General features: G+C 44.3%; 3 protein-coding genes across 8 annotated transcripts; 2 read left to right on the forward strand and 1 right to left on the reverse strand.

The window, feature by feature from the left end:
* Window positions 1–2,141: 2,141 nt before the first annotated feature.
* On the reverse strand, window positions 2,142–14,795 carry CCDC77 (coiled-coil domain containing 77). Of its 2 annotated transcripts, none has more exons than XM_030480171.1 (11): window positions 14,610–14,795; window positions 12,676–12,892; window positions 11,260–11,402; window positions 9,505–9,601; window positions 8,097–8,163; window positions 7,274–7,368; window positions 5,838–5,986; window positions 5,277–5,502; window positions 4,331–4,456; window positions 4,093–4,245; window positions 2,142–2,663 (listed from the first exon to the last, which is right to left on the reverse strand). In XM_030480171.1, the coding sequence occupies exons 1-11, from the start codon at window positions 14,654–14,656 to the stop codon at window positions 2,517–2,519; spliced, it is 1,467 nt and encodes a 488-aa protein (XP_030336031.1). In that variant the 5' UTR covers window positions 14,657–14,795; the 3' UTR covers window positions 2,142–2,516. The 2 variants fall into 2 exon arrangements, with proteins under 2 accessions (XP_030336031.1, XP_030336032.1); XM_030480172.1 differs by having other exon boundaries at window positions 12,676–12,865; window positions 14,610–14,793.
* A 3,114-nt stretch (window positions 14,796–17,909) lies between these two features.
* KDM5A (lysine demethylase 5A) lies at window positions 17,910–66,562 on the forward strand. 3 transcript variants are annotated; one of them, XM_030478291.1, is made up of 28 exons: window positions 17,910–18,489; window positions 20,331–20,408; window positions 21,450–21,572; window positions 23,534–23,704; window positions 24,172–24,306; window positions 30,146–30,251; window positions 30,802–30,890; window positions 33,793–33,951; window positions 36,328–36,447; window positions 37,530–37,688; window positions 39,204–39,385; window positions 41,150–41,312; window positions 42,120–42,239; window positions 43,321–43,515; window positions 43,634–43,815; window positions 44,083–44,207; window positions 44,442–44,592; window positions 47,886–48,003; window positions 51,237–51,592; window positions 52,072–52,210; window positions 53,149–53,321; window positions 54,747–54,915; window positions 56,123–56,674; window positions 57,442–57,585; window positions 60,714–60,873; window positions 61,128–61,348; window positions 63,472–63,882; window positions 65,088–66,562. In XM_030478291.1, the coding sequence occupies exons 1-28, from the start codon at window positions 18,325–18,327 to the stop codon at window positions 65,295–65,297; spliced, it is 5,076 nt and encodes a 1,691-aa protein (XP_030334151.1). In that variant the 5' UTR covers window positions 17,910–18,324; the 3' UTR covers window positions 65,298–66,562. The 3 variants fall into 3 exon arrangements, with proteins under 3 accessions (XP_030334151.1, XP_030334150.1, XP_030334152.1); XM_030478290.1 differs by having other exon boundaries at window positions 17,911–18,489; window positions 53,149–53,328; window positions 54,754–54,915; window positions 65,088–65,664; XM_030478292.1 differs by lacking the exons at window positions 17,910–18,489; window positions 20,331–20,408; window positions 21,450–21,572 and adding an exon at window positions 23,146–23,222 and having other exon boundaries at window positions 53,149–53,328; window positions 54,754–54,915; window positions 65,088–65,664.
* Window positions 66,563–78,520: 11,958 nt separating this feature from the next.
* LOC115604837 (sodium- and chloride-dependent GABA transporter 2) lies at window positions 78,521–112,197 on the forward strand. 3 transcript variants are annotated; one of them, XM_030478294.1, is made up of 15 exons: window positions 78,521–80,714; window positions 82,235–82,453; window positions 86,820–86,954; window positions 87,770–87,910; window positions 88,104–88,188; window positions 91,576–91,708; window positions 95,777–95,911; window positions 104,617–104,720; window positions 107,527–107,651; window positions 108,209–108,321; window positions 108,467–108,604; window positions 109,156–109,258; window positions 109,977–110,077; window positions 110,514–110,684; window positions 111,689–112,197. In XM_030478294.1, exons 2-15 carry the CDS (start codon window positions 82,240–82,242, stop codon window positions 111,806–111,808), a joined length of 1,818 nt encoding a protein of 605 aa, XP_030334154.1. In that variant the 5' UTR covers window positions 78,521–80,714; window positions 82,235–82,239; the 3' UTR covers window positions 111,809–112,197. The 3 variants fall into 3 exon arrangements, with proteins under 3 accessions (XP_030334154.1, XP_030334153.1, XP_030334155.1); XM_030478293.1 differs by lacking the exon at window positions 78,521–80,714 and having other exon boundaries at window positions 82,128–82,453; XM_030478295.1 differs by lacking the exons at window positions 78,521–80,714; window positions 110,514–110,684 and having other exon boundaries at window positions 82,128–82,453.
* Window positions 112,198–117,232: the final 5,035 nt, after the last annotated feature.

Consider the following 117,232-nt stretch of genomic DNA (forward strand, 5'->3'; position numbering starts at 1 on the left):
CAGCATACACAGCTGAAGTGGGCCATGACTTCTTAAGAAAATTTTTCTTTCTGCAATGCTTTAGCTGGTGCTGTAAAACCAGTTCTTTCTCCAAATCCTTACAGCACAAGAACATCTTTTGCACATGTGCCTCTCCCAAATGCTGAAGGAGGATCTCTATGGCCACTACCACATCCAAAAGAAACTGCCTGCTGTCACACAGTAAGTTCTTTTCAACAGGAATGGAAATGCTGGTAGCCTATACGGGTATACTTCAGATATTATTCTGCTTCTATCACATTTGACAGTAGAAAGAGGCACTGAAATCCCTTTTCCAACACAGATCCTCTCTCAGTCTGAGATGACAAGACTTGCTGATACTACACTAAAAGCCACCAATACCTACAATTACAAACTGGGCTGAAGCCATGTTGTAACCTTTTTCATGATTTCATCTGTTTTCTAGCATTGCGATGTCCTGATGTCCTGTATGAAGATAATCATCATATAGCTAGAGTTATAATTATCATGTAGCAACCAGGCACCTGCTCTTCCATCCCAGTTTTAGTTACAGTTCAGCAGCAACAGCTGCTGTGGCAAAAGTTGACTGTGATTTGTTGGTACATAACCATAGAATCATAGAATAGTAAGGGTTGGAAAGGACCTTAAAGTCATCTAGTTCCAACCCCCCTGCCATGGGCAGGGACACCTCGCACTAAACCATGTTGCCCAAGGCTCTGTCCAACCTGGCCTTGAACACCGCCAGGGATGGAGCATCCACAACCTCCCTGGGCAACCCGTTCCAGTGCTTCACCACCCTCACAGTAAAGAACTTCTTCCTTGTATCTAATCTAAACTTCCCCTGTTTAAGTTTGAACCCATTACCCATTGTCCTACCACTACAGTCCCTAAGGAAGAGTCCCTCCCCAGCATCCTTATAGGCCCCCTTCAGATACTGGAAGGCTGCTACGAGGTCTCCACACAGCCTTCTCTTCTCCAGGCTGAACAGCCCCAACTTTCTCAGCCTGTCTTCATACAGGAGGTGCTCCAGCCCTCTTATCGTCCTCGTGGCCCTCCTCTGGACTCGCTCCAACAGCTCCATGTCCTTCTTATGTCGAGGACACCAGAACTGTACACAATACTCCAAGTGAGGTCTCACAAGAGCAGAGCAGAGGGGCAGGATCACCTCCTTCGACCTGCTGGTCACGCTTCTTTTGATGCAGCCCAGGATACGGTTGGCTTTCTGGGCTGCAAGCACACACTGAAGCCAGCTCATATTAAGCTTCTCATCAACCAACACCCCGAAGTCCTTCTCTGCAGGGCTGCTCTGAATCTCTTCTCTGCCCAACCTGTAGCAGTGCCTGGGATTGCCCTGACCCAGGTGTAGGACCTTACACTTGGCTTGGTTAAACTTCATAAGCTTGGCATCGGCCCACCCCACAAGCGTGTCAAGGTCCCTCTGGATGGCATCCCTTCCCTCCAGCGTATCAACCGAACCACACAGCTTGGTGTCGTCGGCAACTTGCTGAGGGCGCACTCAATCCCACTGTCCATGTCGCCGACAAAGATGTAGAACAGGACTGGTCCCAACACCGGTCCCTGAGGGACACCACTTGTTACAGGTTTCCAACTGGACATCGAGCCATTTACCACAACTCTTTGCGTGCGGCCATCGAATCAGTTCTTTATCCACTGAACCATGATATTACTTAAAGCTAAAAGGATAGATAATACCATGGTTAAGGAAGATACTAGATGGCCTTTTATTATGGGTTTCCTCTGTGTATTAAGATAAACTGGGAGGAAGAGGATGAGAAGATGACACTTGGTAGTGTAGTATTTCCCTCACCCCCAACATTCAAAGTAAGCATAGATGTTCTGGTTCTTGCAGGTGAGTTCTGTAACAGGTTATTTTTTTCCCACCGTATTAAAATCAGTCAGGTTTGTTCCAATCCGGTTAGAACCAATCAAAAAAGGAAGCCATTTAAAAATAGTTATACTGTCAAGGGGAGAGTCAGATGTAATTTCAGGATACACTTTCTATATGTGGTCTGTTTCAAAGAAAATTTCCAGTTACATTCTGAAGTGCCTAAGCACCAAACCATTAATCATTTAAACCGTTTTAAAAGCTGCTTCTCACATAGAGAAGGTCAGTCAAGCAATTCAGATCTTGAAGTAGATCCTTCCATGATTATTGATTTTATTATATACATGGTTTATAATATGCCCCAAAGAAAGTTGAAGGCCAGTATACACTGACCCCTACCACATATGAAGGTAAGATGAAGTCATATTCCTGATACATATCAGTTATCATGTACTTTCTACATTAATCTTATCAGGTGCCATCTCTCAGCTGAAATATAATCTGGCACATTCAGAATGGCTCATGTACAATGCTATGACAATAACTGCAGATTTCCTCAAGCCTTCCGTCACTGGATGCCAGGAAACAGGCAGGAGCTGCTCTCACATGTGACTATTCCAGCCTACCAATGTCCCATTCCTAAACCAAGGATGCCAGCTATACCTCTGCTTCAGCAGACCCGTAATTCATTCTCCAAGATAAAGATTTTTGCTTTTAAGTTTTTTAGTTCTCCTTGGATTTTACGAGTTAGTCTGTTTCCTCGGCAGACCTCATGTAGAATTGCAAGATCCTGGTCTGGTCCCATATGCAGAGTCACCTAGAAAGGAAAAGACAAACAGATTAAGAAAAACAAAAGCTGCACAGAATACAATTTAAGAGCATTATGATGATGATATGAGGGAGAGAACTCTAAAGGAGACCCTCTGTAGCTACCAGGGAGAGTGCTTAAGCTACGATCACTAGGCACATCACCAATAGAAAGGTGCTCCAGAACCAAAAATAAAGATCAAAGCTTTCATATATCATGGTGTTATATTACTGGCAAGGAAGAAATCTGGACACAAGTTCACTCATAACTCATTAACTCCTAGATCACTAGAGGTGGTTTAACTGCTGTGGCCAACCTGCTGCCTTCTGAACTGTGTATGATTCAAGAGCAGTTCCAGTACAACGCCTAGACTCATTGCCATGCCATATGGCCCATACCGAGTTGAACAAAAGCTGCTAGATAATCAGAATTCCTGATGTCAGGCTAGCCAGGGCTGCCATTTCCTGCCACCCTGAATGGGATAGCATGCCAGCCCAGTCACTTTCAACTGTCAAAAAGCCTTGGAAGCTGTTCTCAAAGCCCTCTTTCCTCTCGACCCTTTAGGATGTCTAATTGTCATCATGTAGTTCTTGGTGAAAGATTTTAATATGCAAGCCAGGTAATTTAGTCATCTGCAGTCATTTTGACCTCAAGTGATGAGAAGGATTTAAAGATCACTTTGGAGACTTCCAGCAAGTATTTTGTTCCTCTGCCCTCTTGTGGTTAAAAGTGTAAAGAAATTAATACAATTAAGAGCACATCCACAGCTACAAAATATACAGATCTGTAGTAAAGGTATCATAGGCAATTTTTCCCCATTCACATATGCTGTTTAATCCTTAAAGAATAAAGTTTAAAAGCCCACAGCTCAAGAAAAACAATTAAGAAAGAAATCGAAGCCTTTAGAAATCTCTTCTTTAGAGAAGACGAATTAATCTAAGTAAACCAAACTGTGCACCAAAAGTAGAGAAAACAAGTGAATCCGTGGCACTGCCAGACTCCTGAGAGTCAGCTATGCCTAGATCATCCTCTCAAGCATGTCTTAGATAAATATCTCATCCTAAACTTCAAGTAACATCAATGCTGTGGCTTCCCTTCTAAGCTGTTCTTATGTTCATCTACACATCTAGAAGCTACTACAGAGTACACAGCTTCAACTTCCAGACATTGTTTCCACAGTGATTTTTGCAGAGTTACAAATGAGATCTCAAAGGAATAGACTGTTCGCAATACTTTAGTCAATGATCTAGCTCATACTGGAACAAATCCAAACACTATGGCCCCCAGAAAGAAAACCAATCTATTTCCTTTGCAGGATATACTTCTGAAACTACTGCCTTGTAATTTTGAGACAGCTAAGGGAGCTACAGGTATAAGAACTTTTAGAGCTGCAACAAAAATACGTGCCTATTGCTTACGCTATATGCCTAGTTATTACCTTAAAAAGCTGCTTCTCTACGTCTTTCAGCTTCTGCCGAAGCTGTTTAATGTCATTCATGAAGCCTTCTGCTTCCATATTACGACGTTTTTCCAAGGCCTCATATCGCTGAGTCATCAGCTTCAGGCGCTTAACCATCTTTTCTGAGCGTTCCTATGGAGATGAAAGCTCAATAGGGTATACAAAATAAAGGCTGCAAGATCATCACATAGCTAGCAGATGATTACAGACTAATTACCTTGAAGAGTTCTCTGCCGACATCTCCCTCCTCACGAATCCTAGCTAGCTCATCTTCCAGGGTGATGCACTGCTCTCTGTACATGTTTGATAGGCGCTGCTCCTGCATTAGCTGTTCTTGCAGTGACTAGGACATAGAAGGAACAGAAAGCATCAGCTCAGAAGCCAGTGCTCACAAAATTTCCCCAGCTCTGGAAAAGCAAGTGTGATAGACTGACAATGACAGGCAAAAATTAACTGGAGCTACACCTAATGAAATAACTAGCTAAGGGCAATATTCTAACACCACTTCCATTACCAAACTCTTCATTAGGTGATCAGTTCTGCATGACTGCTCATCATCAGTTAAAGAACTCTCTACTTTCCCCCTTAAAAATAATATTTAACCAATGCTATAATTCTTTTCACAGCTGCTTGAAAGTACTGCATTTCAGAAGCATCTACATTCAGTGGTAGGTCTCCCAACTTCTCACTGGAAGTATAGTAGAAGTGAAGCCCTGACTACTGTGGAAGGGCTGGGGGACATCAATTGAAAGGACCTATTCTCCCCCAACAGCAGCAAGGAAGATACAGACACTGCATTCCAAGTCTGTAAGCTGAGAGCATTTACACTAAAAGGTGTGTGCAACAAGCAGGTTAAGAACTGTCAGCTCACTTGTCATGTGGCTTGGAGAAGTAGGGATTTGTTCTGGGCATAAAAGAAACTGACAGTGAAGTGCTACCATAAATCCTAACTATATATTTTATCCAAAATTTGCAAGCAATGCTGATTTTGAGGCAGGAGAGGGCTTTTGTACTTTACTGCCAACAACAATGTAACTCATGGCAAGCCAGTACAGCTTTGAAAGAGCTGCTAGCTACTGCATATCTTGGCAAAACCCAGATGACTGCAATTTTCTACTAAAAAACTGTTGAAGAACCTCTATCTAGAATAAAAACCAAATTACTTTTAGTTCTCGGCTGTGGAGTTTCAAAGCTCCATCATTTGCTTGAAGTGTCTTCTTGGTATCTCTCTGCTTCTCTCTTCCTGGCTCCTTGCTGATACTTTTGTCAAGTTTCCTCAACAGACTGTCCTTCTCTGCCATCCATGCTTTCTCATTGGCTCGGGCATCAAACTTGAGCTGGAGAAAGTCACGAGTACTCTCATATAAGAGATTTTGAGTCTTATGGAGTCTGTAAAAAGGGATCCCAGTGGAGTTAATTAACTTCTCTCCTAGTTCCTACCTTAATTTCCCAAGTCATCAGTGCAAATTGGAAGAAGCATCGAAAAAAAAGGTAGGCGCTGTCCTAATGAGTTTAGCTCTTATCTAATGAAAGAAGTGATAATCTTCCAATGTGACAGGATTTTTAATGTGGAGATTACTCCATTCACCTCCTTACACACACACACACTACCAAACAGATGGCTGCATAATTTGCTTTTCTGCCTGCTGCAGGAAGCATCATACTGAAAGCCAAAATATGGTTCTCATCTCATAACTATATCATGGTCATTCTCTCACACTCACTTATCTGTTATAGTTTTGATCTTGTCCTGGTCCCTCTGGTGCTGGACCTGGGCTTCCTCCATGTGAATCCGCCTGTCCTCTAATAGTGCCTCAACCTGTTCCTTGGATAATCGTGTCTGTTCTTCTATCTGAGCTTGCAGGGCCTCCACCTGGATAAGCAAAGACATTACTAAAGACCTCACAGCAGCACTGCTCCTGTCCATGCAAGTCTCTCAAATCTTGGAAGAGTCAGATCAAAGACTACCCAATAATGCCTTTGAGAATGTTAATTTCTCAATTTTTTATTTTTGTTTTGATGCCAAGTATCTCAAACAACTATAACATTTAAGAAGAAAAAAAAAAAATCACACTATAGGCAAGACAGGCATATTATAAATAGCAACAACAGATGAAAGATTTTGGAAGGATTTAAATTGCACACAGATGTGACGAATCCCATGGAATATGCAGAGACACTTCTGTCCCTACACTACCAGCTTCCAGTTAAATGGTGATATGAAAATACCTAAGTTCTAGGAAGGCAGCAGTCCATATCTGAACAAAAGCAATTACTTTACCAGAAGAAATTACTAGATGTAAATGAGACGATGAGCAAAGGAGAGGGATGCAAAGAATCTTGATCTAGGGCACAGAGTCAGGGAGACAAATTGGAACAAGTAATTGAAAAACATGCATCTGGCCTATGTGTCACAAAGTATCTGAAAAAAAATTGGAGTGTATTTAGATCACTTATTTTTATAACAATTTTGTATGATGCTTTTGCTCCAAAATAAACATTGTTAGACAGCTAACTGGCCACTGGGTCAGTCACCACTGCCCTTGAACAAAAAATAATGATAATTTCAAAAGATATCTATCTGCTGCACAAGTTTGCTCTTTAATTTGCTTTTGTAGTCATCCTTCCTCATGCTTTACAGACAGCTTCTGGTATCTTCCCCAGTTCATGATTCTGCATATTTGTCTTTCATTCTGTCATGCTATCTACATCTTTCATTGAAGTCTACCAAAGAGAACATTTCACTGCGCTAGTGCATCTTATCAGGGCTGCCTAATTCTGTCTCAGACACATGGCTTTTGTCAGACTTCCACAAACTACCCAACCCTGCAGATCATCTGTGGTATAATGTAAATTCATAGCCACAATCAAGTTATGGGAGATAACATCAATTATACATTATATATTTGAGGGCAAAACATTCCAGTCGACATTACTGGAACATTTGCTTATGTAAAGCTTCCAGAATCAAACCCAAGTTCTCAAATCTAAGTCTACATTCATCACAAAGAAACAGCTAAGTAAATTCATAGAAAGTGGGAATCCATAGTAAGATGTGTGGCCTGATAAAATGGGTATGTCTACATCATATCCAAGCAGACAGCATAATTTGTCTATCAGTTTCCAAGGACATCCAGGAATTACGTCCATTGGTTTTTACCTGAAGTAGAAGTGTTTGATTATCTCTTTGATACCTCTCAGGACTTTCTGGTTTCTCTCCTTTTGCTGCTGGTATTGAAGTGCTCCTCTTGGTGCCTATTGTAGAAATTTAACAGAAGTCAAAAGGGGTTTTCCAACCTATGTGCAGTACCTTTCCAAGCATGAAATATCATATGTTCTGGCAGGCCTACAAGAGCAGGAAAAGGCTCACAAGGACTTCCAGGAGGGCTAGATGGAAGAAATGTTTCAGAACTTACAGTGATCACACACCTTTATCCTAAACTATCACACCATAGTATTTAGGCAACCTACTAATTTTCTTGGCATATACAGAAAGCAAACTTAGATTTTCTTAAGTAAATGATGAATAGGCAGATGACAGAGCTGCACAAGCATCAAGCCTCGAAGAGTTTTGAGCTTCTTAGCTTGTTTCAGTTAATTTGGAAGAGGCAGTTCTTTAAAAAAAAAGAGAAAATCAGTGAAGCAGGCATATGGACCCACACCTTGGAGTGGCGGAGGCTAATTGGTGCCTATCCAGTTGGTACCTGCATAGTTCCAGAACAACCACTCCACAGTCATACCAGCCTATTCCTTAGCTGAGCAGATCACAGACATGAGAACCAGCTCAGGTTAATTTAAAAGATTTTGAAGGGAAGCCAAGAGTAGTGCACACATACATATGTCAACACAGATACATTCAGGGAACTTAACTGAGCTATACCAAAGTATTCGCAGTAAGGAATTATTTTTGGTATACCGGACACAAACACACAGAGAAACAAGTATCAACAGCTGAGCTGCTGTTAATCTGCTTGGTGTGGTACCTGTTCTAGAAGTGTCATTTTGTTCATGTGACACTCTGGATTTAGCTGGCCTTTGCAGAACAGTAACCTACAGAAACAAGATTAGATATGTGTTGAACATCTGACTTCTCCAAAGTTACAACAGTCAAGAACAAATCTTAGAGTAAAATGAGATATCCAGAAGAATAGCATTATCTTACTTCTTCCACAAGAAAAGGAAGACATTCGACAAGTGTAATGTCCATGACGAAGGTTTCCTTTATCATGGCCTGAGTTTTGCCATTTCTGCCTTTTTCTTTTCCCCCCACCAAAACAACTGGAAAGTAACCCTGCCTTTGCTGGCTTCATTAGGATGAAAATCAGCACCCTCAGCAGGAAGAGGAGCATTTTGAAAAGAGAGAGAAGAGGAAGGTGAAGATCAAGATTGTTATTTCTGTCTTCATACCCCTGCTTGCCTCAGCAAGACAGAGAAACATGAAGCTTGATTTATCAGCACATTCACTCAAGCTACTGAAGAACAAGCCTGGGATAAAATCTAACCAATAAAACTACTGAAACAATTGAACTATTGAACTAAAAGCCACTTAAAAATGGGACAACATGAGGGAGCAGATAATAACCCCAATGCTTATCTTGAGGTCGATGTTATATAACAGGGCAAATTTTAGAGCTATCCTATATAAGGGAATTTTTATGCTTCTGCAAGATTTCTCTGCTGTTTGAGCAGTGCAGAGCAACTATGATCAATACAACATATTTCAGTCTTTTCCTGCACAAAATATTCCAAGCTGAACCCTACATTCCATCATAGTCTCTGTATGTCCAAATCATTCACAATTCCCAACTTAGTAGTTCAACTGCACTGCCATTTAATCAATTTGACTTTATTTCTGAAACAGATGATACAACCTTGCCTAGAGAGGATGGCTTTTCTGCAGTCTTCTGCCAGGAAACTGCTGCAGCAACCTCAACACTGCTTTATTCTTTACTGAGGCCCTAAGAGATAGGCCCTCTAGGACAGCTGATCTTCAAACACTGCACCTGGTCATTTTCTGTACTTCCTTTTTCTTTTTCTCTTTGTGATGTTCTTTCCAACTTCTCAATGGCCATTTGTCAGATGGCTTCAGACTCCTGTCTGACATTTAAGAGGCTGATGTGGAGGTATGTTTTGAAGGTAGAAGGGGACTGATGCTAAGAGGACCTACTTCTAATGTGCTTATTCCTGTCAATAGCTATAATAAACCAGTACAACTTTTTGTCAGTAGCTATAACAAAACTCAATGTTGTTACAGAGCTATAGAGCCCTCCTGCTTTGAGCTCATTTAGCAACTTTTGACTTGCAGAATAGATCTGGTCTGTGGTCAGCCTCTGGGGTACACATCTTCATGTTACAATCAAAAGCAGAGTTCTACAGAAAAATGGAACTTGCCTTATGTGGAGGCTCTTTGTGAAAATATGTCACTTCTCCTTTGTCTGTTCCCATTAAAGCCAGAAGATATTGAATTTTTTTTCTATCCTCCAGTTCCCTGGAATTCAAAGAAAGTGGTCAGCACATCACTATTCTTAAGTACATCAAGACATTGTGACATGCTGCTCTTCTAGTTTACTTGTTAATGCTTACAAGTTTTCCAAACAGCTGCATTTCGAGAATATTGCTTTAAGAAAAACCTCCCAATGACATTAGTGATGTTGCTGATGCAATAAGAACACCAGCAATCCCACTGGCATTGGGAAGCATTCCTCTTTTCGAATAGGACAATTCTACATAGGCTAATACAGCAATAACATATGGTGGGAAAGAATTTGCATTCCAGAGTTATGAACTATTTAAAGTCCTCTCAGATACTTCATTCAACAGATAAGTGTCCATTGTTTTTAAAGCGAACTACATTAAGGGCAGTATCAGACTTTTAACAAACTCTTGCAAAGTGCCAAATCACTCCAACACACATTTTGACTTAAGTTCTGAAAACTTTAATAGAAAACTTGCTGTTAGCACCCACAAATGTTCTGAAGGCGGCTGGAAACTCCTTTGCCACTGGCAGCTAGTCTGGTACAACAGGTTATTTTCCAGTTCACCAACTAAATGGCATTAAAAAGGAGTAGCTGTCAACATGATCTCAGAGTGAGGGGAAATTATTTGCTTAGGTCTGTATTTTCTATTTGAGCTTAAGTGGTTTTAGGGCTGACAAAGGAAGTTTTGCCAGGCAGTTGCCAGGTCTGTGTGTTGGGTTTGCATGGCAAGGTTTTGGTAGCAGGAGGGGTTACAGGGGTGGTTTCTGTGAGAAGCTGATAAAAAGCTTCCCCTATGTCTGATAGAGCCAATGCCAGCCAGCTCCAAAACAGACCCACTGCTGGCCAAGACTGAGCCCATCAGCAACAGTGGCAGTGCATGTGGGAGAACATATTTAAGAATGGGGGGCAGGAGGAGGGAAACTGCGCAACTTCAGCTGAAGAGAGAAGTGAGAATATGTGAGGGAAACAACCCTGCAGACACCAAGGTCAGTGAAGGAGGGGATGAGGTGCTCCAGGTGTTGGAGCAGATATTCCTCTGCAGTCCATGGTGAAGACCATGGTAAGGCAGGCTGTGCCCCTGCAGCCCATGGAGGTCTCGGGAACCCAGAAAGAAGGGAGGGGTCAGGGGAAGGTCTTTTAAGATTTGGTTTTGTTTCTCATTATCCTACTCCAATTTGATTGGTAATAAATTAATTTCTCCATGTCAAGTTTGTTTTGCCTGTGACAGTATTTAGTAAGTGATCTCCCTGCCCTTATCTTGACTCACAAGCCTGTCATTATATTTTCTCTTCCCTGTCCAGCTGAGGAGGGGAGTGGTAGAGTGGCTTTGGTGGGCACCTGGCATCCAGCCAGGGTCAACCCACCACTGTGTGCGTAAACCAGAACCTCCACATTCAACCTGGCAACTCACAATTCAAATCTGAACCTATGTTTAACTTCTGCTCTTCCTTCTACTACTGGAATAGGAGGACTAATAAGTGGGAAGATATTTTGCAGCCCAACAGGTCACATTCCACCTCCAAGACTGGTACAATTTCGTAGGATCCCTCCTGGAGAAATGTGGCATAATTGCTTCTCTGAACACTCCTCCAGATCTGGATTAGAACTAAACCATCATGCATGCAATTGCTACTGCCAGTGACCCAGCCCACCATCTAAGACAGCACACCTGATTTTCAGCCGGTCATTCTCCGCGTAAAGCCGAAGGACGTGTTCCCTTTCCTGGAAGAGGTAGACTTGCATATCACTCAAAGCCTTTTGCAACTCTGCAATCTCCTCTTCTCGCTGACGTACTTCCCATTGCAATTTGTGCTGAGTAGAGAAAATGAGGTCCTTGAAATGATACAGAGCATTGGGTAGCACTTGCAAACTTGGAACTGCTTGTGCCCTGAGCTTGTAACTGGTATAGTACAACTGCCAGTTCAAATGAATTATTTTATTCTCTGACAATTTGACAAGATGAGGGCAGTATTGGAAAAAATGCTTTTAAATGTTTCAACAGGGAGTTCTGAGAACCATTGTCACTACAAAAAGTCAAACAAGGCCTAAGCTAGGGCCTCCAGTTTCTAGTGGCTGAACTTCTGCACTGGTGGCCAGAGTGGCACAGGTATGGGGAGTCTGACATGAACAAAAAAACCCTAGTAAAGCCTCTGCAACAGCCCTTTCTCTTAAAAGAAATTACTGAAGAACAAACAGTAAAATATCTGTAGGGCTTAGTAGTGAAAAATCTGGCTACTTACTAGGTTTCATTAATGATCTAACTCCTGTGGAAACCTTTGAGAAAACCATTTGCTAGGAGAGAAGGCACTATTTTGGAACCTGTCACTTTTTCCCAGATGTTGAATGAAAGTAACTTGTATGTCATATATTTCCTGAGGGCCTTCAGGCTGCTTCAAGCATGGCCAGTACTTGCGGAGGCACTGCAGAAGTGATCACTATTTCCAAAGGGCCATTTACAATTACAAAGATGACTCCTAGACAGAGTCCTAGGCAAATGGAGGCTATAAGACACATCAGAGCACTGAATATCTTACAGGTATTCTGTAAGGACTTCTTCCTCTTAAAGGCAGACAATTGTAAGTTTTGGAGTTTCTTTTAAATCCACATTTATTTGCTGTGAAACATACTGCTTAATAGCCTATGGCCAAGCTTACGAATTCTCGTGTGGGAAACAGAAGTTATATTCATATCTCAAGGTCCATTAAATTTGGACAAAAAAGCACTCATTCTTCACTATGAGAAACAAGGGAAAAGTCTGACAACACGGGAACTGAATACCTAAATTCAGGCTTTAATAAAAAACAAACAAACAAACAAACAAAAAAAAACCCACAGAAAAAAACCAACCCACTGTGAATACAACAACTTTAGAGGAATATCCTATGGGCACGTTTCTGTTTGCTTTGACAGAGTACAAACAGCTAGATTTCACAATCAAACCCTGAAATTTATTTCCTTTTAGCTCAGTTCTACCACAATACTGGTAAATCTTAAGACCAGCTGTGCTGAATTTCCAACTGAAGAAAAATATTAAGTTTGTGTAAGGACACGTAGACCATCATTGTTCAAAACCTCTTTTCCTCACCTGCTCATCATACGTTTCTTTGTATCTCTCCAGCCTTTTAACCAAATCCTCATGCTCCCTATCGAAGTCAGCAATAGTCTTGCGGTAGTATTCCAGCAGCTCCCGGGAGGGACAGAGAAAGGCTAAACGCTCATTGATTGAAGGGAGAGGAGCAAAGTCCTCCTGACTTGGAGACTGAGAGCTAACATGCCTGGATGAGACATAGGGGGTTGCCAGCCTGGACAGAAAGTGTTTCTAATGACATGTAAACATCAGACAATAATATAACAAAAAAACCTTCCTAAAGTAGTTAAAACCAGATTTTCCATTTTAATTCAGGTTCCAATTCCAACACTGATAAGCTTGCCTGCGCTCCAGGTATTAACAGAAGATCACAGCATTTAGGAGAACCAAAAGCTTTGATATAGAGCAGCTTGCAGGCTTACTGTACCATGGAGATGGGCCAACTGATGGAAAAGGGTAAAAAAAAAAATGTTATAGAAGGAAAGTCCCATGGATTATTTGAGGAGAGTGAAGCTGAAAACGAGGAAGAGAAACAAAAGCAGAACACAAAAGAGACCAAAAGTCTATTGCTGTGCAATTAGATGCAGCAGCCACTGTAAGAAAAACAGGAAGACAATCTGTAACAGAATCATATCTGACACCCCAGAGAAAAGACACTTTCTAAAGAAAGATTGATGAATAAAGACCATAATTCAAGGAGTAGGTCTAGGAATCTGCATGCTTTCCTTTCTGGTGTACTTGATGTTCTTATCCACATAACTTGTCCACCCTTGATAGTGAAACAGAAGCTTCCAAGTTCTTGAATCTTATGTTGAGCTACTAGGTGGAAAACATGCCAAACACTACATAAATCAAATCAAGAATATGCATGCGTAGTTACATATTGGATTTTTCTTTTAAGCAATGTTTACTGCATTCGAACATTTAATCTGCTCAAACAAGCACCAAATTTGCAAACAGAGCTGCAGAGTTCAAAATTCTTTCGGAAATTGTTCATTATTTATGTTTATCTGAACAACACTTTTTTCAATTATATCACAAGTTTGCAGAACTAAAGTAAAGAAGCCTCTTTCCTAAATATCTGCTTAACAAAAACACAGTTCAGAACCTGATTCTGGAGCCAGTGCCACAGCTTTGATCATAACGTGATCTAGCAAGTAACACTGTATATCAGTGACCTTTATGTCCTAGCTCCCCAAAGCTGCTTACATCAGAACCCCCAGTGTGCTACATCCATGAAAACATGCCAAGCTCCTTAACTCCTGGCACTGTAGGAAAGTATTAAATATGCAATAAGATGATTATTTCCTGTAGGAACTTTCCCACCAGCTCTGCCCAGAAGTGCCTTAAACAACACAGTTGGAAGAGTCAATAACAGCAATAGAAGAAAACAGGTAACATCGGCATATAGTAAATACTTTATTACTGAACTAAAGAACATGAAAACCACAGAATCAACTAGGTTGGAAAAACCATCAAGCTCATCACGTCCAACCGTTACCCCAGCACTGCAAAGTCCACCACTAAACCATGTCACTGAGAGCCTCATCTACACGGGTTTTGAATGCTTCCAGGGACGGTGATTTCACCACGGCCCTGTGCAGCCTGTGCTAATGCCTGAGCACCCTTTCCGTGAATAAACTTTCCCTAACACCCAATCTAAGCCTCCCCTGGCGCAGCTTGAGGCCACTTCCTCTTGTCCTATTGCTTGTTACTTGGGAGAAGAGACTGACCCCCGCCTCACTACAACCTCCTTTCAGGTAGTTGTGAGAGCGATAAAAGCGGACAGAATAAGGAAGCACAGCAGGTACAGGAGCGAACAACGGTGCTTTACGCTAAGCCTGGCTACCGGACAGAACGGGGAGAGCTGCGGGGCCAGAGCCCGCAGAGGAGTTCGGGGGCGGTGAGCCCGTGGGGCAGCCCCACACTACCTTCCGGGGCGAGGGGAGGTCCCCGCGGCGTGCTCCATCGCGCTCATATCCCTGCGGCACGGCCGGGCTCACCGCGGGCAGCGGACAAAAGCGCCGAGGCCGCCGCGAAACTCCCCCAACAGCAAAATAACCGCCGCAGCTGCCCCTCCTCAACTTAAACAGCGAGGCAACATGCCGCCCGCCGCCTCCTCCTCCAATCGCAGGCGACCTTCCACGCGGCGTCGACCGCCTCAACCAATCAGCGGTCGCGACACGGTCGGCGGGGGCTCCGCGCCGGCGCCTCTGGGAGTTGTAGTCCTCGGGTGAGCGGGGTACCGCGCGTGCGCGGACGGCGGGGCGGGCGGGGCCAGGCGCTGGCTCTACCTTGGCGGGGGGGGAGGTATTTGGGTTAGAAACGTGGGGCCCTTGCTGAGTAACCGCGGGCTGGTGATGAGGCTCTGGCCAAAATAAAGCTAAACGGCCCCGCAGCGAGGACTCGTTTCATCAACAGCGGCGAAAAAGAAAAACAACACTCAAATACCCATTTTTCTGTGAAAATGAACCAAATGAAGAGAGGGGGTGCGAAGCAGTCACAGGGAGCGGCTGGGCCCAATCCTGGCTTAATATCCACGTGAGGTTTTTAGACCATGTAGATGCTTTTTGGCTTATTCATCTTCCCTGTGTACCTCCTCATCCCCAGCCAGCGCTTAGCAGTCTTACAATACACAGAATTAAAGATTTCCTAATTTACTTACTAGGTATGCTGGGAAACAACCTGCACACTAATAAGCTGGCTTTTTTCCTTAACCATTTGCTTAAAGAAATGGGCTTTCTGTATTTTACATATATATGTTAAAAATTAAATCTGGGCCTACTTAAAAAACAATGTGGTTCTTATTGAAATCAATTTTCTCAACAAAGAAAATAGGAGGGTAGCCAATTTTCCAGGCAAAGTCCAGGTGAGCGGCTACTGTTATCACCAGTTGGGCTACCTGCTCTCAAAGCACATGGGTGTGTTGTATGAGGAGCTGAGGGCACCGGTCAGGGAAGTGATAAATGCTCCCAGATGGCCACAAGGAATAAAGGCTAATGTGGGTATGCAAGTCGCCATGTGCGCCAGTGTTTCTGAGGTCAACTACCCCCAAACAGGAAGAGGTGGCAGAAAGAAGTGTAAAATTCTGTTTCTAAAAGGCTGTCTCACAGAACTGATAAAATGAAGGTCATTTGGGATCTTTTTTACTCTGTGAGGAAAACCCGCGCCCTTCCCAGCAGTGCCTTCCAGAGCCCTCCGCTGGTGCAAACACAATGACACAAAAACCGGAACAACACTGAGCAGTCTAGAAGGAAACTGGCAGAAGACCCATTCTCAAAACAAATCTTTTGCTTGTATTAGGTGCTTTCTAGCCTGGAGGGTTTTTTCCCCCTCTAGTATTCCTGGCTAAACCACTGCTCATCTTGGAAATTGGGTATGTTGGTGATGCTGCTGTTGGGAATAGAACACACACAAACACGTTACGTACATGAACACATGCATTTCCTCAGAAGAATCTGGTGCAGATCATAGAATCACAGAATGGTTTTGGTTGGAAGGGACCTTAGAGCTCATCCAATTCCAACCCCCTGCCATGGGCAGGGACACCTTCCACTAGACCAGGTTGCTCCAAGCCCCGTCCAACCTGGCCTTGAACACTGCCAGGGATGCGGCAGCCACAGCTTCTCTGGGCAACCTGTGCCAGTGCCTCACCACCCTCGTAGTGAAGGACTTCTTCCTTATATCTAACCTAAATCTCTCTTCTGTCAGTTTCAAGCCATTCCCCCTTGTCCTGTCACTACATGCTCTTGTAAAAATCCCCCCTCCAGCTTTCCTGTAGGCCCCCTTTAGGTATTGGAAGGCTGCTATAAGGTCTCCCCAGAGTCTTCTCTTCTCCAGGCTGAACACACACATCCCTCAGCCTGTCCTCAGAAGAGACACACAACCAAATAATAAAAGGAAAAAAAAACAACTCAGTAGTACATAGAAATACAATTTCTAGGTACTGGTAAGGAAACGTGCACTCCACATGCTTCTACAGTCATAAAAGTATCAAGTACTCACATCAGGAACGCCCTGCAAAACGTAAGAGTACATTGCAACAGCACAATAACCCTTGGTAAATTCACTCCATGTTTTTGCAAGGTTGGTTTGCTCTCACCTAAAGCTTTTGTGGAATTAGCCGTTTGCATTGGAGTCCTTTGTTTCCCATATGTTAAATGTGGGCGGCACCTCTTCCATCTGGCAGGGAAGCGGTGCAGATAAATGTGTCAGTCTGCCTGGAGCGGATCTTGCACGCCTCATGGTAACAGGAGGAGGAAATTAAGTTTTTCTTGAGACTGAAATAGTACACCAGGACCAAGGCTGGAATAAACAGTTAAGAATGAAGTGTGGGGTATGGTGAATACTGAAGGCAGGGCTCTGGTTTAAAAGAAAACCAACACACAATTCTCTTTGAAGACTGTTTTGTAATGGAGAGGTTAAGGAGGTGCTGAGCAAGTCCTGACTTGAGAGTGCTTGAATCATAGAATGGTTCGGGTTGGAAGGGACCTTAAAGATCACCTAGTTCCAACGCCTCCTTTGAAAATAAAACATCCTACATGCGGAGATCAGCAAAGCATCCGTGTGTCACGCAAGGCTGGGGGGTTGATTGTGGAGAACTTCCCACAACCTTGTCACCGGTTACTTGCGAGATCTGAATGGAGAAGCAGTGAGAGGGACGCACAGACGGCGGAGCTGCCAACAGAAGCTGCTGACCGCCGGCAGCACCGCTGAAGCGACATTAAACTCACAGCACAGCACCAACTGCTGCCTCGCAGGGGCACAACCGCGGGCCTTCTCCGCGGGCACCCGGCAGAGGCCTCCGGCGCTGGCCCTGCGGCCCCGCCACCGCGCTGACGGCTCACTTTCTGATAAAGTTAAAAAAATAGAACAATATTTCCTCAAAATAACGTTAAAATAGGACAAGAATCCGCGCACAGCGTTGCGTGTCAACCACCGGGACACACCACCACAGCGCCGGCCAGGCGCTGAAGTAACAGCAGCTCCCACAACCCCGCTCGAGGCGTGGCCTGGGAGGGGGCGTGGCTCCCGGCCCTCCTCCTGACGTCCGGCTCAGACAATGGGCGAGCTGGCCCTTCAGCACCGGAAGTGAATGTCTCGGGTTTCGTCGCACATTCCTCCGCGGCGGAAGGGGAGCTGGACCCGCCCTCCTTCCCCCCCCCGCGCCCCGCCGCGCCGCGGGGTGTGCGGAGGGGCGGCGGGCCGAGCGGCCTGGCTCTCGGATCCGTGGGAGGTGTGCCGCCGGGAGCGGCGAGGCCGGGAGGCGGCCGGCTCCTCAACGCTGCGAGCCGCCTCGCCGGCAGCGTGGCGGAGGGACTACTTTTTGGTTCGGAAGGCAACAGCTTCTCTGACTTCCGGGGGAGGGCTCATAGCGAGACGCGTAATTTCCGGCGAGCTGGAAAGGGAGTGAGAGGGGTTCGGCGCGGGGGGAGGCAGCCCGGGGGACGGGACCACAACATTCGGCACCGACTGCCTCCGCCGCCACTTCCCCCCTGCGGCCGTACCGCCTGGCAGCCGCCGCCGGAGGATGCGCCTCGGCCCTCGGCTCAGCCCCGCCGGCCGCCCCTGAGGGCCCCCCGGCCGCCCCTCTTCGCCCTGCCCCGCCGCGGCCCTCGGTGCGCTCCCCGCCCTCCCCCTGCGGCCATGTCGGGGGGCGGCGGGTCGCGCTATGCGGCCGAGTTTGTGCCCCCACCCGAGTGCCCCGTGTTTGAGCCCAGCTGGGAGGAGTTCAGCGACCCGCTCGGCTTCATCGGCCGCATCCGCGGCCTCGCCGAGAAAACCGGCATCTGCAAGATCCGGCCCCCCAAGGTACCGCCCGCCCGGGGTGGGGGCTGGGCCGGGAGCGCCGAGCGGGCCCCGGGTCTCGGAGGCGGAGCGGTGAGGGCCCAGGGAGCCCCTTCCCCCGCTCCTGGGTGCTCACTCGGGGCTTCGCGCGTCGCTTCCCGTAGGCCTTGGTGTCCGTGCCGGGGACACCGCGGAACCTGTAGAGGCTTTGATGTCAGGGATGGGTTTTGTAGTGGTTGCTTTGGAGCAGATGAGAAGCTGTCAGGACATGGTGGTGCTCTTCACGCTCTTTTTGCTTTAAAAAACCCCAACAAACCGACAGGCTACTTGTGAAAACTGCGAAGGCATTGTAGGTGAAATCAGGCCTTTGCTCCGAGAGGGGGGAGAGGGAGGAGAAGGTCTCTTTCTTTTAATGGATCGTTGTTTGTAAACGTAATCTTTAAACTGTTAATAGAAGTGCGGCCAACCTGTTTGTGCTGGGGAATTACGTTTGCGAATGTTTCTAACTAAACTTTAGAAGGTAGAATCTTAATCTCTCTGGTGGCTTGATCGTTATTTTATAATGCCTTGCCCTGTGACCTGGTAAACCATTTAGACCAGAACATCAAGCAATTTGGCAAAAGGTGGTTAGATTACTTAATGATTAAAGTACAAACGAACTTTAAATATAGCTGTAAATTAAGAGTTGAAAATACTGAGGGAGGAAAAAAACGTGAAAAGAAAGCATGTAACTGAGAACAACTTGGATACAGGGGTTACCGATTAGATTTCATGATCATCCTTCTCCTTCTGACCTGTCTGGGTTGCCAGAATCTGTTTAGTTGGTTTAATGACATGGTGAAAACTTGACCTCCAAGGGGCTGCCCTTTCTAAAATAAGCAGAATGGCTTAGGTTGAGAGGCCACGAGAAACTGATCCAGATCCTGCTCGTTGAGAATAACTAGAAGTTTCCTGGCTGTTGAACGTGTTTGTGTTTCTCCATGATTGCTTAGCTGTTTGCATTGCAGGGTTTTGCAGGATGCATGCGTCAGGTTGATTTGCAACCTGTACTAAGAACTAAATCAGACACTTTCTACTAACCTGAGTGATTTATTATCCTTTTCTATTATTAGAAGCTGTAAATATTTTACGACTGTGCTTGAGGTCTTTATATGCTGCAGCAGTGCAAATAATAAATATTTAGTGGGGCTTGTCCACCTGGAATGGGTGTCCTTACCCTGTTGTATTTACTGCCAGGCAGACAATCTACTACAACTTTCTAAAAAGCTGAATTATACTTGTTCTGATGTCGTAACACAGTTTTGATGGATGGGGCTGGGAGGCACTTGTGGTTGAACAGACTGCTGACTGTGTTGAGAAAGTCATTATTTAAGGCTGCGTTTCTGTTGACGAATTGGACTCCTGACTGGTCTTATCTTTATTGAAATGGCTGTAGACCAACGTGAAAGAAGCTAAATGTGTAATAATGTGCTTTATTTAGTGTTTGTTGCTGTTGACAGTGAGAATTTTACAATGTGCAAGATATATGGAACTCTTTTAAAAGTAAATAAATGACCAACAAGCTACAGAGATCTCTCGTATTTAAACTCAGTATGAGGTAATGCATACTGAAATGCTTTGAACTTTCTTTTCTTTTATATTTTTAATTCTCAGGATCTCTTTCTTTCGACTAAAATATTGTGGAAAGAACGTTATTTTAAAAGCACAAGAATGTCATAAAATTGGAAAATTATATCACCAGTTGTACAGAGAAACTAGGTTTCCTTTGGGCGTTTGTTTGCTCCGACATTGTTTGGGTCTTCTGTTTTGTGCATTTTTGGAGAAGTTTCTGGAAGCAATAAAATGTCTTTCTGTCTCTTGTTTAGGACTGGCAGCCTCCATTTGCATGTGAAGTACAAAGTTTTCGTTTCACTCCACGAATTCAGCGCCTGAATGAACTGGAGGTGAGCTTTTCCACTGTTGGTATAATTTTGTGTTTTCACTGAAAACAGTAGGTCTTGTTGCTTGAGATTTGCATCTTGGCAGGTTTCTGGATGGGGGAGTCTTTAGAAAGCCCTAGACCACATCAGTGTTTACACTTGGCAGTGGCACAGTTCATATAAAATAACTCTCCACGGCTTTGAGAAAAGCCTGGTTTTTATTTTATTACCCAAAATAACCACAAGAGTTTTTCATTCAGCTGGAAATGTCTAAAATGAATGCCAAGTACCATGTTGCATAGTAAGAACAGCCAGTGTCTAGCCTTCAGAGCTCCACAGGCAATGACTTTTTTTTCTTAAAATATTTACTGCCCTTCTGAAGCCTCTAGTTACCTTATGCTGCTTTAAAAATGCCTTTTAAGCCTTAAAATGAACTGATTTTTTAATAGGCTTCTTATAGCTGGTTAATTTTACAATTTAAAAATGTATGGAAGCTTTCTTGAAAGCAGAATGAGTTCCATTCTGTCCTGGTTTGTCCTTTTCTCTACCATATTTCTCAAAGCCTTGCTCTGTTCATATACCAAAACGTCATATATCATTTGGCTTGTAAATGGGTCTCCTTATGGAAAGTGATTTGAGTACTCCAAAAATACTCAAGGGAGGAGGCCCTTCTTCATGGTTAAGGCGTATACAAAACCTGTTTCTAACACTCCCCTTCCCTCCTGTGCATATTTTAATAATTGTTTTGTGTTTCTCTTGGGAGTGATTTTTTTTTTAAAAGTATGCATTTTGGTTTCAAAACAAGAAATTGTTAGGTAGAAGTTTAGTTTATAAGCTCTTAAATGCAGAGAGAAAAGCATAGATAATTTTGTGTTTGTAAAGATCTTTCTTTTTATCAGTATTTCTAGCTTTTTTTTTACATGACTAAAAAATACTTCACTTGCCAAGTTGCACTTTGAGAATGTAAACACTATAAAAACTTGTCATGTTTTTTTTCTCAGGACTGTAAGGCATTGTCACATTTGTTTTGGAACATACGCGTTTGTCTTCCTTTATTGATTGCAGGCAATGACAAGAGTGAAGCTGGACTTCTTGGATCAGTTAGCAAAATTTTGGGAGCTACAAGGGTCCAATTTAAAAATTCCTGTGGTGGAGAGAAAAATACTGGATCTCTATGGTCTGAGCAAGGTGAGTAAGCACTTGTAGGCCTTGGACAGGGACATCTTTTTTCATTCAAGCTCAAGAAGCCAAGCAACCAGGAGGGCTTGTTTTACAGCGTTAATCTCATTAATATGGAGATGAGATGAGAGAGTGGGGTTAAAAAAAATACAGTGAAAGAAAATTACTAAGTTGGATGGTTATGGCAGATGAGTCAAGAAGAATTAAATCAGTTGCCTTTGGTTGTATTCTATACAGCATGTGTTCATTACCTCGTATACTGCTTGAATGTACCTGATGTCAGCTGGCCACTTGCTTTTCAGTTCTCCTTTTTCACATATGGTAGAGCTGCAGGAGTTTGAGGTGTTTTTTGGGAAGGCAGCGATATACTTGTGTGCAGTTGAGCTCCTGACTTAGCAATTCTGTAACGAATTGTTGTAATTGCTCCTTCCTCTCTCCTACTGGAGGTTTTCCACATGACGTAAATATGCATTTTTGAGAATTTCATATGTCAGCTTCTGGAATAACTGTTTTAATTTCCAAAACAGGCTAGGCTTAAGGATGGCTAGAAATTAATACTACTAAAGTATATAGGCTAGTGCTTCTAGGTTAGAGTGTCAGTTTCCATTCCTCAAGGTAAATAAAAATGTAAAGATCTGAATGGATTTTATTTTTAAAGAAAGAAGTCAGTCTTTTGGACAGTCTGGAATGGCTGATAAAATGTCTTTTTCTTGTCTTAGGTGGATTGCTAGGATGTGCAGAATATGATAGTGGTAGTGGTAGTGAGAAATACCTGGGTCACTTTTATGAGCTGGAACATTTTAGTTAACTGCAGATAATGCTGGCCTAAGGTTATTTTAGTTACTTAGTGGCTTCTGTAGCCATTTCTCATATATAGATAATTTTTAAAACAAATTTTTTAACAAACATTTTGAAGATAAGTTGAAATTTAGGTTTAGAGTTTAATTTAAAATGTGTTTTTTTTTCTAGGACTTCGCTATAAATATGAGGAAAAATAATTATCAATAATATTCCTGTTTTATCAAAGTGTAGCTATCTCTGATTATAGGAGGAACAAGAAATAACTAATTTATCACTGCCACAATTGTAGATTTGAATTTACTTGAGTCTCAAAAGTAAACCATGAATTTCACTTCAGTAATAATATGTTTTTTCATTGAGGTTTCCAGCAGTCTGTGAAATATTAAGCATGAAATTTGGTCCTCCTGTGTAAAGAAATGAAACGCAAAACTACACTGTTGTAGAAATGCTGTTAGTCTTACAATAGTATAAATATGATCCATTTGGGTTTTAAGCTACTTGGCAGTGAAACTGTAAAGGGAATGGAAGCAGTGGAAATGTGGCCAGCGAGGAAGCAACTCATGCTGGCAAATGGTCTGTCGTTTTTCATTTTATGTTAGTTACATGTTAGCATTGATAGTTCTGTATATGAATTACTAGACTTAAACCAGTTGAAGTCAGGTGGAAAAACTGGACTGAATTAATGAGAAGTAAGTTCAGTTTCTCTTCTTTTTACGGTAGCGTCTCTTCCATCGAGGGTTTTGTGACAGCTTCTATAGCTCTGAAGTTGTGAGTTCCAACACTCCCTTCTGCCTGGGCTCTGTTAGAATGGGCTTCCCTTCTGGCCAGGCTTGTGTTTTGCATCAGAGTATAAGTCTGGTGAGAGTTAACTTTCCAGTTTTTTCTGATGGTGGGGTTTGTATTCTTTCCAACACGTCATGAGCCTTAACTGTTGGACTCTTCCTGTCTAGGACAGTACACAATTTACATTTACTAGGAAAATTGTCATGATAAATGTATTAACAAGTGCTTAGTTATGAAAGTACAAGCCCTTCAGGGGGAAAAGGCCCTAAATTCAGAATTCTGTCACTTTTTAATAGAACCTTTTAACATTTGGTTTAATTGATTCTTTGTTTATGCAAAGTGGTGAGCAGCTCAAAACCCTTAACTTTTTTATTTATGCGTTTCAGATTGTTGCCAGCAAAGGAGGCTTTGAAGTAGTCACTAAAGAGAAGAAGTGGTCTAAAGTGGCAAGTCGGCTTGGCTACCTGCCAGGGAAAGGCACAGGGTCGTTACTCAAGTCTCATTATGAAAGGATCTTATACCCCTATGAGCTCTTCCAGTCTGGGGTCAGCCTTATGGTGAGACACTTCTCTGTCACGGTATGAAGCGGGGACCCGAACTGCACATAGAATGTTACTTGTTGTTGCATAAGATTGCATAGGGTCTGTGCTTTTAGAAGTTTTAGCTGTGTAAACAAACACAGAACCACCCTCATACTTACCTGTGACAAATAGTGCTACAAGTTGTAACATGACATTGTGTAGTTATTTTCTGGTAGCCATTTCTTTATAGAACCCAATTGGGAAGAAGAACAAGGCAAAAGATATGATTGATTGGAAAGATGTCTTTCAGTAAGCTGGCAGTGGAGATACAGTGTCCTTATTTGAAAGCTGTGCGGTTTAATTGGCCTATTGTCCAAATGGCATGTGTAATACTGTGTGATTTCTCCCGTCGTGTTTCTTAGCAAACAGAAGGATTCACAGACCATAGAAGGATTAGCACTGCCTGATCAATCAACCCAGTGTCTTGTGCTCTGATCCTCTAGGGCATCCAGAAGCCAAACTTGGACCTTAAGGAAAAAGTGGAGGCTGAGGACCTCAGCTCAGATGCCCAGGCATCCCCAAAGCAAGCTTCAAGAATGAATGTTGTGCTGAAGAGAACCAGGCGTGTCAAATCCCAGGTACCCCTGCTACAGAGAATGCTAATTCCTTCCACCAGTGCAGCAGCACTGGCTGTGCAACAGCCTTTGTTTGGCTGTGGGAGTCTGCTCAAAAGCACCACCAGGAAGCAGTCTTCATTCAAATAGAATGCAGAGAAAAAAGCCTTTCTGAAGCCTGGTTTGCTTATGGTAGATGTACTGTTTATCTGAAAACTTTTGAAAGCTGCTTTTTGTTTATTAACAACTGGGCTAGGTACCTTGGTAGTGAATATATCTGTGGAAACTATAAACAGATAAAAAAAGCCTTTGTGAAGTAATGTTGAAGCTTCTGTTTATGCAAAGTTTAAGAAATTTTTTACAACTTTTTCAAATATGCCCTTTGGTTACATGAGTGGAAATATGTGTATAGATAAGTTTGTTAATTGTGGAAATTGCATTTGGGACTGATTATCTCAAGCTGGACAGACTCATTTTCTGAAGAAATGAAACAGATGTGTGGGGAGATGGTCCGTGATGGCTGGAACTGTATGGGATTTCCAAAGTTTTCCTACTGAAAAGCAATTTCTTCTCTTCTGGATTAGTGATGTTATAGGAACTTCTGGTGTTCTAGGTGATACGAAATCCTGGGAGTATCCCCCAGTAAATCTCAATTTAAACTGAATCACTACCACTTTTAATCCGTATCATTAGAGATAATCTTGGAGGCTTGTCCTGATGGCTCCATTGCTTCTATTGCACTATTTAAAGCAGGCTTTCACCTTTTGACAAAGATATCTATTGCAGACAGCATCCGAAGGCTCTTCACATGAGGTCTAGTGGCTCCCTGCTTGGCGCCTCAGGAGAACATGGACAAAAGCTGGATTTATATGCAACAAACCTACTACTTCCCTCATGCCACTCTAGACTTCAAGCACCTGTTGTGGTTTAGACGCAGCTGGTATCTCAGCACCACATGGCTGTTCGCTCACTCCCTTCCCCTTTCTGGGTGGGATAGGGAGGAGAATCAAAAGAATGTAAACCCCATGGGTTGAAATAAGAACAGTCCAGTAACTAAATCTAATGCTACTACTACTAAGGGAAATAACAGAGGGAGAGAAAAAACTAAAGGTAAAAGGGGAAAGGAAAAAACCCAATAAACACAAGTGATGCACAATACGGTTGCTCACCCGCCAACTGATATCCATCCCGACCCGAGCAGTAACCTGGGCCTTCTGGGTGACTCTCCCTGGTTTATATACTGGGCATGACGTGCTGTGGTATGGAATACCCCTTTGGCTAGTTTGGGTCAGGTGTCTTGTTTCTGCTTTCTCCCGGCTTCCCCTCCTCCCTGGCAGAGCATGAGACTGAGAGTCCTTGATCACGGTAAGCGCTACTTAGCAACAGCTAAAACATTGCTGTGTTATCAGCATCGTTCTCAGACTTAAGCCAAAGCAGAGCGCTGTACCAGCTGCTAGGAAGGAGAAAAATAACTTACAGCTGAACCCAGAACAGCACCACAAAGTTTTTCCAAATGCTCTTAAACTGTTGTTTGTTTGTTTGTTTTTCAGATGCATCATTCTTGTTGCTGAGATGTTTGAGTATCCCTTATGAACATTGATCTTTTTCTCTGATGTGATGATTGATTTAGACAAAATTATTATTTTAGTCTCATCTTACTGAAGCTGAATTGCTGTTGTTTATTGTAGCCATATAACAATGCATCACACAAGCAGTCCCAGGCTGTGATCTTAGAAGATCTCTTGAATAATACATTGTTAGTGAGCTATCCAGAAAACCTGAGAACACTGCAGGAACTGCAGCAGTCATTTGTTATGTGGAATTATGTTTTGGATTTGGATGAATCTTATGTGAAAATGCCAGTATGACCTTTTTCTCATCAGTGGTATGAAAGTATCACTACGTCATTAAGATCCTGTGGGATCTTTCCTCCTGCTGATTTCAATAGAATGATGGTACTTCTCATTTCTCCTTGTTGGAAAAATGATTCTGTGGTGATCCTGGCACAATATAGCTGCTTTATTTCATTTAAAGGGGCTGTATTTCAGAAATGAGAGGATTTTACTTGGATCATCAGCAGAAAGTAAAAATATATGTATATATTTAAATGCCTTTTATTAGGCCTGTAGCTTTGCTGTCGTTTAAGCATTACAGTTATTAAAGTGGCTGAAATGAATTCTTTAATACAGGAAAAACTCAACCTACTTGCCTAGCCAGGGAAAGTATATTTTGGCTGTGTTGGAAGCTATGTCTAAGTCTCTTAAGTCAACTCTGGAACTGTACTTAGAAACAGATTTGTCCGCAGTGGCCCCAAATGGTAGAAGTGTAAATATCTGGGGAATGCTGAGAAATTGTTCCAGATTTCAGTGCACCTCCTTATTGTAGACAAGACTGTTTATTGTTGGAAATGCGTACCTGGAATTGTACCAGAGATTGTCTAGCTAGTCTGTAGAGAACAGTAATGTAAAGACCTGCTAAATAAATGTCATTCTGCTCTAGCTGAAACATCTGAAAGGTTTGTGTGTAGTGTGCTGGGTAGTCTAGTGCCTGGGTAGTACTGAGCATGGATACCTACACTGGCCTCTGCATCTCGGTAGGTTTTTTTTTCCCAAGTACCAGAAGTACTTTTCCCAAAACATTCTTACCTAGGAATGGGTGGAGAGGAAGAAGGCCTAAAGATAGTAATCAGAAATTACTGAAATAGGCAGAGATCCTCAGCAGCAGAAGGGGCTGGCAGACTTTTCAAGAGCAAATTTTTTGATTTCGAGAGGAAGTGAAAAATGAAGGAAAACAGGGAATGAGAATTCTCCTTTGAAATATGGCTTAGGAATCCTTGGATCCTACAATTAAATGTCAGTTGGATTGTCTGAATAGGAAGAGGATAATTTGCTGATGAGAGATTCTGCTCAAAAATAAACAATGCTTTATTCTCTTTCTCTTTTCTGTGAAGAAAGCTAGCACAAATAAAAAATGGAGAAGAGCAACTGAATTACTAAAGGCTGGTAAAGAAGAGGACAACAAAAAGTAGTATGAATTCAGATTAGGAAAACAATATCTTTAAGGAAAAGTTAAATTTGAGCGAATATGTCTTAGAAAAAAGTAGTATATCTTCATAGATGATCTGTTAGGGTGTATTTTAACTGGCAAGGGATTTGTCTAACGAGGTTACATCATGGTCATTTCTGCTAGAGAAATGCAGTACTGGAACAAGAAGACAATGAAGTGCTTTCGTTTCAAAGTATCTTTACATCCAGAGAGTTTTCTGAGAAAGAAAACCCAATTCTAAGTAGCATTATCTGCTTTCTGGTTTCGGTTACAATGACAGAATTAATAAAATGAAGTTCCTTTTTTTTTTTTTTTTTTTTTTTAATATGAAAGATTTACTTCAGTGGAAATAATCATATGAAATTAAATAACTCTGGGATGTGCTGACAAATGCCCCAGACATGTAAATATTTTGATTCTTGGTTGTAAGTATTCAGGTCTTGCGCATTGCGGGTGGAGAGGTGGGTATGCAAGTGTTTCAAAGTTGATGAAGGTAGGACAACAGTAAAAGTGTGTGAATGCCATGTAACTGCATCATGTTATTTGGATTCGCCAATATAGAAAAGCCTTTGGGTTGTATTTCTTGTTGGGAAGGTAAAAGAAACAAAATTAACTCTGAATCCCTCAGGACAAAGAGGAGCCGAGAATAGAATCACATTTAATCATTTTGCACATATGGAAAAATATAATGCAAAAGTGTGATGAAGTTTTCTGTTGTTAGCAATGAGAAAATGGCAAGGAATCCAAGATTCCTGCTTCCATGTGCTCACAGTTTTGAGTTTGGTGGTTTTGTACAGTCTTAAAGGACACTGCAGAAAGACTACTCATGAAGGCTTCTGAATGCTTTTGGTATCCACACCCTAAATTATCAATTCACAGAGTTCATAGGAATCTGATTTTTTTTTAAAAAACATTTCCATTTGAACGTGCAACCTGTTCGCTTTGAAAACTGTAGCTTTTTCTACCTGAGCATGAATGGATTGCATCCACTGAAGTGAAATCCAAGTAAATCTGGGCAGTGCAGTTAAGAAAATGTATTTAGGTACTGCATTTTTAATCAAAGCTTTAAAACTAGAGAGAGGTTATTGCATGTTAATAATTTACTCTTAGTAAATTTGATAATAAAATTATTTTTCAGGTATCATTGAGAAAATTGTCTTAGGTCACAATAGCAGGAGAGAGAAATTGTGGAGATTGTTAATAAATGTTGTTGAAATGGTGGAAAATTGTACTGTGCTGAGAAATGTAATGTGGGTTGATTCCGTCAGGTTCTATTAGTTGAGAGAATGGATAAGCTGTTAATGAATTTCATGTGGGAACTGAGGGACTATGAAGTCTCCAGGTGGTAGGCTTGCTTGTACAGGAAAAATGTCGTTTTTTCCTTATGGCTTATTAGTCAAACAGAGAGGAATTTGTGAGAAAAATTTGCCACTTAGCGTGCCATTTCAGAGTGGGCTTACAAAGTTGGTAACATATAGCTAAAGAGAAAATAACTTATAGCAACAGAGAATTCATAAATGCTCAAAATTAGAATACAGGCAATAATGAGTTTGGAAAGATGCCACTTAGCATACTGCATACACATTTCAGTGGGAACAAGGGCTCTAAATATCGCTGAAAATTCCTTAGAGTAATAATGTCTAGGAAATGATATCTCTTTCAACGTGTTCAAGAAGCAAGAAAACCAACTGATTTAGGCTGAATAAATGGAAAGCATCTTATTTCTTTCAGCTTTATTGCAAATGCATTTGATGTTATTTTAAACACTTTTTTTGAAGAGTTCTTTTGTTGATTAAAAACTGTGAAAGCATGTCACCCCAAGGGAGCTTGTTTCATGCATATCTCATGCCATATCTCAGTGGAAAATAATAGATGAAGCATCATTGGGAAATTACTTGAAGAGTAACCTCCTTAGAATTAAATACCAGCTTTCAAAATTGATAGATTTGCTGCGATCTTTTAAGATTGTGAATGATGACAGTTTAGTAGCCTCTGGGGGTTGGACTAGATGATCTCCAGAGGTCCCTTCCAACCCTAAGAATTCGATAATTCTATACCAGGTTAGAAGGGATTTTCAAAGTATGAGGAGGCAACATAAAAATGCCAAGGTGATTGCATTGCAGATAAAAACAGAATGTGCAGGTTCTTTTTGTTGTTAGGTTAGTGGCAGTGATGTGCAAAACCGAGGTAGATCAGCAGTGGGAAACAGGAAGAAGTTCAGTTGAACAGAACACTTGAGGAAACAATACTGGCAGTGCCTTGGAGTTGTCACTTAATGGGTCTTTTCACCTCTGTTTCTGAGGTTTCAAGGGCAGCGTGAGTAGCTGCAATCTCAGGGTTGTACTTGTTTCATCATAAATAAACCCAGGAGTATCCTAGCTTAAGGAAGTGGGTTGATACTCATTAGTGTCATGTGTTCATGCAAGGGAGCAGATAAAAAAAATCCTGTTGAAACAGTGTATGTGTTAATATCCAAGCATTCCACTGAATCACGATGATTTTGGAAAATACTGCTGTGGCATTCTTACTTATTTTCTGCTAAATATCAAACCTAGTTCTCTATTTGCTACATAGGTGACTTCCTGTAGTTTGGTACTAAATGGAAAATAATTTGAAATGTTGAGACAAAAATGCTGTCTTTTATTCCATTTGCATTTGTTGATTTGCTTTAGGAACAGAAAATCATGTCTTCATGCCTCTGTTTCCTTTCTTTTGATGAGCAGATGTTGTGGGAGAGTGGAATAGAAACGAATTATGGAGACTCATAGGGGAGAGATACTGATGGTTTGTGCTGATGTGGTCTTGTTTTTACTTTTAGGCGGAGACAGGAGAAATGAGTAGAAATACTGAACTAAAGAAGCTGCAGATCTTTGGAGCTGGACCTAAGATGATGGGACTGGCATTGGGGGCAAAGGATAAAGAGGGTAATTAAGTCTTGGGCTCATCGCTGTGTAAAGTCACGAGGCTGTTAAACCTTTCTGAATGTATCTAGAGACAATGTTAAGAAGTAAGCAAATCATTATAACTAGAAAAAGAAATCTAAGTATTGTAGGATTTCATTCATGAGAAAGATTTACAGAGTGCTTCCTGTAACTTGGCATAGTTTCAGCTCTTTATGTATTGTATAGTAACAATAACAATTAAGCAGCTGTTGCATGAACTGAATGACTGGAAGGGAAAACAGGATTTGACAGTACTGAAGCTGATCCTGCCAGCGAAGTGCACAAATTGAATGTAATTCACTTTGTTTTGTGAGGCATTTGGGATGATCTGTGAGGATAAGCAAAATGTGTTTTCCTAATCCCTGTTGATTTTAGATTGGCCAGGTTCAACAAGGCAATTTCGCTTTCTTTGGACTGTCAGGTAGTTTCTGATATGAAAGGCAGGGTACCAGGCTAAGTGTCTGTGTTGTTTTTGCAAGTTAAGTGTGTCTTGATGTGATACTAATAAAATTTAACTTAATTTTACTTCAAGATGAGGTGACACGGAGACGCAAGGGAACCAGATCAGAAGCATTTGGAATGCAGATGAGGCAACGCAAAGGAACTCTTTCTGTGAACTTCGTAAGTTTGATTCCTTTGCTGTGATTTCTGAAGAGAAATTCATTGATTTACTAAGATTTTTTTATTAATTCTAATACACACACCCCCCCAGATAGATGAATGCATGGACAGTACAGCAGATCATACTGTTATGGGAAGAACGAATAGTATAATCTATGCTCTAGGTTTCTGTTTTAATCTTTCGGACAAGGAAGGATGTTGCAACATGAAGGTGCTTGCTGATCATGGGTTTGAGGGCTTGTTTTGCCACACACTTCTTGCATGCCTTCAGTGGCTTACTTTCTACGAGCTCCCCTTTATAGAACAATTATGATACTATTTCTCTTCCTTAAAAGATATTTTGAAGTGCTCCAGTACTTCAGGAATTTGAATTTCAGCAATTCCAGCTTTCATGTCTTTTCTGTTTTGTTTTTAAACTAGTCAATGCAAAAGAAACCCCTAAGGGGAAAAATTAAATGTCTCTAATGGTTGACCACGGAAAAGTAGTATATAGTTGTCCTTTTCTTTCGTAACACATGACTTTCTATTTTTCAACCGTGAATGAAGATGTATGCTTTTAATGTCTTGAGAATTAGACTCTTCACTAATAGCTCAGCTCTTTTGTTTTTTCCTTAACCTGAGAACACTTACACGAGCTTATTTTAAATTTCAACCATAGAAGGCCAAGGCAACCAAAAGTCTCTAGTAATCATATTTTCATATGTGGAAATGCTTCCCTGAAGGGAAAAAATATGGGAGAAGTTGTATGTTTAAAAAAAACAGATCATTGTGCCATTGCAGCTAAGTTAGAATGTGTGACATGAATTTTAATTGTGCTACTACTGCTGAGTATATGGTGTTCCTAGGCTGTGTAAGTGTTGTGACCATTTTGTTCAAGCATGCTTTAAAGTATTTTGTCTAGTCTCAGTTTCTCTGTAGAAAACTGTATTTGTTTATTGTTTTCAGCTACTCCTATTTACAAGAGAAAAGGAAAATACTGTAACAACAGAACTGCTGGTTTGGAACTGCATTGCTGTAGCTGTAATTTTGTAAAATTCTGTGACTTAGTACTGTTTGGTTCCACGTATATTTTTATACTTGGGTGAGAGATCTTCAAGGAAAGCAGTCTTTGAAGTGCACATGTGATACATTAACCTTATATAACTTTTAAAAACTACTGCGGTGCAGTTTTGTTTATACTTCTCCGTCATTCATTTATCTTTTTGTGAAATGCTGACTGTGAAATAAAATACACCTGTTTCTTTTTATCCCCTCCCCCCTTGATACATATAGTTATGTGTCATCATAGTCTTGCTCTGATTTGTGACATGGTTGGGAGGCTTATTTGTGGTTATTGTGTGAGCACCAATCTGCTTTTGGTGAATATATTTCAATGCAGTCTTTGTAATTGACAAATCATCCCTTGGTCTAATATAAAGATTGCATATGTTAATACGAATTTGGAGAGAAAAAGGTGTTATCAGTGATTGATAGGTAACTAATGAGTATCATAGAATAGCCTCCTCTTACAATTGTCATTTTTAATGCATGTTTAATTTTGGGGAGAGGACCTGGAAGTATATGTTAAGATACTCTTCCTACCTTTTATATACTTGCAACAAAAGCAACTAGTTTGGTGGTTTAGACATGATATTCCATGAAGGTGAGTGTGTGAATTTTTTTTTAAAGCGGAAAGTGATATGTCTCTTAATAAAACTGCATTATTGTTTAACATTGTTTCTTAAGAAACTTGAGCAATGTTCTTCAAAAGTATATTATTGCATAGCTAGGAAGTTGCATTCTTAACTAGGCTATGTAACTAACATGGGGTCGACATCAGGTATTTAACACTACTGTGTTAACCTAATCAGCTTAAAAGCACATGGTTTTATGACATCTTGATGAAAAAACCAGACCCCAAAGCAACCACCGTACTGCTTCTGATGTTATTTTGAGCTACACAGGAGGAAATAAGCATAGGCTGAGTTGCCCAGTGACTGATGGGAATAGTAGCAGAATTCGGAGCAAGTGTTATTAATGAAGTTCATGTTGTTAGTAATAATTTATACAGAAGATAATTTTTTAGCTGTGATACAGTAATACAAGGTTCATTCATTTAGACTGTTACAGATCTTCAGTACTATGTTTAATTAAAAGTCCTTTGGACAATACAGGAAGCAACAGCAAAGAAAATCTGTAACATGCTGATAGGGTTTTCTTTGGTCCTTGAGAATATCCCCCAGTCAATGTTACTGAGAGGTTATCTTGGACAGACACCTGCGAAAATTGTTTGCTGTTGTATTGGGATTAATACTTATTCCTTATCGTGTGGAGTCTTTATCCTTCATTTTGGAGAAAAAAGAGAGAAGTTGGTACGTTTATGTGCAGGTTTCCTTCTCTTCCCCTTGGATTTCTAGATGGAACTCTCTGGGTTTGTGGGTTTTGTTATCTCTTCTTTTCCATTGCAAAGATAATCACTGTACTGTGGCAAGTGATGACATGTATGTTTCCGAAAAAGGTTTTGGAGATTTTTCTCAGCCATATGCTCTTTGTAAGGATGTAGTTTGAATTATTTTCCATGATAGAGGCCCAACGAGAGGGAGTTCTAAAAACTGTAACCTTCTCTTTTTTGAATAACATAAATGACATGCTACTTTTAGTATTATAGAAAGCAAGTGAACTGGGTAGTTACTTTGTAGCACCCGAAGTCTCTCTGCTCCCAGGTATTACTGCTTTGTGAAATTAAAGCATAATTGCTCATTATCAATGATCCTCAAAAACCAGAGGAGACTCCATTGATGTTCATATATTGAACTTGAGGATTACATCTTTTGTTCCTTAGTTTAAGGAAGGCTGGTTCTGGATGAGGAAAGTTTTTGTAACTTTTTTTTTTTGTTTTCTGTTTTTTCTTCTTTCTCCACAGGTTGATCTGTATGTTTGCTTATTCTGTGGCAGAGGAAATAATGAGGACAAACTGCTACTGTGTGATGGATGTGATGATAGCTATCACACTTTTTGCTTGATTCCTCCTCTACCTGATGTACCCAAGGGTGACTGGAGGTGTCCAAAGTGTGTTGCTGAGGTACAGTTCAAGATCTATTCAAGCTTTGTGTGTATACTTGTGTTCCTGGAAAGATCAGAAGAGCAGTTGAGCTCAGTGCCATTCCATCTGGGTAGAAGCTGTAGTTTTGTTTGGCATATTGTCAAGATGAGCTGTGCATCTCCAGATGTTCTTGGTTGGTGAGCTGTAAGGAGAGAGAAATGTTCCTTCTGGAGCTTGGACATAACCTTTGTTTATTATATGGCCATGTGACAGCTAAAACTTTGGTCTTTGTATATTAAGAGCTAAAACTCAATTCGATAAGCTGGTAGTGGGAAATCAGGGTGAGAAGTAGGGTGGTGGTAGGTGTTTCAGCATAACAAAGAGACATTTGGAAAACTATGAAAGTATGTAATTTGGTCACAACAGGGAGATTTGATTATTGATAAGTCATTATGGTGGTGTTCAAAATAGCTGGTAGTAGGAAGTGAAGGAACCAATTTAAAAATTTGCAGCTGTTTTAGTTTTGGTTTAGACAAAAAAAGGTACTGAGGCTCTGAAAGTGGGAAGTAGTTATAAAAAGGAGGAGCTACCAACTTCCAAGAGATGACTGATCAACAGCCTAAAGGCATCAAAACATCATTTGATTGCCTTTATTTTTCAAGCTCAGGAAATGGGTAGATGAAGGATTCAGAGGAAAAAAGCTTACTGTTTCTGAAGCTGTAATTTTTGTGACTAGCTTAAAGTTTTTAGATGGTGTTTTTACAAAAGGAGCAGTTGCACATGTGTATATGCCCATTTTCCCCCCCAACCTTCCCAGCTGTGGGCTTCTGCTGTTTTCTTTATGGCGGTGTATGAATAGTTGTGCAGCCACATAATGAGGTGCATCAGCTCACTGTTCTCTAATGCTTCACCAAGAGAGGCTAGGGTGTCAGATGAACTCAGGCAAATGCTGTTGTGAGAGACATGGAAATACATAGTTACAGGCAAGGGAAAAGATGCAACCTAACCCTTTGGGCTGCTGCTCACAGAGTGGATTAAGCTGCTTGTTTATTGTTCCCTTAAGAGAGCGCAATAAGGGAGTGTTAGCAAACTACAGCAATCCAATGTGGAGTTAATTTAGAGAATATAGTAGTAAATATAGTGACTGCAGTGGTTTAGGAATGTGGAAACTTGCAAGGAATTTCACTACTGCTATTGCTAATAAAACCAGGGATGCATTGTTCCCAAGGAAAAAATATGCATGTAAGGACAAAATCAGGAAAGTTAAAGTGCCAAATAAGTTATTACTATCAAATGATACAGGAAGTACTTGAAAAATTCTGGAAATACATTGAAAGTAAGAGGAAGAAGGGAAAAAACATAGCTAAATTATGTAATGGAGAGAAAGCAAATAACAGCAGAAAGATGTTTGACATTAAGTGGTACTTTTTGCCTGAGTTTTTACTTTAAATGTTAATTGTACACAGATGCTTAATGTAATGTTAACAGCAGGGTGCTGGAACAGAAGCTAGGAAGAATAGAGTAAGGGATCTTTATGTGTATTCAGGTCAACAGTGTTCGGCAGTGTTTACCGATGTTGTAGATTCCCTGTTGCAGCCACCATTTAAGAACTGCTTTGATAAATGTTGGGCGTAGTCTAGGGATATTTTCTCTAGAAGAAAAAGAAACTACTGATCTCCTGAATTCCTTTCTAGTCCTTTCAGTTTGTTTATGACTGAACAGCTGGCTATCAGATCGTTCTATGTCATGTTTGTGTTCAAATATATTTTGTATATAAACATTGTGTCAGATACAAAGAGGCTGAAAAGGACACTGTAGAAGTGGGTGGGGAGATTAGCTGAAATGTGAACTAGTATTTTTTATGCTCTTGGGATGAATGGGGTTAGAACAGTGGAAGACTTGGAGATTTTCTGTCAGATGGACCATGTCTGCTGTTAGCTGTGTTGCATTGTTTTAATTTCCTTCTTCCTCTTTCCTTCTATGTACTTTCACAACACCAAATCCGTTGACGATTTGCTGCCTTGATAAGACTGAAGCACTTGCAGGGTTTGTTCCTGTACAGTTATTCTGCAGGTGCTTGAATCCAGTGTGTCTAAGAAATGTTTTATGGCTGTCTTAGCATCTTGTGCTCTGTCTTACTCTGTGGCTGCCAGTGGTAGATGATGAAATTTAGTTTTGGACAGGAAAGCAGAAGTGTGTAGCATTGGGGCTTACCATGTTAGATTAGCTTCTGTACCATTAATTTTGTTCTGTTTCCGTTGTGGTAGGACTTCCTCAGCTGAGAAAGGCACTCAAAACTGATAGCTTATTGTGTTTGGTAAGGACTCAGATGAACACTAGATTTATTTTTTGCTAAAAATGTAACTGTATCATCATCTGCTGCAGGGAACAATATTTTCATGTTCTGTCTCCCAGGAATGCAACAAACCCCGTGAAGCCTTTGGATTTGAACAAGCTGTCAGGGAATATACTCTCCAGAGCTTTGGTGAAATGGCTGATAACTTCAAGTCTGATTATTTCAACATGCCGGTCCATGTGAGTTTCAACTTTTGTTGTGATTCCTTGTAGGGGAAAAAGAGTGTTCAGCTGATCCTGGATTTTTGCTTTGTTTAAAGAGGCACCATAAGCTTCAAACATGTAAACAAATCATTTAGCTTTTTGGCATCTGGTCTCATTTTAACTTCATTTTACTCTTTTCTTGTGATGGATAGATATCTTATTGCTTGTTAGGGTAAATGTTATCGGCCATACTCTAGTTAAGTTCTTGCCCTTTTTGATTCATTGAACCAATTATCTTGTTCTTGTTTGGCAAAGGGGTCTTTCTGCTGCCCTTCCTGTGGCTTTTGTCTTGGTTTAGTTTGTTCAGAGGATAAATCATTGTTTTCCTCCCTGTTACAGTGTTTTCTTGTAGGCAAGTCAATAGGCTGAGTCTGTCTGATAATAATGGGGTCATTTTTTGTCCTGCATCTCGGCAGCATTTTTAAAATTAGTGTTTCTGCTTTGGCACACTTCCATGAATGCACTGTCCTGTAAACTACATGCAGCACCAAGCTCCTTCTCCTCTCAGGGTTCTTTGGTAATACTTGCTAAAGCTTCTACCTTTTAAGGAGTGCAGTTTATGATACAACTTTGGGACACAGCAAAATGAGGAACAAAGCTTATTTTACAAATACATTTCATAAATGCATATAATAAGAAAGAATTGTAATGAGCTATATGAAGACTACACTCTTGAACACAATTCTTTATCTGAATTTCCTTCCTGTTAGTCAGAAGTTCTGGTCATTATCTTCTGAAATAGTTTGGAATTTGCATGCTGTTCATTCCATTTGCTGCTTAGCTTCTGCTGGCTGTCTCCTTCACCCCTTCTTTGTAGCTGTACTTCTGGTAAACCCATAAACCCATCTTCTTCTTTTGTTCATGCCATCTCTTATGGTGTGGCATCCTATTTCTGTTACATTGCAGCCACTACTAAGGAATACCAACCAAACCCTATGACTTTGAAAAGGTGGAGAGTAGAGAGGGAGTGGCTGTGAGATTCATGGAGGATGTATTGCTTGAATGATAACTTTTATGGGTCTTACCTGTGCATCCCCTAACATCTTTTCTGCTTTTAGATGGTTCCCACTGAGCTCGTAGAAAAAGAATTCTGGCGATTGGTGAGCAGCATAGAAGAAGATGTCATTGTGGAATATGGGGCTGATATCTCATCCAAGGACTTTGGAAGTGGCTTCCCAGTGAAGGATGGCCGACGAAAGCTGATGCCAGAGGAGGAGGTGAGGAACAGGATATGTAAACTGACCCCATTCTTTGCTCTGCATAAGATTTCACATTAAGAATTTAGGTCAGAAATCAGCGTGGATTTTTTTTCTCACGAAGAAGTGCTTAAGGCTTTTGCATGCACTTAACATTCCTGTTGAGCACGGCATTAATCTGATATGTTAAGTTCTTTTCCAGATCTGGTTGTTGATAGCTAAGCTGCTTTTCATGATTTAAGTCACACCTGGTTTGTATCACTTAATCTCAGCAGGCAAAATGTGCAAGTTGTTACATTATGTCTGAGTATGAGGGGGCTGATAAGATTATTTTTCTCTTGTTCCAAACCTTTGTTACAGACTTAGCTACAGATACATGATTCTAACCTCCTTTGGAGGTTCATAATAGGTAAACCAGATACACTGGTTTTAGCTCGTTACTCAGACCTTGCATACTGTAAGTATGAAAAGATGTAAATACAGCATTCTATTATAGAAAATTTTATAAAGAACATCTGGTAAGTATATTATCAATTTTTCCCTCAGATTTTACTTTAGCATATCAATTTTCTGGCTGCTTATATGTTTAAATTCAGGCAAGATAGAGTAAAGGTGTGGTTTCATGATTACACAGCCCCAAATCAATTTATTCTGCTCACTGTTGTCTTCCTACCTGAACCTTTGTTGGCTATGCGGTGGTTGTGTAGCTGCTCAGTGAGTCAGAACTGCTTGCTGATCTATTTGTATAAAAATATATTTTCTAGCCAGATCACTTAAGTCATCTGACTTGCTGCATTGTCTTTATAGTGTCAGAGCAAAGGAAACAGCAGGGAGGTGTGGCAGAGCTGAGGGTGTGACTGGTCCTTTCAGCAGTCAGTCTGCTTTCAGAAGGTAGACTAATATTAAAACAGAGTAGTGAGTTTTTAAGGCACTCTGTTTGGATTCTCATTTTTTGTACAAGTTATGTATATTTGAAGGTGAAGGTGGGATTGTGTGACTGTTGATGCTGTCTTCCTAGAAATGAGAGTGTAGGAACTTCTCCTCTTGAGAAACTTGCTAAAGTTATATATAAAGATCATCAAGATAAACTGCAGTGCAGTAAATGAGGTCTTAAAAAAGCTGAAATAATAACATAAGATTCACTGTGCTGTTTACAGTCTGATGTTATCCTATTTTATTGAGGATTTTAATCTTTTTGTTGTTCTCCTGGTAGGGCTAGTATCTTGTTCCACCACAAAAGCGTGAAACCTATAAACTTGAGGGAGGGGAACTGAAGCTTCAGTGTATAAGCCTTGATCCAAAGAAGATGGGCTATGTATGTTGAAATTCTAGGACTGGCCTTAAATCTTGGTCTGGTTAATTGCTGATTAAGGTATCTCGGGAATTATTTCTTAGTTTTGATGCTTTGTTGCTGAAGAGTATTACCGTCTGCTATAGAAATGCATAAGCTGATCTTTTCCTTTGTGCTTTCCTTTTCTGGAGTTAGTGTCCTTTTGTTCTTCTGATTTGTTTAGTGTTTTCTCCTTTTTTTGGCAGGATTATGCGCTCTCTGGTTGGAACTTGAATAACATGCCCATTCTAGAACAATCAGTCCTTGCTCACATCAATGCAGATATCTCTGGCATGAAGGTACCTTGGCTGTACGTAGGGATGTGCTTCTCCTCATTTTGCTGGCATATTGAAGATCATTGGAGCTATTCCATCAACTACCTGCACTGGTATGGACTCTCCTTTGTGCACTTACCTTACGCTGCCCTGTTTGCCTGTCGTAGATTTGTAGTTCTACCTGAAAGTGCCTATGCATGCTGATGACATTTTTAACCAAAAATCTAAATGTGATGAGTGGTCCATATTCTCAGCTGTGGGTAATTAAAAGTAAATACAGATGCTGTTCTAAGCACTTCAATGTTTTTCATTAACTGATTAAATATTCTGTGTTTCCAAAAATGCAATGCCACTACTTTACAGGCTCACATCTTTTCTAAGGAAGCTTTTGGCTTTGAACTGAGTTACAGTTCACTGGTTCATGATTTAAAGTTGGTGTGCCCCTCTGTTGGAAACAGAGGTTGCTGCCTAATGGCTTACACAGGCATCAGAGCTGACAGTTTGGCAGCAGATCTATGCATACGCAGAAATACTAGTCAAGAGAAGAGAAATTTTAGAGTAATGTCTTTTAGAACAATCCTAGAAGTGTTCTGGTATGCAGCTTTGGTGTTTGAAAAGAAGAATTGTGGCAGTTTACTTATTTGCATTGCAGTCTTCCCAGTCATCAGGCTCAGTCACAGTGGATGGGGCAGGGGCGGAAGAAGGGGGAAGCTGTGGAACATCCCTTTAGAATAGAAAGTTTTTTGTACATCTTGTAAGGATGAGTCGATGGCCTTTAGAATGTGATTGTGCACTTCTGGAGAAGCATGTTTGCTAGCAAAATCTAGTCCACAGGCTCGGGGGGGAATTAGTTTTGTTTCAAACTCAGTTATTGTCCTCAGCATGTTATTAACTACCTTAGTATGTGCAGGGCTGGTGTCAGCTGGTGAATTCCAGCAGCTGAGATGCAGAGCAGTAACTTACTGGAGTTTATTAGCTGTGTCCTACCAGCAGGTGTCACTGAAGCCTGTAGGAAACACAGAAAATGCTGCACTGTGCCTCGTCTAACTGTTGGGATGGTTGGCGACAAGATCATTCATACAGTTAAATAGTGCTGTGTAAATGGTTTCAGAGACCATTACAAGCAGACTACTGCTTGTACTTAATAAAATAATGAAAAAAACAAAACAACCAAAACCTCAGCACTATAGATACTACATCCAGTGCTTAACCAAAATAAAGTGTAATGAGGGACTGGAACAATACATAGTCAAGTAATTTTCTGTTTAGTTTTGATCTTGTTCATCTTTTTCTTCCCTTGTACTTAACTAATTCATGTTCTTAGGAATTTTTTATCTTAAGAGTCCAGTGAACCACTGGTTTTCAGTAGCTGGTTATGTATATTAGAAGGATTGCTTATATTTTAGTGTACTCTCTGATGTTTTATTTTTTCCTCTCCTGCTTACTGGGTGTACTATTCCACTGGTTTCAGGAATATAACTATTTGAGGCCTAATCGAGTGAGTGGAGGAGTACCATGATCGCTTTTTTTCTTAAACATTAACTGTGAATTAAACTTACTTACTTTTTACCAAAGGAAAATAATTGCCAATTTTATCTATTTAGAACATGGTAAATGACAATTATCTTCCACATTAGGCTTGTCATGGCAAATTGGGTGCCAGGTATGTTGAGAACTGTGTTGCAGTTTGATTGATTTTTCAGGTTAGAATAATACATCCTGAAGAAGGCTGTTGTTGATTAAAGATATCTTTGTGTCTATACAAAATGAATGCTTGGCTTGTGTGGACAGTGCTGCCAGGTTTGAGGTCTGTTCTGCAGTTGGGTGGCACCATTACTTTAAGTAACGTGTTTATTACTGTGGTTGTGTTTTGTTAGGGGAGAGCCAAAGACATGGTATGGCGTGCCCTCTCATGCAGCAGAGCAGCTAGAAGATGTGATGAAGGAATTGGCTCCTGAGCTCTTTGAATCCCAGCCTGATCTCCTGCATCAACTGGTCACTATTATGAACCCCAATGTGCTGATGGAACATGGTGTACCAGTGAGTAGCACATGAGGATTTTTTACATAAGTACTCCTATGTGCTCTTTTTCATCCCATTCCAGATTTGTATAACAGTGGTTTGGCATGACTGAAGAACTTATATGGTGGACATTTACATGTTCAATTCATTAGTTCTGTGGTGGTTTTTTAAAACTGTTTTCTAGCATCTTCCCTAGATTTCCTATGAAATCGAAGTTATATCAGAAGTGACTGCCAAGCTTCTTACATAAAATATCTTATAGAACAGTGTAAATTGTGTTACATTTATTTTTTAATTAAAAGACCCCAGCCTGCCGTAGCTGCAAGTTTGTCTGTGAAGCGCTTTTCATCTTTTGATGTTAAAATACTTGTCTTATGTTCAGTAGAAATCTCAGCATTACAAAATGCTTTTTTGACCAAACGTAATTGACTGCAGACTTTAAGCAGCAGTCACTATCATTTCCTTTCGTCTTAAGATAAATTTCTTCCCTGGCAAATACCCCAAGAAAACAAACCATAAACTGTTTCCAGAAGCTTTTGCACTTTGTGGAACGATGGATTTAATGATGATAGAGAAACATCCCTTTTGGGATTCATAAAGAGAATTTTTGACTGTTGGCATATATATTCAGCTTTTTTGATAAGACTATTGAGGATTCACTTTGAGAAGAAAGAGCCAATCCTCACCACTGCAGAGGTAGTTACATTGCATGTGGTATTCTATAGAAGTGGTGTTCAAATGTCTTGTAATTATGTGTCTTTAACTCTGTTGCAAATTTCATACTTTTTTCCTGTTTTTTTTCCCCTTTATCCTCACTTGTATTAGGTATACAGGACCAATCAGTGTGCTGGCGAGTTTGTCGTGACCTTTCCTCGTGCCTATCACTCTGGATTTAACCAGGGATACAACTTTGCTGAAGCTGTGAACTTCTGCACTGCTGACTGGGTCTGTTCTGTTTGTATATGTTTGCTATGTCTTGCTAGGTGACCTTTGCAAGGAGGACGTTAGTATCTTAATTATCTGAAGAACAGTATTTTAAGCTACATAGTATGTTTTATATTTATAGTTCACGGTACAACAGTTAAAGACCGATGTGAGTTTCTATTACACAAAATAATTTGATGAGCACATAATTTTAAACAGTTTCAAACTGAAACTTTGGTATGTGGTCTTCCTTTTTAAGTATTGGTCTAACGAAAAAGTGACATCTTGCACTACCTTTAGCTGGCATTTGTAATGCCTCTTTCTGAATTTGATACAGATTAATGTGCTGTCATGAACAGCTGTTGTCATTTGAATGTTGGAGTAGGCATATTTTTTGCTCCTTTGTGCCAGCTCATTGCACCTTTTAATCGTATAAGTGCTTATTCTAATAGCCATGCTTACACCACAGCATGACTTGTGTGGATTCTTCAGTAAGTGGTCAAAAGTGTGTCCTATCACTCTCCAGGGTTTACAGTTGGAAATTACGGTCTCATCTGTAGGTTATCTATCTATAACTTCTTTTTTTGTTACCTTCAAGTAGGAATTTTTGTCGTTAATCAGAGAATTATATTCGTTTGTCAGAAAAATTGTCTGCAAGATTGACAGTGTGTCAGTGGTTCTTCGCTTTAAAAAGCACAAAATCAGTGATAGCAATTGTGGTTAACTCTAGGCATCTTGTGTTAAATGTCTGTGTCCAAGCATAGTAATATCTGGAGGGCAATGGAGTCACCTTAGTGTAGACCAGATGACTTCTTTTTGGTGCTAGTTTCTTTCCACTGAAGGTAAAAAGAGCTTAGGACAACTCCTAAACTTGTGTCTGACAGTTAGGCATGTTAGTTTGTCTCACGCCCCCACAACACAGATGTTCTCTTTGTCCTCATCTGTGACATGACTTAAGGTGGTTATAATTGGGTCTGTCCCATAAGATAAACTCTCTTAGTCTCAGTCTTTTCCCGGGTTTTGTCAAAGGAAGGAAAATGGAGCTAAGAGATCATCTTGAAACTTCTTTTCCCAGGATGACAGATGTAATTTTTTTCTGTAGCTTCCAATTGGACGTCAGTGTGTGAGTCATTACCGAAGGCTGGGACGTCACTGTGTTTTCTCCCATGAAGAGCTGATCTTCAAGATGGCTGCAGATCCAGAGTGCTTGGATGTTGGGCTGGCTGCCATGGTTTGCAAGGAGATGACTCTGATGATAGAGGAAGAGACACGATTAAGAGAGTCTGTTGTACAGATGGTGAATAATAAAAGACAACTCTTACTCTGCTTGCAAAAGAACTTTTGCTTCCCCCTCCCACCCCCCTGGCCTGGATTAGAGAATTTTAGCAAGTGTCCTAATTTTTATTTTTTTTTAGGGAGTATTGATGTCTGAAGAAGAGGTGTTTGAACTGGTTCCAGATGATGAGCGTCAGTGCACAGCTTGCAGAACCACGTGCTTCTTGTCAGCTCTTACATGTTCCTGTAATCCTGAGCGTCTGGTGTGTTTATACCATCCGTCTGATTTATGTCCATGTCCCATGCAGCAGAAGTGTCTAAGGTACACAGGATTTTTATTCCCCTCTGCTTTTCTACCATATCCAATAGTTTGCTGGAGACCAGTGACCAAATACAACATTTGGCCACACTTCTGTCGTCCTTTTTTTAAGGAATATTTTGATCCTTTGCAGTTTTTGGTTCCCAGGCAGCTGGCATTATACACATTCTTTCTTTCTGGCCTTGTTGTAGCTGGAAAAACTCAATATAAGCACTATACTGTTTTTTGTATGGGCCATTAATATTCTTTATTTTCTTTCCATGTTTACAGGTACCGATACCCACTAGAAGACCTTCCTTCTCTACTGTATGGAGTGAAAGTTAGAGCACAGTCTTACGACACATGGGTCAGTAGAGTTACAGAGGCTCTGTCTGCCAATCTCAACCACAAGAAAGGTCAGACTTCTGTCGTTCATAGTAGGTTGTCCTGAAACTCCTACATTTATCTTCTAATTTAATGAAACACTGTGTATTGTTTAGTGGAAAAAAAGAAATGAGCTAATCTTATTGTAATGCAACTCATTATTCGGCATTTAAGATTGAACTAGCCTTTGAAACTTGATTGATGGCCTTTGGAGCAGTCAAAAATCTCTTTTGGTTTTGCATACAAATTATGTACTGTTATTACAGATGTGATCGAGCTGAGAGTAATGTTGGAGGATGCTGAAGACAGGAAATATCCAGAGAATGATCTTTTCCGCAGGCTCAGAGATGCTGTGAAAGAAGCAGAGACCTGTGCTTCAGTAGCACAGCTGCTTCTGAGCAAAAAGCAGAAACACAGGTAGGACAGGCATTTTTTCAACAGTTCTAATCTCTCTGTTTTGCTACTTGTTTGGACCTGGAAATGTAAGAACCCCGAGATCTCACTGTCTTCTAACTTCTTTCAGCGTTGCCTGTTCTTAGTGCTGTGACTCATTGAGAGGTAGGGGAGGCAGATACAGTGACACAAAGGACCAAAAAAACGTGGATTTGATTGGAATGTGTTAAACATACTGTTTTCAGCTGACTCGTGTACTGAAATGTGAAATCTCTTGGTGCAGCTGTGTGTCTGATCACTGGTCAGGTATTTCTCAATGTGTGGGAGAGCTGTAGGGAAAGACAACTAGAGGGAAAAACATAATGAAAGTGAGTCTCCACACTGACTCATAGAATGTGTAGGGTTGCCAGGGACCTAAAAGCTCATCGAGTTCCAACCCCCTGCCATGGGCAGGGATACCTCACACTAGACCAGGCTGCTCCAAGCCCCATCCAGCCTGGCCTTGAACACTGCCAGGGATGGGGCAGCCACAGCTTCTCTGGGCAACCTATGCCAGTGTCTCACCACCCTCACAGTAAAGAACTTCTTCCTAATATGTAATCTAAATCTACCCTCTTTCAGTTTGAAGCCGTTCCCTCTTGTCCTATCACTACTTGCTTTTACAAATGTTTGCATTTTAGGTAGCAAGGCGAAGAACATAGCTTAAAGGAATGGAAAGAAAATCTGTTAAAACACTGGATTGCAAAGCAAAATGCTTGGAAAGAATGGAGTACCAATTATGGTGGTTGGGGCTAGCACAGTTTTATCTTCTGGTACATCATTTCTCAAAGATACTTACAATTTTGCCAGCCATTCTGAAGTTGTAGTATGTATTGTGATGATGGCGGATTTACTGGAAGATGCAAAGGAAATGTGTCTTGCCAGCATTGACTGAGACAAAAGGATCATGGGGTGCAGAGCAGTGCAGCGAGCACAAACAGTCCATAGTTTGAGCCAGTCTTTTTCTTCTTGGGAAGGACCATGGGAGGCAGTAATGTGTGGCTGAAAAGTAGTGGCTTGCCTCAGTGACTTCTGGCAGTTTAGACTCCCTTAGTTCTGTTTCCAGCCTTGCCTGTGACTGCCTCAGTGTTACTCTGTCCCCACCTCAGCAATCTGCTGTGTGTCCCCTTGTTTTGCTGTCATGAGCCTTCAGCAATGTATTCTTCCTTCTCTCTTGTGCATTCTGTGCACTGTAAAAGTCCCATAGAATCATTTGATCAGGTAATCGTAACTTTTGTGCCAGCAATTGTGTGGTAGACTTATGGCTTGCATTTCCTCTTGAGTGTACGATTTAGCTTTGCAGTTGGTTGGGGTTTTTTGCATATGTAGTTTTTGTGTATAACTAAAGACTTTTCCAGGAAGGGAGTAAAAAGTACTTTGCTAATTATAATACAAACCTTTACTATACAGAACATAACATATGTTATAATTCCTTGAGTATGAACACTGAAATGTTAGTTACACCACAGTATAACACCTGGTGAAATTGGAAAGCTATTACAAAATAGAGAAGCATTTTTGCTGTATATGAAGGGGAAAGAAGGCTCTCCAGTTTAGCTTTTATTTCTTGTAGGGTCCCACTACCACAGAGGTCACTTAGAACTCTGGTCTGGGTGAGGAAGGCAATGCTGCAGGGGTTGCACTGCTCTGTTCTTAGTGAAGTTTAATTACTTTGGTAGCTCCCAGGTGTTCCTGGACTGTTACTGCTTCCTCCTGCTATTGGAGTATGTCAGCCTTCTCTCAGCAGACTTGCGTTCAGTTAATTATTTGCTGGATTTCCAGCACTGTCCCAAGAAACACAAGGCGTAGAAAGATTTGACAGCTTTCAGTGGTCTGTCTGATCTAAAGCTGAAAGAATTCCATGGGGAAAAAGAAAAGGACTTGTATATACATGTGAGGGCTGTTGTATGTTAAATAGCAGTATGTTACAAAATTGAGGTTTGAGAGATTTTTGAAACCTCTTTGATGAACAGTGTTAGGGAATTTAAATATAGAGGTCATGTTCAGCTGCTTCTTTTATGTTTATGTTCATATTTAATACATGGAGAAGGATCAGATTTACACAAAGGATAAGGCTATTAAAAAGGCAAATTAAAAATGAGTGTTCAAACAGAACAATTTGGCAGGGATTAAAGCAGCAATAAACTCATGGTCAAATGTAGCAAAAGAAAATCTATCCCTTATGCATCTGATTATATTTAAACCTGAAAAATAGGTAATGCATAGCTGTGAATATGTATCCAATATTCCAATCTTCTATCTCTCCCCGCTGTTGAAAGTTGCCAGTTTCCGTAGGCAGGGATAGTTGTATGTCTTTGTGCAGCATCTTGTCCAGTGTGCTGTGCTATCTCATGTGGCAGTCCATGGTTGGACTAGGGACAGAATGCCACTGCCATGTTTCAGAGAGGGTGCCCTCTTACACGTCCAGTGTAGCCACCACTCCTTCTCACTGTTGTAGCAAGTCAAAGCCTTCAGTATTCTTACCCTCCCCACCAAGTTTTAGATAGTGTGTAATTATATTTGATCATTAATCTAAAGTGTTACTTTTACAATTATATTTAAGTCCATAGGTTGAAAGATTTTTGGTTTTATTTTATGCTTCTGTAGTAATAAAATGTAGATTCATTAGCAGGCAACAACTCTTCAATGTTTAAAATCTGTCCTGCTTGTGAAGTTGTTATGCCTACCAGTGATATGTATACCAAGTGTTTAATTTGTGCAACATGTCACTTGTAAGTCTTACTGCATTCAGTGGGCTTGTTATACTTGCCTTAAGTGATATTTAATGGAAGTGTCTTTTCAGAACATGTCCTACTTAATAGCAGTCTTCTATTGCAAGGCCAGTTTCAGCAGTTTTTTGGCTACAAGAGAGTGAGCTCTAGAAAATAAGACTTCTTTTCAGAGCTTATTCTGTTACGTATCTCAGACTTCTTGTCAGTGTCTGCCATGGCAGTCAACTTCTTGAGCTGCCTGAAGCAGGCTTTTTGGGACTCTGTTCTCTTAGCTATTTGGAACAAACTCTATTTGAAAGTCATCTAGACAATCCTACTTAGAGCAGGGTGGATTCTCTTGAAGATGCTTAGAGGCAATACATTAAAATTCGTCTGCAAGATTTTGGAATTCTTGTGGAGTTTCGGGCTTTTTGAGTTTTTGAGTGATGCAATTTCTTTTTTATTGTTTTAACATCTCAGTAATCTTGATAGCTTTCTGTCATTGGGATCCAGGAGTCGTCGTCTTGCCTCTCACTTAATATTGTTTAATTATGTCCTTTCATACAGCCGACAGAGCCAAGATAGTGGAAGGACGAGGACCAAGCTAACCATGGAGGAGCTTAAAGCATTTGTACAGCAGTTGTTTAGCTTGCCCTGTGTTATTAGCCAGGCCCGACAAGTAAAGGTAAGTTTGCATCTGCTCCTCAGGTAATGTCATGCTTTCTACTTGATTCTGTTTTTATGGCATGGATTTTTTTGTTTTGTTTGTTTGAAACATCATATCACCTGGTGTAAAGGATGAAAGCCTTTTTCCTGTAAGAATCAGTCCTGCACTGGCAAAGATGGATTGAATGGGGTGTTTAATTTCTAGCTTCTAATATAAAGCAAATAGCTGCTTTGCAATAGTGCCTGTAGCCTCAAGACAGGAAGTAAAAGACTCTGGATACATCCAGCTCAGTGTGTCCCTGCTTTACTGGGTAATCCTGCAGTTATCATGGAAGTTTTGCTGATGACATATTGCCATGTATGCATAACAGAACGGTAATACGTATTTCCTGCTCATTTGCAAACATGTCTTTAAGTGGGCAAGATGACATTTGTACATTTATGCTAGTGTAGCAATAGCAGCTGAATGTGTAGGGCTCAGCTTGGTAGCCTAAGCATGGATATCTGTGAGATTCTCTATAAAGTATTCCACCTGGCATCCGTTGCCATTCTGGAAGAATACCCTAGCTCTTGTCTAGCGGTCTAGGACAGCATGGGGTATTGCTCATGGTGGTCAGCTTTAGACAAACAAACAGAGCATACTACACGACTATGCATATGCTTTTTAAGGTGCCTGTTGCAATGGGCATTGTCAGATGTGGTGGTCTTACTGTAGCTCAGCCAAGATAAAAGATCCATCCCCCCTGCCTGTTGCTGTACAGGTGGCCCAGTTTTATCTCTCTGAACCAGTTACTCTTATTCCAGCATCAGTAATGCTATCTACAGTGGTGGAATTTCCAGTTAAATCTTACCTTTTATGTGTTTTTTTTCTGGAGATTACATTGGTGTGCTTCTTCAGGGGAGAGGGAAAGCAATGCCACATTGGCAATTGTTCTGTAAATACTTCTCAGCCTTATTTTCCAGGTTACAGCCCCCTTAATCTGTATGCATGGCCTGCATTTCTTGTCCTTCCTATATATCTTTGCACTTGTCTTTGAATGAATCTAGAGCTAGACTAGTAAAGTAATCCAAATCAAACTGATTCCCCTGGCTGCTATTATTGTTTGTCACCCTGGCAGTCTGTATCATAGCAAGTGTTTTCAGCAGCAGTCTTAATTTGCTTGTGTCACTGATGATGAAATGTTAAATGGTGTTTCACCCGCTAACCAACTTCTAGAAAACTCCTTCAAGAAACATCCTTAATAAAGACTTTTTTCACCTTGAAAAATGGTTCTTGAGATGTATGTTAACCATTTATTAATGCACATGTTCTCTGTTGATACAGATTTAAGAAGAATGTTTTATAATGCTAGATTGAGAGCCTAAAATCCTAAACATTAACATATGCGCAGCTACCATTACATGAACAAACATACAGTATAAAAAATAAGTCTTGTTTAAGAAGACCTCTTTTCCATGTTTATTGATGTTAGTTATATCCTTCTAGTTATATTCATTAATTCTGTATTAACTCTTCCACGGTAGTTCGGTGTCAATATGGAGAAACTTTGTTTTAGACTTTCTTGTCTTTATGATATTGGCATGTTGTTGCTGAAAACAAGTACCTTCAGAAAGCTATAGGACTCCAGGTTGCAGATTTTTCAGGCCTGTCGATGCTGATCTTTTTCCTTCAAATATGTTCTTAAGTGTGTTTCCCAGCAGCTAATAGAGTGGAAAGTATATTATCATCCTCATATGGTAGGATGATTTAGTACACTTCTTTCCACATACAAAACAGAAATATTTACTAATACTTATTCATGAAATTTTATCATCAATTATTAACAGACCTATAAAGGTTCTCAAAGGAGGTTTTTGTTTCTGATGTATTTAAAACCTGCTTCTAATTAAGACATAATTCATAGATGACCTGTGGGCATACAGTTTTATCTGTATTTTTGTCTAAATATTTTCTCCCAATTAGTCTCTCTTCCCCCTGCCACTCAGCCTTAAGAAACTGTTTCTGTTCAAGTACTCCGTGCATGTGTATGTTCTTGAAGCTTCAACGTAATCACTATCCAATAAAATAAATATTGTCATTTTACTGGTTACAAACCATAGACTTTTAGTTCCTGAATGAATTTAGATAATGATCATTTATGCCTAAGCACTCGCTAACTTTCAGCATGGCATTTGAATGCAATTATCCATCATAATGAATTGCAAAATAATTGTCATGTTGGATCATGAGTATTTTCTAACACAAAAGGCATTATAATTATTAAACTGTAATAATTCACTGTTGTCACTATGAAGCATTCAGCATATGTTCCCTAAATCAAAACCTTTATAATGTGGATCTTGTTCTTTTTTGTAAACGCCTTCTGGTTTCCAGGCAGTCAGGAAAAGCAGCATCAGACAAAAAGGGCAGTAAGCTAAGAGTTAGGAAATGCAGTTTTTGCTGCTCATTGTGCCATTGACTTGCTCTCAGAAATACCTGTCTTTTTGTGAGAGACTCAGGAGTGAATCAATTGAGTAAAATGGTTTAATGTCCTTGAATGAATCTCCTGCAGAGATTCTTTCTTGTCTGTTTGCCATCTTTGATTTTTTTCATTGCAGTGCCAAAACAGGAGGATGAGGACAACTGCAGCAGTGCAGTTGGATTCCTGTGAAACTATCTCCTTTTATTAGAGGATTTTGCATTCCCATTTCTTTCCTTTGTGCAATAAACTGTGATGTGTTAAACTGGTGGGCCTGCTTTAGGAAAGAGTAATTTCAAATTTGACCATCATTATTCTAATGATCTTTTGGTATTTACCTCCTTATACAACTGTGGCTTGCTCTTTCTCCTTAGCATGTTTTGTTCTTTGTGTATTACCATCATTACTGTAATGCCTCTGACACCAGGTTGAAAGGGCTATCTGTTTTCCCCTACTGTTTTAAAATTAATGTTGACCTCGCAGTGCTTAATATTCTTTTTTGTTGGGACCTGTAGTCAATTGCAGTTGTACTATTTTAGGTGCAGACTTTGATGCAACTGATATGCGCAATGAATGAAACATTAGGCCACAGAGTGAGTTTAGATGGTCTGTTACTTAATATGTGTCAGACTTGATGGCTTGTGACAATGGGTTGGCATTGTGTGTAGAAGCTCTGACTTGATTATGTGATTATCACGTAAGAATTCATAGCTGACTGATCCCTCAGTCAACTTTCCCATTGGATTCTGTGAGTATTTTTTGCCTAATTGGGTTGTACTGTATGTTACTTCAGAATCTGCTTGATGATGTGGAAGAATTTCATGAGCGTGCTCAAGAAGCTATGATGGATGAGATCCCAGACTCTTCCAAGCTGCAGGAGTTGATAGACATGGGCTCTGGCCTTTACGTAGAACTTCCTGAGCTGCCAAGGCTGAAGCAAGAACTGCAGCAGGCACGGTGGCTGGATGAGGTGAGGTCCACCCTCTTGGACCCCCAGAGGGTCACCCTAGATGTGATGAAGAAGCTGATTGACTCGGGTGTGGGCTTGGCACCGCACCATGCTGTAGAGAAAGCCATGGCTGAGCTGCAGGAGCTGCTTACAGTCTCAGAGAGGTGGGAGGAGAAGGCCAAGGTCTGCCTGCAGGCCAGGTGAGTGTTCCTTTACAAATTTTCTTCTTATAGGTCACACACTTCTGGGATTCTCAGCCTCTTTTGAGGAGTGTGGTGAAAACTAGGGGCTTTGAAGCTGTAGCGTATGGGTTTTTTACCTCCCAGCAGTTCGATTGCTCAGAGTTGGATTTGAGGTTGTTGATGAATTGCAGAAGGATTGATTGCCTGTTGTGCTGCAGGAGGCTGTGACTGTTGCTGCTATCTTTGCTATTCATCCCTCTCGACAAAAAACACTTAGTAGGGCTACACAAGACAGCTTCCTCAATGTTAGAGTTTGAGTCCATCAGTTTTTCTCACCTTTACTATTCTCTGGTAACCAATAGCGCCCTCCAAGAGTAGAGCCATGGTATCTTATATTGCAGTGAAGTGATGAAGTTGCATCACCAGCCTGTCACATTTATAGCTGTAGTTAACTGGCATTTTGAGAGAAGGCTGGAATTGAGTTTTTCTTACTCTAGACCACGCCAAAGTATGATGGCTCTGGAGGGCATCGTGAATGAAGCAAGGAACATCCCTGCTTACCTGCCCAATGTGCTGGCACTGAAAGAAGCCCTGCAGCGGGCTAGAGACTGGACAGCCAAAGTGGAGGCCATTCAGGTAGGGGTTACAGCAGGGTCTGGAATCTTCTGCTTGCATCCTTTTATTTAGACATATTCTTTATTCTAGTGCCTCTACCCACAAAGGTGACCTGAAGGGAAGCCTTGCTGTAGCTGTTAACGTGTGCTTACCATAGCTCATGTGCTTGAATTTCTTTTTGTGCTGCTGTTTCCCCATTGGTTATCCAATTTCTATTTCCCTTCCTTTTATGCATTTCATGGGGGATGTAAAAGCTGGCAAATTCATTATGATACAAATATAACTCCCAAAGGGTATTTGGTATTGAAACTCTTCTGCATGCTGTCACTGTAAACACTTAGCTGCAGCAGCAGATGTTATGGTCACAGGTGTTTGGTTTTGGAGCTGGCTGTGGAAATTCTTGATTGTTTATTCTCCCCAAAATGGTGTGTAAGATTTAATGGCACTGATGGTTGAAATTTTAAATCTGGAATAGATGGAAGTTATGATACTTTTAATTCAGTAGCCTCCCCTTCTACTGGGTCTGCCCACAGAACTTGATCCAAAAAGGGCATGGCTTCTGTGGTATTTCTAGACATTGATGTCTGGACTGCAACTGCTATTCTTACATCAGTTACTTGTTGGGAACTGAAGTGAGAATCCCAATTGATTTCACATCAGCCCCTGTAGAACTCTTGGATGTAGTAGCTTGCTGTTAAGCAGACAGCATTTAAGACAACTGTATAGAAATGGAATGTTGTCTTACTCCCTAAGCCAGCTAGCCACATCAGAATGACTGAAAATAAAAACTCTGTGAGAGAGAGTTTTTTAAATATCAGACTGAAATATTGCCCTCCCTCCCTTTACTTTCCTATGGAACTCTATTTTACTCAGTTACAAAGTAGCGTATGGCTTGAAATTAAGCTGGCCATTGATATAATGGTGGAATCGCTGGCTTAGAAAAATTTCTTCTGCCCCAGAATGGGAGCAACTATGCCTACCTGGAGCAACTGGAGAGCTTGTCTGCCAAAGGCCGCCCAATACCAGTGCGTCTTGATGCCCTGCCACAGCTGGAGTCACAGGTAGCTGCAGCACGTGCCTGGAGAGAGCGCACAGGAAGGACCTTCCTGAAGAAGAACTCAAGCTATAGTCTGCTACAGGTGAGCAACAGACACTTATGTGTCAGCCTTTAGAAACTGGTCTTGATGGCCCTCTGTGGTCTGGAGGGAACAGCTTGTTCAATTAAGGTAGGTTAAAGCTCCTTTTGAGACTAGAATATAGAAAGAAACTTCAGCTGTTCTTAGGTGAAAAGAATGAAAAAGGCAAAGAGTCTGTGTTTGGCTAGTCTTGTTTTATGTATAGACGACCTCAACTGTTACTTTTGAAGAAACAGATTAAAACTCTCCTTTTTTGTGAGGGACAAAAAGGATTTCTGTTTCTATGTAATTGTAGAAATGTAAGCCTGAAATGGACATAGAAGCTATCTTTAGTTGATGAATGTTTAAACTTGTTCCGCTGCTTAGATGCTAAGAAAATAGATTAGATATAAGCTGTTTAACTATAAGAAAAATTAAGCCAGCCACTGTTTATTTGATTTCAGTGAATGTAGTCACTGTCCTTGTTTTAATAAAAATCATTCATGTGTTTGAATATTTATCGTATCTACTTGATAGGCTTTCCTTTTTGATGGAAAACAATACCAGTTCTTTCAGTGCTTTCTTGTAGGCTGTATTTTTCATACTCCTTATCTTGTTGCTATTCTTTGTGGTTTGTCTTCACTTTCAGTGTGATGTCCAAAACCAGACAGAATCCTCTCACTATGGTTTCCCGTAATTGCATCTTGTCTCCAAAGGGATACTGCTGTTTAATGTTTCCCAATGGGATCTGTCCCTACTGCGACATCACACTGATTTTTGTTCAGTTTATGAGCTCTAGGACTCTAGGTCCAAATTTCTTTCTCTGTGTTCTTCTGCCTAACTAGTTACTTAATATGTTCTGGTTTTGCATTTGAGTGTTGTCCTACGTGTATCAATTTGAACTTTCCCATACCGAATTCAATTTGCTGGATTTTATATGTTAAGTATGCCTTCCAGCTAATCAAGGTGACTTAAAATGTAATTCTTGTCCATGAAAGTGCTTTGCACCTCTCATGTTTGATATTAAAAGGAGTATAGCATATTTTTCAATTGTTTCTGCCACCAAATTGCTGATGTAAATATGAAAGCATGGCAGATCTTTAAGACTTGCAATTGAGGAAGGTGCTTGAAGTGAGTGTTAAACTACTGATATCTAATTGCATACAGTATTTCAGTTAGCTATATACATGATAGCTTAACCTGAACAGATTTTGTAATTTCAGTGCTTTCAAGTTGACCTGCCACATCACTGTCCATATGTACGAAATACTTACATTTTCTTCCTAGTATTGACATATCAAAGGTGTTAGACTGCTGAGTATTTTTTGCCCTCTGACACTGTTGTAATTGCTTTATTAGATGTTCTCATATGTCCCTGAAATCGTAACATTGTAGATTAGAATTTTTTATTCTTGGCTCTGACAGTATAAGTTTTCTTGGTGGTTACAGGTTCTGAGCCCTCGGACTGATATTGGTGTTTATGGGAGCAGTAAAAATAGGCGTAAGAGGGCAAAGGAGTTGATGGAGAAGGAAAAGGAGAAAGATCTTGACTTGGAATCCCTAAGTGAACTGGAGGATGGGCTGGAGGAGGCCAGGGACACTGCAGCTGTGGTAAGGAGCAATGAAAGATAATATCTTCTGATATGTGGGTTTAATTTGTCTCTGATCTGTGTAGATGTTATGGAAGAACTGATAAATGAATCTCACTGAAAAAAAAATCTCATTTTGTTTGACACAAGTTGAACTATATTCTTTAATTGCAGTGAAGGTAGAGGGAAACAGTTCAGAGTATAAGTGCTGGTATTTAATATGTATTTGGTTATGTGTAAGACTTAAATGCTTGGGTTAATAACTGTGGCTGCTCATCTAATATTACTAACATTTATTGAAACCCCCTCAAAATAATGTGGAATGAGGTGCAGCTCTACCTTAAACAGTACCAAGACACATGTGGTTAGGTTGATTTCAAGGGCAGCCTGTAAATGCTTGGTCATAGAAACTAGGCTGGAGGGGAATGTTATATTTGATTCCTCCTTGTTGGGAGGATATCGATGCAGCTTATCAGAAGAATTTGCTGTGGTGTGGGTGCCCTTTCTCCAGGAACAAAGTGTATATATGCAGGCTCATTAATACGGCTTATGCACAGTCTGTTTTGCCTTGTGGTTTTGTTGTGGTTTAAGCCCAGCCATGGGGCCAGAAGGGTTGAGATAACGAGATCTGACCAGAGTGTGTCAAAACAAATTTGTTATAAACACTCATTGTTCTGGATTTATAGTCACTCATCACAATGTTGATTTATTTGCTCTCGGAGTTCTTGCGCTTAGTCTCACAGTTTCTTTATGTCACACCTTACTTGCAGCCAGTATTTGCTGCTTTTGTGTTTATTGGCTTTGAGGCCTGGGCTCAGGTTCTGGTGAGCGAACAGCTGCGTGGTGCTGAGTTACTGTCTGGGCTTAAACCAGGGCAGCTTAGTATGGTTTGTTACAGTTACTTGAATGGAAACATTGAGGAAATTCAAATTGCTTCAGGAGATACATGGTCACATGAGCACCAGCACTGCTCCTGGTGCTGAGTCGACATTGAAGCAATGCTCACCTGCATTGTCTCAGGAGAAGGACTCAGAGGAGTAATGAGTAATTGAGGAGGAGATATTTTAGCTAATGCTTTCATTAGATCACACAATTCTTAGATTTTGGGCTAGTTTAACTAGGAAGATCTCTTGATATTTTTTGTGGGGTTTTTCCCCCCATGTGCTAATAAAGTGTAATCTCTGTTACCTGTGAAGGTTGTGAACTGTTTTTTTGTCTTTACTGGTTAGGTGGCTATATTCAAGGAGCGGGAGCAGAAGGAGATTGAAGCCATGCATGCTCTCAGGGCAGCTAACCTGGCCAAGATGACTATGGTGGATCGAATCGAAGAAGTCAAGTTCTGTATCTGCCGCAAAACGGCTAGTGGGTTCATGCTACAGTGCGAGCTGTGCAAAGACTGGTTTCACAGTGGCTGCGTGCCCCTGCCCAAAACAAGTTCTCAGAAGAAGGGCTCTAGTTGGCAGGCCAAAGAAGTGAAGTTTCTGTGTCCACTTTGCATGCGTTCTCGAAGGCCACGGCTTGAGACAATACTGTCTCTGCTGGTGTCCCTGCAGAAGCTACCTGTACGGCTGCCGGAAGGGGAAGCATTGCAGTGCTTGACAGAACGTGCCATGAGTTGGCAGGATCGAGCGCGGCAGGCTTTGGCCACTGACGAGTTGTCCTCTGCTCTGGCTAAGCTTTCTGTGCTCAGCCAGCGAATGGTGGAGCAGGCAGCACGGGAGAAAACAGAAAAGATAATCAGCGCAGAGCTACAGAAAGCAGCAGCTAACCCAGACCTGCAGGTAGGGATGAGGATATTTTGTTCTTTATCGTGCTTGTCCTTCTTCAGTGTGTCAAAATGCCTTACCTTTCTTGGAGAAGGTTGGGATAGATGGAAGGGCAGTTAAAAGCTGAGAATTGGACATAACAAAATTACTCAGTTCAGTGCTCCTCAGTCTCAGGCCATGGCTGGCTTCAGTCAGTTGCATGCTGCTCCAGAAACAAGTCTGTTGCTTTGTATTCACTGTCAATACCAACTGCTGAAGATGCTTGTGAGAAACATGGGTTCATATATAACATTTGGCTAAGGGCCTGAAGGTATGTAAAGCTGTGGCTACTTAGGTGTCCAAATTCCATTTCCCTCTTGACAGAATCAAAGGTCTTAATATTTATAATTTCTTAGGGATTGTCATTTTAGGGCATTTAATGTGTTGCCAGTAAATATCAGCGAGGACTGTAGGCGAGCACTGGTACTTCTACAGCTGACTTCTTGAGATTGAGGTCAGATAATGGTGAAGAAGTACACAGGCTATCATTTGGTAGCACTAAACAGCAATATCTAGATCTTGCTAGTCACTATTATTCAAAAACATGGAAATAAAATAGAACCTTTTCCTTGGGTATTTCCCTGTCTTCACACCTTGCTGTAACTAGGCTTTTCTGTGACTGTCCCGGCAGTTACCCTCAGGCCAAAAGAACCACTGATTTCTTTGTGAGTAACCGCTTAGCATTTTTAGAGATTTTTCTGGAAATTATATTGCTTCATTCCCATTTTCCATTTTACTTTTAGGGACACTTGACTAGTTTCCAGCAATCAGCCTTTAACAGAGTGATAGGGAGTGTGTCCTCATCCCCACGGCAGACTTTGGATTATGATGATGAAGAGACAGATTCTGATGAAGACATCAGGGAGACATATGGCTATGACATAAAGGTAAGTAGTTCGGTGTGGGTTGTCTGTATGGAATTAATTCAGAACACCTGTTTTTTATTGATTCATTTTATTTCAGAATACTTTTTGTATCTTAAACTATCACTGTGCATTCTGCCCTGGCTTATGTTGCAGAAGAGGTACTTCTTGATTTTATCTTAATGTCTCAGTTCTGGACTATTGGAGAGTTTTGTAATGTTTTCATTTAAAATTTCCAAATGTCCTGTTTGAGCTTCAAAAGGTGCTTTTTAGTGCTGAGGAAAAAAGATAACGCTTCTCAAGGGATTTGTATTTATAATACCGTAGAGGATAAACACAGTCTTTATGCCCCATTCAGAGATAACATGTATAAGTGTCTATATGGAAAGCTCTTCAACAGTTTTCACTATAGCAAAAAACTAGTCTTTGAGTACTGCATGCCCTATAAGAAGTTTGCTAATGCCAGAGCTGCCTTTGCGTTTTCATACCTCTCCATTCAACCCTCATATAAAGGATGTACACATCTTCAGTTGTGGATGTGTGGAAATATTCAGGGCTAGGTGCCTGGATCATGTTGTGAACTCAGTGTCTGGATTCAGTTCAGAAATTGTAACTGCAGTTAAATTTTTAAAATACTTTTAACTAGAGCAAGAACTGTCATGAGAAGAGGCAGTAGTAGAGATAGCCAAATGTGTTCAATGTGATGTATTTCACTTCAGAACTTCTGAAATATCCTTTAGGTATATGCAGAGACAAAAGCAATGCTGCTGTGCATTCTTGTGCAATGTTTTCTTTTTGGCAATAGCGTCATATCTACCTTAAAAGATGGAAACTTAAAAGACACTATGGTCATGTAAATTCTCCTAAGGCAGATTTTATAGTTCATAAAGGGACAACAAATTTTCCAGATATGATTTGCCTCAGTCTCCTATTTAGTATTTTGATTCTAAGCAGCTTTATGCAAATATACACATTTGTCTTACAGTCGCATGTGAAATGGCAACCAGAGTACATTGCAGTTGGGTGCTACAGCTTTTAATTTAGTTTTATATAAAAAAAAAAATACAAAATTCCAAACTTCTTTGCATGAGGAGTCATAGTAAGCCATTTCTGAAAGATGTGGCATTTTCTGATTCTGCGATAAAGCATATGTCAAGAAAGATGGCATATGCTTGTGTTTCTGAGGGATCTGAGGGTTTCACAGGGGTACAACTTTGTTTAATGATTCTGTTGTCATGATTTCAAAACCTGTTACTTAACCCTTTTGGTTTGGATGTCCATCGCTATATGAAATGTAAAACCTAAAAACGGAAATCTATCAAAGCAAAGCTGATGGGGACCAGAAATGTCTTTTGTTAGGTCAATTAACATAATTGGAATAGAAGACTCTTTTTCAAGCAACCAGATTCTTCCCATCTAAACTAGGAACAGCAAAGTTGCTCAGAGTTTAAATTATTTTTATACTGTTGGCTTTCAAGGGTTGGTTTTTGGTTGGTTTTTGGTTTGTTTTTCAGTTTATAATCTATAAATGTTTTCCAGTGGAGTGATGTGTTTTAAGAAAATGTATATAGATCATGATGCATCATGTATGAATTTGGTCTTAATAACTTCTTGTGGACCCTGTAGAAGTAATTCTTTGGGTGCCTAAGGATCCATGGACTATGTTTCGAAAACCATGATGTCTGACATCTCAAGTGCAAGTGATTACAAAAACAGATGTGAAAAGGCCTGCTTGATTAGATTGTGCTGCTTCTAATTAAAACATCATTCTTGCCAGCAAATACTTTGAGTATTTGCATTCAAATACTTTGAGTGCGATAGTTAGACTTGATTTATTTTGTTCCAAGCAGACTGATTCACTTGTCAGATTTACTGCAAATTTTCTTCACCTTTAATTGCTTTAATTTTTGTCTCATGTATTTGTTCTCATTCCTTTGCACCTGTGTTGCCTATGGCCACCAAATGGTGATATCTTTTTATTAATTTTTGCTATTGGCCCTGAATGTTCTTTAGTGTAATGTACTATGATATCCAGAACTAGATATTGTATGAGATAGAACTTCTACTACATAGGGAGAAATATCATCCCCTTCCTGAATATATTTCTTCTACCTTTTCATCTGGGCAATTTAAATCTGAATTTCCCATGTGTAGTTCTGCACTGAAAACTCTAGTTTGCACTTCACTTCCTTTTAAACGTATAACTGAAAGCCAGAGAGAGATTACCATTCTTAAATTCCCTTTTTGTGTCATGAAATGGCAGTGTCTGGGTGGTACAGTTTCCTGAGTTGGCCATTTTGGGACCCACAGAGCTAATATTCAGGTAAATGTTGTCAATACTGCTCTACAGCCTTTCTCTTCTTTTAAACTAGCTTCTTGGGTTTTATTGTTTCGTGAAAGATTTCAGTTGTACGCAGCATGCTAAGTATATTTAACCTGTTGGCCAGTTCCTTCATGAATATGATGGGGTAGCAAAGTTTTGGAAAGTGCTGAGGAAATGGGCAGCTGGTTGAGGAGATTAACCTTATTAATTTCACTTGCAGGGGTAAGTAAGAAGAGGCAGAAGTTAGTACTAGTGGGCATCAGAGAATCTACTCAGAAGGGCATATTTGTTCTCTGGATTCTTTGCCTAATGTAATGCAAAGTCAAACAAAGCTTCTCCCACTGCTAAGAGATTAGGAATCTTCTCTTAGTGGATCCACCTGTACCTGAAGGCATGTGTCCCATTTCAGATGTGATCTAAGAAGTGAAGCATCAGTCTTATACAATTCTTTGAGCATCTTTCACAATGTATTGAGCTGAACATAAGCCAATGCTGTCATTATTCTGTTCATTGAAATATTCACAACAGTCTCAAATATTACAGCTGTCTTTCTTTCAGTGTTCAATCCTATCTTAAAATGGTTCAAGAATGCCGCAGAAGTCCTAAACGCGAACTATAAATCTACTGACCTATCTCCATAGTTGCTGTGTTCATCCACTATTTAAGTAGGGGGATGAAACTTGTACCTTTTTCACATGGTTTTGGTGTCTGGTGGGGTGCTTCAAAGTAGTGTTTAGGAACAGTAGACTGGTCAGTCTTTGTAGAATTTGTATTGGAGTAGCTGTTTTCTGGGTCCAGATGTTGCATGTTTTCTGTGGTTCTTTTTCAGGACAATGCCAGTGTAAAATCTTCAAGCAGCTTGGAGCCCAATTTGTTTTGTGATGAGGAAATCCCCATTAAATCAGAGGAAGTGGTGACACACATGTGGACTGCTCCCTCATTTTGTGCCGAACACGCATATTCATCTGCTTCTAAAAGCTGCTCTCAAGGTATTTGCTTTTGTATACGTCGAGTTAAAATGGAACAGATAGCTGAGTGGTCAGTGAGGAGCAGTAGAGGAGATGTTGTCTATGGGAAGGTAAGTAGAGTTACATTGCAGTTAGTTTCCTGATATGTAAACCTGTGTCAATGTTTTTGCTTGGGATTGTCTCCCTCCTTAGATTTTTGTTGTAAAAAGTATGTAAATTTTTTCGGTTTTGATCTCTTCCTTTTATGCTTACATGACTTGTCTCCTGTCTGAAAGGTTCTAGCACTCCAAGGAAGCAGCCTCGGAAGAGTCCACTGGTACCTCGCAGTCTGGAGCCACCTGTATTGGAGCTTTCACCTGGAGCAAAAGCTCAGCTAGAAGATCTAATGATGGTAGGAGATCTGCTAGAGGTGTCACTGGATGAGACTCAGCACATCTGGCGGATTTTACAGGCTACTCATCCACCCTCTGAGGACAGGTTCCTTCATGTTATGGAGGTATGGAACTTGAAGTAATATTCTGGTATGGAAAAGAAAACCCCACCGTGTTGGTTTTGTTTTGTTTTAAATATAATCTTGGGTAGTTGAGTGCTTAGTTACTCAGCATGTTTGGATTTCAACCAGGGAGTAGTAGATTCCAGAAAATAACAGAATAAGAGACCCAAAAATTCAGTTCTTGGTCACTCAAGCCATAGCACTGTCCTCCACAATTCACCATATTTTGAACAGTTTTCTCAGTTCCATATGCAAATCTTATTAGAAAATACAAGGTCAGGGAAGGAAAAACTGTTCTTGATTATGCTTGGAACTGCTCTGCAAAAGAATTGCAAGAAACATTTAGGAAGATGGAAAGCCTAGACTTAGTTTATATAACTTGATACTAGTATGTTGCTGAACTTTGGTTGTTAATGGGGAAAGAACACTTCTTTAATGAAACATGGCTTGGTAATGAAGGTAGTAAGATCCCTATCCTTAGAATAACAGAGACATAGCACTGAAGACGCGCTGATCGCTTTGGTCAGCTGACAATGAATGAGGCAGGTTTATCTGCTGAGGTCTAGTCAAAATCACTTAGCCTCATTCGTGCGGTGGGTAAGGGATATGTGCTGAAAGAGAAGGTAAGCTCTTGTGTTGAAGAGCTGTACTGGAACCCATCCTTTATCATCTGTCAGCTGAGGTTAGGGGTCAGTTTGACCATGTGTAGTTATGGAGTATACGATTGCTTTTTGGGTTACTGAGCTGCGCAGGTAATATATTGAAGATGGTTCTTTCTTGACTTCCTTTACAGTAATATAAGATAGAAGATTACATGCTGTGAACAGTGAGGTTAGATGAGCATATTAATTGGTTGTCTCATTTTCTGAGTGGCATCTATATACAGTGGATAAGTCAAAGTTGTCAAACTGCCATCAGTTAAGACAGTAGTATAAAGCAGACCCTGTCTCCAAAGAAGTACTACTTTACCATGTTTTGACCCATGTGCTTCACAAGCTTAATGTTCTTTTGATGTGATGGGTTTGGCATGGAATTGATTGAAGAACAGTTTGAATGCCAACAAATAGCAATTCATAAATAGTATGCCAGGCTGTTACATTGGTAGTTAAGCACAGCTCTTTTTTCAGGGGAGGGGGATGAGAGGGTGTGTGTTACGACATTTTCTGGTTAACACTTACAAATACTTGTTTGACCAGAACTACTCATTTTGAATTGAATACCTTTCTGTGTCTAGTCACATGCAAAATAAGTACACTTTGTAAAATAATCTTCAGAGGCTTTGTTTTTGTGTGAAGTAGCTATATTAAGTAATGTACAGTAGACAGTCTTTCTTTACTGCCTTGTAGTATGTCCTTAATCTATTAATAACTACTAAAGTTGAAGTTAATTATAGCTGAATTAACTGAAATTGAGTCAGTTCGGTTTGTACAAAGGAGCTATACATGTGAGTCTTTCAGATATAAGTAGGACTTGTCACTGTGGATGCTACCTGCAGTGACAGAGTTTGCTAGTTTTAAGCATCACTTCTGATCTGAATCTGCTATTTAAGAGTTGTTAATGATGCCAGGATATTTACAATATGTGCCAGTTTGGAAGCTATTCAAATAATGGATGTTACTTTCTTCCCTCGCTTGAGTTGATGATACATTTTAAGAATTCACCGACTGCTCTTTCTTAATCTCCAGAATAGCAATTGCTTTCTCTCAAAAATAATTACAGGCAAGGCTGGCCTAGGATGAAAAATAAACAGAAGCCTCTAACAAATGATGAGTCTTCTCAACTTTAATTAAAAAGCAGTGTGAGAAGGGAGTTGTAATTATTGGTTATTCTGCCTCCTTACTCTTGCTGATGATGTACTTTTTCCACTGGACATTTTTAATTCATTGGATTTCAACACAGGTGATACCACTTAGGACATTTCTTTTTTTGCTAAGAATGCTGAAAATAAAGTTGAGCCCCATTTTGTTTAGAATTAGTGTGTTGTTGAACCAGATCTCTTCATACCGTGTCAGGTTAATGGTGGAGGTAAGTACATCTCTCAACCATAGTACATCTCACATACCATTGCAGGATATGGCAATTTGCATTTGAAATAAAATCAAACTCTTTTCACTGTTTCTGTGAAGGATGACAGCATGGATGAGAAACCACTGAAAATGAGAGGGAGAGACTCTTCTGAGAGGAAGCGGAAACGGAAGCTGGAGAGAGCAGAGCAGTTCTTTGGAGATATGAAGCAAAAATCTAAAGAGCTGAAAAAACTGGAAAAACCCAAGAAGAAGAAGCTAAAACTCACCATGGATAAGACAAAGGAGCTGAACAAGCTGGCAAAGAAACTGGCTAAGGAAGAAGAGCGGAAGAAGAAGCGAGAAAAGGCAGTTGTCCCAAAGATGGAACTAGCAAAAGAGAGCACAGAGAAAAAAAGAGAGAAGAAGGTTCTAGATATTCCTTCTAAGTATGACTGGTCAGGAGCGGAAGAGTCAGATGATGAGAATGCTGTATGTGCTGCACAAAACTGCCAGAGGCCCTGCAAGGACAAAGTGAGTTTTCCCTTGGTTCTGTCATAGGCAATTCCATGCATCCTCTTCTAGCTGTATAATTTTTTGATGGCTGTGAGCAGCACGCATTGGATGATTCAAAGGATTAATTCTTTGACTCAGCTAGTAGTATTCCCGATTTCAGTGTGTTTCTGAGCACAAATGGCATGTGCAATGTTCCTAAATTAACATTTCTGTATTTCTTGCATACAATCTGTGAACAGTGATACTGCAGGCTGAGGGATCTACAAACTGCAGTGCTTCACTTTTCTTGCTGGAGATAAATAATCAGTGATTTTAGATCTGATTGGATTATTACAAAAGAAACTTGATCTGCTTCTCTCTCATACACTACACTGCACGGGCTTGCTCAAGAGAGAGTAGGAACTACAAATACCAAGAACTTGTTTTGCAAAACTGAAACGTGTTCATTTCAACACTTAAAAAGACCACTTAAAGGATCAGTTCTGATGTCTTAAACTTAGACCGAGTTTAGAGATTACACTCAATATGTCAAAAGATGATACAGTCTTTGTACCACCGTTCACTTCACAGATGAGAAGTGGCTTATAGTAGTACATATTTACAGAAATTGAGATTGCAAGAGGGAGGAGAGTGCCTTTAAGTTCATATTATAAAGAAGCTGATACTAAATCTGTCATACTTACTCAGTTTTGTTTATGGAACATTCCTGATTGTATAAACAAAGTTTTTAATGGAATGACTGTGTCGTTGTAAGGTTGAACATATATTTTACATTCAGCAGGTGAATGCCATACAAGTGAAAAATGGCAGGTAAGGAATCTAATGACTGAAGTTGCAGTTGTTAGTGTCCAGGAGTAGCTTGTTCAGGAGTAGTTTTCCTACAAACTAAAGTAAAATCTTGAGCTGGTAATCTTTCTTCATGTTAGGTAGGTTGCTACTGCTATTCTTCCGAGCATCATCCTGCTCAGTAGAAGTAGTTTGTGTTTGTATTGGTGTGGTCCAAGGATGCAGGATGGGCAAGGTTTGTGGAAGAGTGTTATTTTTTTTTATTAAACTGACATAGCTTGTTAAAACAAGATGTTTACGGCATTAATTTGTGCCTGAAAGCTTTTGTATTCTAGGTATGTCAGGTGGGTTTAATAGAAGGTATTTTCTTCATAAAAACTATGCCTGTCTGTCTCTGCTTGTAATGTGCTATGTTTTGCTGATCTGATCTCTTGCAGGTAGACTGGGTGCAGTGTGATGGTGGCTGTGATGAGTGGTTTCATCAAATTTGTGTTGGTGTGTCTCCAGAAATGGCTGAGAATGAGGATTACATCTGTATAAACTGTGCAAAGAAGCCAATGCAGGGACCAAGTAGCCCTGCTCATGCACCACCTCCTTTCTTACTGAGCTACAAACTACCAATGGAAGATCTTAAGGAGACAAGTTAGCAACTGCTCGATTCCTGGAACTTGTTGGGAAATGGACCACTGAAACCCTACAGAAAGAGAGGGTTTGAAGCTGATGTAGCCACTGAGCTTCACTTCCAAGGATGTACAGACCTGCAGCAGAGTTGGTCCCTTCCTTACATCTGGCTTCCTTCATACAATGGGGTCATCAAGGCACAGTGGTACCGACTCATCTATGCAGATACCGCCTGATTAGGAGCTCCAGCCAGTGTTTTTTGACTTGAGTATTTCCATCTTTGAGTGTGGCTGTTGCTCTTAGAGACTGAGCAAACCCGAGGCTGTCAGATTAGACACTTCAGGGTCTTAGAAGTACATGTTGGCAGTGGAGCTGGTCTGGAATTGGTGAGCATAGGCTGGAGCTTTTAGGTGTACTGGGTTACCCTAAGGAGGTGACTCTGGAGTTATCTTTTGCCTCCCCATGCCAGCCCAGTGAGTAGGGCAATGTCTTGGGAGCGTTACGTTGCCTCCATATCCAGGCAGCTAACACTACACTATAAGGATGGGAGCAAGTGGACGAGTTTGTTTTAATTTCTCTTTTGTAGCTAAAGGGCAGAGGAGCTCGTGATCTCAGAAATCAGCAAAGGTTCTGTTTACCAAAAAAGAAACCCAACTCTACTCCACTAGGCAAAATGTTTTCCTTAGTGGGGAACCGCTGATCTTCCTGTCCTGAGGAGAGCCAGAAAGCATGGATAATGTCTAGCCAGACCAGAGCTTGGGAAAAGCAGAGTGCTTCCCTGTCCACAGGGGTGCCCTCTCCTGTTCTTGGCTTGGCTTAGAGTTCTGCACTCCTGCACATTAAAGTTCTCTCACGCAGGATGGAGCTGGCAAGGAGGTACAGCACCCAGGGCACCAGCTTCTGTGATCTGTACCCAGGGATGGGAAGGAAAGAAGACAGCCCACTTACCTCAGAGGTTACACTGATATGTGCTTCTGTGAAAAGTTACACTCGCAACTATTTCCAGTATCACCAGGCTACGGGCATGGCCTCAAGCTATACCAGCAAGCAGTCTGCAGATACTGTTCGCAGCGCAAATCCCCTCCCTGCTGGCTTTGCTGGATGTGTACCAGTGTACAATCAGCAACCATTCTTGTTTGAAGTTGCCTCTGGCTTTGCCAGAGGACCAGAGGGCTTGGGGTCATCCTGGGTGACAGTTGTTTTAGTAAATCCATTTTTAAAGAAGGACTTGTTTTTACTTTTTTCTAAATGTCTCAGACTACTGACTTGTTCTATAAATAGATTATTTTTCTTTGATTTTTTTATACTTACCACTGTTAACCAGCAGCACAGACAGAGGTTCACAAAGCAAAAACCTGCCCGTGGGCTTGGGTTTTTTTACTCCATTCCTTCCTTGTAGTACAAGGAATTAGCAGTTACCTTCCCCATTCTAGCTTGACCAGCTGCCTGTGTTTAAATAGGTAAATACATTTCATGTGCTACCTTTGTGTTTGGGTTTGTTCCTATTAGTGGGGCATCTGGGCCTTAACGACTCCAGTGGGTGCTGGCTTTGTGTATGTGACTGTCTGAAGCCAGCCACTGGGCTGTCTTGTCCCCCTCTCCACTCGCTCCCTATTGTGTTTCCATTCTTCTGCAGTTCTAGGAGTGTTGTAAGTAGTGTCCAGTCTTACTAGGAGCTGGACTGGGATTTAAAGAAATATTGACAAAAACAAGAGTGTTCTGTCTTGACTGTTCTGTGTCCCTTCTCTTGTTCTCTAATATTTGGGAGTTTATTTATCTGGCAGAAGTATCCATCCAAAAAAAAAAAAAGGGAAAAAAAAGTCAGGTAGATGAACTTGGTCAGTTTCTTTTATTTGTGCCTGCTACCTGGGAAGAGGCAGATGTGGAAAAGAAAAAGAACTAAGGTGGAGGGCAGAAGATACAGGGTCTTGGGAGCTTTGCATGCAGATTGGGCACAGACTTCTAATTCCTGCTCCTTAAAGACTAATACGGTGTTAAAAGCAAAAGCAAGCTGTGGTTAAGTACGTGGCTGCACAGGCACCCTAGCAAACATAAGAGTATTATTTGTTTACTTATTTATGAAGGAGTCTATGCTATAGCTAGACATACCCTCTTTTTGCCTCCAGTTACACTTTTTTTTTCCTTCTAAATGTATGCTTAGTTTTGATAAACTGGTTTAAACAGATGTTACTTTCCTTCAAGCTTTAACTGATGGTACTACATAAATGTTTCCCTATATGGAGTGGATAGACTATCTGTCACAGATGTTTAATCGTTCCAGAAGTAGACTAGTACAAGATTTCTTGAAGAATCCCAGTGTTCTGTATTCTTTCCTGACTCCTAGAATCCGTGACACAACAGGGAAAATATGGTTAGCATATCCTGTTAGCCACTGAGCATATTCTCTTAACCATTCCTACATTCTGTGTCGCGATAAAGTCATTGTTATATGTAATTACCATCAACTGGAAAAGAGATCTTTTAGTAAACCTGCATTGAATTGTTCCTGTTTCTCTGAGTAGATGTGGAGAATGTTAACAGTAGCACTAGTTACAACAAGACAGAAACAAACAGCTATATGATGCAATGGTCATTCTGCTTGTAACAAGCATAGAAAAAAAAGTAAACAACAAAGAAATGTGCAAATAGTCACATGGTAGCTGTTTTTCGTGTTATCACATGGAGAGGCTCTTTGTTACACTGTCAAAAGGAGGTTGCCACGCTTTTTCTAGTTATGGATGTCTCATCTGCTTTCGGGTAAGGTGTTCATAAACTGAAGACCATTATTAGCTTTACATCTTATTGTTTAAGCTTATTTTTTAAGAACATAATTCCTATCAAAGGATTGCTGATAGTATGAACTTATGAATAAATGTTAACTTTTGGAAAAACCTGTAGATATGTAGTTAGTGGTTGAAAACCCTAAAGCTACAGCTGTGGTATTGTCTGCAGAATGTAGGAGTTCGGATTTTTATAAAAACGTATGCAAAGAAGCAAGCCAAAGTTTAAGGTAAGGAAATAATTTTCTTACAGGTCTGCTACAGCTATAGGAAAAATCTTTCATGCTTTGGGGACAAAAATCTCAATATACACAAAATATTAGCTCATGTATCCAGAAAGGTACGTGTCATGATGTTACATTCTGCAAAGGATTCTAAGCCACTGTTCATGTTATTTCTCTTCATATGTCTGACACAAAAGGTCAAAGAAATAACCTGAGCTGTTGTGAGGTACTAAAAAAGGCCAGGACTTGAGTTGTGTATCTTACCCAAACCATGTGGTTTTCAAGTTGTTTTTTTTTAAAGAACCAATGTGGGGAAATGGGCAGCTTTATTTTCACAGAGGTAAATGTCATTCCTGAACTTGAGTACCATTAATTGTAGTATTTGTGCTTTTGACAGATCATCTATAGCTGGCTGCTTGTGCAGCCTGGACTACTTGATCATGAGGGCTCAAGGCAAAATTGATGATATTATGGAAATTGTCTTAAGGGATTGGAATACAGTCACACAGCATAAGATAACAAACAGGTGTTTGTGTGCCTTGTTAGTCACACTGTGAACTTGCATTCATCTTTTCAGTTTTTTAGAATCATAGAGTAATTTAGGTTGGGGGGACTTCTGGAAGGCATCTGGGTCAAACTCCTGACCAAAGCAGGACTGACTTTGAAAATAGGTCAAGTTTTTCTAGCCTGTGTCCAGTCAAGTTTTGAGTATTTCCAGGGATGGGCAAAGAACCTCCTGTTCTGGTTTTATAGCACCTTCAATGCACACTTCTGTCTGACGGACAATCAGAGGTTCACTTGCGGTAGCTTACCTATTGCCTCTCGAGTCTGGTTTCATACTTTCTGTAACCATCCATTAGGTGGTTGAAGGCTGCACATCCTGCAGCCTTAATTTCCAAGCTGAACATACCCAGCTCATCCTCCCTTGAGCCATGTCATGAGCTGCAGCCTTCTAATGATCTTGGCAGTTCTTAGCTGGATTTGTTGCAGGTTTTGTACTCACAAGCCCAAAACTCGGTGTGTTGCTCTAGATGCAATTTACAAGTGTTGAATACAAGAAAAAAATTACTTTAACCTGTTGGCAATGCTTTTACTATGCAGCCTGGTATAGGATTGGCCTTCATAAGCTGCAAGGGGCACACTGCTGACTCGTATTCCTTGTGTCCACTGTTAGCCCCAGGTTCCTGGTTTACTATTTCTCAGGTGCAGGACTGATGAACTTTCCATCAGCATATCACTCCAGCCTGTCAAGATCGAACGGAATCTGAGCCATCTCCTTCTGTGTTTTGGGTTGTCCCACTCCTGTCCTCCACCAACATTCAGTTTGATGTCGTCTGCAAACTTGAGTGTGCTCTATCCCACCACTCAAGCGGGTAAGATAGAAAACAGTAGCCTCTGTACCAGCCCCTGATGTACTCCACTTGCAGCTGGCCCCCTCCTAGATTTCAAGTAGTTGACTACTAAATCCCGAGGGCAGCAATCCACCCTGTTTTTCACCTCCATTGTAGGTTATCCATCCACTCCATAAATGTGTTTTTGCTGTAAGTCATGGTGAACATCCACTGCTCTCCGCTCGTCCACAGGGCTCATCACAGAAGGCAGCCAGATTGGGCCGATAGTGGTGACTATTACAAGTCACCTTATCCCTCATGGGCCTGGATGTGGCTTTGAGGAGGATTTGTTCCATAATCTTCCCAGGGACCAGGGTGATGCTAGCTGCCCTGTGCTTCCTGCATCCTCGTGTCCTCCTCTTCATTGAATGGGCATGATGTGCTGAAGGGCTCATCACAAACCATCGAGAAAATGATCTTCCATATGAACATTTTACTGGGCTTCCTTCATCACCATGGCGTATGAGATTAAACGGGGAAAACGCAACCTATTTGGATTGCCATTTGTAAGATGCATGGAAAACTAAACGGCAGAACTGGGCTGCTTCAGGTGATACTCATACCTTATACCTAAGCTCTGTGTGGGCTAGTGAGCAGTTATGTCAGTCCTGTACATCTAGATACAAGTCCAAGCTGGTCTGGTTGAAGTCAGCATTACTGGTGCATGGTCCTTCTCCGCATGGTTCTTCACACTGGAAGAAAGGTATAACATGAATGAGCATGAACAGGGGCATCTGGTCTTCTAGGAGGAATAGAACAGTCTACAGCCTTGTTCATGCAACAGTAGGCTGTTTAATGTGCAGCTGTCCAAGAATCATAGAATGGTTTAGGTTGGAAGTGATTTTAAGATCATCTAGTTCCAACTCCCCTGCCATGGGCAGGGATGCCTCATACTAGACCATGTTGCCCAAGGCTCTGTCCAACCTGACCTTGAACACTGCCAGGGATGGGGCATCCACAGCTTTTCTGGGCAACCCGTTCCACTGCTTCACCACCCTCCCAGTAAAGAACTTCTTCCTTATATCTAACCTGAACTTCCCCTGTTTAAGTTTAAACTCATTGCCCATTGTCCTATCAGTACAGTCCCTGAGGAAGAGTCCCTCTCTGGCATCCTTGTAGGCCCCCTTCAGGTATTGGAAAGGTGTCACCTTTATTTTGTGTTGATTTAGTAACAGTTACCAGAGTAAGTGCAACACAGATTTGTAGCAAAGTAAAGTAAAAAGGATTCAGATACTTGTCAACTGCCTCTTAGACATGCCTTGCTGTCATTCCGGGTACATATTGCATACCTTTAAAAATGATGACTGATTGAAAGTATCGCTGTACAGCAGCGGTATGTTGGAAATGATTTTATAAAGGTGGAAAAAGTTTCTCGAAATCATTCCTGAAATCACTGTTAATGCCCCTGTAAGAAGCTGAGAACTGTGGTCTGCTACAAGCAAGATTTGAAGCTTAAGATGAAAATAAAAAGCAGGGAACTCCTTCAAATCCTTTCCAGCTGCAGTCACTAAGAATGTGTTTGGTCAGCCTGCCTGAACCAAACAGGAACTCTGCTTGGAGCACCAAGGCAGTGGGGAGATGCAATAAATCCAGCCCTTATCGAAATTCTAGCCACGCTGGCTTTGGGAGGGTGATAAATGCGTAGGACAGCTGGAAACTGCACAGCAAGATGTGGAGAGCATTGAGCCTTATGCAATGAGATGGTAAAAGTGAATGTTAAGTTGCAAGGTAAAGGCAATGAAAGTAGCAAGGACTTATTGAAAACCAGAAGTATTTGTCAGGAGACATGCTCTGAATGCCTTTGAAACAAAAGCCCTGCTGCAGTGAATAGTTTTAATCCTAGATGGGGCATTGTGTCTCAGTTGGAGGCTTTTCAGAGGCCAATTTTTGGCAGTCTCTATATCATATCCCCACCCCCACTCCCCCCAAAAGAAAATGCTGTTTAATGCTAGGTGCCAGAGGGAACTGATGTGGGTCTTAATATTCAAGGAGAGCAGCCATCTCTGCCCATGCTGGTCCTGAGACAGTTGATGTCACTAGTCAGCCTGGCATCTGCTTTTAGTGGATGGGTGATGTGCCAGCAGATCAAACTGTTGCCTTTGTTTCCAGGTTAATTCAGGCCATGCTCAGTCCCGCAGCAGCTCAAGTCACCTGCCAGGCAGTGGGCACGCTGTGTGCTCCCTTGAGGAATAAGGGGTTTCCTACTGCTGGTCTGTGATAATAGCAGTGGAGCCTACACAAATCCAAATTATGTATTTGAGAAGTAGTTCAGATTTTAGTGGGGTGGGAGGTGAATAGCACATTCTGTTTACTTCTGTCAGCTAATGGTTTAACTTTTCCCTTTATACAGCTGGGAATTTACTTAGCCAGGTCTTGTGTGTGTCTCTGCAACGGCATTATCAGAGCGAAATACCATAAAGATCAAAATCTAGACATTGTCAGAGTATTGATAGCATTGCATCCCATTATCTCTGTCAGCTTTCCTGATAGCCTCTTAATGCAGGAGATAGGCAGGAGATAGATGCCTGAGCTTTGCCCAGAAACATTCTTGGGAGAGACTGTCAGTGCATGCCAGTGTCTGAGAATACCTGCTAAAGAAGTGGAATCATCTAGCAGCAACCCTACCTAATGCTGATGAACCCCCAGGTGAGTGTGTGGTACTTCTGCTCTTCAGCTCTTGCTACAAGCTGGTGATCTGCTGGTGCAGCTATAAACCATTATCCAGGTTTGTATCCATACTGGTAAGGTTTGAAGGCAGCTGGGTGGGTTGCTAGCTCTCTGAGCGTTACCTCACACCATGGCCTTCTCTGTAGTTTGCAACCAAGATTGTCAGTCCTGGCTGACTACACAATTACTGTTGTATGAAAGGAGACCTGTGGAGTAGCTTGCCAGACAGAATTCTTTGCCCTGTGGAGTGGACGGACTTCCCTGGTAATGAACATGTGTCTGGAGTGCATGTGGATTGTGGAGGAGGGAAGAAGCTGATGTAGTCTTGCTCTGATGCCTTAATCCTAGGGCTATGACTCATTGTGTTTGCAGGGGGAAAGTAGGTGCAGAAGAAATTAGATTGTAAGTGGTTTTCAGAAGAATCAAGAGCTTTAGGAGAGTGCTTCCCAAGATGTTTATAATGCTTTAGTGCCCTTTCCTATCTGGTATTTTTTCAAGTTGCATTTGTTAGAAGGGAATGGATGTCAGGTTGCGGATTAGATGGTAAAGATGTAATACAGTGCTCTGGAAGGGTCCTGCCCTGTTCCTGAATGCGCATGTGTGCACAGGGAATTGAAGGCTAGAGCACTGATTTCCCCTGGCTTCCAGTAGGAATATACTTGGAATGTTCACACCCTAGGATTTAGGGGTGTTAGAAAACTAGAGAATACACAAAACTGAACAAATAACAGATAATGGCAGAGAGCACACGGGAGCAGAAGGGCTATTCGCAACTTAAAGGTTGGAGTTTTTCCTTTCTTTCTTGCTGACTAAGGCAATTCTAGGAAGCTGACAGGCCAGATTCCTGCTTGGAGCAGGAAGCAGACACTTTTTTGTGTAACTCCCGCTACACAGAGAGTGCTGCTACACAAGCAACACCTGAGATTTACGTAAAAAGAAGCTTGCTTTGTCCTAAGAAACAGTTGTTCCAAGTCTGTATCTCCCTTGCTCCAGTGATCTCAAAGAAATACAATTGCTTCATGTGCTTTTTCCTTTTTTTCCCCCCTGAGGCCTTCCCACTGCACCTTGGGAAATCCCTGCTCCCTGGAAAGTGAGGCCAAATGAGGTCAGGACACATTCCCTTTCCAGGCTCTTTTTGCTCCCCCAAACCTCCCTTCCCAGCAGGGGAGGTCTCACCCCCTCACCCTTCTAGGGCTGCCTGTCTACTTCCAGAGAAGCTATGAGACTGCAAACTGCCTCACTGGAGCTTTTCCTACCTTGCAGCTCAGCATTTCCTTACCCCACTGTGGGGAAACACAGAGCTGCCATTTTCCACCTCGAAGCCAGAGCATCTTCCTTGCAGGTTCAGCATCTTGCTGCTGTCCTGTCAGCCCTGGTTGATCCACCAGAAAAATAAGATTGCCTTAAGTTATCAAAACTTGCAAATGACTCTTCACCTAAATTTTTGAGGAAAAAAAAAAAGGTTTAAGCCTAAAATAAAGAGACTCAGTGTTGTGATATTTTGCAACTGACCAACAGAACAGGAATGACTTGTAGGCAGATCAGCCTCAGTATGAAGATTGCTTCGGGCAGAATCCCATCTTCCTGCGATGACGTCTAAAAACTCTTACTCATGTTTTGTCTCAAAGCCCAACCAAGCACTGAGACAGTTCAGTATATGAGTGCTAGGGAGCACGTTTCCCATATGTGAGCTCCTGTGTCTGCAGAGGTAGCTCTGCACTGTTAGTGTCTACCTTGCAGGGCCCTCAGCAGGGCAGCCAAGGGGAATGTTAGAGAAGATGGGCATCACAGGTTGCTCTGCTTCCTCCTGCCCTGCCTCAGGCTGCCAGCGGCTGCAGAAGCAAGAGACACAAACTGCTCCTGCTGAGCATCGCTGGGAGCTGGCGCGGTCTGCAGAGCCTTGCAGGGCTGCTTGCGACCAGGCAGCATTTCAGGGATGGGCTCTGAGGTGCTTCTCCCAGGCACAGCAGCACTGCATGCTGCTCTGGCCCCAGAGCTCCTTGTGCTGAGAAGAGGGCTGCCTAGGGTGTTTGAAGAGGTATCTCCTCCTGGCAGGGCAGGGGCAGTGTTTCTGATTTTTGGAAGGTGGCAAAACTGAACCCATGTTTTTATTTCTTACTGGTGCTTTTTGAAATGCCAAAGTTTTCACTTTGTCACATCTTGCTTAGAAAACTGGCTTCTGAGAAACATCTGAAAAACCCTTCCTGCGTTCTGTCCACCAATGACTATCTGACTATCGGATTTTTGCCCAGAATGGAAACTTTGTACTCTGAGTAGTTACCAGCCTAGCAGGTCTCCTGAATGAAAAGGTATCCTTTTACTTCGTTTAGAGTATGTAAGTAAGTATGAAGAGACGCTTTGAGAACACTGCCCAAACCTTGCTGGGTTAAAACCAGGTTGGTTTATTTGGTGGAAGAATCAGTTAAGCAGCTACAAACCTTTCTCACCTCTGAGTAAAGCTTTTCCTTTTTCTTGCCAGAACATCCCCCTTGCAGGCACACAGAGTGCAGGGGTATGTAAATCCCAGCCTTCTCGATGTTTCAGATTTATATCTGCACCTCAGAGGAGTAGGATGTGCAGAGCATAAGGAAAGACCATCATCCTGATGCTCCCACTATAAAGCTCCTTCTCTACCCCCCAATCTACCCCATACCTAATCAGTCTGCTGATCTTATGATCTGTGCTGCTTAAGCAATACTGGTATCATTACTACCCTGAAATTCTGATTTCCTTTGGCATATGGTTCTTGATAAGAAAGTGCCCTCTCATTAGCTCCTTGCAAGAACAACTGGTGAGTTTTATTTTCTTGATGCAAACTGTTAATTTTCACACCAGGAGGTCAATGACTAGCCTTCAGAAGAGCAGTGATTCCTGCTCTCTCCCTAACACGTGCTCGGGCTCTGTTCCCGCAGTTACTCTGCAAGGGTTTGTCCAGGCTGCCCAGTTGCTGGCAAAGTGGAACTAGGGAAGAGCCCTGAGGGAAACGGTGGTACCTGGTGGGATTGAGGGAAAAGTAGAAGAAGATGCTAAAAGGACTGAAGTCTTCAGGGTCCGAAGTCTTTGCTTGCTACTCAACTCTTGGTTATATTATATAAACAAGAGTTTATTTATAGACATATATATGTATCTATACATACATGCTCACAACTGCATAACCTTGCAGTGCTTTCATTTTTGCTCATAAATGAAATGGGGATAGTTTTGAATTCTGAGCAGAAAAAAACCCTGTTCCTTGCTCATGTGGGCAAAAGGGCCAGAGTGTTTAACAGTGGCAAGTTACTAAGCAGGAGTCAAGGCAGAAGTAAGATGCAAAGCACTGCTGATCTGCCTGCCTGGGCGCTCCTGCTGTGCTTGTGCATGCAATACAAATGCCTGCATGTTCTTGGATTTGCTGTTCCAGGCAGCAAGTGCACACCTCAGAAGCACTGCTGTTTCCATCCTGGTCCAGGGGAAAACCATTGGCACTGGACATAGCCGAGACAGTGGTGATGGGAACTGGCAGCTCTGTTGCTGCCCCTCTGTTATGTGATTAGGAATTCATGTTACAGTTAAAGCAGGTCTGAGAGCACAGTCCTTTTGGTCTCAACTTGTCCCCACCTGTGCTCTATCACTTTTTGTCAGAGGTGCATAGAGAAGGAGTCACAGCATGCTGTCAGCTTATGCACTGAGTGCAGTGCAAGCATCACCCTCAGCTTCTGCGTGCAGAGGAGCAGAGGGTACAGAACTGGTATCTGCAGGAGAAGGTTCTCCAGCAGTGTGAGCATGCTGTCCTGCATTCAAGCCAGTCCCTGGGCTCCACCTAGCACAGGAGTGTCACCCATTTATCTCCTGTATGCAGAGCATGGTGTCCGCAGACAGACGTATCTTGCACCACAAACAGCCTGGACTCAAAAGCGAGGCCCCTGCCACTCTGCAGGTGTTCAGTGGGGACAGGGCTTTTCTTGCCTCCAGGTTCTGGTCTTTCAGGTCATTATTTGGGAGCGGGTACTCGCCAGGGAGGCTGCATCTGAATGAGGCTGTCCAAATGGCTGCAGTAGGATCTTCCGTCACTGTGGGAACTGCAGGCTCTTGTGATGGTTTTTGGCTTCTGCCACTGCAGTTTTAAAATACATGTGCCTTTCTGGGAGGGAGCTTAGTGCTCAAGCAGGAGTCAGTCCTTTGTGCTTACTTTGGCTTCTTTCTTCACTGAGCAGTCTCCAGGTTCCTGTAATGTGCCAGCCAGTATCAGCCTCTATTTATCCCTTTTCTGTGCATACTCGTGACAATTTTGCTTGCTACAGCCATGGTCACTTAAGCTGAATAACATTTTCAGGCTGAAAAGGCCAGTAGCAGGGTGCTTATCAGATAGAGGAAATGTACTGTATTTGCTCTGGCCTTTGGTTCCCAGATAATATAACGGCAAATTGTGTTCCTGGAAGCTGGGAGGTGGCTTGCAAGATTACACAGCCCCAAAACACATGCAGGCAGTTTGTCACATCTGAGAGAGGAGCAGAGAGGGAGGCAGAAGTGGGCAGCAAAGGGCAGACGTGGCTGATGGCTTCTTTAGATGGGGAATGCTGAAGCAGCAGCAATTGTGCCTTGGCTACTCTCCTAAAAGCACTTTTCTAGGTTAGGAACATAAGTTCATTTACTAGTTGCTGTTACTTGCAGAGCAGTAAGAGACTGTGCCATGTCTACCAGTAACCATTTCCTTCTCCTCTTTTCCCCTCATCATTCCTGTAAACCAGTGCCTTTGAATTCCTCCTTCTTTTAGGTTTGAACCACCTCCCAAGGTGGCTGGGTACTTTGGAGGAGGGAAATCTAATAAACACTTGTTCTCTGCTCAGCTGGATGTAGACACAAAGCAAGACCAGACCTGGGATCAGGTCCTGTGGTTCCTACAAGAGCAGGCAGGACCAGCACTCCTGTGTGAGGTTGTGTGGGATGGGGTCAGTTCTTGTGCACATCTGACCCCAAAAGTGCCAAAGTACCTTGTTATTTCGAGAGGAAGCTCATTCCAGGCTTGCTTTGTTGATGCTACGAGCACTTCACTGGGAGCGCAGTCTCAGCTGCTGGTGGAAGACTGGGACCAAGCTGAGGACAGAAACCTTGGCAAATGTTATAAGGTAAAGATGAGCAAAATGTGACATAAATGTCAAGAGAGGAATTGGTAGCCTTTAGGATTGTGATTTTCCAGCCCTTGTCCTGGCTGGAGTGTGAGTTACACTGACAGAGACCCCCCTGGTCCAGCACTCTTCCCCAAAGTGTGTGTTGGAGAGCGGTGTCTAAGCCAGCCGTGCACCAGCACTGCACTGCTTTGTGCCAGCAAAGGCAGCCTGGCAGCCTGCCTGGCCCTGGAAACTGCTCCAGGACCTGCTTGGGGATGCGTCGCTCCAGCACGGGCTGCCCCAGCAAATGGTGGGGCACAGCCCAGCTGCCTGGGATGGGGCTGGGAGGAGCGCGGCTGTAACGGCTGGTGCCATCTTCAGCCCTGTGCTCTGGGGGGGGTGGTTACTGAAGAGGCAGCCTCCTCTTTTGTACCTCCAGCGGGGGAGGCCACCTACAAAATAACCCCCTTGTGCCATCTTGGGGGGTGGCGTGAGAGCGATGCACATGGGATGGGCGCCAGCATCAGTGCTGCCACTTGCCAGCACTCGTAGCACTGGGAGGAAGATGCTCTGCAGCTGCCCAGGGAGGTTCAGCTTGCATGACTCTGGGTGGCACGTGCTGCTGGAAAAGCCCTTCCCTGGTGCCCTCCTTATTCGTATAAATAAAACTCAGGTATGTGTATTCGGTCATTTTTAAATGGCATTATCTCAGTAGATCTCAGGGTGAGATAGTTTCCCTGTTACTACAGCATGAGTGTTATCTAGGCTTTTTCCCTTTATTTTTTTAAGATTCACATTATTCCACCTTTCTTATTTGTTTCTTATGAATCTGTTTCCTAAGGTTTTGTTTCTGACTGTCCCTGTTCTCCCACTTGGCTTAGATATGTCTACAGACTCAAAATCTTAGGCATCGAGATTTCATCCTTTGCATTTTTCCCCTTTAGATTTTCATTGCCTCTGATGGGCTGTTTAAAGTCCCTCCCAGTTTCTTTGCCTTCTGCAATTTCAAAATGTGTATTGGAAACATCTTTTTCTGTAGTCTTAACTGATCCTGTGTGATATTTGTTGGTTCTCTTCCTATCTTCAGCAAAAAGATTGGTTTTATTATTTTCTTTTTAAATCTCTGAAGTAACATCTCCCAAAACCATATGGACGACTTCTTGTTTCACCCAAGAAGATGTGTGAAGTGACGTTTTACTTTAAATATGCTTCGCTCAGGGTTTTCCAGTTTGCTTTTACACTTGTGTGTTTAATATTTCCCCTTGCTGCTGATGTTTACACTGAACATTTGTTTTCATTTTCAGCTTATTGTGTTCAGCACAGTCTTATCTCACTGGGCGGAAGTCAAATAATGTGTTATTGATTACACTGCTTCATATCATAGTCTATTAGTTCCTACCAATTAGCTTGTCATCTTGTTGGTAAGATTATTACCGTCGGTGCACTGCAGTGATTGTTGGTTATCCAGGGATATTCAAGCATTGATGCAGGTGCACACAATAGTTTTGAGAATCTCTAGAAATGTTTCCTTATTCAATCTCCTCTCTCCTTACACCAATCTGTTCCACAAGGTATTATTCGACTTTGCTGTTATTTTTTAATCCCTATATCCTTACCCTAACTATTTAACAGCTAGACTCTGAGACAGTTTCTGCACCAGCGATGTTCTCTTGTTCTCACCATCTCATGTTCCTCCTCTGGAACATCTTCCCTGGTTTCCAACAATCACTGATTTGAGGACTGGAGCTGATTGTTTTATTTGGATCATCCTATTTAGCTGCTGCTGCTGCTGTGGAGCAGCCTTTGTTGAATTTGCATAGCTCCTTTCCAAAAGACATTCTGTGGCAATGGCCACAGGTACCATGTTTAGTTAAGTATGCACAATGGAAGGAAAAAACGTTTCCTTTTGGTTTAAATCTGAATGTTTCATTGGATGCCTTTAGCTGCTGCACTGTGAGATGTGGTGAACAATATACTCATGTTCTCTGTCTTTTCCTTATTTCCTACGCTTCTCTCACCCTCTTTTTATCCTAGGCATCTCTTCCTGAGACAAGGAGTCATGTATTTGATCACTCCTTGGTGGAATCCATTCCTTACCTCTGCCCATCCCTTTTCCCTTTCCATTTTTCTCCTGTAGGAAGTCTGGTGCTGTGTGGGTACACCATAGATTAATATGGTGATGCTGCAGTGTTTGCTGCTTCATTCCTACTGTTTTCCTAATACCTTCTCAAACCGTGTGTACAAGCTCAGGTTTTGCTGCTGCTTTGCAGGCCTTATACAAGAACACTGAACCCAGCAGCATGATTTTTTTTGTTTTCTTTTGCCCCAGATATTTATCCACAGATGTAATAAAATTTTTTTAAAACCTGTTCTCACTTAAATCCAGCTGTAACACATCTACCATCACCACCATCCTATTCTGTTTGCCTTTTTCATGGCCTCAAAGCACAGAACTACCTGCACTAATGCCAAGATCTCCTATCCAAGTGGTCACAGCTAATTTTGCAGCCCAGTGTTGGCTGTGCACAACTGGGGCTGTTTTTCTCCCTGTTGTGTGATTTTGCCCACACTCCCATTGCAGCTTTTGGAGTGGTGCTCTGGGACGGGGCAGTGCTGCTCCTGGGAAAGACCGGTGGCAAAGATCCCTGTGTGTGAGGGAAGAGAGCTTGCAACCTGCCAACTTTCTGAATGAGGCTGTTTTGCACCCTTAGTAAGAAGCAGCAGAGAGTTTAGCAGGGTTTAGTTCCAGCTCAGAGCTCTGCTGCCAACCACTGCTCGTGGCCACGGCACAGCCCAGATGCCCCCCTGGGAACTAGGGTTCGGTCTGCGGGGCAGCATCTTGCCCTATGCCCAAGGAGAGACCCCATGATAGGAATTCAATATGAATTCATATTGAATCTCTTACCTCTTCCCAGCAGGTCTTGGGGTTTCAGCTGCAGAGGCACCTGTGTGTGGTGGTCTCCCCTCTCTCCCATGCTTCCAGGGACAGTGTTGGGCAGGGTAAGGATGGAAAGCGGGAGCCAAGCGCTCCCAGACCAGGCGGGAGAGCAGGGGCAGAGGCAGTGTGAGCCCTTCTGGCAGGCAGGGGGAACGAGCCCCTTTGCACTGGCCATGAAATCAGTCATGTGTAGGTTTTTGTCCAGCCCTGGGGGGTGGGGGAAGGAATGTGGGTTGGGCGAAGTCTAGGATTACACCACTGCTGAATTTTTCCTTTCCACACTTTAAATAGCCAGCACCTTTCGGTCCTGCCTTCGCGTCTCCCGTCGGCTGCGCCCCGACAGCGACGTCCACAAGGTAACACCTCTGCTCCCGCTTCCTTCTTGCCTTGCTCCCCCTCTGTACCCCCCCGGGTCTGCCTGGATGAGAGGTCACGGTGCGTTTTCTGCCTGTTTAATCATTCTCTAGCATGCAGGGGTCCTCCCAGTCCTTCCTTGCGGCCGCTGTCAAACGCCTGCCAGTGTTTCTTCTTCATGTCCCAAGTGTTTCACAGGGGACCATGTAGGGGGAGGGGAGAGGTGGAAAGTGCTGCTTTGCCCTTTTTTCCTCTCCCCGGATGCGGGAAGAGTGTCATTTGCTGCCAGAGCCTTTTCCTGCTCTCTTGGCCAGGGAGTTGCAGGCGGGAATGAATGGCAGCGTTAGGCTGGGGCTGGGGAGCAGCCTCCTCAGGGCACGAGCAGGCTTGAGGGCTGGCACCGTGCAGAGGAAGGTGCCCTCCTTGACACTAGGTCCTCAGTGACTCCTGCTTTGGCACTGGGTGTTACTGGGAACCACAGTCCTCACCCTTTGCCCTGCAGCCAGAAGGGCATCCTACCCACAAGGAACAGGCTCAAGCACCCCCTGAGACTCCTAAATGGCTCCAGCAGAGCTGGTGCCACCCTTATTGCCATACCTACCTTTTCACTGTGCCCTGAGGCACTGGCTGTGCACCAACAGCCACTTGTGCTATGGCCTGGCTTTCCTGAGATGAGAGGTGGCCTCTTGGAGGTTTTGGGGCAAGGTGGGACAGCGGGATAGGTGCCCACCTACTCTGTGCTGATCTTCTCTTAGCAGAGATCTCTTTAGAGACTGGAAAAGCTCTTGCTGTGCCAAAACTTGCTGAGAATAGTGCTGTGGGGAGCCTCTGAAGGCAATGGGCAGATGTGTGGAGGGGCAGACCCTGGGAAGTGAGACATCTCAGATGGCCATCACATCTGCACCCTTTCTTTTCCTGCTATTAGGAGAATAGCACCATTCTGAAAAGTCATGTTTCCTTGCAGCCTAGTAGCTTGCCAGCAACCATTGGCATCATCAAATAAGTTTCTCTCTTCTTTCAGTTTGTCCTCTTCCTAAGTCTAAGACTTTTGTGTGTTTTGTGGCTTTCATTCCATGGTCTTTCAAACCAGACCTTAGTAAGCAGCAACAGCGGAGAAGAGAAACCTTTATAAAAAATATTGTCAAGTATTTGATCCCGCTCCAGCCCCAGGTCTGCTCCCTGTACCTGTCGTGGTGGGAGCTCCAGCATGGCTGAGCCACTGGGTCTTCTGTGCTTAGGGGATGGGTTTCCAGAAGCAGGAGTGTTTTGGGATGAGTCAATTAAAAATAATGAAGCTGATAGTGGTTTTTAAGGACCAGTTTTGGACTAAACAACAAATGTGAAAACATGCTCTCAGTACCTTGCTGCAAGCAGGAATTGGTATAAGGAGCAAGAGAGGAATAGTTCAGTGAGTGTGTGTGTGCACGTGTATGTCCTCTCCCCTCTCTTGCCTCCCATAGCCCAAATTTTTGCCTCATTGTGTGGATTCTGTTGAATGTAATGAAGGAAACCCCTTCTGAAGGTGGGATGGATTACAGAGTCCCTGGCACTGTCAGCAATGGCGAAACGGTGCCTGCACAACCTGACATGGAAAAGGAGAAGGAGGAGGAGGAGGATGACCAGACCCTGGAGCGAGGGCAGTGGAACAATAAGCTGGAGTACGTCCTGTCTGTGGCTGGGGAGATCATCGGCCTGGGAAACGTCTGGCGCTTCCCCTACCTCTGCTACAAGAATGGTGGAGGTAAGTGCAGCCCTGGCCAGCCCCAGGGACACCTGGTCACCTCCATCCCTCCATGGTCCCTCCTGCAGCATCCGTGTCTGACCCTACCACCACTGGCAGAAGCTTCTCGGCAACACCCAAGTCATGAGCCTGAAGAGAGGATGCCAACCAGCCAGCATGGTGCTGCCATCTGGGCCACAAGCAGGGGTGGTTTTGGTCTGGTGGGACGTGGGTAACCAAGCAGTGATGTCCCAGAGGTTCTGGTGGTGGTAGCTGTGTTTCCCACCAGCGTGTGGAGCCCTGGTCCTGCTGGTGAGGTGGGTGTCCATATGCAGGGGGAGGCAGGAGGAGCAGGGACGGGGCTCTCTGAGCAGTGTGCCTCACCCCAGGCACCTCTTGAAGAGCACCAGGCACCCTGTGCAGATAAGACAGTGCGTCCCAGTGGCATAGCAGGGAGCGGAGAGAGAGGCCACAGGCACTGATGTCTTAGCAGGCGCTGTGAGGAGCTGTAGCATTTCCTGGAGGATCAGGGGTCCTCCAAGGGGGTCTCAGCTACAAGTCCTGGTCTGGTGTCTGACCATGGAGGGATGTCTTCTTCCTACCCCCCTGACATCCACCAGAGCTGGAAGCATGTGGGAGAGGGGACCCTGCCACGTATCAGGGCTGTGAGGTGTGTGGATGGATGTGCTTGATGCAGAGAGAGGGAGCGAGACATTGCTTTTACCACTGAGGTGCCAGCACACTGATGCTGCTCAGCAGCAACCAGTGACTGATTCCCCATGAGGCTGCCCTGTGGCTTGGCAATGGAGCTGGGCTCACTTTTGCAGGTGGAAGGTTGCTGTGGGCTTTTACAGCTGTTTGTGGCTGCCTTCTAAGGGAGAAAACTGTCTGAAAACCTGAAAGCCCGAAGTTTCAGTTAAGTTTGGCTCAGTGGCACATGGAGGGAGGGAGCTGCCCGCCCTGTCTGGTGATTAACTGCTAATTGGGATCTCCAGCAGCACCGGGGAGAGCGAAAATGGTGCTTGGCTGGGAGCGGATGGGGAGTGAGCGCTGGGGACCCGGGGCTGAAATCCCCTGGCTTGAGCTTGGGGTAGTCTCATGGGCCTCACTAAACTGCATAAAAGAGGATTAACCACTGTTTAGCTACTTTCATGCTGTGTTTTGCTTAGTGCTTGTTTCTTTTCACTAGGTGGTCAGGCATTTTCTTTCCCTGTTGAAAAAGGAGGATTTTTCATATTTTCCTTTTCCAGAGGGAATGTTTCTTGGCTGCTTGCTGAGCTGTATCTGCTCCCACTGCTGCCCTCTTCCCGGGTGCCATCCCATCGGAGGGAGCGGGACCCAGAAATGAGCCTGCAGCAAAGCCCTGTGAAGCTGCAGAGACTATGAGGAGCTTGAAGTCTCAGGCAAATGTTTCATCTCTGATCCCCTTCCCATGAGGTTGGGGAGCAAGGATGGGGCATGAGACTCTTGTGCAGAGAGGAAAGCATTTCTTGTACGAGTTCTGAGGCATGGCAGCGCGATGAGGCTGTGCTGGACTTGAGGCTCCCTCCTGCTTCGTGGATTCCAGCCTACTCTGGCTTGGTGCTGTATAAAATCCCTTGTAATGCCTCAAGAGTAGTTTTAAAGGCTGACAGACATTTTGTCCTGTATTCCTTTGGGAAGGCTGATGCACGCACTTGCTTCTCGGGTACTTCGGTAAAGGTTTGAGGCCTTTATTTAATTTCCAGCTCCAGGTCAGCCGTGGCCAGCCTACAACCTTTAGCTCTTGCACCAGCATTACTGTCCGGCTGAAATAGCTCTGCCCCAATGGATGACGCTTTCTCCCTGCACTGAATTGTGTGTAGGCAGCAGTGATAACCCTTCTCAGCTCTTGTTGTGCTTGCCTAAATATCAGGCTCTTCCCCAAAAAGGTATCTGCAAAATCTGAGTTATGCAAAGAGGGGCAGACAGTCACTTTTCCTTTCCTTAGGGATATTTCTGTGTAACAAAGAAAGAGTAGCCTCTGACACGTTTAGCGCTCAGTGTCCAATACTAAGGCCTTCTGTAGTGGAGAAAAAAGAAAAGAAGAGTTAAAAAAGGTTTGTTTTGCTCTTGTTTGCTCTTGCTTTTGCCTCCCGTGGCAGGGTCAGGCCCTCCCTGGGCCTCTCCGATTGGGAAATACCAGGGAAGCCTGTCTGGTGGTGTGGCTGCCGGTGCCGCAGCCCCTCCCCAGCGCACCCCAGCCTGGACAGACCCAAGGGCCCACCGCTGCTGGGTCCCTCCCCGGGATCCCCTGGCTGCAGTTCAGTCAAACACAGACCTGTATATGAGAATAATCTCTTGGAAATAGGCTCCACTTTATGGAACATGATTGCATGCTAGCTGGGAGCTCATAGAATGTTTTAGGTTGGAAGGGACCTTAAAGATCATCTAGTTCCACCCCCCCCCGCCATGGGCAGAGACACCTTCCACTAGACCAGGTTGCTCCAAGCCCTGTCCAATCTGGCCTTGAACACTGCCAGGGATGGGGCAGCCACAGCTTCTCTGGGCAACCTATGCCAGTGTCTCACCACCCTCATAGTGAGGAATCTTTTCCTAACATCTAGTGTAAATCTCCCCTTTTTCAGCTTAAAGACGTTCCCTCTTCTCCTGTCACAACATGCCCTTGTAAAAAGTCCCTCCAGCTTTCTGGTAGCCCCTTTAGGCACTGGAAGCTGCCCTAGGGCCTCCCCAGAGCCTTCTGCTCTCCAGAACAAGCTCAACTCTCTCAGCCTGTCTCCATAGGAGAGGTGCTCCAGCCCTCTGACCATCTTCATGGCTTCCTCCGGACTCGCTCCAGCAGGTCTATGTCCCTCTTGTGTTGTGGGCCCCAGAGCTGAACACAGTACTGCAGTGGGGGTCTTACCAGAGCAGAGTAGGGGGCAGGATCACCTCCCTCGCCCTGTTGGCCATGCTCTTCCTTCTGATGCAGCCCAGCACACGGTTGGTTTCTGGGCTGCAAGCGCACACTGCTGGGTCACATTCAGCTCCTCGTCAACCAACGCTCCCAAGTCCTTCTCCTCAGGGCTGCTCTCAATCCAGTCTCTGCCCACCCTGTATTTGTACTGGGGATGGTGTTGACACAAGCATTTCTCTTGCTATTTGCCCTCACCAACTTCTATTTACTGGTAAAGGGAGAACATGTGGGTAGATGCTCATTGTTCCCCGCGGCTGCCAGGTACCAGCATCCCTTCAGCTGCTGTTTGTCCACAGGTTGTGGCCAAGATGCTCTCCCTGTCTTTTGCTGATTGCACTTTTGCAAGAAGGGGAGGGCTGTGGCTCTGTACCTGGCTGGGATGAACATGAAGTGGGACTTCTGGCTAGTCCCTAAAGCACCCCTTCCCTGTCCGTGCCCCTGCATGCTAGCTAGGCTTCTTAATGAAATCTCTTGGGTTTTCAATTTATTTGTGCATCAGGATTGTTATTTCTCATACACCCCAACTGACATGACCCCAGAGCCCCTTAGCATCCCCCCGGCACAGAACAGGCCTATGCAGGGAAAACATGGTTAGTGGCTGGCTGGCTGCGTTGCCATCTCTGACCCTGCATGTCCCTCTGAGCCCACTACAGCCCAGCTGCTGCTATCTGCTTGGGTCTACCCCTTTCCACACCAGCTCCCCATCCTGCCCTGTGTCACTGCCTTTGTAGCAGGTCTTGAGCAGCTTCAGTGGCGCATGTGTGCAGCCGGGAGCATGGACCATCTTGCAGGGCTGTCTCCTGTGCTCTGCAGGGTAAAAAGTCATTACTGCATTTAACATCAGCCTCAGGTAATCAAAAGCCTGATGCATTTTGTCTCTCTCCGCTTGCCTTCATGATAGGGCTTGAACAGGAGGGCAGCCCTAGCTGCTGGTGTGAGGTACATACTTTCCTGCACTACTTGCTTTTCATTTGCATGTCTGCTGCTTTTCAGTGAGCAAATGATTTAGCAAACCCACAGACGGGGTGAAGGTGTCAGTCTTTATGTGCTCCTCAGTGCCTTAGTGTTGTCATCCATGGGCTAATCAACTTACTCAGAATAATCAATATGAGTCACCAACTTGATTAAAAGTTACAATGGTTTTACAGCAGGGTGTTCTCTATTTCTAAATAGCTATTGAGAACTTGTTTCACTCTTTTCTGCACAAATATCAGGTCTAGAAACTTTCCTTTCTATCTTTTCTAAATGTTGAGTTTCTCATGCAATCACATCACTCCAGGAGATGTGAGGAAAATCCCTTTTTCCTGGCATCTGGTCGTCTTGCCCCTGCAGCCCCCATCCCTCCCATGCTGTCCCCACTGTGAGGAACTTGCCCGGTGCCAGGCTGGAGATGGTCTGATCCCAGTCACCCCACAGCGCTTATTTTTCCTATCCACTCCTTAAATCTGCCAGGTGCCTTCTTCATCCCCTACCTCATCTTCCTCTTCACCTGCGGGATCCCCGTCTTCTTCCTGGAGACAGCACTGGGGCAGTACACCAGCCAGGGAGGGGTGACGGCCTGGCGCAGGATCTGCCCCCTTTTCGAAGGTGAGTGGGGTGAGCTCGGTGAGGGGACCACGGGAGCCCAGGGAAATGAGCAGTGGTGCCTCTCCCCACACACATCCGCTGCCCACCCAGCATGGGAACCCAGCATGGGAGGAACTGAAAACATACTACTATTTTTAAGTCGATGCTGTTGAAGTCGACAGGTCATTTTCATGAGTTTACAGATGGCTTAAAACCTTAGTAGTGGAAGGTGTCATCTGTCTTAATAGTTAGCAGTCAGACCCACTTCTAACAGCGTTTCAGCACAGTCATCCAGCCTCAAGCCACTTACCATGATTTCTCTGAAAGTCTCAGTTGCCTCCTCTCCATGTACCAAAGCTTTTGGATACTCCTCCAGCACCTCTCAGAGAAGGTGTGTGGTGTTAATATAAAAACTTCTCAAACAAAAGTGAAAAGGGATAAGGAAATAGAATAGAAAGTGAATTTTGATAGAAGAGGTTGTTATTCAGCAGGTGGAGCACCATCATATGTTTCTGTCCCTTTGGGTGGCTTTCAAGCATAACCTGCCTATCCCCTGCCCAGATTCCCTCCTGTTACCGCCCTTTGACCACAAAAGTCTGTGGTGGGGCAGCAGGAAGAGGTGTTCCCTAGGGCCCCTGCTTGTCCCTCACAGTGCAGCATGGTGGGCTTTGGGGAAGGGATGATGGCTCTGGTGGTCACCCAACTGGCACTCATCCACCAGTGCAGTCTAAGTGCAGAGCAGCAGACGAAAGCGTTGCATGAGCATGTCCCAAGGGGAGTCCTGCTGCCATCCTGAGGCATGTGGGTCACCCGCCTTTGGGGCTCGCTTTCTGCAGGAATTGGCTACGCTTCCCAGGTCATCGTCATCCTCCTGAACTTCTACTACATCATTGTCCTGGCCTGGGCCTTGTTTTATCTCTTCAGTTCGTTCACCATCGACCTCCCCTGGGGCAGCTGTGACCATGAGTGGAACACGGGTGAGTGTAGAGCCCCTTCCCAACCCTCCACTGGAGGTTTCTTACCATATTTCTTTGGGAACATAGAGAATTTGTCTCAGACTCAATGTCAATGAGTGTTGATGCTGGGGATGGAAAGGGAGGACTTTTCAGGTTATCTGGTACTGCAGCCACTGCTGCTTATGCTCCCTCTCTCTCTGGGCCTCTCCTGAAGGGAACTGCATGGAGCTCCAGAAGGCAAACTCAACGCTTAACGTGACCAGTGAAAATGCCACCTCCCCTGTCATCGAGTTCTGGGAGTAAGTAAAGGAAAGCCCTGTACCCCCCTTTCCTCCGGGACAAACCTTCCCCAGGCAAGGAACAAATCCTGCAGCAATATGTCCTATTAACCTGTCCTTGTCAGAAGAGGACACGAGAGGAAGCTGGGCAGGTCAGAGTGAAGGCTCTCAGGGGCAGCAACATCAGTCAAGGTTAACTTCACTGGGCTCATGGTGCTTGTGTAGAGCTGTGCTGGCATGTCTCAGAGCCATCTGACTTCGTCCTTCTCTGATGCTGTATTCCTCTCTCTCTGGACCTTTTGGGCTTCTTGGTCTCACCGACTTCAGTGATGGCTAGCTGACTGTGCAAGGCCTTACCTCACCGATGCTCTGTCTCCTCTGGCCCCTGATATTTCATTTATTGTCTTTTTATACCTTATTCCTCCTCTGCAGTTGCACTCTGCCTTTCTCCATCTGTGCTGCTCCCTTCCCTGCCTCCTCCCTTGTTCCTCATTATCAGCTCTGAAGTTCCTCATACAGTTGTTTCCTCCTGCAATGTAGGTGAATTGGCTGCATGTTTCCCATCCTGAAGCTTTGATTCAGACCTTGCCTGGGTGCAAACCTCAATGAAGTTAGTGGCACTCCCTCAGGGTACAGTGGCCATTACCCTATGGTTTGGATTACAGTTTATATATCTGCTGGATTATCCGTTGCTCTTCTTTTGTCCAGAGCTTTGTGACCCATGCAGTCCTTCACCTGCCTGAGGGCTGTGTCCAGTGTAACCATGCTCAGGACATGGGCGCCAAGGCTATAGATGGGAACGTGGTGAGATCTGGGTGATCCAGAAAGCAGCAGCTCTGCAATGGGGTTTTTGTCTGCATGTTTTGCAACTTGTAGCGTGTTCATCTGTTGAAGAGAAGACCTTAAAGCCCTGAGATACACTGCACGAGTCCATGCTGGTGATGCAGCAGGTGGTCAGTTTCCTTTGAATCCGTGGTACTGTGTGATACCAGCATGTTCCCAGGAGGCTCTGGCATGGTGGGTGGTGGCTTTTGTATGTGGGCTAGTTTTCATCTTAAAAATAGAAAAAGAGGTGATGTTTTCACTGTAGAGTGACTAATATGCAAACTATCCTCAGGAGAGAAGCTCAGCAAAATGGAAATGAAGTGCTAGGGTCAGCTTCACACTGAAATTTGCTCCCTCATTCTAATTTTCTCCTCTTGTGTTAGTTACCCTGAGGTACAGAGTAGCTTTATTTCTGGCATGAAGGTATAGGCCTGTTTGCTTGGCATCCCTCATTATCCTCAGCATCTCCTGGGAGAACAGGCCCAGTTAAGCACTGAGCCCTGGCTAATAGACTGTGCAACTAACCCCTCTGCTGCCACCATGGATTTCCCTTGTGCTTTTAGACGGATGGAACACTCTACCCTCACAGCACCTCCAGGGCATCCCCTGCTCAGCACAGGGATGCTGTTTTTAAACCTTACTGTTTGTTAATTTTCTTTATTTCCTGTGTGCTCCCTGCACCTGCACTCTCCCTCTGCCTGCTGCTCACATGTGTTTAGATGATGGCCCACCTTAGTCTGCTTTTCTTGATGCTGGCTGCTGGAAAAGTTGATGTTCCCATGACGGCTGTTCCCATCCCTGTATAACTGGAGAATAAACACATGGGACTGGAAATTTCCACTATCCGTTGCTTCTGATGCAACATCTGTTCTTGCCCTCCCTGGGCAAGGAGATAGGAGGTCACTGTTCCTTGAGATGCACTGACCTGCCGGTGGGCTGATGACGTGCTTCTGAGGCCTCTCCTGGCTGAAGTACAGTGCCCAGTTAGTTATGGTCCACTGGCACCCGTTCCCCACTGGTTACAGAGTCCATGTCCTCAGGAGCAGGCAAAGAACAGCATGACAAAATGTATCTTGTGGAGCAGCATCATTTTTCCAACCCTTCTCTCATTTTCTCAATCTACTGCAAGGCTGTGGGGCAGGCAAGGAGGCAATGTCTTACACTTTGCTTCTCCAGGAGTGCTACCTTTTATTATGGAATAACTGCTGGCTTTTGCAGCAGGGCAGGCATTGCTGCTGGGCTCCAAGGTCCAGGGTAGTTCATGTCCCTCTCTGTCTGTCTGAGGCTTGGGGCTTTGGGACTGCACCATGGTGTTTCCATGCTCAGATCCACCTGTGCAGTGTAGGAGATGTAGGAGGGTGAGTCCTTACTTCTGTAAGCGATGAGGAAGATTTTACATACACATGACATGGAAAGCTGCTATATGACCAGGATGAGATCATAAGACCTTAGCCAAACAAAAGTCCATATAACCCAGGATCTTATCTCCACACTGGCTGAAAGAGGATGCCCAAGTTGGCATTTTTTGACTGTGCAATGGGGATTATTGTGGCCTTAGTGGGGTCTTAGACATGCTGCTCTGAGCACTGAGGTGAAATACGTAGCTGCTCCTAAAGACAGAAATGCACTACGGAGAATGGGTTGGGCAGCGTTGCTGCTTGGGTGGTCCTGATGGATTCTACATGGTAAGTGCAATGTGTCATTCGCTTTGATGTTTGAAACATATCAGAAATGTAGGTGAACTTTGTAAGGTGCATGGAAAAGTTGTGGGCAGAGCTTACATGTCCATGTGCTGCATGTTTTTGCAGAGAGCTCTTTTGCTAGAGGGCAAGACAGGTGAAGGATGGGAGGAGGACAGGAGAATCAGAATAGAATCATAGAATTGACTAGGTTGGGAAAGACCTTTGAGATCATCATCATTATCCCAGCACTGCCAAGTCCACCACTAAACCATGTCACTGAGGGCCTCATCTACACAGTTTTTGAACGCTTCCAGGGATGGGATTCGATCACTTCCCTGGGCAGCCTGTGCCAATGCCTGAGCACCCTCTTGGTGAAGAACTGTTTCCTACCACCCAATCTAAACCTCCCCTGGTGCAGCTTGAGGCCATTACCTCTTGTCCTATTGCTTGTTACTTGGGAGAAGAGACTGACCCCCACCTCACTACAATCTGCCCTCAGGTAGTTGTATAGAGCAATAAGGTCCCCCCTGAGCCTTCTCTTCTCCAGTTCCCTCAGCCGTTCCTCATACGACTTGTGCTCCACTTCAGACCCTTCACCTGCTCCGTTGCCCTTCTCTGGACCTGCTCCAGCACCTCAATGTCTTTCTTGCAGTGAGGGGCCCAGAACTGAACACAGGATTCCAGATGTGGCCTCACCAGTGCCCAGTATAGGGGGATGATCACTGCCCTGGCCCTTGATTCCTCTGAGTTTTGCAGCTTAGACCTGAGTCTTGTTAGTAAGTCAGCTCTTCTCCCACGGTCATCAGGTGCTGTGGAGGTGTGGTGACAACCAGCGTGGTTGGGAACATCAGTGGCCAATAACAGTGACACCTGGCTGTTCCTTTGCTTCCCCCCGACGCAGGAGGAGAGTGCTAAAGATTTCCGATGGCATCCAGCACCTGGGCAGCCTGCGCTGGGAGCTGGCTCTGTGTCTCCTGCTGGCGTGGATCATCTGCTACTTCTGCATCTGGAAAGGTGTCAAGTCCACAGGCAAGGTGAGTCCTTGGTTCACATCAAGCCTCTTTCCTTGATCACAGCTGGAACCCTAGATCTGCTCACCTTTTGTACATTCGGAGAGTTCCTGTGCATCTCCTGGGAACCACCCTCTGAATAAGCTGGCAGGAGCCTGTGGGGCTCAACTTGCAGCAGGAGTGTTGGCCAGGCTCTGTGTTTTGGGTAGGAAAGAATGCGAGTGCTGAGACACCTCAGAGCATTGACTTCCAAGACATATATCCTCATCTGGTCTCTCTCCATGACTGGCCCAGGAGATCCTGCAATCTCTCTATTTACAGGGTGGTTGCACCTTCGTTTCCCTCCCACCACAGTATGAGCAAGTAGCATGTTTTTACCTCTGTTGGCAAGTGCAGCTGGGAAATCTTCAAATTCATTAGGTAGTAATGAAGGTAACTCTGATAGCCTCAAAGCCCTCTCTGCCCCATCATCCTGAGAATCTTCTTTTTCCCTTGTCCCAGCTTTTCCTACAGTTGCTTGTATTCCCCAGCAATAATGGTGTGCTTTTTTCTTTCCCCACACCAGTCACCACAGATGTATTTTCAGAGGCATTCTGAATGCTTCTGGGAAGGGTTGGTGTGACTGCTCAGGTCCATCCCGTGCTCCCTGTATTGCAGAGTGTGCCATTGTCATCTGCACTCACCCCATTACTTAGTTTCTGCTACCACCTCCTCACCCATTCCCAGCCAGTTTTGTCTGGAGCCAGCAACGACAGATGGAATTGAAAAGATTTAGTATGTTATCTAAATGGTGTCTTTGCATGCTTTGGACAAGACATTATGTGTGATGAGGTGTAAATTTTAGCTGCATCCATTTCCATCAAGTTGATAGCATGAATGTTAGTAGTTACTCCTGCTTCCAGAATGGTCTGGGATTATGAAATATGACAGGAAAATCAAGCAGCTTGCAGAGATGATATTTTCTGGTTTCCATGGAGTAAAATTAGAAGAAAAGAGCAACTGCTTGCTGTGGTGGCCTGGTAAAAGAAAGCAGAGGCAGTCTAATAACAGCAAATATGATACTAAGATACAGCAAACATAGTGTGGGAAGTGCTGAGAACAAATTCAATCTATTTTGGATAAAAGTTCTACGTTAAATGCAAATACTTTTTAGCAAAAAGGAGATCTTTTCTTTGGTGAGATCTTTTGTTCTTGAAAACAGAAAACTTCTTTTAGTAAAGAAACAGTGTCCATGGGTTTATCAACCCTCTTCAAATTTAAGAATCCAACTAAAATGATGGCTGTGGGTATACAATCCCACTGGGGAAGAGATATACCTTAGTCCTGGGGATTTGCTTGTGGAGGGGCAAACATCATGAGCTGAAATCACAGAATCACAGAATGGTTAGAGTTGGAAAAGACCTTAAGATGATCTAGTTCCATCCTCCCTGACATGGGCAGGGATGCCTCGTTAAACCATGTCGACCAAGGCTCTGTCTAACCTGGCCTTGAACACTGCCAGGGATGGAGAATTTACCACTTTGGGCAATCTGTTCCAGTGCCTCCCCACCCTCACAGTAAAGAACTTCTTCCTCATATCTAACCTGAACTTCCCCTGTTTAAGTTTGAACCCATTACCCCTTGTTCTATCACTACAGCACCTCATGAAGAGTCCCTCTCTGGCACTCTTATAGGTCCTCTTCAGATACTGGAAGGCTGCTCTGAGGTGTCCATGAAGCCTTCTCTTCTCCAGGCTGAACAGCCCCAATCGCAACAGCGGTTTGCATCCTCTGATGTGAGGGCTGCCCGACCCTGAGGAGCACTTGCAGATGCAGGAGGTTGTCACAGATGGAACCACTTTGCTGAGGCATGTGGATCAGATGCAAATAAAACCCTGGCTGTTGTTGACCAGCATGTGACAGAACGATCACACTGATCCCGGCAAGGTTCCTAGTGATGTAGTTAGTGCTAACAATGCCTGAGAAATAAAAAGATTGGGTCTGAGCCAAGCACTGAGTAATATCTCATTGGATCCAGATGTTCCTGTTGTTAGATAGAAGTTTGACACTTTTAATCCAGCAAAACGTTCTCCAAATTCAGGCCTCTGGTCTCAGTGCAGATGTGACTGCTGAGTGAAAAGCCTTACATGCTAGTTTGTGCAGGCTGTAAAGCACACAGGACGTTACCAAAATGTGAATCCAAACCATGCCAGACAACTACCAGTTTGTATTCTGAGCTCCTAAAACTGATGTTACTTAGAGATCCAGCCAAGAATGTGCAACGTGGCATCCTGGAAGACCGTGCGCTAGGGTTCAAAGGCAATGGGTTGTTTTTATGATTTTTGTTTTTAATCTTGCTTTTATGATCTGAGAAAGATTAAACTTGCATCCTGTCATTTTCTGAAGGAAGAATTTGGTTGTGTGGTAAATACAGGGATGATTATTAAACTCGCAGGACCTGCAGATTTAATTAACTGTCACTGAGAGCTCTAAATCAGAGACTCCTTGAAAATTTGTGAATGAAATGAATGATGGTGTTTGCCTGTGTTGAAGGACGCTGTCCCTGCATTCCTTCAGTGTTCAGAAGGATGCGGATGGATCTGCTCACACAGATATCTCTGGCAATCATGAGCTCCAGTAAGGAGGTGTTTTTCACCAACCTCTGTGACACTGCCTAAGGCTGCCATGATATATAGAACAGGGCACATTAAATGCATAGAAAATCTGGAGCTGCGGGTAGAGATGATAATCTACTAGTGTGGTTTTTCAAGGATGGGATATCTCTCAAATCCCTCTCTCCTTCCCCATTACAAAACTGAATCACTGAAGAGTGTGTCTCTTGACTTCAGGGAGTACTTTCATTGCAGTGTCAGGTGCTTTGGATGCTTATTCAGATGGAGTACATTGGAGTAGATCCAGAAGAAAATCTCTTTTTGAATCACTACTCAGATCATAAGGATTACCCAGGGGCAGGGTGAAAGTGGCCGTACTGTCCAGAGAAATCATACACTTCTTCCTAGTAGGACCTCCTCTAATGCAGAAACTGCTCTAGCTGTGGCAGAGCCTGCAACCCCACCGGGGATGGTCGGCTTTAGGTGGATTTTGAAACAACTCATTCTGGATGGATGGGCAGGTGTGAGAAACAGATCATTTCCCATCATTACACTCTGCAGTTCCTCCAGAGATGAGCTTTAGCTCTCTGGAGCATAACTGCCAAAGCTAAGAAAAGAACTGTAGGGTAGCATTCAGGTGAAGCGTGCTGATGCAAATCTTCACTCAGCACGTCCACACAGGAAAAACCTGAAGGAGCAACATTTCTTTTTTGGCCTAGCATGATACAACAGATTGAACAGCTTTTTTTCAAGGTGGTCAGTAAGTCTTGAATGTGAGGGAGCAATGCAAAAGGATTAATGACATTACTTGAATTGCTGGGGAGGTTGCGTGAGCCCTGGATATCAGTTTGTGTGGGAAACACAGACGTGGTGGTGTTATGGCACCCTTCAGCAATTAACCTCAACAGTCGTGAAAGTACCCTAGTAATCCCCAAATTGAGTGCTATATTTACCAGAAGTTGAGACCCTGAAAGAATTAGCTGATACTGGCCTGCACCATTGCCCCAAGGGATGTGGCTCCTTTGCTAGGTGGATTTCAATTCTACCACAGTAAGTTTGCATTGCTTATGGGGCTAGCAGCATCAAAACCAAGAGGACATGGATTAAAGTTCCTTTTTGGGTCTGCATCCTTGGTGGCAAGTCTGAGACACACTGCCCTGCTCTGCTTGAAATGCCCATGTTGAGTAATTGAACGGGGGTCAGTCAGACCCCTGGAGCAGGGTCTGGATAGCTGATAGGACTTAAAAGGTTTTCTCTGTCATACCATGTCATACCAAAGGTTTTCTCCAGACAAACCATAGCATGTCACAGGTTTCCTGGGTGCATTTTGAAATGCATTTTTTCTACCACAGGCAACAGCTGTGTGCTTGGTGAGGCAGCCTGCCCCATCCCCTGCCTCTGCCCATCATCCCAGCCCAGGGGTTAGTGCTGTGCTGCCGGACGCTGCTGTGTGCTCTGGCCTGCGCTGCTTGCTCACACTTGTCCCTTCGCCCTCCTCACAGGTGGTGTATTTCACGGCCACGTTCCCATACCTCATGCTGTTTGTTCTGCTGATCAGGGGAGTCTCCCTGCCTGGAGCGTTCCAGGGAATCCTCTTTTACCTTTATCCAGACCTCAGTCGCCTTGGGGACCCCCAGGTAAGGTGGAGGGGGGGACCAAATGGCTGAGTTGTGCTTACGTGGATGCCTGTGGCTGTTCTCTGTCCCTCCTTTTACTTTTCTCACTCTCTTTCTTTCAATTTCTTCTTTCCATCTGCTTTTTTTCTCCTCTGTGGGCATAACGCAGGGGCTGTGATATTGGTGTATACTCTGACAGTCACCATGCTCTCTTGTCATCAGACTTCACCCATTCTGTTACCGTATTTTCTAGCCTGAAAACTCAGTTGAGACTGAGTTGCCCAGGAGTATGGACAGAGAGATTTAACCCTTTGACATAAGCAGTGCCTGCTGTTCCCCTCCTTTCTTGGGGAGACTCCCTTGCTGCAGAGGCAGAGGGTGCATAGGTACCACTGCGCCATGCCTGCAGCTTGCAGGGAAGAGCCCTTATTCGGGCATGCTTGTTCTGGCTTCCCTGGGATGCATGCTGGGTGCATGGATGGTGGGAGCTGTGGCATGCTGCAGCAGCAGTCCCTGGGACCCATCCACCCTCCTCGCCTCCTGGACCCTGTTGAAAAATTCCTGCCTGTCTGATGGGAGGGTCAGCGCCTGACTGCTGCTTTTAATCTCTTTGGGACAAGTTCTTCCATGTTAAATCCCGGCTCCAGCTGAGCTGCTGTACCAGCCTTTGTGTGAAGGTGTTTCCAAAGGAGATTAAAGGGTGCCTGCCTGGAAAATAGGCCAGCAAAATCCTTTGTAACCCTAGTAACACTTTCTGGTCTAGCCCCAGTGCTGCCCCAGTTATTAATTTTGTGAATGGGGACATAAATGCTGTGGGAGGAATGGCTCTGACTGATCCTGCCCCTCCCCAATGGAGGAGAGAGGATCCCTGCTCCTGTGGGTGAGGGTAGCAGTGTGTCAGGGGCTGCAGGGCATCTTTGGATCCTGACTGTGCCACCGTGTATCTGTGCAAGTCAGTTTGACTTATGGCTTCCGATCCGGGGAGCTAAACATGAGTGTCCGGTTTCCAGCTCCAGGAGATCTGGTTTTTATCAGAGGAGGACTTGGAGTTCCTGCTCAGCTTTCTGGAAGTCACTCTCAGGCCAAGGCTGAGCCTGAATGTGGGGTGAAAAGCCTCATTTTACAGTGGCGGCTGCTCTCTTGCTTCCTTGGTTCGCCTGTGGACAGGAGGTGGGTAGGACAGATGCTACCTTGGTGTGAAGGTGCAGCAAAGCTTGGAAGGTTGGTGAGGACAGGTCTGTGTTTGCAGTGTTTGTGGCTCCATTTGTGCTGATGAGGTGCAAAAGACTTCTGAAATGAAATAATGTTTTCAAACGGTGCTCATTCACTTATGAAAAGTCCTGTTGTTACTGTGGCTGTGTCACCCAGGGGACTGAATTAAACCACTTCAGGCATGGCATGGTTTTGCTGGTACTAGCTGTGTCCTCATTAGGTTCGTCCTGGCAAACTTTCCCAATTACAGCCTGAGCTTTAGAAGTACAGCTTCCTTCCAGCCTGGAAAATGCTAATGCGCTAGTGCAAAGGCAAAGTAACCCTTCAGAGCAAGACGATGGCTTATTCTCGACTGGGGGAGGAAAACTTGCTCCTCCTCCCCCAGCTCCATCATTCCCTGATGAATGTACTTCTGTGGGAGAAAAGCAGGAATCCGTAGCAGCATTGCCTTCCTCCAGTGTGCTTTAACCATCCTGCTGAACCAGGGAGCAGGGCTTGAGATTTCTCTTGTGTTTTCCCATCAGAAAGGGAAGGGTTAGTGCCTCAAGCCCCACACGTGTGTGGCTGTGCCCCCTCTTGCTCTGTGCAGGGACAGCATGAGTCCTGCCAACCTATCGGGGCCAAGTTGATTGTAATGGATTTGTGCTCAGAGGACAACAAGCTGTAATTGTTTATCCACAATCCTGCGCTGCCTGGAAAAGCAGAAGATCCTTTAGTGCCTGGGGATGGATCCTGGGAATTGAAACAAAAAAGTTAAAGATGATACCCTCTTTAGTGTGAGCCTTATGATAGGGCATCTCAAGGGGAGGTTTAAACAAAGGGCAAACAATATACAAGGGGACAAAATCAGAACTCCGTTAAAGTATATGAAAAACTAGGTGAAAAGAGGGGATGAATTATTTAGCAGATTCTACCAGGGGAGCAGCAGCAGCTGAAGTGTGATTAAGTGTCCGAATATCAGACTGGTGTGTGGAAATCATTGCTTTTCACCTGCCAAATGACCTTGGACAGATCTGGGAAATCCTGCCTACGAGAGCTCAGGCTAACAGATTGATGGTGGTCTCTTCTGGCCATGAAGTCTACAATGCCCTAAATCTTTCTGTACCTTCATTTTATAAATCTATGAAATGCTTACCATTAAAATGGTAAATAAAATTCATGTGATAGGTAGCTTAGAACATACAGAGAAACTACTAAAGTCTTGAATAATGAAGTCCAGTTCTGCTCAAATACAAGCGGATAACAGCAAAACCACCAAAGAGATTATCTATTTTGAACTGTGCGCTCCCAAACTAAAAAATTCCCGGAAGCAACCCCATAGTTTGTTTTTTATTTGTATAATATTCAATATTACAATGTTAGCATGCCAGCCATTACCAGGCCCAAATTTCTGTCCCCCTCCTTGATTGCATTTTCTGTGCTTCAGAAAGTTCTTGTTTATTTCATAGAGTGGGTTGTGTTTTAACCGAAAGGGGGTCCTGGGGTTGTTCACCATTTCCACTTTTGATCACTCCACCCTTTGCAGTTATCTTTGTGGCAATTTTATCAATTGCTTATTTCACTAGGTAACCCTGGAGATTTATGAATGTGATTAAGGAGCGGGATGAACAGCGTGACCCACTGGTGGGAAGCTGAAAGAAAAGGAATTCAGAGTAGAAATAAGGTTTAAGTGTGGGAAACTGGTAATTAGAAGAACTTTCTTCAGACACTGCCATGTTCTCTGTCACTTGATGCTTTCATACCACGACCAGGCACCATTTTAATAGACATATTCAAAGAGGAGACTGATGGGCTTGATGCAGAAAGTGCCAGCTGTGTGTTTGGGTTTGCTTGTAAGAGAAGAAATGTAATGGTCTCCCTTCACTCTGGTATCAAGTCTCAAGTGATTTTAGCTATATTTCATTAGATTTAATGAGTGAGAATGGAGAAAGAGTTAAATTCAGCATCCCCTGAGCACCTAACTCTGCCCAGCAGAGGACACCCTGACTAGCTCTATGCAGCTAAATTCAAAGCATTTACCTTCATCCAACTTCCTCTTCTCGTTGTCTCTCCATCTCTCATCTGCACTACTTTTCACTTAACCTTCCCTATGCTCCTCTCATTTTCTTTAACCCATTTCCCTGGTGGTTACTTCTTGGAGCACTGTTTGCCCCTGCAGAGTCCCTGCAGGCTCCTGCTTCCCGATGGATGTGGCAAAAAGGGGAGGCAAGACCTGAAGATGCCCTCAGCAGTTTGTGGGAGCAGTCTGCTGTGCCTGTGGCCAGGGAAGGAGGTGGTGGGGTCCGGCTCATGGTTTGCACTGGAGCAGCTCTTGTGGCTGAGGCTGCACTGAGGACAAGCCCCTTGGGCCACCATGGGGAGGATGGGAAGTGTATGCGTCTTGCAAGGCTGTGACCTGGTTAACCATGTGCCCCCATAGCCACTCTGGGGAAGGGGTCAGAGCCCCCAGATCCTTTCCAAGTTCAGGTCCCTCCTCCTGCTGCTCCACAGCCAGCAAGAGCTGCTGCTTCCCAGCAAGAGGGGAGGGCGACTGTGGGCCTGCTAAATATTATTTGTTCCCCTTATTTATTATTTTCCCAGCAAGCCTTTAACTTGACCCTGTGCACTCAATCTGTGCTGTTGCCAGCCCCCTGCTTCCCCTTTCTGAAGGCGAGTGTGTTTGTTTTCGTGCTGGAGGGTGACCCATTGTGCCTGTGTGTGGATGCATACGCTGGCATGCTGCGCTTGCTCCCACCATGGGCCCTCACACGCCAGCCCTGGAGAGGGTCTGCAGAGGCTCTGTGGGGCCAAGCACCGCTGTCTGCCCTGCCTGGGGGCAGAGGGCATGTACCAGGCAGCAGAGAGGGAGAGCTTGTGGCTCCTGCAACGTGCTGGAGGGGCTTGGTGCTGGCATCCTCTCCTCCACCATGCTGGAGCAATCCATCTGTGCGGGGTGAACCACAGCTGTATTTACCTTGTGGTGCTTCCTTCTCCTCCCACACCTCTCGCCAGCCCTGCTGGGTCTGATCTCAATGCTGACATAGCAGGGAGGCATAAAGCCTCCTCTGCCTGAAAGCAGCAGGGCAGGGAGGACCATAAAACCCGGCTTCCCAGGCAGCAAGGAGCATCCCTCTTTTTGCCCCTCCTCACATCCTGGGGCAAGCAGCTGTGCTCTTCGGGATGAACCAGAAACCTGTTTGTTTTCTTGTCTGTTTAAACAAACCCCAGCAGTGGGAGGTGTGAAACATCCCTATGGGTCAGCAGATGCCCCAGGGTGTGGAGGTTACATGAGGTCGGTGCTCTCTGGCAGGGCATTATGGGGTCTGGAATATGGGCACAAGGAGATTAACCAGAGAACAAAGCCCGCACTCCCAAGGAGTCCAAGGATGTATTTTCTGAGCAGCTCGGGCTTGGGAGTGGGAATGTGATGCTTGGCCAGTTGTAGGGTGGGCAGAAGGACCAAGAACTGTTTATGGCAGTGATTCATTCCCTGCCTCTTCTCTCCTGGGGTAAATAAGGACAAAGGAAAGCATTGGCCTGGGCTGTCAGCGCAGTGGTGGGCTCCTTGCAGCAACTTGCACTGCTGTGGGATGTGGACTGGCTCATTGGGCTGGGGCCTGTGGGCCAGTCCTGAATGAAGGGGAAAAGGCAATAATCTGGAAATGATGCCCTGAGTGTTTTGAGTGTCTTGAGGTGAAACTTTGAGAATCAAGATCTCCCTTTTCAGGCTGGGCTGAAGCCATGTGTTTGCATGGTGCAGCGGATGGATGGTGGGATGTGTCAGCACCGCAGTCTGACTTGTGAGCCATGATGCTGGGAGCGAAAGAAGTGCTGGTTGAACTGCATCTCAATACTTAGGTGGTTTTGGCTCTCTGCTTTGCTTTACACCAGCTGTGGACCTCCACACAGCACGTACCCACTCCGTGCTGTATCATCTTTGCTTGCTGATGGGGACAGTTTGGCGCTTCTCAGCATGGCACCTGTGTTTGATGTATGACATACACTGGGGTTTGATAACGTTTTGCTCAAATATGGCCTTTATTGTTACTTGTAAGTGCTCTGGGATCTTCCTAAGGAAGGATCTGTTTCAGTACAGGGGGCTATTAAATTCCAGTACATGTAATAAAGCGAATATTGCTGAGAAAATTAAGGGGTGAAGGAATATGTCCTCTTATAGGCCATAACCATCTTGGATAACTGCAGCTAAGGTGTGAAGGCTTTGACTAAAAACAGAGAGTAGGAGGTTATTACAAACTGGTGTAAACAACATGTTCAAGGAAATTGAATTATGAATTAAATATACTGGATGGCTTAGAAAACTGCAGACAGCAATCAAATCAAAATACCCCTGCTGCCAATGTGCCAGCAAAATCTGAACAGGACAAGCTTTACCAGTCTCTTTGGGAGCGGTGGCTGAAGAACAGCAGCACACGTTTATCTGCAGGGGAAAGAGAACTGCCTGACCCCAGGGAGCCTCTTTAGTCAGAGTGGAAATATTAAAATAATGAGAGGCTGTTGATCAGCAGCACAGGAGGGAAAGGAGGAGTCTTGGAAAGGCTGAAAACACATTTCTCTGAGTCACTGCATGGAGAGAAATGAGCACAGGCAGTGGGTTGTGGGAGAAAGGTTTGGGTTGCTGTTTTCTGAAGTGAGTGGTCTGTGTAGCCCCTGTGAGCCCATGAGGCCCATGGGCGGTGGTGCTTCTTGTGAGAGGCTGGAGGAGGCTGAGGCTCCTTCCAACCCCAGTGATCCTGCAGTCCTGGGACGTGCTGCCACTGCTGGGCTCTGTCACTCGTGGGTCAGGAGCACTCACAGCATCAGTTGTTGCAGTCCATTGACCCCTAAGCAGTTTGGGAACTGCCGGGGGGTAGCAAGGATGCAAAGGTGGCTTGGTCTTTGGCCCAAGAGCTGCAGTAACCTTTTAAAATGGGAAATAAAGTGCATGCAGCGTAACTGGTGCTCACAGTTATGCTAAGTAGGATCATAGGCTCTGTAAGCCAAGTTTAGCTTTATTTACAGTTGCAGCCACAGGCTGCGTTGCTTCAAAGGGGAGCATATGCTAAGGTGGGTCTTGTATTCCCTAAAGAGACAGCCCTTTGGGGCTGATATCCCACGCAGCCCAATGTGCACCCCATGGGTGTTGTGTTGGGCAGGGCAGGCAGCGGAGCAGGGAGCCCACAGACCCCACGCTGGTCTCTGCTACACAGTCAAGGGTATCACTGGGTTTTAGAAATGAGCCACTTCATAAACTGCAAGAGCTGTGGAGCCTTGGTGTCTTGATATTTGCCTTCTACCATGACTGGAAAAGTATCCGTTCTTTTCCTGCCCCTGGGATATTTCTCACTTCTCTTGGTTATGTGATTTATCTGATATTTAGCACTGGTTGAGTCTCCCTCCGCATAGCTTTATGCTCAATGGGAATGCTGAGTTCCTGTCTTTTTCCTGTTCCCTGGCTGTTGTGAAATTCATAGGTAGTTGGTATCCTTGAGGTTTCTACCAACTGTTAAATCTGGTTGAAATGTTCTAGCAAACATGGAGTTAGACATTTTGATGGCAAAAGTCTTATCTTCACCAATTGAACTATAAGGGTTCCAAAATGCATGAGAAGGTGTGATTTGAGGTTGAATTTGATGAAAAACCAAAGCTCTAGCAATGAACAGGAAAATGAAAAGTAAACCTAAGAAAACATTTCACCCCAATCTGTGCAAAGATGCTTAAATGATTGATGCAAAGGTGTCAGCTGGTCCAGCTCACATCAGACTGGATGTTGTGCCTAAAAAATAGCTGGAAAGTGGAGGCTATGCCCTTACTGCCCCTAAGCACAGTGATGCTTCAGGAATCAGTTATAAAAAGGGCTTTGATTCTTTTTCTAATCTTTCTGAAATGCATACGTGAACTAATACCCTGCTCTTTAAAGCCATATCCCCATGCAGCTCCTCAAATAAGGTAAAGTACACTGAGGTCAATTACTTTTTCAATGTCCTAGTGCCTCGAACTGCCCTAGCTGTCCCAGTCCCACTTCATCATCTATGTCTTCCCATTCTACAAACCAGAGATCTGATCTGACTCCCTGTGAAACTGTGAGCAGAGCTTCCATGGGCTGAAGAGAAGGTGGTGAGGCTGAACATTAGCTGAGTTGCTTACAGGATAGTCAGGGAGAGCTGTCCCTTGAGCTAAAACCAGAATTTCCTCCAGAAAATCACAGCCAATGGAATTGTGACATTCCTTCATAAGGCCCATCAGCCTAGGAAGGAGAAGAGCTAGATACGAAACATAACCTCTCACCACATGATTGCTCTTGGGCCAGTATGGAAGAGGAAGGGCAGAAACATGCATTAGTGAGGGTGGCCTGAGCAACAGGAGTGGTTGGGCAGGTGTTGCCCAGCTGCCCGTTGCCTCAGGACATGAGGTCTTGGCTGACTGGTACAGTTGTGATTTGGAGTCATCAAACCCACTGTAATGCTTTCCATTGACTTCTGTTCTTCTCAGAGGGCATCCTGGGGCAAGGCTGGTGTTTGTCCAAGGGCTCACCAGCACCCCTACTCTGAGGAGGGAGGATATAGCCAAATGGAGACTTCTCTCATTAAAGTTGTCCTAGTCATACTTCTCTTCTGCTTTGCTGTCCTGACTAGCTTCTCTTTTGTCTCTAGAATGTGGCTACCCTTCAGCACTGGTTGACTGATTGTCTTACCTCTATTTTATAAACCCCTTAGGAGTAAAGATCTTAGAAAACTGAGGGTTTAATTAATAATCTTTGTCATTGCGCCATTCCTCACTATTAGCTCCTGCTTTTGCTGTTCTCTGCAGAGGGCAGTGGTGGTGGTTGCATTGGTGACTGCACACAGCTAGGCTTTCAGATCAAATTTGGCATTGACAAATGTCAGCCTCAGAGCACTGGGATGTATTATTGACAGTGAGAGCGAAGCGGAGTTCAAAGATGCCTCACGGGACTAACAGCATTCTTGTAATGTTTTTAGGAGCTGTCTTTTGCAAACAGCTCTGTTTATTTCTAGTACTCCTCCTCCCCAGTTAATTTTCTTTTAAGTTTTGGGGCCTTTAAATTAGGTCTTGGAGAGAAGGGCCACTACCAGAAGCTGTATGTACCCATGGCACCCAGTGGAAGACCAGGCTTGCCTAAATCAAATTCCCCTCCTTTGCTAGCAGATGGCTCCTTCATCTCTCATGGGAAGTGTTCATCTAGTCTTTTGCTGCCAGGAGGCACAGTGTTCTGCAGATTTGTTCAAGGAAGAAAGAGATGATGATGAAGAGCTGTGGGTTTGCAAGGGTCCTGGTGCATCCCTTCCCTTTGGCACTCTTAGCACCCACTGGGTGCCTCCCTGAGCAATGTAGCTCCTGGCACTGTATAACCTGCCCCTGGAAAAGGCTTGTCTAAATGCTGAGTTTTGCTGACCTCCCCATCACTGGCCTTTCTGCTGGTTATGACAGCCCGTGAGGCTCTGCCCCTTTGCATCCGTGCAGCGTCTGTGCTCTGTGCTGGCCTTGTCTTCTCACCTGTGTTTGCATCTCCCTTGCAGGTCTGGATGGATGCAGGCACTCAAATCTTCTTTTCGTATGCAATTTGTCTGGGATGCCTGACAGCTCTGGGCAGCTATAACAAATACCATAACAACTGCTACAGGTAACTGGAGCACGGCTCTGCTGCCTAGAGCCTTCCCCTCCCTGAACATCAGCGTGCACAGGCTGGTGAACTGCTGGAGGCTACTGGCCTTCTGAAGTGTCGTTTTCTGTTTCTACTCAAGGCATAAGAAAACTCTTTTCAAGTTTTTCCTCCTGAGACCCAGCTCTGCTTTCTACCCAAGGGAACTTTCTGTCATTGCCATGGATGACAATTTCCTTCTTCCACACCAGCTGAGACCCAGCAAAGACAAATTGTTTTCACTAGCTTTGTGACCCCAGCCCACACCACAACCTCCCCTATTATGCAGTGCATGAGTGGCCATAGGGGAAGCAGAGCTGTGAGATCTAATGGCTCTAGACTGGAGTCCTTTCACCTTGTGATTTATCCTTCCTAGGTTCATGTCAACCTAATGTCTTGCAGAGCTGTCAGTGCTCTGGGTTCCTGTGTGCAATCTGTGGCCTACATATAAGTCTGAAGATAGGATTTCTGTTTCTCCTGTACTGTCCCTATGCTGGACTGCCCTTGAACAGAGATGGGCCAGGTTGCCAAATAGAATCAGGCTGTCAAGTTGAAGTGGTCAAGTGAAAATAAACTCACTTTGCTGCAGGGGTATCCAGCATCAGGCATAAAAGGCTAGTGTGAGTGGAAGAGGTGACCTCTAGGTAAAACTACCTCCCTCCCCACCCTTTCTCTACTGACTGTGTTGCTCCTGGCACTGGGTTCTCCTCCCAACTTTTAAATTCAGAACTGTGGTTGTTGCCACAGAAGGTTCAGGCAGACCACTGGCTACATGGTCTTTGCTTGGTGTCTTTCTCTTCACCTTAGAATTTCACTCCTGTTGCAGGGAAGTCTCTTCAACAGTGGCTGGGCTGAGACTCTTCTTCCTTTTCATGTCCCTTCTTCCAGCTGCAATTTTAAGAGAAAAAGCTGTAGGAAAAGAAGAAATAATGGATCTGTCTCTGGCCTGCTGCATGTCCTAGAGCACTAGACCTTTGCATACCCATTCTACATGTGTAGCATGGAGATGATGATAGGGGCTGCTTAGCAGCAAGATTGTAAAGAGGTTCTATAACTGCAGATAGGAGATGCTATAGAAAGGGGAGAGATGTCTGTTCACACACAGACCCTCTATGCAATCTGGCTTTGCTAGGGAATTTGTTTTTAGTTTTGGTGTCAAACCTCCAAGCAGCTTGTTCTCCGGCATGGACTCAGTTCTAATGAGTTGGTCCTGTGCTCTGCAGCCTTGGTTTGCATGGGAAGACATGACCAGGTTTTAACAGGACAGAGGGACACCAGCATGGTGCCCCACTCACCCCAGGCCAGAAGAAGCCTTTGGTGACCTGCAAGAGAAGAGGATGTGGGCAGGAGGGGCCGTTGTTTGTGTGGCAGCCACCCAAGATGGCACCAAACAGCACAGGCAATTTCTCTTTCTGGGACAGTAGGAGCTACCTGGCTTCCTTTCAGGGGAAAATCTGGAGAGACCTCTTTGCTCTGGCCATTCCCGGCATGTTACCCTCCACCACAACACCCCTTCCCAACTGCCAGGTGAGAAGCAGCTTCCAGCCCATGCCTTTCCAAGGAGGGTTTGGCCTGTCATGCATACATCCAGGGGAAAGAGAGAGAAACACTGGGAAGGAAGAAGAACTATTTGAAGTAAACGGGAATTTGCATAAAATGGCTGAGGATATAATTTGAGCGGAGAGCAGGCAGTTTATAGCAACCTGAGAAATGAGGTTCTGACACAGGCTTCCCTTTGGGTTAGCTGAGCTTGGTGGAGTGTGACTTTCCTTACCAGCCAGGAGATGTGTGGGGACTCACCCTGCAGGCCTCTTTCAGTCTCTTCTGCCTTAGAAACCAAGCGCAAAGGCAGAGCAATGGTGTTAGGTGCTGTGCGGTCCTTGACAATGCAAAGAGCCGTACTTTGGAAGGAATAATCTGAATTTGTATGGGGTAGGGGCTCTGTGTGAACTGCACTGTCTCTCTAGAAATGTTTGCAGACCATGAATAGATCTGGTTAACGCGCAGGGAGGAGCATGAAGCTCCAGAAATTCTCAATGCCTAAAGACTGGCATGGAAAATCACACTGGATTTGCAGAGTAGCATTTAATAAAGTCAGAGCAGGCCATGAAATGCCAGAAGGGGTGCGTTCAGTTTGGTTCAGAATATCTCAAAAAGATGCTGCAAATGTTATTGTTGTCCCCAGGGTTGCAGTCACAAGAGGACTAGGGAGACTGGAGCGTGAAAAGGAATTGGATAGATAAGAGATGTTTAGTTTACCGAGTAGATGGATGAGAGTGAGACGAAAACAAAGACAAAAGGGAATAGATCAGAGAAAATACATTGGGTGTCTCTGTTAATCTTTTTCTCATAATGCAAGGACCAGGAAATATCTAGTAATGTTGAGAACCAAGAAGATTGTAACTAATCTGAGAAATCTGTTAAGGAAAAACCATGTCCCCTTCTCAGACAAAAATAATCTCCGATAGTCTCTGCTACAGGAGAGACGAAAAAAGAAAAATATCAGGCATGTAGATGTGTAGCAAGACTATCTCATGAGCCAGAAGTTTATGTGAGGAATGCATCTTTATGCTGTCCTTGGACAAGGCTTTCCTTGGGGCTCCTGCTGTGTTGCCCACCCTGGGGCATCCTCCTGCACCTCCTGGTGCTGAGCTGAGCTGTGAGGGTGCTTGGGAGAGGGGCCCTACTGTGGGCACAGCGGCTGCGTGCTGCCCTGGGGGGCTGCCCTGGGTGTGGGTTGTACCTGCACACCTGTATGTATGTCTGACGATGTGCCCCCTCCTCCCAGGGACTGCGTGGCCCTTTGCTTCCTCAACAGCGGCACCAGCTTCGTGGCCGGCTTTGCTATCTTCTCCATCCTGGGCTTCATGGCGGGGGAGCAGGGTGTGCCCATCGCCGAGGTGGCTGAGTCGGGTGAGTGGGACTATGCTGTGATGGGGCTGTAGGGGTGCTGCCACTTGGCTCCCCAGTGACAGTGGCATGCTTGCAGGGTACCACCCTTGGTGTTGCAGCTGCGGGTTCCCATCCTGGCAGGCAGCTCTGCTCTCTGCCTCCAAAAATCAGGGAGAAATGAATGCACACTCATGAAATATTAAGATGCAATGGCTGTGTCTTGAGGTTAATATAAGCAGGGTTAGGGTCAGTCAGCTTCTGTCTCTTGGTGGAGTTGTGAGGTGCCTGCATGGCATATGCCCAGGCTTGTGCTATGCTCAGAGGCTTTCCCTGGCTTCCAGCCCCTGCGGCAGTGATGCATCTGGAGCTTGATGTGTCCCTTTTTCCTCCCTTTTCCCACTGACCTCCTCCATACCCAGAGGAGCCTGGGTTTCATGCACAGCGCTGGTATAACTGCAGCAAAAGGCTGCATGGTGGCAGGCTATGCCTTGGCTGGGTGGCTGCCTCAGGCAGGTCTGAGCCAACTGTGCCATGCCCCTGCCATGCTGTTGCCCACTCTAAAGCCCTTCTTCCTGCAGGGCCTGGCCTGGCATTCATCGCCTACCCTCGGGCTGTGGTCATGCTGCCCTTCTCCCCGCTCTGGGCATGCTTCTTCTTCCTGATGGTTGTTTTGCTGGGACTGGACAGCCAGGTAAAGGCACAGGTGGAGGGCAATTCCCTGCCAGACAAAAGCCACTGTCTCTTCGGAAGAGGCTTGAGCTTGGCTGAGGAGGGGCAGCAGGGCTGGGGTGCCAGTCAGGATGGGCTGATGAAGGTGGGATCTTTGCTCTTTGCAGTTTGTCTGTGTGGAGAGCCTCGTCACAGCTCTCGTGGACATGTACCCCACCATCTTCCGCAAGAAGAACCGCCGGGAGACCCTCATCCTGATGGTCTCCATCCTCTCCTATCTGGTTGGGTTGGTGATGCTCACAGAGGTATTTTGGGCTCAGAACAACTGTGTGGTGCTTGCTGGGTCTGAGTGCCCCCTGGTAGAGCAGTGGCACTCAGAGGGTGGTGGGGTCCATGCTGGGGCAAAGCTTGCTTGTGAGGCCCATTCTGCTGCACAGTGCCTGGCGGAGGCTGCCTTTTCCTCCCTGTGGCGTTCACATTTTCCCTTCCAGCCATCACCTCTTATGCCGGTCACAGTCCTGACACTTCTGCTGCTAAGACTGATAATTGGATCTCTGTGCAGCCTATGTTTTGGCTATAAATTTGTCTTCACATGAGCCAAACCTGCCCTGCAATGAAGGGTTGTAGAGACTCCTGAGAGCAGGGCAGCTACATGTCTCCATCAGTCCTTAAGCACAAGGGACATGGCCTTTGCTGTTGGCTAAAACCCCACCCCAGAGAGGAAGGTGCCTCCAGCTCTGGGGAAGATGTTGGGTTTGTTTCCTGCTCTTGCTGGAGCTCTTTGCCTGTGCCTGATTCCTCTCCCCTCTCTCCTTCCCTCCTTCCCTCGCCTTGCTGCCTACTTGGCCCTTCCCAGGGTGGGATGTATGTCTTCCAGCTCTTTGATTACTATGCTGCCAGTGGCATGTGCCTGCTCTTTGTGGCCATCTTCGAGACTCTCTGCGTCGCCTGGGTCTATGGTGAGTATCAGCTCAGGTGTGTCCCCAGCTTTGATCTCTGAGGCTCTCGCTAGGTCCGTCCTCACAATGCTGGTCTGCAGCTCATATTGGCAGTGGCTTCATAGTGCAAGGAAGACCTCTAAACCCTTGCTTTGGTGTCCTTGGACTCAGCTGGTGGGGGCTTCCTCACAGCAATGCCCTGGGGGATCTGCTTTGCAGATATCCCTACTATGTTCCTACATGTGCCTGCTTTTAAGGCCCTTCTTTCTTGAGGACTTGGAGCTGGGTGGGAAATCTTTTCCCAAACTGTGTATAGAGGAGTCCAAGACCCTCAAATGTTTTTTGAGAGCTCTCTCTCAGCCTTGACATTCACAAGAGATGGGTAAACCCTGGATTCAGGTCCCAGCCTGGGAGATCACAGAATCGTAGAATCAACTAGGTTGGAAAAGACCTTTAAGATCGACAAGTCCAACCTTTACCCCAGGGCTGCCAAGTCCACCACTAAACCATGTCACTAAGAGCTCGGCCCTGCTGACCTACTGGGCTGTTCTGGGGCAAGATGATGTTCCACCAGGACAAAGACTGAAGCTGGTCATACTCCTGGTGAGCTCCCCAGCAGGGCTGTTGGCTATGGGGTACTGCCTCATCTTCTGGGGAGCACCCAAACAGCGGTGAAGCAGGGCACCAGACATGTCCTCCTCCCTTGGCAGCAGCAAGGCATCTTTCCTTTCTTCCTCAGGTGCCGAGCGTTTCTACGATAACATTGAGGATATGATCGGCTACCGGCCATGGTCCGTCATCAAGTACTGCTGGCTTTTCATCACCCCAGCAGTCTGCACGGTGAGGGCCCACAGGAAGAGGAGCTGTGGGAAGAAAATGGGCAGAGCTGGGTGCCTCTGTGATGTAGATACCCACATATATATATGGAGGGATGTGAATATGTACACAAGGTTATGTGACCTGTACTATGGAAGCCTGTTGTTCTGTGTGTTTGTGGCTTTGGTGGCCAGGCATGGGGCTAAACAATGGGGAATGGGGCCCAGCTCAGCAATGATAGAGGTGTCTGGTAGGGTGAGCTCCTTACACCATGCCCAGTGCCGCACATGGGGGCTGTCCCAGCAAAGCTTGCTTGGCTGGTGTCTCCTCTGTTTCTGTCCTGGGGAGCTCTTTGTTACCATGAGGCTCCGTGCAGGCGTGGACTCATCAGGAAGACCTCTCTTGGTTCATGGTGTTGATTTTCTTGCTCTTTTTCTCTTGGTCTCTTCCACATTGCCAGGCAACCTTTCTGTTTTCTCTGATCAAATACACCCCACTGACTTACAACAAGAAGTACGTGTACCCGTGGTGGGGAGACACCCTGGGCTGGCTGTTGGCCCTCTCCTCCATGGTTTGCATCCCTCTCTGGATAGCCTACAAACTCTCCACCATCAAAGGCTCCCTCAGAGAGGTGAGGCTGGTGCTCTGGGATCAGGACATGGGCTCTGCTTCTGTGTTGAAGTCCAGACTTGCAGGGGGATCATTTGTGTGTGGCAGGTTAATTAGCAAGGAGCCTAGAATAAACCAATTTAATAGTGCAATGCTATAACAGACTTGGGGTTTTTTAAGTTCTGCCTGGCTGGAGGGCTGCTCCAAGCTGCCTGTTGCCTCTTGGCACCCTTTGCTTATTGCTTCTGTTGCTTTGTAAGCACCATTAGGAAAAAGTTCCTTAGATGGAGAGGGTAAAGATGATCTCCAGTGCCTCGAGTCAGCTTGGAGGCTGCCCTTGACTGAGTCTGGAGGACTCGCTCTGGGAAAGTTCCAGATCCTATAAGCATTGTGGGCAGCTGAGTTTCCCAGTTTGTGCTAAGGTCATAGGGATGGAGTGGAGGGGATCACTGGGAGTTTGGAGTTTCCATTGCAGCCTTGGTGTCCTGGGGCTGCCCAGCTCCCAGAGCTGCTGTGACCCATTGCTGGCTACCCTGGATCAGCAAGAGGCAGGGAGGAGTGGGCACAGCTGCAGAAGCATGGCAGGGACCACACTGCATGATGTAGGGGGTAGTCCCTTATGCAATTGCTGTCCTAGTTGAAGTCAAACCCATGTGCACAGGGTTTCCCTTCGCAGTCTGTGCTGATGGAGGGGGTGTCCTGGATCTACTTGGACACCAACCTTTCTTTGGACTGCTTTCTAGCCCTGGCCTGTAGTAAATGCAGAACAGGTCTCAGATCTCTCATGTGCTCAGTGCTTGTCTTGGGACAAGTGAGTGGTTGAAAGACGAGTTTATTCTCTTAAGTTTCTGTAGCGCTGACTGTCCTTATCTGGGACATCTCTGGCATTTAGAGACCAGCTCTGCAGTCCTGCCTGCCTGTCTAAATGATACCCATAGCTGGAAGGGAGGGCTCAGGTCCCTTTGTTCTTGCAGCAAGGACCTTTTGTCCTTGCAGCTGTGTTCAATGCCTGTCTTTGCCTTCCAGAGACTCCGCCAACTCACCTGCCCACTTGAAGACTTGTCTTCCAGGTCAGGCATGGGACAGCCCCTTCCCTCCACCAGAGCTGACCTCCTGATGCTGACAGAGCTCGAATCTCAGTGCTAGGACCAGTGTGGCTCTCCCTCTCTCCCCCCAGGATGGTTTCTATACAGCCTTTACCACCTGCTGGATAACGCAAGGATTCCTCGCTTGCCAAGGAGAGAGGGATTTCTGGGCTGAGATCCCTCCTCTGGAAGATTCAAAGGGCTGAGGAAGAGGCTGCCATGGAGATGGTCTGTGTGGAGTTAGCAATGCACCTTAATCCTCTCTCTGGAGAGGGCTCTGAAGGAGCAGATCAAGCACTGGTGTTCCTGAGCATTCACAGCCTTCTGGTGGGCAGAAAAGAAGGACTGATCCTGGAGTGGAGAGTGTCAAAGAGTCTCAGAGGTGCTGCCCCAGTGTGGACTTTGGGAGCTCCTCCATTCATTCCATTAAATCCTTGTTTTTCCTCTCTAGATCCTCTCTGTCTCAGTTTTGTCTTACCAACATCCCTTGCTCACAGCATATTAGGCAGGATGTGTGTTAATGGGGCCTTGCTGGGCATTCAGGTCTCGTTCTCTGTTGCACTAGCACATCAGTACGGGAGGGTGGCCAGAGGAGAGGAAGCTTAGTTAGGGTAGGAAGAAAACCAGGGAACACTAGTTCGGAGACCGCTGTATGTGTTAGGCCTGGGTACCTAGGTGAAATGGTGAGTACAATGCACCTTCTGCTGGAGCCATTGCCAGCTCCCAGCCAAAAAAGTCATCTGGCTGATGAGCCACTGGGCTGTTCCTGTGTGGGTTTGTGTTTTCTTCGTGCAAGCGAAGGCTCACGGGAAACTCTCCCTTGTCTCTGCAGGTCTAGGTCTTTTTTTGTACTGACTGCCTTCCAAGTGCTCTAGAGCCAGTCATTTTGGTTTTCCTGCCTATGGAAGAAGTGCTGCGTGGTTGAAGCGGGATCTGTGTGTAATCTCTATAAACAGGGCCCCTCGTTTCCAGGCTGTTTGGGTAAAAAACAATAAAAAAATCAAAGAGCTTGTGTTTGAAGTGCTGCAGCCCCAGCATCCGAGGAGGGCAGCCAGAGGACACGTAACGCCGGGAAGCTGGATGGCTCCCAGGAAACCCTAAGGAAAGCTGGAGCCCGGGAAGAGCCGAGCGAGTGGCCGAGGGCTCTCGGCTTCCCGAAGCGCACACGGACACGGCTGGGCACCGGGCCACGGCTCCTGGTGCCGCGGGAAGAGGCGAATTAAAGCAGTCCGCGCCGTTAGCCACAAGGTGGCCCCAGGACCTCACCTACCGCCGCGGCCGGGCCGGGTCCTCCCCGTCGGAAGGTGCTCTGAGCCGGGGGCTCTGCCCGCAGGGCCGGGGTTTGCCCATTCGCTAGCCTTAGGCCGGGGAGAAATCTCCCCCTGGGTCACGATGACCCGACCATTCCCTATTCCCCCTCTCCCCGTGTCCCGTTGAGGTTTTCTCGTCTCCGCAGACAGCTGTATCCCACAGGGATTGGTGACCCCAGCTCTGGCATCCACTGGTTTAGATCTCTAGGCGATGGGAAGTTCTTGGGCTTGGTTTTCTTGGGCTTAGTTTTGCCCAGTTTAATGTTGTTGGAGTCTAGTTGATGGTGGAATGAGGTCACGAACTTTCACTTATGGAAACTGAAACTCTGATGAGCACCAGGTACTGAGGGGATTGCTGCTGGGAGGGTTTGTGATGGTGCAGGTTTAACCCCTGGGAGGGAGAGCCCACTGATCTGTGGTCCTCTGGGGCTTCACTGGCTCTGTGGAAACCTCATCTCATTTCCAGCCTGTTCTCCCTTTTCCCAGACTATTTTCCACGGGGACTCTGAGGCAGATTGGTTTCTAGGTTGTGTGCACAACCACGGGTGAACCCCTGTGGTCAGCCCTGCACCTCCCCTATCAAAATCTCGGGCTCTGGGTTCTGCACGCCTCACCCACTGCCTTTGGAAAGCAACAGAGATGATGAAGTAGGGCTGGGAGCAGGAGGTCAGGGCTAAACTGGCTGACATGGTTTTCCTCGGCAACCTCAAAGTCTCAGAGCTCCAGATTCCCCAGCTGCCACAGTGCTTCATGGTCCTCATGTGCGAGCTGAGGGTAAGAAAGAGCTTAGAAACACAGGGAAAGCCTCTTTTGGAAGAAACCCACAGTATGATGGAGGATGGAGCTATCCAGCTGCCCTGCCACTTGGATATGGTACTGCCTGGTAGGAATTAAGTGAATGGAGTTCAATACAGAAGGGGTTTTTTCTGTTGGATTTTTGTGTGAATCATATTAGAAGCTCCAGCAACAGATATTTTTATTCATGTAATTCTAGTCTTAAACAGAATTATACTTCAATTTTCCAGTAATATCTGTGAGAGGTATGGCCCACTGGGAAGATATTATAACCCTAATAGAAAATACTAATTGTCCACAGCTATTTCTCAAATATGGTTGATGTAGAAAGTCTGCTCAGCTGCATGTAGGTAAAGTGGGAGTCTGCTGAAAGGCTTGTGACTTGCTTTGTTTCTAAATAGTCTGGTGTCCAGTGAATTGGGCATGGGGTTTTTTGATCTGGTTATGTATGAGTCGGGAAACCTCCAAGGCCTGTGTTCCTACGTGGCCCAACTGTGGAAAAGCTTTGGATGAGCTAGGCGGGTCAGATAAGCAGGAAAACCAAAGGTCTTATTTCTGATAGGACCTTAAGATATTAGATAGGACTTTAAGTACTGGAAGATAAAGTACTGGGATCTGTGCCACCTGGCTTGAAATAGGAATTAAGTATATTCTGTATTGCTCCTTGAGAAGGTTGATGGACTAAATCTGCAATTAATATGTTTGAAACTTACAGATGTGGCATTTCTCACAGTGCTTTTTAAGACTCCATGATTAGAGGGAATTTTGTGGAAAATCAGAGTATGGTGATTTTGGCATATAGTGATTGGTCATGATTTGGAATATTGTGAAAGGGATTTTCATTGCATTCAAGATCAGCTCAGTACTCCTTCTCTTGCAGTGTATGGAATTTACCCCTGCTCATACCTTCAGCTGGGGCAGGCTCTGGGAGCAGGTCCCTCTGTGTGGTGGCACAGCAGTGCTTTCCCATTCCTCCTGTGCACCCTCAGGCACCGCAACAGGGCTTCCTCTTGTCTTAGTTTTCCTCCCTGCAAAATTGGATGCTGCCATCCCTTCCTTTTCAAAGTGGCTTGGGATGCACCGTGGGGAGGGCGACAGAGACCTGGGTGCTGCTGGCGTCAGAGCTGCACACAGCGCGGGGGGCGTCCAGAACTGAGAAGGGCTCATGCTGGCTGGAGAGGGGGGTGCTTTGAATGCTTCCAGGATTTATTGCAAGCAGCGCTTTCCTTTTGGGGACGGAGTGTTTAAGGGCAACCTCGCTCACGGTCTCCCCATTCCTGCTGCCGGCAAGGCTGTTTCTTTCTCCCCCAGCTCCCTCTGTATCCCTGTGTCAAGACACCTTTCTTGGCTGGCATTTATCCCCACCCTAGAAATTCCCAGAGCTCATGCCCTGTGCCGGCTGAGGCTGTGGCTCCTCTCCTTGGGCTTGCTCAGAATTTGCATCCTGCCGCATACGCCCTCTACCAGCCCCTGTGGTAAGCTGCCTCTGCCTGGGGCAATGGCAGAGGATGCTGCTGCGCCGTGGGGAGACCTGAAGTCAGACTGCTGTGTCCTTTAGCAGCCCTGTCCTACCTACACATCTGTGCAGCCCAGGGTGTCTGCTCAGGGGCTGTCTCTGCCAGTGAAAGTGGCAAGTAGTGGTCAGGGAGTGCATCATCCCTTCCCTTGCCTTCCCCCCAAATGGGGCTGAACACAGTCCATGCCCCACAGCTGAGCTGCTCAGAAGATGCTTTCTGGGTTTCACTCTGGGCCATCACGCTAGTGCAATCCCTTGTGTGGAGGCTGCTGCAGTGGAATAAAGGTGCCCCACATACCTGCAGTAGGATTTTAAACCAGTGAATTATTGCCTGGTGGGACAGAGTAACTTCTGTTACCTTCTGGGCTGAAAAGCAGAAATAGCAGCCCGTTTTTCCTGCTGGAGAATGATTTTTGTGCATTGCTGGATAAAGTTTTCATTTAGGTTGACTTTCTTCTTCTTTTACCTTAATGTCACAGGTCATTTCCCATCTACAGTTCTGTAAAAAACTGTGATATTCCTGCAAAACACTTCAGTATGGATAAATCAAGTTTTTAGGTCAGCTCTGCTTACCTAGGCTTATCTCAATCCCCTTTTCATATCTGGATAACCTCTATTGCACCTTTTCCTCAGCTCTGCTGGGTCACACCAGTCCTCTGTGGCACGATGGGCAGCAGGACTGTCCTTCATTAGCAGAGACAGAGGCAGTGCAGGGCCTGTGTTGTGAAGCCAGTCTTTCAGAACTTCAGTGACAACTCCCAAAAGGCAGAAGATGGAGTCTGGCCCCTCTGATGTTGATCCCAGCCCATACAAGGGAAGAATTGGTCTGTATTTCTTTGGGTATGGGACCAATCCACTCAACCAGCCCAGAAGGTAGGTGAAAGCTAGGGATTTGAAAATGTTTGGAAAATTTAATGGATTAATCCTGGATTAATCCTCTGCCCCCATGGCCCCATTGCCTGACTGGGGCCTCTGGGACAGAGCTGGGCTGGCTCAGAGCTCTCCATCCCCGGCAACATCCCCCAGCACTCACTCCGAGCTGCTCTGCCCCCTCTTTGCACTGCCCAGCAATATGGGCTCAGACCAGCTGCCCCCAGAGTCAGCTGAGGTAGTAAATAAGCTGCCCCAGAGCAGAAGGAGTCATTTGTCCCTACCGCTTCCAGCACTGGCATCAGTGGTTTATCCTGATGATCCCACCAGGCACAAGCATGACTCCTGTCACGCATGCCTCCAGCATTGCTTGTCCCCAGGGCAATCCGGTGTGCCTTAATGCAGTCTGCTTCTCCGGCTTCTGGCACCCAGGGAGGATTTCTTTGGGACAACATTAAAAATGACCTCTATAGATCATGCAGGCACGTAAACCTACCACTTCCCCCCTCCTCTGCTGCAGTGAGGACTTCTGTCAGCTCCCATGTTTCCTGCTTAGGGGGCTGAGGGATGCTCAGCTGGTGAGGTCTGATACAGGCGAGCAGATTGGAGCATGTGCTGGATGTGTCCCAGCTTCCATCCCATGTGCTGCTGTGGTTTGACCACATGGATATGCGAAAAGTTCAATAGGAATTTGGAGGCACATCAAAAGGCAAAGCAGTAATGGCATTAAATATAACATTTTAAAAAAATAAAATCTGAGCTGAACTATCTTGAGAAAAATGGCAATACAGGAATGTCTGCTGCCGGTATTGGTCATGAGAGGCCCTGGAAAAGTGCATTGGGCTGAGGTGCATACACAGAAAGCCACCAGGGCAAAAGCACAGAGGGATTGCTCACTTCTAGCGAGCACACAGACATTATAGAATAAAGGTTCTGTCAGTATCTCTCCCTGCTGGCAGAGCTCCGTCCTTAGGAGCTGTGTTTGCACTCACAT

Source organism: Strigops habroptila, chromosome 3, assembly GCF_004027225.2.
Source record: "Strigops habroptila isolate Jane chromosome 3, bStrHab1.2.pri, whole genome shotgun sequence".
Classification (NCBI taxonomy): domain Eukaryota; kingdom Metazoa; phylum Chordata; class Aves; order Psittaciformes; family Psittacidae; genus Strigops; species Strigops habroptila.

Bases quoted from the DNA above. Each gene is read 5' to 3' on its own strand.
- LOC115604837 (XM_030478293.1), top strand. From the start codon at position 82,213: ATGAAGGAAACCCCTTCTGAAGGTGGGATGGATTACAGAGTCCCTGGC. The intron at 88,189-91,575 runs GTAAGTAAAGGA...CCCCCGACGCAG, and splicing joins CCTGTCATCGAGTTCTGGGA to GAGGAGAGTGCTAAAGATTT. The intron at 109,259-109,976 runs GTGAGTATCAGC...TTTCTTCCTCAG, and splicing joins CTGCGTCGCCTGGGTCTATG to GTGCCGAGCGTTTCTACGAT.
- KDM5A (XM_030478291.1), top strand. From the start codon at position 18,325: ATGTCGGGGGGCGGCGGGTCGCGCTATGCGGCCGAGTTTGTGCCCCCA. The intron at 20,409-21,449 runs GTGAGCTTTTCC...TATTGATTGCAG, and splicing joins AGCGCCTGAATGAACTGGAG to GCAATGACAAGAGTGAAGCT. The intron at 42,240-43,320 runs GTCTGTTCTGTT...TTTTTTCTGTAG, and splicing joins ACTTCTGCACTGCTGACTGG to CTTCCAATTGGACGTCAGTG.
- CCDC77 (XM_030480171.1), bottom strand. From the start codon at position 14,656: ATGAGCGCGATGGAGCACGCCGCGGGGACCTCCCCTCGCCCCGGAAG. The intron at 5,987-7,273 runs GTAAAAACCAAT...TTGCTTATCCAG, and splicing joins ATCAAACACTTCTACTTCAG to GTGGAGGCCCTGCAAGCTCA. The intron at 5,503-5,837 runs GTGAGTGTGAGA...CCCTTTTTACAG, and splicing joins ATCAAAACTATAACAGATAA to ACTCCATAAGACTCAAAATC.